Consider the following 105,098-nt stretch of genomic DNA (forward strand, 5'->3'; position numbering starts at 1 on the left):
TTCTATGTAAAGCACTTTGAATGACCTCTGTGTATGAAATGTGCTATACAAATAAACTTGCCTTGCCTACTTGAACGTGGACACCGTAAAATAAAGTAACCACATTTTTTTAAATAATACTTTTTACAGTTTTGTAAAACAAATACATCTCTTTATTTCTGACTCTGGATATTCAGTTTATTTCTGCAATATCTAAACTGTTTGCTGTAGTTATGCAGCTGTTTGCCAGTAACTTACTGTAGATTACATTTTTTCAGATGTTGATTCCCAAAATGTTTTGCATAAGGCTGTTATTTTAAAGTAAAGATAAAAACTTAAGTTCATTTAACTTTGGCCAAACAGAATTTTTTATTTCCAATATATTATTTAGTAAATTAAATGTAAGAAATGTAGTAAAGATAATATAGTATATATAATGAAGAGTATTCAGTAAGCACTTATCTCTATTTCAAAGACAGTGTAAATTATGAGGTACTTTATTAAACACAAACTAAATGGAATCGCGTCTATATGCTTGCAGCAGAACTGCAATGTCCAGTTTATATTTATGCATTTGTAAGACTCTTTTATCTAAAGTGACTTACAGTGCATTACATCAGTATATGAGTTCATGGGATCAGCTGAGCAAGACGGTACACATGCAGTCAGAAGTATGTAAACAACTGATGTAGATGATGCTGAAGTTTGCTGATGGCCGGGGGTTTGGCAGGATGGTCTTGACTCCAGGTCTTTATTGTGTGCTTGTCATAATCAATCACAGGACTGAATGAGATGTGTTGTGATGGGAGGGAGGGAACCAATCACACGCCTCATTAAACAGGCTTGGTTACTCGATGTGCTGGTGATCAGAAGACATTCAGCCTGTTGATGCCTACAGGAAACATCATCTAAAAGAAAATATGAAACGGCATAAAAGCTTTAAAGATATTTACCGGTACATCTCAAAAGATGGATGTTTGTTCTTCTAAAGCAAAACTCAAGCAGTATGTAATGTAATTGGTTTATTTAGGTGTTAGTCTTAAATGAACATTTTCACTAAAGAACCATAAAGAATTTAAAAACCCACAGCAGTGAATTTGCTCTCGGGACAGAGACGCCGTGTTGTTATATGTCTGACTAGCCGTTAGCCTAGCCGCTCCTACAGAAAACTCTCATTGTTCTGAGATTGTCCATCTGTCAGCTTTCATTGGCCAATGGCTTGTAAGAGCAGCTGGCTAAACTGTCCAGTCGCTCTTCTCTGTACGTTCGTGACCGCCCAACAGACGCCCGGAGTGTGCTGCTGACCGTTCAGTGGGTCAGCGGGCCAACGCGGGGGACACCATTCAGCTCCTGAATCCTGAATATCATTAAAAAATGCTGCATGAAGTTAAAACTTGATTTTGCAAGTCAATTCAACCGACTATTGTAAGTTTTGGCACGGTTAAGTTGACAACACTTATAAAATGAAGTTGAAATTGTTTAACTTAAAAGTTAAAGTTTTAAGTTAAAACGTAAAAATATATGTTGATTTGACAAAAATGCTGCATTTTTTTTTACAGTATATGATCTGGCACGTAAAAGTGAATCATTGAAACTTAAAATGGAAAAACTATTTTAATGTTATTTATAAAAAATAATTTCAATATGTATTTATTCGTTTAATCATCTCTTTATACCTTGAATGTGTTTTTAATTTTTACAGGGTGACCATACGTGCCATTTTTTTCTGTGACTCGTCCTGGCCAGGATTTCTGGTGCGTCTTCCAGAAGTCGTATTTGTATTTCACATACGTCAACAAGGTTCTTACATTTCAGTTAAAAACATAAACATATAATCATTGTAGTTTCATTCTTGCTTCAAATGTAAGGGTTGCTTTTATTTTTTAAAAAGAACCTGAAATAATAAACTTCAATGATGTATGCGGTCAACCAATGTTGCCCAGAGGATCTACCCCAAATCCTGGAAAATCCTGGACAAGACACATACATAATACAATAGATATCCACAAAACACTGCAGGAAACTGTTCTAGGAACAGGATAAATCTGATGTAATGTACCTCTGTCAGTGTGTTTGTTATATTATTTTCACTCTATACACGAGAGCGTCATTGAGCAGTGGTTTGTGTTTGAGTTCAAAGGGCGAAGGTTCCTCTACTGACATCAACCTTCGAATATTGAGATGCTAATGATGAACAACACAATGTAACAAAAGACCTAAGTGCTCCTGTGGACGTCTGAACAATGATCTGCAGCTCCAGACCGACATATTTACAACCCACATGTGTCACTGTTTTTATCTCAAACAATGAGATGCACAACTGTCCACGCTGGAGGAATCTCACTGCTCTTTCTATCTTACAACACAACTGCCACATATGAGTGACCTTTATGACCTCCTCTTTATTTAGAGATGTTCGGTTTTGCTTTGTCTGAAACGGCAAACACAACAAGCATCAGGTCAGACACACACACTTCTCCAGGTCAAAGTTCAAAGCCCTTAAGAGAAGTTAACACACATTCAGATTCTCTCACTTTGTGTTCTTAGGTGGTCTGATCTTTAACACACAAACAGATATCTTCAGGCATTCTGTAAACTCAGCTTCTCATGAGTTGACCACAGTAGTTATTATTTATTACATTTACTTCAGGTCTGTGATGTATTCTGCATGAAACTCGTTGACTGATCTTGACCTTAAATTCAACACCTGCAGTCTGACATCTCAACATTTAATCCTTTCTCTTACATGATGGAATAAATATTAGTTTGACAAAAACTGAAGAAGAAATTATTAAAAGATGTGTTGAGACTTTACTTGAGGATGTCATATTTATTGCTTTCATGGTTTGAAAAATGGTTTCAAACATGAACCATTTAAGATTGCAGATGAGTTTTTTTTTTAAATCTGACTGAACTGTATTTTGACAAAAGTACACTGTAAAAAATACGCAGCATGAAGGTAAAATAACTTTTTCAAGTCAATTCAAATTACTACTTTAAGTTTTGACATTACTTACTGTGGGTTCACACCAGAGTTCAACGATTTGCGCGAGTAGATTACATAAAAATTCCATGCGAAGACGTGATCAGACGCATCCTCGCGCGGGGCGATGCGAATGACACGAATTGGGCGGCGCGATGCCGCGAAGACACACGCGATTAACCTCACACGCGCCTTCGCGAAATTTGAAAATATTCAGCTCAAGAGAAAAATTCACATGACACAAAGTTAAATCCCACGAGTAATCTAGAGCGAACAACGCGATGCTACGCGTTTGCTGTGAATGTAGCATTACTGTGCATTCACACCAAACGCGAATAGCCTTTAAATCACGCTATTTGCGCGTAGTTGGAGCTTGAATGTTTTGAGTTAACTTGCTTCATTTGCGCGTAAAATTCGCATCATTCATGCATTAAATTCAGACGCAAATACACTGAATTTGTTGTTTCTCTCTCTCTCTAAGTAAATAAAGTTTATTTCTATAGCACATTTCATAGATAAAAATCACAAAGTGCTTCACAACAAAAGAAGAAAGCTCAACATTCATAAAAACATTAAAACAATAAAAATATATATATAGAGCATTTTTATTTTACAATTTACCAGATTGTTTGAAGTCCTCACTAACTTTCTTCCAAGCAAGATCCTTATAATTTTCTGTTTCTATAAAAGTATGAAGATATGTCCAGATATGTGTGATTGAGTCTTTGCATTGACTTATGTAAATCACATGTGCTTAACGCTTCATCCGCGTCTGGTTTGAACGCATAAAAACAAGTTGAAGTTGTATAACTTAACTTGTTAAGTTAAAGTAACATAAAAATATATGTTGATTTCACAAAAAAGTTGCATTTTTTTACAGTGAGAAATCATGTGAGGTGAAATATTAAAAATATAGACACCAGTAAGCATAATAAAAACTCATTCACATGCTGAATCTAAAGAAATGAATACACAAAATAATGATTGAGATAAATCAAATGACAGATTTAACATATTCAGCAGATCACAAATGACTTTAAACTTTTAGAGAGATTCAATAATCAATGTCAGCAAAACCTCCTTCTGTCCTGCTCGAATCTGCTCTGATTCATCTTTGATTGATGTAATGAATTAAGAGCCAAATGAATGTATTTATTATTTATCCACTGTGTATTAATCACTGTGTGTGTGTGTCGTGGACAAATGTGCTGTCATGAAGCGTTCAGAGGTCAGCTGTTTAAAAGCGCACATTTATCACTTTGTCATTATTATATGTCATTATCACTGAGCTGTTCTAGATTAGAAAACAATTCATTTTACTCTGTGAAAATCACACAGGTGAAAGTTGTTTAAATAGTTTTCATCACAAGTTGAGTTTTGTCTTCAACATGATGTCATGAATCGTGTGAATGAACTGATGGGTGAGGGGGGGGGTTTGGTCAAGTGGTACATGTTGTTTATTTCTTTCCAGGGGCGTCAGGATTTAGACATCATGGATAAGAGACACTACACATCTCATAATCCTACAGTCTCAGAGCATGACCCACTTTACTGGAGGAGAGAGACTGATGCTCACAGGATTCAAGACAAAACAGACGTGTGGGGGGGATGAGAGAACTCAATTAACCTCAATAAGAACTCTTATTCTCTATCTCACACAAATACATACACAACTAATTATTTATGGCAAAATGTTTGTGATGATTTTGTTGGAAACTTCATTTAATAAAGAAGAAAAAAGTTTCTAAAAGGTAAACTCATATTTTCATAATTTTAGAAGTGTTAGACTTCTAAAGATCACACCCAATTATAATCCAGCATTTAGCACAGATAATAAGACGATAATCGTTGCTCTTCTTTATGGAAATGGGCATAAGATAAAGTCTGAGCTTATATTGGCGTGACATCTCTAAACTCCTGCAGCATCTTCACTCTTAATCTCTGACAGACTGCAGGAGTCGGATGCGGGCGATGGAGCGAGAGCTCAGATAATCCCTCTGTCCTTGATCCACTTCTGCTTAAAGTAGGCCAAGAACCAGAAGAGATCACTGACCTCAAGCCCTCAAACACAACACAAAGACCAAACAAACACACTGAGGGTGTCCCTTCAAACCCTCATGTCAATAAACTTTCTGGCTGATGGAGAGAGAGAGAGAGAGAGAGAGAGAGAGAGAGAGAGAGAGAGATAGAGAGAGAGAGAGAGAGAGAGAGAGAGAGAGAGAGAGAGAGAGAGAGAGAGAGAGAGAGAGAGAGAGAGAGAGAGAGAGAGAGAGAGAGAGAGAGATGACTATGGTCATACAGAAGAATACAGGTGTAGATGGAGGAGTGTTGATTTGGCTCCATCTGCTGAAACCTGAGTTACTACCGTGAAACTGTTGCTATGGTAACAGCAGTAACCTGATGCTGTGTCTCTTCAGCATCTGCTCAGCACCACTAAGCACACACACACACACACACACACACACACACACACACACACACACATTCTGGTTTCCATGTTTTGTGGGGACATTCCATAGACGTAATGCATTTTATACCATACAAACTGTTTATTCTATTCCCCTTACCTACCCCATTCCCTAACCCCAACCATCACAAAAACCTTTCTTGTACCTTAGATTTTCAATAAACATCATCTTGTTTGATTTATAAGCTTGTTTCCTCATGGGGACATCAAAATGTCCCCACAAGGTCACAAAAACACTGGTATTCCTATCTTTGTGGGGACAATTGGTCCCCACAATGTGATAATTACCAGGTACACACACACACGCACGCACGCACGCACGCACGCACGCACGCACGCACGCACGCACGCACGCACGCACGCACGCACGCACACACACACACACACACACACACACACACACACACACACACACACACACACACAGAGATATATACAGTACTGTAAGTTATATTTGAGTCCTTCAGTGTGACATCATCACAGATCCATAATATCAGTCAGAAATGGTGGATTGGGACCCTTTTATGAGTCACACCGTGGGATCAGGTGGGTCTCTATAAGTTTCTTTTCTGTAGCGGGTCGGGTGAATGACACAAAAACTGTATAGTCCAACTGCTGACTAGCAATGACAGTGGTTTAATATGATGTACGTAAGGAATAATTAGATGACAGACCGTTTTTAAAAATAATGCACACCCAAGGTGGTAATGCGAAGCAGATTTACACCACAATTGTGCGTTATTTTCAAGTAATTCAACTGCAATTATAGTCGATTATTCCTCTTATACCACAGTTACCACAAACATAGCTCTGGTGTTAAGTTTTAAGACATTTGACAGGTTACAGAAAAATAATCAACACCCATGGAACATTTCTCCGCCAATCAAAATAAAGCATTCAACAGGCTCGTAGTATAACATAAGGTCTTTTGATATCGGAATCCAGGGGTCATATTATGATTTTAAGGTACAACTGTGAAGTTTTAGCTCAAAATACCCGACAGATAATTTTTTATAGCATGTTAAAATTGACACTTTGTAGGTGTGAGCAAAAATGTACAGTTTTTACCGTTGTCCTAAAAATGCAAATGAGCTGATGATAATGCAAACACTGATCGCCATAATGGTAATTTGTTGAAATTGAAACTCAATTTTGCTGTCAATTATTTTCTCTCTCTGCACTAAATGTCAGTGCCGTGGTTTTATAGTTCAGATAAACGGGAGATATTATTATAATAAGATCCTCTTCTGACATCACAAGGGGAACCAAATTTCATTTAACTATTTTTTCACATGCTTGCGGAGAATGGTTTACCAAAACTAAGTTGGTTAACTGGGTTGATCTTTTTGACATTTTCTAGGTTGATAGAAACACTGGGAACCTAATTATAGCACTTAAACATGAAGTCAGATTTTCATGATATGACACCTTTAAGTAAATTACAAGGAAAATAATACCAAAAACTACTTAAATAATAATGTGTGTTTCCTCAGATTTCCAATATAAAATGTTATGTTTTTGTTGGTGGGTCCCGGGATAGATAATATCTACAGTATTTTAGTAGCATTGCGAATGAAAAGTATGAGAAACCCTGATCTAGATGAACATTATTCTTGTGACTGTAAGTCATGTGACAGTATATGACATCGTTCTTTCTTGTTTTAGTGTCTAAAAAACAAAAAACAAGAAGCAGAAAAACAAGAAGCCATAATCATAATTTCATAAAGTCAAAACAACACAGATCACGTTACAGTATTTGAAATGTTTATCTATGTGTCCACTACACTGTATGTTTTATCTTTGGCCTGCCAGGCTCAATATCTTCTCTAGTCAGCTTACGACAGCGCTCTGAAACCCATAACACACATTAGTGTGAAGCTAAACCAGACTAAAAGTCAAGGCAAAATGGCCATTAGCCTAAGGAGCTTGTCTCCCGGTCCGAGGAATTGTCTAAGGATTGTAAGCTTGGTGGGAATTTTAAAAGGTTTTAGAGAAGAGTTTAAAGTCTTCTTCCACAAGAGATGAGCTAGAGCAGAATCAAAACAATACAGAGGATTTGTCAGCTCATGTTGGGGTAACGCTCCCTCTCTCTTTCTCTCTCTCTCTCTCTCTCTCTCTCTCTCTCTCTCTTTCTCTCTCTTCTCTCCTAGCTTTGGTGGTCAGTGGGCTTTGCAGAGAGGATTTTCTGTATGCATTCTCATTAGGGAAATTGGTCTGGTGGCTTCCAAGTGACTTTGGATGCATATATGGCTTACACTTTCTATAGCTTTTAAAAACAAAAGACTAATATGACAAAAGTGGCTGACATGTTTTTTTTTAACAATTCAACTGTTAGCAGCAGCTTTCTGCTTCATGTTTTTGCAGTTTTAATGCTGTGACTTCCTTTATAAAAAAGAAAACGTTCTGATTTCGGTACTTTAAATTTAAAATCAATTGTGGCTTTGGGGTTTTAAAAAATGAAGATTTTAGTTTGTACGGTTGACAACAGAGATTTTAGAACTTAATGATGTGTTTTAACATCTTACAAAAGTAAGGAATATTTACGCTTCTCTTGGTGTGATCAGTGTCAATGAAAAATAATGAAAAATAATAGAAAACACAGAAAGTGTTTCAGCATCATCTGGACTAACACGCAGATTTATCTGGGTACTGAATTTACATGCGATACATACTGAAATTGTAGATAAATATGATGTGTTGCTTACAGAATATATGTTGCATGAACACAATATATATTTTTCTTAAACTTGTTGTATATTCTACATCTGTGGAGACTGAAGGTGATTTACGTCGCTCCCATTCTAAAAAATTTTAGTATCCGCATGCAACCCCAAAACAAGATGATGATGATAGCCTACAATAGTACTTAAACTACAATGAGACAAATGTTAACATCAGCTATGAGCATTGATAGAAAGGTAACATTGACAGATGGCTTTTGCTTTTAAAGGCACATTAAAAAAATTAAATCAAATATTCTGTTGCCCATTTTAAAGCCCCAAGCAGCTTAATAAAATCTCATTGTCTTGGGTTTTTCTTCTGAACTGTATTAAGATGAATTGTTTTGAGCTGTGGATTATCAGACACTTGATGGTCTGTTTATCAGATTCTCTCTTTAGTGTTTCTTCAGACAGTCAAGATGACAGACAAACAAATCTTTAAAAAGAGTCGGACAATTAAATGAGATTTTAGATTTTGTGTGAAATACTGTGTGTATAAATCATATGTGAATATATGATCTCTGAGCAATTACATATGCATAAAACATAAGATGATTATAGTTTGATATATGTGATATATTAGTGCAATTTTTGTCCGATAATTGTTTTATCTTTTTGGTAACACTTTCTATGAAGCCCATGCTTATAATGAATTATAGTCACATTTATAATTATTTATAGGCAGTTATTACTATTCTATAAATATATTTATAAAGACACAGAACAGTTAAAGTTTCGTATTATTACTTATAAGTGGTGCATTTGCTTTAGATTTACAGATTTATTCCTATTTCAAATAACTGATTTGAGTTTTATTGTTATAGCCATGTTATTTACATTTATTCATTTAGCTTATGCTAAATGTTATGAGTTACTTATTATGAGTCATAATACAGTTATTAACCTCTATAAATGCATTATTGAAGTGAAAGCAAAGGATACAGTTTTTCTAATCCAAATCATGAAGATGTTATTCATTGTCCATTTTTTAATAGTTATTTGCCAATTTAAAAACAATGCCTATAATAAAGTAATGTAAAAATCATTTACAAACAGTTGTGATTTACATACCAGTAAAACAAACATTTAAATCAAATCGGTTATGACAAAGAACTAAATCTGCATGACTAATGAAGGAAGTATGACTGAGTAATTAATACTTATAAACCATTGTATAGTGGATTATCAGCATGCACATTGAAAAGCAAATGCATCACTTATAAGTAATAATAAAAATATTATAAATGTAACTATATTGTTCTTATAATGGGGTATAGGTGTTTATAAATATATTTATAGAATAGTAATAACTGCCTATAAATAATTATAAAGGTGACTATAATTCATTGTAAGCATGGGCTTCATAAAAAGTGTAACTTGTTTATGATGTGCAATATATATACACATTCTTATTATTATTGTTAATGCAATAAAGCATGCAATACAGCAACATATGTGATCATTCACATTTCATCATATTATCATATATGTTCAATTGATTTAAAAACATCATACTGTAGGTCATCATCACATGTTTCTGGTGTCTGTGGTGTGACATATTTACAGCATCGTGAGAAACAATAAAAATGTTTGTAAATGGAAGTTACAAATCTAAATCTAATAGCAAATTGAAAACATTTATTGTAAGTAATATTACTCTCTGTTAACTATTGTTCAGAAAACAGATGAAATCTATTGTGTTTAAAATCAATTCCTTTAATGTATTTCATCTGCTTTCTAATAAATCCACAGCAGAAAGATAAAAGCAAGTCTTCTTTTGACTCTTTATTAAATGAGCATGATGCTGTCCCATTAAATAATCATCCCTTAAGCTCTCACTACTGACATATTTAATGTTCGCCATGCATTTTCTTAAATGGAGGGTATTAACAGTACAAATCTTTACAAAATCCTGCTGTGTTCAAAGAAGAGATTCAATTAAATAAAAGAGTTCCTGAAAGTGCTGTACACTACTCTGACTGATGGAGTTTAAGAGAAGATTATTGACAAATCAATCAGAATAATCATGATAATAATAGTAATGATTTCATTCTCATGGATGGATAAAGACATCGGGGAGGGTTGGATGAGGAGGAGGGGTTATGGTCAAAGGTTCAGTGTCATAAGATGCTACTCACCACAACAATAGGACTGCAAGCAAAACCACACGCACACACACACACACACACACACACACACACACACACACACACACACACACACACACACACACACACACTAACAAATGTGTTGAATGAGAGAAATCATGTAATTCGTGGCTTAAATGAAATCACTTGGAGGAAATTTTCAGGGTTTAGGATAAGTGTACTTACTTATTTGGGTTCAAACAAAATGAGGGTTAACACTTACGAAAATTAACTATGTTTTTACTACAGTTAAACCTAAAAAAAAAAAAAGGTTACTGTGGTAAAACAATGGTTTTGCTAATATCAATACACCAAAAATGGTTACTACACTTTTACTACAAAAAACATGGTTACTTTTTGTAATGGGAACAGTGCAGTATAAGACCTTACAAGACAGAATAATTAACCTATTAACAATCCATACAAAATCCCTTTCAGCTTTTTAAATGTTTATATCTCTCATGTAACAAAAAACACTTGATTTAATGATATGTTCATAAAGGAGGAATGATATGTGTGAAGATAACATGAATTTGTTGGATTTGTTTTGTGAAGCAGAAATTCTCTATCAATTCAATTAATTCATTATCTGACTTTGTGTGCACTCTTTTAAAAATTGAACTCGTTTATTTTTTACATTTGTACAACATTTATGGGACATTGTTTATTGTGTTTTTATTCTTCCCACTATGACCTTATGGTGGCGCACCAGAGTCAGTCGAGCTCATTGTTTCTGTATCGGTCTTTAGCGCCATCTAGTGATAAATATACACAATAATCATGCACTTAACATTAAATCAGCCAAGTTTTGGTGTATTAAGCAGAAGTATTTAAACACATCAAAGTGTCATTTAAGATTAAAAACTAGCTCACTGAATGATGCTGGAAAATGTAAAGATATCTCACATTAACAAACACACAGCCATGCCAAACAAAACTTATAATAGAGACAAAGACAAATAAAACTTAACCTAAAGATAAAATAAATGACTACATTATTCTCTACAGTCACATTAAACAATCAAATATAAGCTGATAAACTATAAATAGGCTACAGTGTTTTTGACATTCAAAGGTACAACAGGGTGTCTAAAATATATAAATGTAAAAATATCTAAGGCTCTCATTATGATATATTAATCAGAAACAGATGTTCACCGTCTCCGACTTAAAAGCCCTGGATAAACAGACAGATAGTAATATAATCCTTCTGTCTGTGGAAATATTAAACTCACTGATATGACCTGATATAACCTTTACAAATGAAATACCTGTTTGTCCTCTGGTCAATCTGTTGGCAGATCAAACGTTTGATGTGCACTGAGCTGTTTATTTATGATGTAAATATAAATACATAACTAACACAGAAACATAAGGGTTTGATGAGATCATGGCGGTGTTTAGTTTACATTTGAGGGTGTGAGAGAGACATACAGTGAATATGATCGACTGTATATTTTCATAGTAGTGTCTGAGGAAAAATGAGATTTATCAACATATCTCACTTTATTCTGCTAGATCTGAAAAAAAAGTGTCTCACATGTGTCGTTTCTGGAGTTTCAGAATTAAATGTCTGCAATCAAAAGATCTCAATAACAAGTAACAAGTAAATATAAAAAATATCTTATTAGATTCATTCAAGATCAAATGATAAAGACTTGGATTACAACCTGCATAAAACTTTAACGATATTTTTATAGTGATTATTTGAGTTTGTCACTCCATGATGGGAAAATGTTTATTAGTTTTGGATCATCTATTTCTTTAAGTTCTCTAAAAGGTTTGAAAAAGAAACGGAGCCATCAGATTTTCCTTCGCATATACATTATATTCGTAAGCGCCTCATAGCCTGACACTGTCAATTGGAGATGACGTTTCAGCGCGGCCGCCATCTTGGAAAGGTCTCCAACACGCCCCCTGCATTTATTTCTACTGAGGAAGACGTATCCCCAACTACAATAATCATAACTTCCCGAATTTTTACCGGATTTTCACACGGTTTGGTTACACGTAAGTAACGTTAGTTATGATGACATGTATTATAAATGGTAAAATAACCAAAATGATTGTTCAGTCAAACCTTACTTGTGAAAGGTAATCCCATGCGATCTGGTATCAATACAGAGCAACCGTAAACTGCACAAAATACGGGCATAGTTGCTCGCTCTACGTTGACTCCTATTGACTTCGGTGCCAGCGTAGACTGAGGAGACCCAACCAATATGGCGGCGACGCTGGATTACGTTCTAGCATGTCACGAGGCGTCTACGTATATAATAAGGTTATTCGACTTTATGGGGCTTCACAAGAATCAACAGCCAGATGACGTCAAAGTACCGCGAGAGCGATTCGCGAAATCATACGGAGGAGTCTGCTTGTAAATCGCTCTCGCGGAACTCTGACGTCATCCGGCTGTCGGTTCTTGCGGCGCCGCATGAAGTCGAACAAGACTAATCACACACAACCAGCTTCCTACTTCTAAACGTCACACAAGAGAGGCGGGACTTTGCCGTATATGGACTATTTGCACAATACCTAATGCTGCGTTCCAGGCAACCCGTAACCCGTAACTCACGAGTTCAAAACCACGCCTCACGACTCTGAACTGGGAGTACATCGATCTAGTACGAGTTCACGGGTGGGAAGTCACGGGTTTGACTGCCGTTCCAGTGCACTTTCACCGGTAGAAGGTTGTAAAAACACGAGTTACGGGCTGCCTGGAACGCATAAGGTCGTGAGTCGTGGTTTTGAAGTCGTAACTCACGGGTTTAAAAACCTGCCTGGAACGCACCATAACTTCCTCGCCAGCTGCACGCACATTCACACGCACGCGCGCACACATTCTGACGGCTGTAGTGCGGCTGCTCAGATCTGCAGAGGAAGAAGAAAGCGTTGAGTTTCAGCGGCAGCTGTCTGAGATCTCAGTTCGTCTCATTCATGGCTCAGTCATTAGGCTGTATGGACTCTGATCTGGCCAGTAAGCGGCTCCACTCGAGGTAAGAATGAACCTCAGAGAGAGGAGTGAGGGTCTCATTTGGTTTGGGGAGAGGTGGTAACTGTTAGATATGAAGAAGAGGGTCTACCGGTAGATGAGGCAACAGACGGGCCGTCTCAAGATTTAAGATGACTGTCAGATTGTCTTCAGGGTCTGTACGAGACAGACAGATACATGATAAATCTAAAGACAGACAGACAGTATTGTGTCACACATCAGTATAACGTCACTATTCAGCGTTTTCTTTTATTTTCTGTTCTGACAGACAGTTCCAGCTCTCTGTATTCATGATGCACTCGGTTTTAATCTCAGCTCGGCACGAGACAGATTTCTGCTGAATTGGATCTTGAACTGTTGATTTGACCTGATTTCATTTTTATATTGACTGATGACGTACTGAATTGATTATGCGTGTTGTTGTCCTAATTCTTATGGCAGAAAGTATTTTGACAGGTTAAGTTTCATCTCATTAAAACATAAGACTACAGTCATATGCATTTGTCTTCTTTTGGATGTCTCTGTCCTAACCCGAACTTTCTGAAGGCTTCTGTCCTGTCAGATGAGTGTTGACAGTGAAGTTTGTACTGTAACTGATTGTGTATTGTGATTGACGATGATGTTGTACTGTAACCTATTGTGTGTTGTGATTCACAGTGATGTTGTACTGTAACCTATTGTGTGTTGTGATTGACGGTGATGTTGTACTGTAACCGATTGTGTGTTGTGATTGATGGTGATGTTGTACTGTAACCATTGTGTGTTGTGTTTGACGGTGACGTTGTCCTGTAACCGATTGTGTGTTGTAATTGACAGTGATATTGTACTGTAACCGATTGTGTGTTGTGTTTGACGGTGACGTTGTCCTGTAACCTATTGTGTGTTGTGATTGATGGTGATGTTGTCCTGTAACCGATTGTGTGTTGTGATTGACAGTGACGTTGTCCTGTAACCGATTGTGTGTTGTGATTGATGGTGATGTTGTACTGTAACTGATTGTGTGTTGTGATTGACGGTGATGTTGTACTATAACCGGGTGTGTGTTGTGATTGACAGTGATGTTGTGCTGTAACCAATTGTGTGTTGTGATTGACAGTGATGTTGTACTGTAACCATTGTGTGTTGTGTTTGACGGTGACGTTGTCCTGTAACCGATTGTGTGTTGTAATTGACAGTGATATTGTACTGTAACCGATTGTGTGTTGTGTTTGACGGTGACGTTGTCCTGTAACCTATTGTGTGTTGTGATTGATGGTGATGTTGTCCTGTAACCGATTGTGTGTTGTGATTGACAGTGACGTTGTCCTGTAACCGATTGTGTGTTGTGATTGATGGTGATGTTGTACTGTAACTGATTGTGTGTTGTGATTGACGGTGATGTTGTACTATAACCGGGTGTGTGTTGTGATTGACAGTGATGTTGTGCTGTAACCAATTGTGTGTTGTGATTGACAGTGATGTTGTACTGTAACCGGGTGTGTGTTGTGATTGACAGTGATGTTGTACTGTAACCAATTGTGTGTTGTGATTGACAGTGATGTTGTGCTGTAACCGATTGTGTGTTGTGATTGACAGTGATGTTGTACTGTAACCGATTGTGTGTTGTGATTGACAGTGAAGTCCTGCAACGAAGTCTGTGTGGTGATTGACGGTGACGTTGTCCTGCAACCGAGTGTGTGTGGTGATTGACAGTGACGTTGTCCTGCAACCGAGTGTGTGTTGTGATTGATAGTGAGGTTGTCCTGCAACCGAGTGTGTGTTGTAATTGATCGTGACATCCTGCAACCGAGTGTGTGTTGAGATTGACGGTGACGTTGTCCTTCAACTGAGTGTGTGTTGTGATTGATGGTGAGGTTGTCCTGCAACCGAGTGTGTGTTGTAATTGATCGTGACATCCTGCAACCGAGTGTGTGTTGAGATTGACGGTGACGTTGTCCTCAACTGAGTGTGTGTTGTGATTGATGGTGAGGTTGTCCTGCAACCGAGTGTGTGTTGTAATTGATCTTGACATCCTGCAACCGAGTGTGTGTTGAGATTGACGGTGACGTTGTCCTTCAACCGAGTGTGTGTTGTGATTGACGGTGACGTTGTCTTGCAACCGAGTGTGTGTTGTAATTGATCGTGACATCCTGCAACCGAGTGTGTGTTGAGATTGACGGTGACGTTGTCCTGCAACCGAGTGTGTGTTGTGGATGACAGTGATGATGTTCTGCAACCGATTGTGTGTTGTGATTGACAGTGACATCCTGCAACCAAGTGTGTGTTGTGATTGATGGTGACATTGTCTTGCAACCGAGTGTGTGTTGTGATTGACGGTGACATTGTCCTGCAACCGAGTGTGTGTTGTGATTGATGGTGACATTGTCCTGCAACCGAGTGTGTGTTGTGATTGACGGTGATGTTGTTCTGCAACCGAGTGTGTGTTGTGATTGACGGTGACGTTGACCTTCAACCAATTGTGTGCTGTGATTGTGGATGACGTTGTACTGTATCCGATTGTGTGTATGATTGACGATGATGATGATGTTTAAATCATATACTATAGTTTCAGGATTTTTTGAATAGGTTAGGATAAATGTATTGTCCCATAGGGAAATTTGTCTTAGACCCCTACTGAAAAGGCCAGCTACAATCAGCCCATTTTAAATTGGTGAGTCAGCTGGTCCTCCAGCCTTAGACCATCTAAAAAGTGTCCTAAACCCCTTTGAAACAAGCCTCCTACACCAGCTAAAAGGTGGTTTACTTTATCACTTAAACTACTGCATCACTTAAAACACAAAATAAAATAACACAATACCATACAAAGACACAGATGGGGACATAAAATAAAGAATAAATAAAGTTTGTCCCAACCCATGCGCATATACCACCCCAGACTTATTTACTATTGTTTAATAGCCTACAGAATGAATAAATGAATAGGTCTGTACTCATTGAGCTGTGATTCATTTCCAGTGTTGTGTCTGCTGACTTTCTGAGTTTATTACAGATGAATAATATCTGTTTGTCTGACTCCATATGCTGAAATTTATTATATGAATCTGTATGTGGATTCCGAAGATTTATATTTACGTTTTAATGCATTTGTCAGGCTGTTATCCAAAGTGTGTACTTTCCTTGAGATCAAACCCTTGACCTTTTGTGCTGTTATTGCAACGTTTTACCAGTTGAGCTACAGGAACATGACTGTGACTCCAGAAAGGACCATGACAGGGTTGATAATATTATGTTTCTCGTGTAAAGGTACCATCACATTCAGCCACAAGATTTTAAATCACTTTCCTTGCACTTTTAGTCAAGATGCATTTTCAGTCAAATCATGCTTTTGGAAAATCCAATTTATTGTATGGAATAATTCAAATTGCTAATACATTTAAGTTAATAATGAGATATAATTTGCATTATGCACTACAAGTTTTATATTAGATTAAAGTATTCTGTTAAGAATCTCAAAGTTGTTTCTTCAGCACTATACATTCAGAATCATTTTGAATGTAAAGTTTCTGACGTAAACAGTTCAGATCCATGGCCGGACCGACTTCTCTTTCTGAGTAAGAAAAGCTTTAGCGTTCAGGAACTTTCTGCTGTATGGTTCACTTGTGGTTACTTTGAGGAGAAGAAATGAAGATCTTTTGTTTTGTTTCAGTGATCCGCTGGGCCGTGGTTTTGGGGAGGTGGTTTATTTGGCCAGCACACCAGCATTCAAATCCTTGGCTTTGAAATAACCTGTTTAACTCTTTTGCATCTGACCAGTTCATCTGTTTATTTTTCTCTTCTTTTTAAGCCATTAGCAGCTACACAAACACAGACATCTACATCTATTAAATCTACGGTCATTACACCAAAACGAATCATTCACATTATATATGATTCATGTTAAACTGGACACTTTAAAAATACAGCGAATAAGTTTTGGCTTGTGAAAAGTTGACATAACTTCTAAAATCAAGTTGAAATCGTTTTTTTAAGTTAAAGTAACATAAAAATATTTGATGATTTGACAAAAATGCTGCGTGGGCTTTTGATCAGGTTATTTAATCTGAGTTCATTCAGAAGGTGAGCGCTGTTATCTCAGAACTAACTCAACTTAACTAATTGGTAAATGCTGGTTGTCAATCTCATTAGGCGTAATTCTGGATTATCCTTCGGAAAATAATCCTCAACTCCATTAGAAAGAGCAGTCGTATCTGTGTCAGCTTGATTAAAGAAATACAACACGTTCACAGTAGAAACATATACAGTAAATAATCTAACAACAGCATTGTCATGTTGTACACACACGAGTGCAAATGCTGAAGCTGTCAGGTGTTAAATATTCATGTCAGATGTTGGCCTTTAACACTCGTGGCTCACTGTGGAGTGACAGCAGATTGATGCTGAGATCAAAGATGTTCATGTCAACGCTCGCTGACATTCACTTCACTTCATATAGTGACTGACCTGAACTAACGTAGGTGTAATGATGTCAAACTCAATGAAAACAGCCTTTGGTGATCCATATGATCTAAACCAATAGGCCAGATTGAACTCCCATTGAGTCTGTATTACATCTGTGACAAAGTAAATATTTCAATTAAACAAAGCTTTCCATATAACTGTATATATGAAATGAAATGAAGCAAAACTTCTGAACCTCTTTTTGTGTCTCTGAATCTCAGCAGATGTGTCTGTAAAGTGTCTGTAGTCTGTAATATAAAGAATAAAAGATGTTTCTGTAAGAATTTCTGCCAAACATCTGTCCAGATCTGAACATGTACCCTTGAACCTGAAAACATGAAGATCTAATAATAGATGAATAAACTGAATCAAGATGAGATGTTTATGTGCAGAGCTCTTAGGTCAGCAGGTTCAGGATTATTGTGTCCTTCAGGAGAATTAAAGCAGCTTCACAACACTGTTTGTCCTGCAGGTGAGCGCTGGCATCTCTGTGTTGTCTTGAAGGTTTGTGCTGTTAAAATAGTTGAAGAAGACTACTACTGCTCAGTGTGGATTATATTGTGTTTGTGGAGACGTTGTGTAATGATGTGGACTACAGCGTCCTCTCTCAGTGATGCTCAGATAGCCGTGTGTCGTCTGCTTCATCACGGCCCGAGACCACCGGCCACTCTGAGACCCCTGAACCTGGAACTCAATGTCTATGTTGAAATGATTCGCAACAAACCAAAATGCAGGTAGATATGGACGACTGTTTCTATAATCCGGTTCAGATGAGCTTATATATTTGCACTTACACAAACTAGAAGTGTATGTATATTTATTGTTTAAGATAGCAGTAGTGTGTGTAACATTAGTAAATGACAGTGTTAAGATATCAAAACCCTACTAGTACCAGTGTTCATCTCTGTCTCAAGAGTTTTGAGGACATGATTAACATTAAAAATCATTTAAATCGTAGTGCTTCTGTCAAATGTTACATATAATATTCATAGTTATCAATTTGTGGTTGAGACTGACCTGGTTTCCAGAACCAACAACCACATAGAAACATGCTAAAAACAACCCCAGGACACCTTAGCAACCACATAGCAAGATGTTTAAAACAACTCCAGGACACCCTAGCAACCACATAGCAACGTGTTTAAAGGATAATTCCGGTATTTAACACTTTGAGTCTCATTTCTGGTTTGTTTTGGATGAACTACAGTGATGGACACAGAAATTTTGACAATGGGTCGTGTCTTGACTTTTTGACTCGTTTAGAAGCGTCTCTTAACTGCTTCAGAATGGAAGTCAATGGCCATGCACAAACATGTCATTAAAACAACACTTAACGTTCATTTTCAAAACTGTACTACTCACCGAGTAGTTTGTGGTGTTCGTTGATGATTAAAAACAAATATATTGGCGCAATGTATGATTTCAATCCGTGTTATTTGCTATAGTGGAACTATTTTTTCAGATACCTCACAACCGCGTATATACTTCCGCTCTATATTTGAGTCAGAAGCGTTAGCACACTCGGCATGCCTGTCAAGCGTCCTGCGAGAACAGCATTAGTGAAACAAAACACAAGAGCACTTTTAATAAGGTAGCCTTACATTTTTCTAACAAACAAACACTCCCGTATCAGAAATTAACAGCACAGTAATTACTGACAACGTAAAGGGTAGGCTATTTAAATAAAACAACGAAAATAAATGAACGAAGTTCAACAAACTAATAAAACGGTAGCATACTTTCCGAATTAAGTTTATTTATAACACTTACATCATCCAATATGTTTTTTCATCAGCAGAACAATAAAGAAGATATTTGCAGAAACCCCAGTGCTCCGTCATGCAAGTCAACCAATCCGCACACTTTAAGAGCTAAAGCATATATATCCAATACAACAGTAATCCCCCATAACTCCGTGTGACATATTGACGTCTTGTGAAGCAAATCAATCAGTTTTTGCAAGAAACTGGACGTTATTTACAACACTATTAGCGTGAATACCAAAGCAGGAAGCGTGCTTTCCGTTTGAGGCGATCTCTTCCACTGGTGGCGTTTGGTGGCTGTTGGCTATGGATGTTGGTCTCTCTGCGCCACCTATAGAGCGGGAGCGTGAAGCGCACTTCCTGCTTGGCAAAAGCTCTGCATTAACGCTGTGAAATATTACTATATATATGAGAATCTCAAAACTGAAAATCGAATGTCAACCCACGGAACGAATATTCAAATATTCTGGTCCAGCCCTACAAATATGGGAAAAATTTCTTCTGAGAGAAACCGAGCGAAAAAACTACAACCACATGTAAACAGACCCTTTTTTGTTTCCCAGTGGCGGAGTGATATATCAGCGAGCAATGAGTCTTACAAGAGAGATCAATGGAATTTTACAAAATGCCAAATAAAACACGACAGAAACTGTATTTCGCTTCACAACTTGTTTTTAAACAACAACGAACACCACGCACCACTCGGTGAGTAGTACAGTTTTGAAAATGAACGTTAAGTGTTGTTTTAATGACATGTTTGTGCATGGTCATTGACTTCCATTCTGAAGCAGTCAAGAGACGCTTCTAAACAAGTCAAAAACTCAAGACACGACCCTTTGTCAAAATTTCTGTGTCCATCACTGTAGTTCATCCAAAACAAACCAGAAATGAGACCCAAAGTGTTAAATACCGGAATTATCCTTTAAAACAACTCCAGGACACCCTAGCAACCACATAGCAAGATGTTTAAAACAACTCCAGGACACCCTAGTAACCACATAGCAACGTGTTTAAAACAACCCCAGGACACCTTAGCAACCACATAGCAAGATGTTTAAAACAACTCCAGGACACCCTAGTAAACACATAGCAACCTGTTTAAAACAACCCCAGGACACCTTAGCAACCACATAGCAAGATGTTTAAAACAACTCCAGGACACCCTAGCAACCACATAGCAACGTGTTTAAAACAACCCCAGGACACCTTAGCAACCACATAGCAAGATGTTTAAAACAACTCCAGGACACCCTAGCAACCACATAGCAACGTGTTTAAAACAACTCCAGGACACCCTAGCAACCACATAGCAAGATGTTTAAAACAACTCCAGGACACCCTAGTAACCACATAGCAACGTGTTTAAAACAACCCCAGGACACCTTAGCAACCACATAGCAAGATGTTTAAAACAACTCCAGGACACCCTAGCAACCACATAGCAACGTGTTTAAAACAACTCCAGGACACCGTAGCAACCACATAGCAAGATGTTTAAAACAACTCCAGGACACCCTAGCAACCACATAGCAAGATGTTTAAAACAACTCCAGGACACCCTAGTAACCACATAGCAACGTGTTTAAAACAACCCCAGGACACCTTAGCAACCACATAGCAAGATGTTTAAAACAACTCCAGGACACCCTAGTAACCACATAGCAACATGTTTAAAACAACCCCAGGACACCTTAGCAACCACAAAGCAAGATGTTTAAAACAACTCCAGGACACCCTAGCAACCACATAGCAACGTGTTTAAAACAACTCCAGGACACCCTAGCAACCACATAGCAAGATAATTCAAATGATTCCAGGACACCCTAGCAACCCCATAGCAACGTGTTTAAAACATCTCCAGGATTTTAAATGAAATGAAATGAATTTAAAAAAGCAACGTCAAACACAATCATTCAAAATATTTTTATTATAATGAAAAAAGCTGAAACAATCTGAAGAACAGCGATATAAATATTTCTTTAGACATTTCCTGAAATAGAGTTTGTAATGCTACTTCTTCTGTGGCACAAATGGCGTTTCTACACGAGAGCCCCCTCTGGCTTTTGGATGTGGCGGCATTTCCCCGTAATTCATTCAAATTCATTCATTGAGAAAATGCGCATTTGCACGATTAATCGTCACAGCCCTAAACCACATAGCAACGTGTTTAAAACAACCCCAGGATATCCTAGCATCCAGATAGCAACGTGTTTAAAACAACTCAAGGACACCCTAGCAACCACAGAGCAACGCATTTAAAACTACAGGACACCCTAGTAACCACAGAGCAACGTGTTTAAAACAACTCCAGGACACACTAGCAACCACATAGCAACATGTTTAAAACAACTCCAGGACACACTAGCAACCACATAGCGACATGTTAAAAAAAACCCAGGATATCAACCACATAGCAACGTGTTTAAAACTACAGGACACCCTAGCAACCACAGAGCAACGCATTTAAAACTACAGGACACCCTAGTAACCACAGAGCAACGTGTTTAAAACAACTCCAGGACACACTAGCAACCACATAGCAACATGTTAAAAAAAACCAGGATATCCTATCAACCACATAGCAACGTGTTTAAAACTACAGGACACCCTAGCAACCACATAGCAACGTGTTTAAAACTACAGGACACCCTAGCAACCACATTGCAAACAACCCCATGCACCCTACCAATAGAAAAGAGAGGAGCTCAAGTGTTCACACTGTAAGACAATGGAAAGTAAGGATTGTTAGGTCTTTGTGAAGTGCGTGTGAAAACTTTGTGTCTTTTAGTAGTTCTTGTGTCAGCAGATCAGATGGAGAATGAGTGAGATGTTGGTGTGTTATAAGAGTCAGACATTGCTGATGTATTTGTTGATTTCTCTTTCAGAGGTGAATGTGTGGTTCTGACTGCAACTAAAGCCAAAATTCCTCTCTGACCACAGAACTGCTGAATAAACTACAACAACATCACTGTTTCATGGAAAAAAGATATTTTACAGAGCTGCCTGTCAAAGTATAACAGCTTTTAATCGCTTTCAGCTCTCAAACTAAGATGTTTACGCTCAAGCGTAATGAAAAACAACCAGCATGTTGGCAAACCAAAAACATAACACATTTTCATTTCTTGAACATTTAAAGTTCCCATGAAATCAATAAAGACGTTTTTTCAGTTTTGCCTTAAGGAAATATATAAACTTGTCTGCTCAAAAAACATTTACAAAAATTCACATTTAGAAATTATAAACACTTAACTCTTACATATCTCACTTCAGCCAATACTGGTTAATGTTTTTATGACATTTTCAGCTTCTCATCAGCAGTGCTGGGAATGTTACTTTAAAAAGTAATTAGTTATAGTTAAAGGATTAGTCCATTTTCTTAAAAAAAATCTTGATAATATAATCACCACCATGTCATGCAAAATGTTGATGTCTTTCTTTGTTCAGTCGAGAAGAAATTATGTTTTTTGAGGAAAACATTCCAGGATTTTTCTCATTTTAATGGACTTTAATGGACCCCAACACTTAACTCAACACTTAACAGTTTCAGAGTTTCAAAGGACTCTAAACGATCCCAAATGAGGCACAATGGTCTTATCCGACGAAACGATTGTCATTTTTGAAAAGAAAAAGAAAAAGAAAAAATATGCACTTGTGGAGAAAGAGGAGCGTTCAGATGTTGTTGTATGTTGAATGATACTAATGAATGTCTTTGTGTCAGTTTATTGTTTCAAATGGCCCGCAAATGTGTGTTTCATATATGTAACACACTTGACCTTTCCACAGCATTACACAATTACATGAGGTCGCGCTAGCGCGTCACAGGACCAGAGATAGACGAGAAGTCTTGTAAACACTGGGTCGTAGTTTTGCATACATCATCCGTGACCACTTGACATGATGACGTATTGCATGAGGTCACGCTGGCGGCACACAGGACCGGAGATAGACAAGAAGTTGTTGTTTAAAGGAACACGCCCACATTTTGGGAAATTAGCTTATTCAGCGTATCCCCCAGAGTTAGATAAGTCCATACATACCTCTCTCATCTCCGTGCGTGCTGTAACTCTGTCTGACGCAGCCCCCGCTAGCTTAGCTTAGCACAAAGACTGGAAATGCATGGCTCCAGCTAGCAAACTGCTCCCAAAAAGTGACAAAATAACGCGGACATTTTCCTATTTATGTGTTGTAATTTGTATAGTCACATCGTGTACAAATTACAAGCTCGTATGAGACACGGACATCTTTTAGTCGTATATTGCTGGGAACTATATATTCTCAGGCGCAGCGCTGCTGCTGGGGCGGAGTGATTTGCTCGCAGCACCTGAGTGAGAAGCCCCGTGGTGAGGAGCAGAGAGTTCGCTCAGAGTTGGAGTAACGGAGTTAGCGATTGCTAGGTAGTAAATTTATTACAATCATGGGTGTTTACTGTATTGTAAAGAGCTGCAACAATAAACAGGGGAGACCAGGTAATACCATGATGTTTCACAGAATTCCAACTAAAAACGCTGACCTGATGAAACAATGGCTGCTTGCTCTGGATATAGACCCACACACACCTGTAGCCACCATCAAGGGCTATCGTGTTTGCTCAGAGCATTTCAGAGAGGATGACTATTTTCATAAAATGGAATTTGCTACACGGACAATGAAACGTGTGCTGAAGGATACGGCCATCCCATCTATCGTACAGACAGGACAAAGTGGATCACCTGCGGCTACGGTAAGTGTCCCGTTATGTTCGATGACTAGTTTACTGTAGAGTGCCATTAGCTAGACGTAATATAACGTTAGTGACACTATTACATGAACAGGGTGGTCACTACTATTGCACTTCCCGGGCCCTATGTAATTTTAGTAATTATTATGTTGTCAAGAACGCGCTATATCGCCCGAGTAACAAACGAACGGTTTTTGAGGTAACTCATTACTGTAGCCTTCACCTGGCTGTTGAATTAGAGGGGGAAGATTTGTGACCCTGTTTGTACAATAGTTGCCTACTGTCTGTGGGTTCATTGTGCAAAAACAATTTGCTTTGTGCTATTACTTTCACCTTATTCTATAATAATAATAATTTTTATTTTATGTAACTTAGCGCCTTTCAATGTTATTTCTCAAAGCGCTTTAGAAGTATGAAGCAAGATAAAAAAATAACGGGTCTCACTCAGGTGCTGCGAGCAAATCACTCCGCCCCAGCAGCAGCGCTGCGCCTGAGAATATATAGTTCCCAGCAATATACGACTAAAAGATGTCCGTGTCTCATACGAGCTTGTTATTTGTACACGATGTGACTATACAAATTACAACACATAAATAGGAAAATGTCCGCGTTATTTTGTCACTTTTTGGGAGCAGTTTGCTAGCTGGAGCCATGCATTTCCAGTCTTTGTGCTAAGCTAAACTAGCGGGGGCTGCGTCAGACAGAGTTACAGCACGCACGGAGATGAGAGAGGTATGTATGGACTTATCTAACTCTGGGGGATACGGTGAATAAGCTAATTTCCCAAAATGTGGGCGTGTTCCTTTAAAAGTGCATTTTTTTTTTTCAAAAATGACAATTGTTTCGCTAGATAAGACCCTTGTGCCTCGTTTGGGATCGTTTAAAGTCCTTATAAACTCTTGTTAAAAAAAACTGTGTTGAGTTAAGTGTTAAGTGTTGGGCTCTATTAAAGTCCATTAAAATGAGAAAAATCCTGGAATGTTTTCCTCAAAAAACAAAATTTCTTCTCGACTGAACAAAGAAAGACATCAACATTTTTAAATACATGGTGGTGAGTAAATTATTATTATTTTTTTTTAAGAAAATGGACTAATCCTTTACTAGTTACTTCTTACAAATAATAACTGATTTAGTAACTGCATTACATCATTATGAAAGTAACTAATTACCAGGGAAGTAACTATTGTGTTGATCTGTTAAATGAATGAAATGGACACTAAAGAGAAAGCGGTCAGTTTGTGTCAGCATGTGATGATGTGAGGTGATTCATTAGATCAGATTTACAGACATGGATACTCTTTCTTCATGGGCATAAGTTGAACGTTACATAAACATCTTGCCTTTCACCTCAACAGAAGTCCAGTCTGTGAGATAAACTAAACACTTTTGGTTATTTTTAAAGGAGGAGGAGCCACTCAATATCTCTTTCACCCTAACTTCCCACCATTTCAGTGAAAATTACATCAACACATTAAAAAAGGTTTACATATCAAGACATTTCATTATGTAAAATGTTTGGGCTAAATCTCAAAACATGACATTTTTAATGTCCTATTGGGATGAGTTTATTCTTGTAGTTTTTATTATAAATAATATTAATACTTTAAGCTTGCAGTTGTATGATTTTCTCATGAATTTTGTTTTAAAGTGCTAATATTTTTGTTTGTTTTAATCATAGTAGTTTATCTTTGAATACATAACACAACATATAAAAGTCAAATCCTCTCTTGTTTGTTGTGTTTTTTTCAGAATGGAGGCGTCATGTTTGGAGTTGGCATTGGAGGGTGAGCGGTTGTGTAAGTCAGGTGATTTTAAAGGTGGTACAGCTTTCTTTGAAGCCGCTGTTCAGGTGGGAACAGAAGATTTAAAGACCCTCAGTGCCATTTACAGTCAGCTGGGAAACGCTTACTTCTACCTGAAAGAGTACGGCAAAGCTCTGGAGTATCATCGACATGACCTGACGCTCGCTCGGTAACTAACATCAATCTCAACAACAACTCAAAATACATCATAAAGTTATTAGGAGGGTTTGACTTTCATTGACAAACACACCTAATGTTATGTTTAAATTCCAGTAAAATTGAAATATTTTGTTTTCACTTCATGTTGCATGGGACGTGATGTCATCAGAACGATAGGCGATCGTATCGGGGAGGGAAAAGCCAGCGGGAATCTGGGAAACACGTTGAAGGTTCTGGGCCGATATGATGAAGCGGCCGTTTGCTGTCAGAGACATCTGGACATTTCTCAAGAACAAGGAGACAAGGTCAAACAACTACACCTAAAATCTCTCCATAGATAGAAACCTCACAGCAGTTAAACATTAATATAGTTTGTCGATCGTGACACATTTCCCTCACCTTTATATAGAAAGGTTGTGAATGTGGTTATGCCAGTGTTATGAAGCATTCACACCAGACAGAAAATGAAGCATTAAGCGCGAGTTATTTACATGTTAGTCAATGCAAAGAGGCGATAGACATTCTGCGGTGCGGCGGCTCGAACTGAGCGTTTCAGGCATTTTGACGTGTAACACATTATTCACGCAAATTAGTTGAAAAATTTGAACTTTGGTGGATATTCGCACCATGTTAACCAATCAGGAGCTTGCTCTAGTAGTGACTTGATTACGACGTATCGAGCTGAGGCAGAAAAATACGAAACAACAATGGAGGACAAAATCATTGTTGGTCGCTGTATGTGGAAACTCGGAGCTGAACGACAAATGTTCGTACTTTTATAGAAAGGGGAATAAAAAGGATCTTGCTTGGAAGAAAGTGAGTGAGGAGGTTAAACAATCTGGTAAGTTGTAATAAACGCTCTTGACTCAATTTGACCTGTATATATACATATTGAGACTACAAGATAACTAAAGCTGGCAAATTAAGCGTATTTGCGTCTGAACTTCACGCGCCAATGATGAAAATTTCATGCGCCAATGAAGTGAGTAAACTCAAAATTTCAAGCGATCAACTACGCGTGATTTATTAGCTTCATTCGCATCTGGTTTGAACGCACAATAAGTGTTCATTGTGAATACTGCAAAAACAAACAAATAAAACAATTATTATATAAAAACATGTTATGTATATTTTCTTAATACAGAAAGTCAAACAGAATAACTTTATTACCTTTTGATTACATTGAACATACCAGCAGCACATGTCTCTTTCTGTCTAATGCATGAAATAGTATTAAATGCTGTCTGATTCTCTTAACACATGAAATATCTTCCTGTTAAGTCTTAGTAAAAGCAGCTCTGTTAGAATTAGAAATGAAATGAAAATGAAAGTTGTACATGTCAATAAACTGTTCTTGCTTCTTGTTAAACATTGCCAGGTGGGTGAGGCGCGGGCGCTGTATAACATTGGAAACGTCTTTCATGCCAAGGGTAAACAGCAGCTGTGGGGTTGTTCACAAGATCCAGGAGATCTTCATCCTGATGTTCGAGACACTTTACAGCGAGCTACAGCCTTCTATGAGTGAGTCTGACGTACACATCATCATATACATTTACACTTAAACAATACTCTACACATGACATGAGGATAAACGATCTGAATCCAACGAGACTCTCACTCTTATCAGAAGGTTAAGCGGCACATAAACCAGACACTCGACTGAAGACATAAAACATCAACAGTTATAATCGCATGTGTCTCTGTTTACTGTCAAACACAAAGAACCGGAAAATCTGATCATCCTAAAAGAGGAGAACAGATCATCTACACAAAACACAACCAGGGCTGCAGTTATTAGACAGATTGGTCTATAGAGAGGTAGATAAAGAAGTTAGATTAAACTGTCATGTGTAGATATATGTCAGTATAATAACTGTAGTTATGCACAGATCTGTAGAGAAAGAATCTCTCACATCAGGTCACTGCTTCACATCTGCTTAACTAATACACAACTAATACACAACAATTGGCTACATATACACTCACCTAAAGGATTATTAGGAAAACTTGTTCTGGTCAAGACAATCTCCTGAACTCCAAATTGAATGTCAGAATGGGAAAGAAAGGTGATTTAAGCAATTTTGAGCGTGGCATGATTGTTGGTGCCAGATGGGCCAATCTGGGTATTTCACAATCTGCTCAGTTACTGGGATTTTCACACACAACCATTGCTAGGGTTTACAAAGAATGGTGTGAAAAGGGAAAAACATCCAGTTTGCGGCAGTCCTGTGGGCGAAAATGCCTTGTTGATGCTGGAGGTCAGAGGAGAATGGGCCGACTGATTCAAGCTGATAGAAGAGCAACACAGCAAATTCACCAGTGTTAAATGTACACTACTGGTGTATATATGGGTATATACACGTGTATCCATATAAACACCAGCAGTGTAGATTTAACACTGGTGATTTTGGTGTGAACTTTGACTTAAAATAACCACTCGTTACAACGGAGGTATGCAGCAAAGCATTTGTGAAGCCACAACACGCACAACCTTGTTAAATCAAAGCCATGTAGAATTAAGGCAGTTCTGAAGGCGAAAGTATTAGTATGGTGTTCCTAATAATCCTTTAGGTGAGTGTATATACAGTATGTAAAGATGTGTCTTTGTTTACCAGTATATGTGGTTTTTACATCTCATCTCATCTATAAATCACTCCAGGAAACAGCATGCTTTTCTATTTTATACATTGCGAGGACAATGCTGGGGTAGCAGATGAGGATGCTTATGGTGTCCGTCAGCACCTGACCATATAGAAATATTGCCTCATTTCATTTTCTCTAGGGTTATTATTAAATATAAATCACAAAAGTTCAAAGGTAATACATCTGTGTACATAAAGGTCTTTTCTGGAAATGTCAGCTTCCTCTAATATGTCTTAAATATTTTATAAAAACAGGAACAGTGTGAACTCTTATGTTATTTTCTCATTTATATTTCATTGTTTGTGTTATTTTAAATAAAATGTAGTTTGACAAACTCCAGGGTCAATGGCAATGCTTCTCTTAAATCAATTCTTGCGACTTCTTTGATTGGAGGATCTCTCTGTGGCATTATGGGTAATGTTTTTGTATGCTAGGAGTTTAGCAATTTAAAAAGTGAGTTTGTCTATGGTGAAGATTTGATCTGTTGATGTGATTCAGTCTTGAATAAAATGAATTCTGTTGCAGAATGAATTTGTCTCTGGTTAAGGAGTTAGGAGACCGAGCTGCACAAGGACGAGCTTTTGGTAACCTTGGTAACACTCACTACCTGCTGGGTAATTTCGTTGATGCCATCAAGTTCCACCGAGAGGTACGGCCTTCACATCACCAGATATAAACATGCAAAGATGATGAACTTTGCTCCTTTAGTTTTTGACGGCGTACGTCATGCTAACAGGCATTTTAAAGTAACACACAACCCCTCTTGTTATTCACAGCGTCTCTCCATTGCCAAAGAATTTGGAGACAAGGCAGCCGAGCGGCGAGCGTACAGTAACCTAGGCAACGCTCTCATTTTCCTTGGCCAGTTCAATGCAGCCACCGAGTATTACAGGTAACCATGACAACAGCGCCATCTACAGGACCTGACGTGTGCTGCGTATACACTGCTGTCTTCGTCATCACAATACTGTACATGAAAACTCATCTGTGTAAGATTAGATAAAACAACATGAATGCACACTTCTGTATATTTAACAAGATGCATTTACATGTTTGTATACGTTTACAAATAAGAGAAACAAGCCCACAAAGACATCAACTAAATGTAAAGGAACATGAAGTAAATATTTTCTGATAAAGTACTGGACTGATCTTGAGATGACGTTGTTGGTTTTTCTATCTTCTTTTGTGTTTAGGAAAACTCTTCAGCTCTCTCGTCAGTTAAAGGATCAGGTGATGGAAGCTCAGGCGTGTTACAGTCTTGGAAACACGTACACATTACTGCAGGAGTATGAGCGAGCTATCGACTATCATCTTAAACATCTCATCATCGCTCAAGAGCTCGCTGACAGGTCTCAACATACAAATCATCTCATATTTAATTTACAAAAAAACCTTCTAGCTCATAACAATCAAGACTTATTGATGACTTTTGTACTTTTGTTTATAGTTCTGGTCTGTTTCTGTGTCTCTGGTAGGGTTGGAGAGGGTCGGGCGTGTTGGAGTCTGGGTAATGCTTATGTTTCATTAGGAAACCACCGTCAGGCTTTACACTACGCTAGAAAACATCTGGACATCTCCAGAGAGGTGAGATGAATCGCTTTGTTCAGTAGATTTAAGCTCCTCTTACTGTACTCGTATTCAAATCATTTCTTCTCAGATCGGGGACAGAAACGGAGAACTGACCGCCAGGATGAACGTGGAGGAGCTGATGGAGTTGGTTGGTGTAAAGGAAGCTGATCTTTCTCCATCTGATGCTGAGTTTACAGTTCAGGGTAAGACAGAAGATTTCCCTTACAACCGTCCAGCTCTTATACAGTAGCATTACACACGAGACGTCTTCATAGCGTATATTTCAATTCAATGAAGTGTTTTAAAATAATGCTGATTTTCAGGAGCCAGACCCAAATTCACAAAGAAGAGCAGCATGGACAGCGTTGATCTCTGGAAGGTCAAACACCATCTATCACTTCAGTCATGAGCAAATACAAATAATGCTTTCAAAAGATTTCATCAGATGTGTTTATGATTACAGAATGGAGATGCTCCAGATGTTGATGGTGCAGTGAAAAGGTCAAAGAATCATCAGTCTGAAGCCAACAGAAGAGAATATACAGACAGCCAATCATCAGATGAGAGACAGTGGTTTGATTCACCTGTGGATACTGATGACATCACTGTTCATGTCACACCTCCAGTGAGTGTCTGTCTGTCTGTCTGTCTGTCTGTGTCTCAGTTTGTCTGTCTGTGTCTGTAAATGTTGAGCTTTGTGACATATCCTGCTGGAAGTAGCCATCAGAGGATGAGTACATGGTGGTCATAAAGGGATGTACATGGTCAGAAACAATGCTCAGGTAGACCGTGGCATTTAAATGATTCCCAATTGACACTAAGTGGCCTTAAGTGTGCCAAGAAAACATCCCCTGCACCACTACACCATTGCATTAATGATAAATTGAACAGGTGTTCCTAATAATCCTTTAGGTGGGTGTGTATGTATGTATGTATGTGTATATGTGTGTGTGTGTGTGTGTGTGTGTGTGTGTGTGTGTGTGTGTGTGTGTGTGTGTGTGTGTGTGTGTGTGTGTGTGTGTGTGTGTGTGTGTGTGTGGTCATTCTGAACAGAACACTACATAAAAGACTTCACTGTTTCCTGATTCAAATGTGTTAAGTCATTAAGCTCCGCCCCTTCTGCTGACCCCTAAGGGCTTCATAGTATTGTCCTTAAAGAAACTACACTAAATTATTTTGGCATGGCATCATTATTTTCATCCTCATGACTGTAGTGTAGAGTGATGTAAGATATTATAATGATAAATATATCTTCATGATGTCACTGTGATCTTATTAAAATCATTCAGCCAATACATCTCACAGTACTGATGATCACACTCATTCACATAAAGGTTTATGGGTATGATATTTGTCCATAATGAGGTCACACATTCAGATGATGACACAAACACAAACAAACACACACACACATGCACACACTTTAGGGTTTGACCAAAGGCCATAACACTTGGGTCGGGTTTCTATGGAAACCGTGATGTAATTTAGTCAAAGACCTTTCATGGCTTTTCCATTCTCTCTCTCTCTCTCTCTCTCTCTCTCTCTCTCTCTCTCTCTCTCTCTCTCTCTCTCTCTCTCTCTCTCTCTCTCTCTCTTTAAGTGTAAATGGATTATTGAAGTAAGTGTAATGTGAGATCAGACAGTGAAGGTGTTGTGAGTGAGTGCCGGTGATCTGGATGGACTCTTTGTGACTCGATCAGAATGTGAGGATTTATATCTGCATGCATTTTTCATGTGACTTTAGTGTGTCTTTGTGTGTGTGTGTGTGTGTGTGTGTGTGTGTGTGTGTGTGTTTGTGTGTGTGTGTGTGTGTGTTGTGATGTTTAGTGTATATTTGAGGACTTGTTTTGTCTGTAACATTAATGTGATGTTTTCTAGTCACAGATTGAAATTAATGTGTCTCTCCTTCAGTTTTATTATTAAATGAATGAATGAATGAGTCTGATTGTGTATTGTTGTTACAATGCCGCTGCTGTTTAATGTGTTTATAAAGCTGTTGTTTGTTAATCTATATGACAGTAAAGCAGCGGCCGCAGGCTCGTATTGATCATCATTGATCAGATCATGTGTGCTCTTACAGCTGAATGATCACAAACACAGACGATCAGCTCACAGATGTTCACTTCAGTGTGATCGTCTTGTGTTTTTAAGAGGACATTAGATGATTTATATAGATCAGTGCATTAGATCGTGTTTCACTCCTGAGCTCTTTAGTCTTACTGTCAATTTATCAGATAGTTTCACAGTTTCTGTTGCGTGTTTGTGTGTGGAGGATAAGAAATGACTTACATAGAAATGAATAAATAAATAAATACACATATAAATGCAAAAATACAGAAATAAATTATTATTTAAAGAAAATAGAAATACATTAATAAATAAATGTCTGAATAAATACATGTTCAAGAAAGGTACAAGAGTACAGTACAAATATAAAATATTTATTTATTTATGCATGTATACTTAAAGTTCTCCCCAAAATGAAAATTCTGTCGTTATTTACCCTTTAGTTGTTAATACAAACCCGTATAAATGTTTTTGTTTTGCTAAACATAAAGGAGGATATTTGTATTTAAGCAGGATAAAAGCACCATTGACTTCCATAGTAGGAAAGAAAAATACTATTGAAGTTAATGGTGCTCAAAAATGATTTGGTTACAAACATTGCACAAACAAAACAGAGGGTATTGATGTATTTTAAGATATATCAGTGCAAGATGTTATCAGTTTGGACAGCTCTTATATTTATTTTAGTCTAGGACTAGTCTAATCCCTGTCCGGGAAACCGCCTCTAAATGTTAGTTTTTCATAGATTAAAGACTGCCAACAGGGTTTTGTGATGGTTGGGGATTGGGGTAGGTGAGGGGAATAAAATATACAGTTTGTACAGTAGAAGATACATTGTCCCAGCAAACCACATATGCCAACATGTGTGTGTGTGTGTGTGTGTGTGTGTGTGTGTGTGTGTGTGTGTGTGTGTGTGTGTGTGTGTAGCTGAATGATTGTTGTTCACACACACTGAAAAAATGATTTTCAGGAAAAGATTCTTAGTTTTTTTGTCTTGTTTTCAGTAAAAATATCTAAAAATTCTTAAATTAAGATGCTTTTTCTTGATGAGCAAAACGACCCAGGAATATAAGTCTAGTTTTTAGATCACATTTAAGTGAAAAAATCTGCCAATGGGGAAGCAAATTTTCTAGAATTTAGTGTTTAAGAAAAATGTTCAAGATTTAACTGGAGTTAACTTGAGCATTAAGATCAGACTGAATCACTGAACTAAACTGAGAGCGATGATTGTGTTTCCATCAGAAGCTGAGTCGAGATCATTCAGATGAGGACTGTTTCTTTGACCTGTTGAGTAAATTTCAGAGCAGTCGTATGGACGACCAGCGCTGTAATCTGGACGATCGTCCCAACGGTGACAGCCCAGGAGCTGCAGATACAAACTCTCTGAATGATGTCATCGGTCAGTCTTTACATGATTTCAGTTTATCTTCTGATAAAGCAGACTTGATTTCTTTTCATTAACACATTAAACATAAGTAGATAATGTATGATTAGAGGGAATGATATCTTGTGTTTGATTCCCTCAGACACGAGTCTTCTTACGTCTCCTCAAACTGAGGAACTCTTTGATTTGATCGCCAGTACTCAGAGTCGTCGTCTGGATGATCAGCGGGTGAACGTCAGTAATCTGCCTGGACTCAGAATCACACACAATAATCTGGGTCATCTGTGTGGTGACAGTGATCCTCAGGAGCCCGGTGATGACTTCTTCAATATGCTCATCAAATGTCAGGTGACTGAAGATGAGATTGAGTTATAGGGGGCGTGAACACCAAACCGTTTAAACACGACTGAAAACATGAGGCAGACGCTGACTGTAGGCACTTGCCAGTTTTTTTCAGCTAATTGCTTTGGTTGTAGTGAAACTTCTACATTGTTTATTAGTCGCTGAACGATTCGCCGGTTGGTTGTGATATTTGTCTCGTTCCTCCTCCATTGTGATTGGACAACTTGACATTGACGAGCTGAGCGTATCACCCAAAGTTTAACATTTTTCAACTCTCTGCACTCAGTGTGGACAAAACCAACCAGCCACCGGCGTAAACGCCTCCTTACACGTCTCATATGACATTTATTCCTCACAGTAATTGAATTCCTCTGATGTTAACACTAGCTTTCATTTACAAAATGTTCTGCTTGTAATCATATTGATGGCTCAATCGTATTGAAAAGCCTTCATGTGAACACTTTAATCAATACACAGTCTGATCTGTGATCCGATCATCAGGAGAAAAGAATGCATGTAAAAGCGTGAATCGTAGTATTTTCTCAATCGGATGCAAAAATATCTTGTGCACATGCGCAGAAGAATTGTGCTTAAGTTCACGTCTTATATTGACCTTTTATGTATGTATCACATGATTCTCATCACAGAAACACACAATAGCAAGGTAGCAACACGCATTATTAAGGTAATGGGATCACGCGCTGTACATTCTGCAGCATTCATGTCTTTCATAACATTAGATAGCATCATTACTTTCAGAATTTTTTTCGTTGACTATATCTGAAAACTTTATAAGAACAACTTTCAACTTTGTACATTAATAGATAGATAAAGCGTTAACTCGACGAGAGATGCTGTGCACTGTGTTGCCAAGTCCTCTGCTTTTTCAGATTTGGCTACTGTTTAAACTGTTTTCACAAGTTATTTTTTTGCAGTTAGAGATGAAAGGATTTTGTTTATTAGTTATTGGTATTTAGGCTGTAAATAGTCTTTGGGATGCTTTTGGGATAGTTTTGAATGTCCATTGGGATGGTTTTGATATGCAAATCTGGCAACCCTGGTCTTACATTTGGTTGAGATTATATAGAATTCAGTGGCGGGTCATAACTGCTCATTTGAGGGACGCGTATTCAAAATAAGTGTTCAGAGTGTCATGTGTGTTGCTTGCGTTTTCAAAATATGTGTTTGTTGCATCATGTGAACCATGTGCATCACATGTTTTGTCAAAATAAACGGTTTTTATGCGTGTGCAGCAGGCACTTATGATAAAAGAGACGCTCACATTCACAAAAGACACAAAATTAACAGTAAACTCTGATTACGCATCAGATTATGCGATGAGTATCTGGCAAACACGGGTGTCTCTTTTATCATAAATCCTTTAGACGCAGCAGACACTTATTTTGACAAGACACATGATGCACACAGTATCTATCAACAAGCAGAACACATATTTTAAAAAAAGGAACCACACACTCGATGGGCTACATACATGTTGTGACAAACTTTGCATCAAGCGCCCTTGAAAAAAGAAGTCACCGGCCGCCACTGGTATTATGCACATGCAAACAAACATTTGAATCAGATTGTAATATTTAGGTTACATGTAAACTGTACTGTTGTAACCTGCAATCAGATTAAATTCAGACAGATTGACAAAATTTTGTGCATGTAAAGATATCCAGTGATCTTTAGAGTCTTTAGTGTTGTTTAGATCAGACACATCAGATATGTCAGCTGCCTTCATAAGCTCAAGATGATGGTAGATGTTTAGAAACTCATCTCATTTGTTTATATCTTCAGTCGTCCAGGATAGATGACCAGCGCTGTTCTCCGCCTGAAGGAGGTCCACGGGCTCCCACCGTCCCCGATGAAGATTTCTTCAGTCTCATCCAAAGAGTTCAAGCCAAGAGGATGGACGAACAGCGTGTACACTTGCCATCAGACGAGGATGAGAGAGACCCCACGGGCTCAGATTCGGGATAAATCAACACGGGCCAAATACTGCAGGGGACTATAAAGACAACATGAGTGATAAACATCCTTCATACAGTGTTTCGCAGACACACTTGAGACATAAACACAAGTGCCATCTCAGTGTTTCTCCTTTGGTGCTTTAATTAAAGCCAATCATCTATTGATCCAACAGCATGGTACGATACGCTATGATTCCTCATCACACGTCACGTGATGCTGATAGTGAAGATGACTGAAGCTCTTTCTCTTCTTGATCAATAGAAAACATACACAAACTTTTCTTTAGCACCTTTAATACGACTCATGAGTGAAGTCAGAATCTGCTCCAGATGAATGATGATGATGATGATGATGATAATATGAATGCTAGTGTAATTTACTGTGCACACACAGCACAAGTCGTATTAAACTTCTTACTGCCTTAACTGCAGACTCTGATTGTATTTGTTGATTTAGGGATTTTTTCAAGCACTTGAAGGAGTTTTGCTCTGGTTTTACTGTGTGTTTAGTGACAGTATTAGTGCAGTAAAATCACCAGAGCCGCTAACTTCTGTGCTTTATCATCATTGGATATTTACCTGCTGACATCATTGCACCATAAATGAAGACATGAGGGCTGCTTCTCATCATTTCTGTTTCTCTATCACATTTCCACAAATATATTTATTGAAGGAGTTAAGAGAGGCTGTGAACGGACTGTGAAAGATAATTATAAAAGCTAAAGTTTTAAAGCTTATTGACAAAATTCTGACTCTTGACAGAGGTTTGAGATGTTTGGAGATTTTTGTCATTTAGACATTGATGGAGTCTCTCTCAGTGTCGCTAAAACTGATGTACATAGAGCGCAGCACCAATAATGGCACTCATTTTGTGTAGAAATTATCAAATATAACTTTTTTGTTTAAAGTGGTCATATCATAAAAAAATCTGACTTTTTTCATGTTTAAGTGTTAAAATTGGGTCTCCAGTGCTTCTATCAACCTAGAAAATGATCAACCCAGTAACTTAGTTTTGGTAAACCATTCTCTGCAAACATGTAAAAAATAGCTCACTGAAATTTGTGTCCCCTTGTGATGTCAGAAGGGGATCTTATTATAATAATACCGCCCCTTAATCTGCACTATCCAACCACGGCACTGACATTTAGTGCAGAGAGAAAGAGAAAATAATTGACAGCACAATTGAGTTTTAATTTCAACAAACCACCATTATGGTGATCAGTGTTTGCATTAGCTCATTTGCATTTTAAGGGACACACCCATAAACAGCACATTTTTGCTCACAAAGGGTTAATTTTAACATGTTATAATAAATTTCACAGTTATACTCTGGGGACACCAAAGATTTATTTGACATCTTTGTAAAATCTCATAACATGACCCCTTTAAATGGTTTATGAACTTACTGCCACCTTGCGGTGGAAATGCCATGCCATAAAAAAGCAATGCCATAAAATTTGTTATGAGGGTTCTGTATAATCCTTAAATTTTACATAAAGAGGTGAAAACAGATTCATGATGAAGATGAATTTATTTTCAATGACTCTATAATCAACTAACAATTAAATGAACTAACATCAGTAAACAAATGTTCAGTGTTAATCATCTTTATAAAATAAACACAATGCTTTTCATATTAAACTGTATTGATTTTAACTTATATCACACATAAATCAAATACAGATCATTAGCAGTTCATTTGAATTACCAAACTGTGTTTTTATTTGTGATGTAAGATGATGTGAATTAATCAGATTAATCAGGCTTTTAATTTTCAACTGTTTTGTATTTATTTTCATTCATCAACATGAATGGATCTTTTGCTTTTAATAAAATGTTGATGAAAACCCTGTTAGTAACTCATTTTATTTCATTGCTGTAGTTATACAGCTGTTTGCCAGTAACTTACTGTAGATTTACATTCATGTTAGGCAAGAGTTTGTTTAAAGTTAAATGGAGATTAAACATTAACAAGTCTTTATCTTTACAGAATAAAACTATAAAATAACAGCCTCATGCAAAGCTGTTGCCAGTAAATAACATCAATGTAAATCTACAAAAAGTTGCTGGCAAACAGCTGACAGTAAAACTGTAATTTCAGAAATATTTAACAGTAAAGTGTTGAATGAATCTAGTAATGTTATATATACACCACAGTAATGTAAGAATCAGTCCTGTAAGTTCCTGAATTTATCAAGAGAGACACAACAGGGATAAACATGAACACCTCTCTACTGTATCTTTACAGAATAAAAGTAAAATAACAGCCTCATATAAAGCATTCTGGAAAACAAAATAAAGAAAAGGTTGATGAAAAGTTTTGGTTCCCAGAATGCTTTGTATGAGACTGTTATTTGAGTAAATCCAGTAAATAATATAAATGTAACTCTACAGTCAAAACATTTATAGTGAATACAGACTAGAGTTAATGTGAGTAATTATTACAGTCAATCTCTCAGCTCTAAATTCCTCCACTGCCCCCCGTCCAGAAGCTCTCGACTTCCCAGCATTCAGTGCGTCAGACTGAGCTGTCAGGAGTCTATATAAAGCTACAGAGAGAGAGGACTGGCGTGAAGCCGGTCATTCAGAGAGACAGGAGCCGGACGCACAGCCTTCAGGGGACGCCTTCAACCACAGACAGGCTGAGAGAGAGAGAGAGAGACAGGTCAGTACAGAGAGGAAGATAAATAATACAGCAAGGAAATGAGATTGGACTTATTGTGTGTGTGTGTCAGTGTTAGTTAAGCTCTTTAAGGTCTTGGTGTGTGTCTGTCTGGTGTATTTAATGATGGAAGAGAGAAAAGCTTCTTGTTTCATGAGAATGTGAATGAGGTCGATGCTGTTGTGACAGCTGCAATGTCAAATGGACAAACTGCAGGGACGTCACGCTGATGTGAAACCTCGCTGCAGTTCTGTATGCTTGATGCTTAATGGTCTGCAGATCACTGATTGACTTCTGTTCTGTCCAGGATTAAACACATTGATGCTATCAGTAGAGTACTTCTTCATTGTAAACACAGACAGGCACTGCACTCATGTATGCTTTCCTCTTAAAGTGACAGTACACATTATTGGGTGGTTACTATAGCAACAGCTGAAATCTGGAGGTTTGTAAAGGCTGAGGTTATAAATGGCCGTTATGAGACGAGTTGTTGTCAGTGCAACAGCTGCAAAGGAACCTTAGCTTTTTTAGCGTCACTGTGTGACCCCCTGGACTCATGATTCAAGATGCCAGGACAGGTTTCTTTCATATCAGGGTCAATCCTTTCCAGTTATGTAAAGCTGCATGAACGAGTCTCAGTTAACCAATCGCTTCATATCTACATTGGCTGATTAGAAATTGAGCAACTGGGTTTGGGGCGTCAATATTTCAGTAAAAGCTCTTCAGTAATCGTCAACTGTTAACATGTAGTTGCAAATTAATGATGGTTAGTTGACCTGCAGTTGCAAATTAATAAAAGTTAGTTGACATGTAGTTGCAAATTAATGAAAGTTAGTTGACATGTAGTTGCAAATTAATGAAAGTTAGTTGACATGTAGTTGCAAATTTATGAAAGTTAGTTGACATGTAGTTGCAAATTAAAGAAGGTTAGTTGACATGTAGTTGCAAATTAATTAAAGTTAGTTGACATGTAGTTGCAAATTTATGAAGGTTAGTTGACATGTAGTTGCAAATTAAAGAAGGTTAGTTGACATGTAGTTGCAAATTAATTAAAGTTAGTTGACATGTAGTTGCAAATTTATGAAGGTTAGTTGACATGTAGTTGCAAATTAAAGAAGGTTAGTTGACATGTAGTTGCAAATTAATTAAAGTTAGTTGACATGTAGTTGCAAATTTATGAAGGTTAGTTGACATGTAGTTGCAAATTAAAGAAGGTTAGTTGACATGAAGTTGCAAATTAATTAAAGTTAGTTGACATGTAGTTGCAAATTTATGAAGGTTAGTTGACATGTAGTTGCAAATTAAAGAAGGTTAGTTGACATGTAGTTGCAAATTAATTAAAGTTAGTTGACATGTAGTTGCAAATTTATGAAGGTTAGTTGACATGTAGTTGCAAATTTATGAAGGTTAGTTAACATGTAGTTGCAAATTAAAAAAGGTTAGTTGAAATGTAGTTGCAAATTAATTAAAGTAAGGTGACACGTAGTTGCAAATTAAAGAAGGTTAGTTGACATGTAGTTGCAAATTAATTAAAGTTAGTTGACGTAGTTGCAAATTTATGAAGGTTAGTTGACATGTAGTTGCAAATTAAAGAAGGTTAGTTGACATGTAGTTGCAAATTAATTAAAGTTAGTTGACATGTAGTTGCAAATTTATGAAGGTTAGTTGACATGTAGTTGCAAATTTATGAAGGTTAGTTAACATGTAGTTGCAAATTAAAAAAGGTTAGTTGAAATGTAGTTGCAAATTAATTAAAGTAAGGTGACACGTAGTTGCAAATTAAAGAAGGTTAGTTGACATATAGTTGCAAATTAATTAAAGTTAGTTGACGTAGTTGCAAATTTATGAAGGTTAGTTGACATGTAGTTGCAAATTAAAGAAGGTTAGTTGACATGTAGTTGCAAATTAATTAAAGTTAGTTGACATGTAGTTGCAAATTTATGAAGGTTAATTGACATGTAGTTGCAAATTTATGAAGGTTAGTTAACATGTAGTTGCAAATTAAAAAAGGTTAGTTGAAATGTAGTTGCAAATTAATTAAAGTAAGGTGACACGTAGTTGCAAATTAATGAAAGTTAGTTGACATGTAGTTGCAAATTAATAAAAGTTATTTGACATGTTTGTGCAAATTAATGAAAGTTAGTTGACATGTAGTTGCAAATTTATGAAGGTTAGTTGACATGTAGTTGAAAATTAAAGAAGGTTAGTTGACATGTAGTTACAAATTAATGAAAGTTAGTTGACATGTAGATGCAAATTAATAAAAGTTATTTGACATGTTTGTGCAAATTAATGAAAGTTAGTTGACATGTAGTTGCAAATTTATGAAGGTTAGTTGACATGTAGTTGCAAATTAATAAAAGTTATTTGACATGTTTGTGCAAATTAATGAAAGTTAGTTGACATGTAGTTGCAAATTTATGAAGGTTAGTAAACATGTAGTTGCAAATTAAAAAAAGTTTAATTGACATGTAGTTACAAATTAATGAAAGTTAGTTGACATGTAGTTGCAAATTTATGAAGGTTAGTTGACATGTAGTTGAAAATTAAAGAAGGTTAGTTGACATGTAGTTGCAAATTAATGAAAGTTAGTTGACATGTAGTTGCAAATTTATGAAGGTTAGTTGACATGTAGTTGCAAATTTATGAAGGTAAGTTAACATGTAGTTGCAAATTAAAAAAGGTTAGTTGAAATGTATTTGCAAATTAATTAAAGTAAGGTGACACGTAGTTGCAAATTAAAGAAGGTTAGTTGACATGTAGTTGCAAATTAATTAAAGTTAGTTGACGTAGTTGCAAATTTATGAAGGTTAGTTGACATGTAGTTGCAAATTAAAGAAGGTTAGTTGACATGTAGTTGCAAATTAATTAAAGTTAGTTGACATGTAGTTGCAAATTTATGAAGGTTAGTTGACATGTAGTTGCAAATTTATGAAGGTTAGTTAACATGTAGTTGCAAATTAAAAAAGGTTAGTTGAAATGTAGTTGCAAATTAATTAAAGTAAGGTGACACGTAGTTGCAAATTAAAGAAGGTTAGTTGACATATAGTTGCAAATTAAAAAAAGGTTAATTGACAAGTAGTTACAAATTAATGAAAGTTAGTTGACATGTAGTTGCAAATTAATAAAAGTTATTTGACATGTTTGTGCAAATTAATGAAAGTTAGTTGACATGTAGTTGCAAATTTATGAAGGTTAGTAAACATGTAGTTGCAAATTAAAAAAAGTTTAATTGACATGTAGTTACAAATTAATGAAAGTTAGTTGACATGTAGTTGCAAATTTATGAAGGTTAGTTGACATGTAGTTGCAAATTAATAAAAGTTATTTGACATGTTTTATGCAAATTAATGAAAGTTAGTTGACATGTAGTTGCAAATTTATGAAGGTTAGTAAACATGTAGTTGCAAATTAAAAAAAGTTTAATTGACATGTAGTTACAAATTAATGAAAGTTAGTTGACATGTAGTTGCAAATTTATGAAGGTTAGTTGACATGTAGTTGCAAATTAATGAAGGTTAGTTGACATGTAGTTGAAAAGTTGTTTATAGTTATAAAATGTCTAAAGTAGACAATCAAAATAAAAAGTAACTGTTCTTTAAAGATCAAAAAATGTACATTGCATGTAAAAAATAAACATGCATCATTTCATTTAAATAGATTTGCCAGACAGCAGCCGGATCTGCACCGACTCTGGGCTAAAGTCAGCGGATCCGGCCTGGAGTCAGCTGCTGTCTGGGGTTGAAAGTAACAGGGCTGCTTATTAAGGACAAAATAATAATCAGCCAGTAGAGGGTTAATAGTTGTTTTTGTGCTTCTTAATTAACTTTATGAAAGACAATCAACATGTATAAATGAACCCTGATTTAGATTTTATTTGCAGAATGAACTGGTGACTGAAATGAAGGCCTGCTGACACTAAAGGTCAAATTTAGCAGAGCTTTTAATAGAAAATATTATCTGTGGTCTCTCTGGTCTCCCTCAAGCTGCATTTTGACGTTCGTGTCCTGAATGTAAAATGATAGTTGAACTAAACATAAACCGAAGTAGTGACACTGTATATAATAATATACTATTATAAAATGAACAATATAAATAATTTAATATAAACACATAAAAGAAATTAATACGCCACATAAAACCAAATTCATGCGAATTGGCTGAAAGTTTAAGAAAAGCCACAAAGCCACGTTATACAAGTAATAAAGTAAAGTAAGGGATTCCTTCCTCAGTACTTTAATGACAGTAACTTCTGATGTAATTCAACTAAATCCTGTGTATGGACTGTAGATCAATGATATTTAATACAATAGTGGATTTAACATCAACATTTAAAGTTAAAATTCATGTTTTTTTTACGTATCCTTCTAACTTTAAATACTTTTGTGAGTTAATAATGGTAACACTCAATTCTCACTATTAACTGGTTAGTTAGTAGTATTTATATTACTGAGATATTGTCTGTTTATTAATACTTATAAAGCACATATTAATGCATGATTCTGCAAACCTTTTTCTACATCCTTAATACTACCCAATACTTAAACTACTTCAATAAGTATTAATAAGCAGTTATTAGCAGTATATTGAGGTAGAAGTAGTTAATAGTTAGTTAATAGTGACCTTAAAAAGTGTGACCAGAGTAATTTATGTACTTTTATATGATTCATTCCAGCCGTTTCTTTCTTTGTGTCATTTACTATAAAAAGTAATTAGTAATAGGTCATTAAATACTTTTTGGAGAGAGTCATTTATCTAATTCACCATCCATCATCACCTCCATTATATCCGTGTGTGAACAACCGTATGTGTTTCTCTAAAGACTGAATGTTGAACCACACCTGTGTTTACTATATGAGCAAATCAATGGCTATTGTATTATTGAGTTTGCATAACACACATGAACTCTACTGTAGTGCATCTGTCTCACTAGTGCTCGGTGAAACACATGAACAACTGTCCTGTTAACCAGAGACGCCAATAAAACCACCATATTTAGCCAGAGTCACTCCCCAGTGCTGATTCAGACCTTAAGTGACATTTACACTGAGAACAGATGTAACTAGAGAAAAGATCAGCGCTCATACAGTAGATGAAGTACTTTAGAGTACCATATACATACTGTACCACGTGGATATGCTATTTAAAGTTTTAGTGCATGGTATAAACCCTGTGATGTAATTCACTGCATGAGCTGGTGGATTTATTTCATGCAGAAATAGTTCAGGATGAACGCAAGTACAACATAACATTGCTCTGTTTGACTATTCATCTGAAAATCTGCCTTTGGACTCATTGATGCACTGAAATTCAATTGAAGCATTTTTTAAATGATAAAGAAGATTTATAATAATGTTCTGTGACACACTGTAAAAAATGCAGCATGAAGTTAAAACAACTTGGTTTTGCAAGTCAATTCAACCTACTTTATTTACATTTTGGCTTATGAAAAGTTGACGAAAAATATAAGTTAAACAATTTCAACTTGTTTTTATAAGTTATAAGTTAAAGTAAGGGAGAACCGGGACAAAAGTAATAAAAGTGATTTTCTCTGAGCCCTGACAACATTTGGATTTCAAACTATGACAACGCAACCCCAGAGCTCACAAATATTGCGTTATTTCATCATCGTTTTGCACATGTAGGTCCAGAAAGCTGTTTTCAACCATGCGTTAGAACTTCCTAAAGCGGTCATTTTTTTCTTATAATGTGCTGTGTTTCTTGTTTCATGTGTTACAATATTGATCAATCTACAGGTTATTTAGTGCTCTAACACATCCTGAAGTTTGACTTCTCAGAGTTTTTCAAAATAAAAGTACATCGAGTTTAAATGTGAAGAGATCCTGTCGGGACGAACACTTGTTACTCGCTGCTAATACTGTTGCATTATGTTGAACATTTTTATCATTTTAATTTAATTAAATTTTCATAGTATTCATACTCTTGATTTTTTTATTTTCAACAAGTAAAGTTTGTACTGTCAGGTTGCTTTTAAAACATTTGATAAAATTTAAATTAAATTAAATTTTGCAAAGAAAATATTTTTGCAGTTACATATTAACAAGGTCATAGTCATGTGTATTTACTAAAAACAAGTGTAACACAAAAAAAATCTATTTTGTTTTGTTGTGTTACTTTTGACCCACGTGTGTGTTACTTTAATCCCAGCTGACAGGGTCAAGAGTAACAATTCACTCCTTATGTTCCAAGTGAAATTATACTGAAGCTGTTTTACATTTCTTCAAAATTCCACCTGGTATTGATCGACCACACTTGCGAGTTACTGACCACAGCTGTCTAAAACATTATCTTTTCTTAACTAACATATCATAACATAACTAACATAAAAATATATGTTGATTTTTTACAGTGCATGATTTCCCTGCTTTATTCAATATATTTTGGGGTTTTATGTAATGAGATAATGTACTCGTTTAAAACACACAACCATCAAGAGATACGAGAGCATTGCTGTTTCATTGTTTATCTCTCAGGAGCAACTAGTCTGTATGATACCAGTAGGGCAAGTCTTTCAAAACCACAGCATTAACATGCAAGTCACATGACCAGTACTAGAGAAAAGGGGATGTGTTTACACTCGCTCGCTCGACAGACGTGCCAACAGTCAGAGACACAGTGTGCTTACAGACGCTTCACATATTCAAAGAGTAAGAAAGCTCATTTTCATCTACTATGATTTAAATGAATGGATTCTTCAGACGGTTTATCATTATTGTCTTATGAGATCACAGTAGAGGTGTGTCAGCTCTCTTATAAGACGTTGATGAGTTATTATAGAGGTTTAGATGGTTAGTCTTCTGTCTGGTGTGTTTTGAATTTATGTCAACTTTATAGTGTTTATATATTTTCATGGCCCTGCACATGAAATGAAGCATCAGCAGGGTCCTCTTCTGCTTTTGGTATTTGTTGTGAATGAGGTGTGACTCCATCAGCGTTTATATATTTCTCAGCTGTAAGTAAGGCATGTTTAAAGAAACACATCATCGCATTACAGTCTCATTTATTTATTACACCAAAGTTTACATACTTCTTGAAATGGTCCATTTTAACCCCGAATCTTTCAGTGTTTCCTACAGATGAATCTTTCATTTTGCTCTCTCTGTGACATTTACAGTAATGTTGTAAATAGCTGGATTTGCATGCGGTTAGAGCTGAATACATCTGTACACTTTTCACTTCACTTTCCTTACAGAGAGTCTTTTATATCATGAACAAATAAATACATAAATACTGTAACAAAGCTCCTTTTCACCTGTATTTACACATCAACTATAGACAATACATTCTGTACTGTATTTAAAACGGAAAATTCATAAATTGTTTTGAATTAATAAATTGTGAAATAAATCCAATCATGTGTTTAACTGAATTCAAACTCAATCTCTTTGCATTTTAAAAGTCTTTCACAATCACCTGTCAATCATTTTTAGGGTGGGATGTTTAGTTGGGGAAGGCCAGGCCCTTTAATGAATCATTATTGTCATAGTTACACACAAACATTCATAATAAACACAAGACAAAATACACTATATATATTATCAGTATATGTCATTATTATTATTAGTTATACCACGGGGCTGTTCAATGCTTTATTCTGATTGGTTGAGAAATGTTTCACAGGTATGCATTATTTTTGTGTCTTCAAATAACCACAAGAGTAATGTCTGTGGTATAACAGGAATAATTGACTCTGAACCTTTGAATTATGTAAGGGATAATGTAGAGGCAGCCGGTAGTTATCGGGAAATAAGCCCCGACAGTGTGATCAGGCTTGTATCACACTGAAGGGGCTTATTTCCCGATAACTACCGGCTGACTCTACATTATCCCGCTTATTACACGGCTACTTGTCACATAAGAAAAAAAACTGGACATGAATATGAATTTGAAACATTTTATTGGCATATTTGTTTTAAATTAACATTTTTATCCTTCCGCGAAACTTTGCACAGATGCATAAAATGATCGTAATACCTTATTAAGATCCTCTGCTTCATACTTATCTGTCTCCATTTTTTTCTCTTTTAGCCAGTCTTTGAGAAGTTTTAATGCCCATTCTGTATTTTTTTGTGTGTTGGCTTCGTAGCTGTCATGCTCTATTTTGTCAAGTTCAGTCTCAGTAAGCTCTCTGTGTCTTGTCGTGGTTGTCCAGTGTTTGTCACAAGATGGCGCCAAACAAACAGTAATCTTTATTGGCGCGGAGCGATCTTACTCGTAAAAGTAGTCCGGCTATGCGTTATTATTTTGGAGCGGTTATTATTCGAAAAGAACGAACCTGCACATGTCTCAACTGACCAATCAGAATCAAGCATTCCAGAGAGCCGTGTAATAAATGAAAATAATGCACACCGCTTCACGTTATGCTGCATTACCTTGAATGTGCATTATTTTCTCATATTTCAGCAGCCTGTCATCAATTATTTCTTGCTTATTGTATTTTTGAACTGAACCCCCCATTTAAAACCAGCATATGCTGATGAGATGGTTTTTTGCTGGTCTCACTGCTTGGTTTTAGCTAGTTTAGCTGTGTTTTGGTCACTTTTAAAGTGAACAACTGACTCACCAGCTTGACTGAGCCTTGCCAGGCTGGGAGGACCAGTTTAAACCAGCTTCCAGTTTATGCTGGATATTTCAGTAGGGGTTTGGTTTGAATGGAAAATATAATTTGTGTAAACTGTCATTTAGTCGAAAGAAACTTTGAGAAGAAGTTTCTTAAAAAGAAGTTTATGAATGTACGTGTTTGTTGTATATTTTGCCATGTTGTGTATTGCAGTGAGACATACATGTTTAGGTTTAGATGTTGTTTCCTCAGACGTCACATCTCGCTCGCAGTCACATTAATAGATGATTGAATTCACTTCCGTTTTGTTTTTATTTTTGTTTAAAGCTTTTCTGAATGTGAATCCTTTCAAAACATTCATATCTAGCGCATCTTCCCCTTCCTTAATAGTGGGCGGAACTTTCCCGCCAACTCTATCAATCAATAAACTCCGCCCTCAACATTGATTGACAGACTTTTGTGATAATAAATGCGGCTACAAAGTGCTCTTAAAAATACAAAGGGCAGACTTTAGCTTTAACACAACAGTCTTAAGTCGTCAACTGATCTTTATTTATTTACATTTCTGGCAACAGTGATCTTATAAGGATATCATTAAATACAAATATAACATTAAATACATTGCATTTTTTCTTTTCTACGTTTACATGTAATATTTTTATTTCTTTTTTCCCTGCAGGAACGTCCTTAACATAACAGATAACCATGGCAGGTAAGGGTGTAAGATTATTATAAAGATTATTAAGAATGATTATAAAACTTATTTACACTTAAAAAGAAAAATTAGAGAAACAAACTCTGTTTCATGTTTAATTCCATATAATTATTGCTGTATATATTTAATTCAGGGACAAACATAAATGTTATTGATTATTATTGATGTTATGGTCTCTGCTGTCCTCATGTGGACAGTGGTTGTATTGCAAGATAAAAGTTTTCCGCTTCAGACGACATAAAATAAAATTTCAACGAAGTCATATTTTTTTTTATAAATAAACAATTTCCTATATTTTAAATGTAAGCAATAAATGTAAAAAAAACTTAAATAAACGTGTTAAATGTATGTATGTATATATTGAGTTTAACTCAAAGCCAATTAAAATGGATATAAAAAAATGAATCTGATATTGTATTAGTGATGTGTTTTTATATTTAATTGTATTAAACGATGAAGTGTATGAGTTGTGTAGCATTAATGGACACCGCTAGTGTTTGAGATGTTAGTAACTGTTGTCATGGAGACAGCAATCATTCAGATCAAATCTGTGTGTGTGTGTGTGAGAGAGAGAGAAATATGGGCTCAGGGTGTTTCAGTAAACCGACTGTGTCTCCTCTTAAGTCAGACGGTAAATTATTTGTGCAGAATGTGGGAAATCTCACAGGACTTCTGAATGTGTTTAGTTTTCTAAAAGTTAATGTGATTGTGATTCTGTACCACACAGCACTGTTCATCGAAATGCTCTATCTGTATTCATGTTAATTGTATATTTTGTCACAGATAAAATTAAGGATGCTAAAATCGTCTTTGTTGTGGGTAAGTTCATCCAGTTATTCTTTTAATTTTCTTGTTACCACATGAATCATTTTGATCATTATAAAGGATTCATTAAAAAATGAATCAGGCACTCTCAGACACTAATTTGACTTAAAGGAATATTTCACCCCAAAATGTTGTCATTATTAACTCCCCCTCATGTCGTTTGAATCCATAATGTCTTTTGTTTTTATAAAAAGTGTTGTTTTTCTTTCAGTGCACAATATCTGTGTTTCTGAACTGTTGTTTGGTAGTTTTAGGATATTAAACACTTTTGGTTTAAAAAAAAACATTAAAAAAAAAAAAATCTGCATTTGGGTTGTGAAGAACTAAAGACATTTGGGGTTCAAATGACATCACTGCAAAAAATGACTTTCTTTCTTAGTATTTTTGTCATGTTTTCGGTATAATAATAAAAACTTAAATCAAGATGTATTCTCTTGATAAGTAGAATGCCCTTAGAAAATAAGTCTAGTTTTTAGACAAAAAATGTCATATTTAAGTGAATGTGTACTTACAAAAGCACACAAAAAAAAAACATTTCAGCCAATGGGCTAAGAAACAAAATCTTGATTTTCTTAAACACTTAATTCAAGAAAAAAAATAAGAACATATTCTTACCCCATTGGTAGATTATTACCCCATTAGGAAAATTATTTTAAGCACAAATGCACTTATATTGTATATATATTTTAAACTTTTTCTTAGGTCATGTTGCTCATCTTAATTTAAGAATTTTTTAAATATTTGCACAAGACAAAAATACCACATAAGAAAATATTTTTTTTGTGATGAGGGTGAGTAAATAATGCCAACATTTATATTATTGAGTGAACTATCCCTTTAACGGGACATATCAACTTACAAACAATCTGAGGCATATTTTATGTACATTTAAAGGTAATGAGGTTACACTTTATTTTGATAGTCCACTTTAGACATATCTACTAACTATAAATAACTTTGAAACTACATGTCAACTAACTCTCATTAATTTGCAACTATATGTCAACTAACTGTCATTAGATCATTAGTAGACTGTAAGGGGTAGGGTTAGGGAAGAGGTAAGGGTTAGGGGAATTAGTTGACATGCACCTGCAAGGATACTTATAGTCAGTAGAATATCTGTTGGGGAACCATCACAATAAAGTGTTAGTAAATATTAAACAGACAGTTTACTAATACTCTAAAGATTGGTAGTTGATAAGTAGTTGCAAAGTAACTTATAATAAGTAAAATGTTTAAAGTGGACTATCAAAATAAAGTGTTACCGGCAATGTCACCATCAAAAGTCTTTAATGTCTGTGAATCAAATAAAGTCATCATAGTAAGAAGCAGTGAAGAGTCTAACAGTGGTGAGTGTTTGTGGTACAGGTGGACCAGGCTCTGGTAAAGGCACTCAGTGTGAGAAGATCGTGGCAAAGTACGGCTACACCCATCTGTCCTCTGGTGATCTGCTGCGTGCCGAGGTGGCGTCAGGTTCAGACAGAGGAAAACAACTGCAGGCCATCATGCAGAAAGGAGAACTTGTGCCACTGGTCAGTTGAAATCCTCTGTAGATATACATTTATGTTTTCAGCTGGAGTTAAAATAAACATTCAGTCAGCTTGAACACCGGTCGATACAGTGTCCAACTTATTAAATGAACAGATAAAGTCTCAGATCATTGACTGATGTCTCCTATAGTGATGCATTCAAATACATGAAGTGTTTCATTTCTGCAGGACACAGTTCTTGATATGATCAAAGATGCCATGATTGCCAAAGCTGACGTCTCTAAAGGTTATCTCATCGACGGTTACCCTCGTGAAGTCAAACAGGGAGAAGAGTTTGAGAAGAAGGTTTTCCAATAACTTTACACAAAGAATAAAAGATTATAAAGACAACAGATGTGTCAGATTACTCATGTCCTGTCCTCTCATGTGTCATAGATCGGCCCTCCAGCTCTCTTACTCTACATTGATGCTAAGTCTGAGACTATGGTCAACAGATTATTGAAACGTGGTGAGACCAGCGGACGTGCCGATGACAATGAGGAGACGATTAAAAAGCGTCTTGATCTGTATTATAAAGCCACCGAGCCCGTCATCGCTTTCTATGAGAAACGTGGCATTGTTAGAAAGGTGAGAGAAGTTTGCACAATAAAGTTCACCTAACACTTAATTTATTACGTGCCAAACTTAAGAATGTCATTGTTCATGTTAGATTGAATTAATCTGTTTTGAAGTCAATAAATAAATTCTCTCTCTTTTCTCCCACAGATAAACTCTGAGCTTCATGTGGATGAGGTTTTTGCTATTGTTGAAAAAGCAATCGATGAGCTAAAGTAAAGAAACACTTGTTAAATAACTTTTGCTTTGCTTTTTCTTTCTAGTTCATTAAAAAAATATGACTATCCAATCAATGTCCTAAAGCAGGGGTTTACAAACTGGGGTCCAGGGACACCCAGGAGGTTCTAGGGGTCCCCAGAGTTTTGTTAGGTATATTTAAACACAAACACATACATAACAGTTTATATATATTTATTTAAATGCCACGGCCTACCTGAGCATTGTTTCTGACCATGTCCATCCCTTTATGACCACCATGTACCCATCCTCTGATTTCAGCAGGATAATGCACCATGTCACAAAGCTTGAATCATTTCAAATTGGTTTCTTGAGTTCACTGTACTAAAATGGCCCCCACAGTCACCAGATCTCAACCCAATAGAGCATCTTTGGGATGTGGTGGAATGAGAGCTTCGTGCCCTCGATGTGCATCCCACAAATCTTCATCAACTACAAGATGCTATCCTATCAATATGGGCCAACATTTCTAAAGAATGTTTCTTAAATACATAGATGAATGTGAGTGTATTTATATACACACAATAATTATACACAGCACACACTCATATATTGTGCAAAAACTCACTTTATGTTTTATGCAATTAATCTTTGCCCAGCACTATTTATTTTATTTGGTAATTAAATGTGCTAATCATGAATAATGTCACAGTGCAAAGTTTTAATTGTATTATTAAGGCTTCTTTATTATGCAAGATGTAATTTCTTCTTTTTATCTTTTAATATTGGTGTGTAATAGATCATTGACAAAAACTGACACAGGAGGTGAAAGTTTCTTGTGATAAATGAGAATTTACAATAATGTTCATCTTTACATGAATTATTTTGAACAGTGCTGCACTCTAGTGGACAAAACAAATAATGCGTGACCTTGAGAACGACCTTCGGCTGTACTGAGAGTTTTTAATAACATTTTACTGCATTCATGTCATGATTCATTGTTACTGTAGAAAAGTAGTTCATATTCTAATCCTATCTATCTGCTATAGACTCAGACTAACTGTATAATGGATTATATAAAATGAATACAGGACTTCATCACAGGTTCTTCCTGTTCCTCGCACTTTCACCAAACACTTCCTGTGAGCTCCAGAAACACTTCTGCACAGGTATCCGGGTATTCCTCAGAGGAACGCTTGTCTGCTCGGAGCAGGAAACTTCTTCATACAACAGGACGCGTGTCTTTATGAAGAGCAGTTTCATAACACCACAGATTATTTGTGGAATGTCTCTCAATCTCCCAGAGGATTTCTCATCACAAACACACTGAAAATAAAGAGCAATCAAAAACATCCAGGACGGAAGCTCTGCACATTGGTTCATTAAGGTTTGGGGAGGGGTTCAGGTACTGAAAAAAGACCCTCATCTAATGCATATAACAGATTTTAAAGTGGATTAATGCTGATGGTCAGACACTTTGTCTTTTAAGACAAACACATTTCTATTGGAGAGAATGTAAAATGATTTGATTTTTTAATAAGATGTTAAGTTATTGTACATGATGACTCCATGAGGAGAATACTGAAGTACTCATAGCTTCACTGAACTCCATCCACCTTATTTTTAACATAAATGTGGGTGCCGCCATCTTTGTGTCAGACTTACGGTGAGCCACTAAATCTAATGGTAGTCATATTGTCAGGGACACGAGTGTGCCATTTTGACTCTCTTTTTAATGTTCATTATGAAATCCAGAAAGGCCAGCATCATTTGTACAGTTAGGGGTTGCCATAATATCTTGTACAAATGCAGTACAAAACATTTATTTTACATGCACAATAGCTGAATGTGGATGTGGCGTACATGCACCCATGATCTGTATTCACACATCCATCCAGTTAAACCTTTCATAGACACTGAACAATGCATACTATAATTATTCAAAAACAACTAATACTATGCTGATAAAAAAATTATTCTATATATTATTACAAAAATGTGATTACAGTGCAGAATATTTACGACATAAACTGCTTATTAGTTCATGTTTACAGTTCTGTACTTTTGTTATATTTTAAATGAAAAAGCAAATAATTTTTAAAATAAGCAAATAATGTCCAAAGCTCATGTATCTATCTAGTGCATAAGAAGCGATGTAATAATATTTCCATAAAACGAAGAAAATACTGAATAAATGTAATTGTTTAATATAATTTGTTAAAATGACTTCCAATGTGTTGAATACCATAACTGTTTAAATCATGTTTTTTGCGTGATCTTTTGCATGCATTTCTTACATCCACGTTTGAAAAGAAGATGGATACAGTCTTATATGAAGAACTTTCATTTATATTCACATTGACTTTGATTTCTGCGTTACCTTTTGTGAATGCAAACATTTATAAATCATCATATAAAATAATAATAATAATCCCGAGTGAATAAAGTGTGGACTGATCAGAAGTTCATATCTTCGGCTTGTGTCCTTGACATGATCCTCAGAGAGTCATAAGGAAACGATGGACCTGCGCACAAACACTTTCCCTTTGTTTAACGTGTTGTTTGTTGATGACAGAGAAATATTTGGCACCAGACTGCGTTCAAACAGACAGAAGACCTGAAATTTCCTGTGATTGACTTTGTTTTTGTGTGTGGTTCGTGCAGAATGCTGCTTCATGCTGTTTATCCACGTACATCAGAAAGTGCTTTTAAGAATCAAGGCCAAATGAAAGAACTTAACACAGAAAAATTATTTCTAAATACTGAGCTTATGAAATCCCTTTACAGATGGTCTTAAAAATGAAATATGAAGGCTAATAAATCATGTTAATAAAAAGTATCAGCGTTGTAAATAAAGAATTAAACACATTTTAAAAATGGATGGAAAGTAATAAATCTAAAGTGATGTTCTTTAGAAAGTATCAAGCTGATTCACAGAAACTGGTTGAGATAGATGGGGTACACATTGAAAATGTGCAGGAAATAAAATTTTTAGGTGTAACGATAGACAATAAGTTAAGTTGGAATGCTTGCATCAGACAAAAAACAACTAAAGCCTTGCTATAATTAGTAGAGTTAAACATATCCTTGATCATAATGCACTTCAGACCTTCTACTGTTCTTTAATACAGCCATTGGCTATCTAACCATGTATGGGGCAATAATAACAAAAATGTATAACAGCTACTTTATAAACAAAAGGTCTGGTCTCATTACAATGATAATGAGGTTTGATTGTATTAATGTGTGGAGTGTTGTTATTTAACATGTGTATTTAACTTGTGGTATTCCGTCTACCATTGTTGATATTTGATAAATAAATGTTACTTGCGGTAATATCTGTGTATTATGAATATGTATAGTATGTATGTTGTGAACATATCTCTTAATGAGAAATCATTATTAGTATTATTTATTTTATATATGTATTATATATTTTCATTAATATAATTGAAGAAGGAAGCAGCTATTCTGTTTGTATAAATTCTTTTATAGACTGGGTTGGGGTTCATTAAGTTTTCCTTCTCCCCACTCCATTTCAAGCATAAGTGTAAGTTATTATTATTATTATTATTGAGTATTCTTCTGTTGTTATACTATTTGCTTGAAATAAATTAAGATAAAAAAGTCTAAGTGTAGCTATTACCTCTAAAAAGTGCTGGTTCAACTCATGGTTGGGTAAATAGATCATCATATCATATCAAACATATCATTTGTTTAAATTAACTTATAAAATGTCCAAATTTGACCATGGCATGAAACAACCCAACAGTTTTGCTTTATTGAAAGCAGAACTATAACAAGATGTGTATTACAGAAGATGACATTAATAAACACACATTCATCATCTCTCGTGACCAATGAATGGACAGATGGATGAAACTTTCTTCTCACCTGAAAAATAAAGATGAAAGCATGCAAGATAAAATATAAATATTCAAATTAATTGACTTAAATATCACTGTGTTTATTTTTATTGTGCTAAAATATATGGCACACACACAAAATGATGATATTAATGATATTTCGTTAACATGAGAAGAAATAGAGATTAAAAAAAACAGACACATTCACAACAAATCATTTTTTTTTATAAAACCCTGTTAATGTGACATTATAACAAATTAAACCTGATTAATATTACCTTTTTCATTTAGTTAAGTCAAACTAATATAACACTTTATGGTTTAGTTGAATTATATATTGAAAAAAAATATCTCACTGTAAGAGGGTAATATCTTAACTAAGTGAACAATTTCGTGTAAATGCTTTTATGAATAATCCTATGAGTCATTTCTTTTGATTCGCATGTGCAGGAAAAATGAGCAAACTGCTCCCCCGTGACCCTTCAATAAATCCCAACCAAAAATATTAAACATTATTGTTATTTCTTTAAAAAAAATATTTGTGTTATGCGCTGTTCACGAGAAGTCAGTCTCATCAGTATTTGACTCACGATTCATATAAACAAACGACTCACTTCAGGATTCAGCGTCTGTCTCAGCGTTGATCTGAAGAGGGCGCTATTTAAATTAACTCATACCGGCCGAGTCCTAGATTAATATCAGATAAAACATCAAATCACTTCACGTCTGTTCCAGTTTCAAGGTCTTAACAGCATTTCTGCGCACTTTTTTAGTGTGCTGTCTAGATAGGGAGCTCAGTAGTGCCCGTGGTGTCTCATGAAGCAAATATATAAGTTAGCTGGGAATCACTGATGTGTGTTCATTATGTTGGCTTTGAAAAAGCCAATATATTGTTATTGCTATTAAACTTATATCTTATTATTCTACCCCAAATTATAAACACTAACTCGTCCTAGGGCTTTCAAGCTACATGCACCAAATTTTCCACAGACCTTCAGACTGGTCTGACTTAGTGTGCTATATCTTTTCTAACTGATGGGACCTTCCAAATTCCTAAACGGGGGGCTCGAACACCCCAAAATTTCCATTGACTTAACATGGAGACAAACTTTGACGGGTCATAGCTGTGAGTGAGAAACTTGTAGAAACTTGTGGCTTATCATATTTAAGGAGGCTGACAGGCTGTGTAAGAACATACCTCACAATGGGGTGTAAGCTGTACCCCTGGGGTGTAAGAGGCCCCCAAAATTTCCCATTGACTTATAATGGGGCAGGAAACATGCCCATAAAAGGGAATAAAAACGTCCCAGATGGAATATCTTCACTTTAGAGTGTCGCAGAGACATGGGGTTGGGCTCATTTTACTCAGGCAACCAATCAGTCTCTTAGGATCACCACAGAGCTATTAAGCCACGCCCCTAGCAACAATTTTGGGGTACCCTAGCAACATCTCCCATAGACTACCATTGTAAAAAGCCCAGATGCATATCTTTGCACCAGAGTGTCATAGAGACATAGGGGTGGGCTCATTTTACTCAGGCATCCAATCAGTCTTAATAGGATTCTTATTGAGGCATTAAGCCACGCCCCTAGCAACCAAATATGAACACCCTAGCAACATAATAAACAAAGCCTTATATCTCTGGATCTGAACATCATAGAGACATGGGGGTTGGGTCTTTGGGTCATGTTAGCTTCAAGCTAGCTCCATGCTAAGTCATACTAGCTTCATGCTAGTTTCATGCTAGCTTTATGCTAATTTCATAATAAATCTTGCTAACTTCATGCTAAATCATGCTAACTTCATGTTAAATCTTGTTAGCTGCACGCTAAATAGTGTTAGCGTTATGCTAATCATGTTAACATCATGCTAATCATGTTAGCTTCACGTAAAATTATGCTAGCTTCATGCTAATCATGCTAACCTCATGCTTACTTCATGCTAATCATGCTAGCCTCATGCTACCTTCATGCTAATCATGCTAACATCATGCTAGCTTCATGCTAATCATGCTAGAATCATGCTAGCTTCATGCTAATCATGCTAGAATCATGGTAGCTTCATGCTAATCATGTTAGAATCATGCTAGTTTCATGCTAGCTTCATGCTAATCATGCTAGCAACATGCTAGCTTTATGCTAATCATGCTATCATCATGCTAATCATGCTAGCAACATGTTAGCTTCATGCTAATCATGGTACCATCATGCTAACTTCATGCTAGCTTCATGCTAATCATGCTAACATCATGCTAGCTTCATGCTAATCATGCTAACATCATGCTAACTTCATGCTAGCTTTATGCTTATCATGTTAGCATCATGCTAGCTTCATGCTAATCATGCTAGCATCATGTTAGCTTCATGCTAATCATGCTAGAATCATGCTAGCTTCATGGTAATCATGCTAGAATCATGCTAGTTTCATGCTAGCATCATGCTAGCTTCATGCTAATCATGTTAGCAACATGCTAGCTTTATGCTAATCATGCTATCATCATGCTAATCATGCTAGCAACATGTTAGCTTCATGCTAATCATGCTAGAATCATGCTAGCTTCATGGTAATCATGCTAGAATCATGCTAGTTTCATGCTAGCATCATGCTAGCTTCATGCTAATCATGTTAGCAACATGCTAGCTTTATGCTAATCATGCTATCATGCTAATCATGCTAGCATCATGTTAGCTTCATGCTAATTATGCTAGCTTCATGCTAATCATGCTACAATCATGTTAGCTTCATGCTAATCATGCTAGCATCATGCTAGCTTCATGCTAATCATGCTAGCATCATGTTAGCTTCATGCTAATCATGTTAGCAACATGCTAGCTTTATGCTAGCATTATGCTAGCTTCATGCTAATAATGCTAGCATCATGCTAGCTTCATGTTAATCATGCTAGCATCATGCTAGCTTCATGCTAATCATTCTAGCATCATGCTAACTTCATGCTAATCATGCTAGCAACATGCTAGCTTTATGCTAATCATGCTACCATCATGCTAATCATGCTAGCAACATGCTACCTTCATGCTAATAATGCTACCATCATGCTAACTTCATGCTAGCTTCATGCTAATCATGCTAGCATCATGCTAATCATGCTAACATCATGCTAGCTTCATGCTAATCATGCTAGCATCATGCTAGCTTCATGCTAATCATGATAACATCATGCTAGCTTCATGCTAATCATGCTAGCATCATGCTAGCTTCATGCTAATCATACTAGCATCATGCTAGCTTCATGCTAATCATGTTAGCATCATGCTAGCTTCATGCTAATCATGCTAGCATCATGCTAGCTTCATGCTAGCTTCATGGTAGCATCATGCTAATCATGCTAGCTTCATGCTAATCATGTTAGCATCATGCTAGCTTCATGCTAATCATGCTAGCATCATGCTAGCTTCATGCTAATCATGCTAACTTCATGCTAATCATGTTAGCATCATGCTAGCTTCATGCTAATCATGCTAGCATCATGCTAGCTTCATGTTAATCATGCTAGCATCATGCTAGCTTCATGTTAATCATGCTAGCATCATGCTAATCATCCTAGCTTCTTGTTTATCATGTTGGCATCATGATAAATCATGCTAAATCATGCTACCTTCATACCTAAACATACCAACAGCCAGATAGCCTACTAAACTAAACTTCTGTCAAACCGTTTTAAACATTCAGGCTACGCTTTTTCAAGCCAACATAAAGTTTGTCTTCAAACTTTAATATCTAGTTTATTGTGTTTTTGAAATATAAGTCTTTCAACTTTTTTATTAATATATTTGTTTGTATGTTATGGCTGAAATATTCCTCGTGTGTGCACTAGTATTGTTGTACAGTAGGTGGGATAAATGAACGGTGGCTGACCGGTCAAACTGTGGGTGTGTCTTGTAGTCTCTCAGTCTGATCTCAGGTCAGATCTCAGTTGGAGAAACACTGAGTGACTGAATGATCGCTGTGGATTTACGGACAACACTTTCATTTACTCGCTTTACATCTTCAGCTGAAGGTAAAACTCTCACTCGCTTTATTCATTTAGTTTAATATACAGATAAGTGTTAAGTTAGTTTCTGTCAGTAAGTTAACGCTGATCTTCTGTTCAAGTGTCTGTATAATGATTCTTCTGAGTTTTCTTTGTAACTTTAGTGTTCACTTGGCACTCAAAAGTTCACTTATACAGACTTTTATATTGTGTTTTTATTTATATTTTTTATATTAGTTTGTAGTAGTTTATCTTAGTTTATATGAGTTTATATTCGCTGTCTTTATATGGTTATTGTTTGCATTTTTAATAGTGAATGCTGGATAATGTACGACTTTAATTATGTAGAAAATGAAACTTTGTTGTTAAGTTTCGTCTTTTAAATGAGGGGATAAATCCGCTGAACGGTTTAAAAGTTTTTTTCTGATAAATCTGCGATTATTTACTGTTAACACAAACCCATTACTGTCACACACAATTATTTTTTTATATATATTTTGTTATAGGCTATATTGCTCGGTTAAAATGATTGATCTTAATGGAAGAGAGACCGGGGCTAGTTGTCACAGTATGGAATTTAAACGCGTGAAAAGTTAAATTAAAATCTTTGGTTTTTCTGTAGTGTTTGTGTGTATTTGTCTTCAACACTTGGTTTAAAACTACACTAAAAGCTCATAATGTCAAATATGATATGAACTTTTGATCTCAAGATAAGAGCATTTGTTTTTATACAGTAAATGTCAGGTCACACAAGTTGTCATTGTTAATTGCGGCAAATGATATAAATTTCATTCAGTTCACTAACTGGCCAGATATCTTTCTGTCTGTATATTATAATGGTGGTTAGATGTTTTTTTTTCTTCTGATCTTATTAAAGTGTTGTTGATGTCTTTCACAGGTTGTGTTGAATATTCATCTCACTTCCTTTAAATATCAAAGACCTCACAGGAGAAACTCATTCACATCTAACATCATCTCATCTAAATATGAAGACAATCACGAGGGTTTTAACTCTGCTTCTGTTTATCACAACATCAGGTGAGAGACTTTATTACTCATTCAACATAAATCTGATTTTCACTTTATGACATTTTATACATCTAATAAAAGTCATTATTCAGAGATTATTCAGATTTTAAATCTGTTTATATTGACTTCTTATTCAATTCAATCCAAATTCAGGTTTACACTTTATTTTGACGGTCTACTAACTTTAAATAACTTTGCAACTACATGTTAATGAACTTTCATTACAGTATTAGGTATAGGGTTAGTGAATAGGAATACTTATAAGTTAACATGCAAATGTAAAGTTACTTTTAGTTAACTGAATGTCTGTTGAGGCATCATAACAAAAAAGTCTTAGTGGATATTAACCAGACGATTGAAGTTGCAAATTACTTAAAATGTCTAAAGTGTTACCAAACGTATTTGTATAGCAAATATAGTATAAAAAAACAGATGTTTCTACAGAAAACACATGTTTGTACAAAAGCAGAGTAATCTGTTATCATTTAGGAAATATACATTTACTTGACTTTTAAACATTTAGCAGACTATTTCATCCAAAGTGACTTACAAAAGTGAGGACAAACAATGAAGCGATGTGTGACCCTTGACCACAAAAGCAGTCATAAGTATATTTGTAGTAATATATCCAACAAAACATTATATGGGTCAAAATTAATGTTCTTTTTTAAATGCCATGAAGATATTTTGTAAATGTTTTTTCATGAGTAATATGTTTTGCTAAGGACTTGATTCGGATGACTTTAAAAGTGATATTTCTCAATATATTTTGATTTTTGCATCCTCAGATTCCAGATTTTCTAGATGAATCTCAATTTTAAAATTTGACACTTAGGTTTGTGGTCCATGGTCACATTTGTCTTAGAGAAGAAAAACACATTTGTTTTCAGCGTACACATTTTCAACATTTCTCAGAGATAGAAATCAGTTTTTTTTATAGTTTAAATGATACAGATGGCTAATATGATGTATGCATGTAAACAACAACAGTGAGCACATTAAAGCAATGATTACATGTTTTCATAATTATAATTTATTTAATATAATGTTGTACTGTATGTTGATTTATAGCTGATGTCATCTGATGTCCTCTACAATAGTGTTTGTTTAATTTTCAGATATTGTGAAAGTAATTTACAGTAGTGTAGTGTAGCTTGGTCACGATCTGGCCAGAAAATAAAAAGTGTTTGGTAGAAGAACAGATTCAGTCCATTGAGCTTTTGGTCTGGCGCATGGTTTCTGCTTGGCAAGAAAATGCAGCTGTGTTAAAAGCCGAGTCTGAAATGCAGCAGGTGTTTTATTTTGGTCCAGGTGGTCACTGATGGTTTGATGTCTGCGAGTAACAGCAGAAGATGATCTTGTGAATGTTCAGATGGTGGTCTGATTGCTCTTGTAATTAAGATGGTATATAAGTCTGATGACTCCAAGCTTGAGAGAGAGAAAGTGATCAGACAAGATAATCAACATGTTTAAAATGACTGTAACACTGTCCATCCATAATCAAGTAAAAAAAAACATCTACATCTTTCCTGCCTGAGACACAGAGACAGACAGACAGAAAGACAGACAGAAAGACAGACAGACAGAGACACAGACAAAGAAACAGACAGACCAAGAGTTGATAAATCGCATGTGTCATGCGCAGTCATGTGCATCTTGTCAGTAAAGCCAATTTCTTGACTAGTAGTAATTCACCATCACCTGCTTTCAGATGGGCATTTACTACACAAAGCTGTAGTTCACTGACAATCGGGGCAACTTTGCATTAATTGCGTGGACGTATTCCCTGCGATATGGCCCAGATTGTCAGTGAACTACAACTTTGTGTAGTAAATGCCCATCTGAATGCAGGTGATGGGAATTACTACTAATCAAGAAACCGGCTTCACTGACAAGATGCGAATAACTATCACATGCGATTTATCGTGCAGCCCTACAAGAGACAGACAGACAGACAGACAGACAGACAGACAGACAGACAGACAGACAGACAGACAAAGAGACAGACAGACAGACACACAGAGACACAGACAGACAGACAGACAGACAGACAGACAGACACACACACACACACACACAGAGACACAGATAGACAGACAGACAGAGGGATGTTTGTGTGGGTGGTGAGCAGAGCCATATACCCAAAGGACTGTTTTTAAAAGTATCCTCCAATTTTAGTTTCATTCACATGGAAACATTAAAGTTGGGTTTGCTAACAGCTTTGTTAGTTGAAATCATTTTTACGGCTGCAATAATACAAGAAATAAACTACAAACTGCAATACACGAACAATAAATCACAAAGATCATTTCAATCTGTGAATCGAAATGAAAGTAGGACTTGTTATGAAACTAGCTGATATTACAGTAGATATAGTTTAATTATTTCACATTATGACTGAGAGAGAGAGCGAAAGAAAGAAAGAAAGAAACAAACAGAGAGACAGACACACAGACAGAGAGAGACAGACTAATAGAGACAGACTGACAGAAAGAGACAGATTGAGAGAGACAGACAGACAGACAAACTGAAAGAGACAGACACACAGACTGAGCGAGACAGACAGAAAGAGACAGATTGAGAGAGACAGACGATTCCTTGGTGAAAACAGCACAATGATGTTAAGCGGAAAAAATCCCCTGTGTTAAATATGGCGTGTAGCGTTTAAATGAGGCACTTCCTCATACTGAGGGACCGCCGGCTGGTCTGGGTGGCATTGAGACCCAGTGACGCGACCGCATGGAGACCGATTTCTATCTCGCACTCGCAATTAACAATCTGTTTTTTTTCTTTCCTGTCACTGCTTTGTTTTTTTCTCTTTCTTGTTCACATTTGTTCATTTAGTCCGATTCACAGATTAAAATGATCTTTGTGATTCATTGTTCATGTATTGCAGTTTGAAGTTTATTTTTTTGTAGTTGTTAAATTAGTGTTTGATCTTATTTAAGATAGAAACACACACATACACAGTTATTATCACTACATATGAATGAATGGTTTTTAAAAGCATTCTCCAATTTCAGTTTCATTCACATAGAAACATTAAAGTTAAATCATTTTTAAGGCTGCAATAATACAGAAAAAAGAAATAAACTACAAACTGTAATACATGAACAATAAATCACAAAGATCATTTGAATCTGTGAATCAGATTGAATCAGAGATATTCCAGGGGTCTCCAACCATTTTATGATCAAGGGCCACCACAATGGATAAATCAAACTGGAGGGCTACTTTTTTGATGTAGTCTACTCAAAACTTTTTTGTTTTCCTTTTTATTCTACTTGTTGATATGTTTTATCATTGTTTAAAATATTAACATGCATAAAAGAAGCCAAGCTAATAAATAAATATATTGGAGAGCAGTGTGTTATTCCAGTTAAACTCTATATAGTTTTGTCTCCACAGACTGAATCTCTGTATAGTATCGACTCATAACATCTGCTCTCTTCTTCTTTTAATATCTATTGAGATTTGTTCAGAAGCCCATTTTTTAAATTTATGTTAAAGTTGTGCATTATAATTTGTTTTTGACTCATGAAATAGAAATCTCATGGGCTTCCCAAACATTTCCCCATTGACCTGACAAACAGATGGTCCCGTCCCAAACTCATGCACATGCAGTGGTTGAGAAAGTGTTGTTATGATGGGATGTTGGGAAAATAACTGCAGGATATTAAATTTAAACATGATAAAATATAATTACTGACATTAAACTATATAAGAAACTAACACGTGAGGGATGGAGAAGTTTAGAAGTTTGTGAATGGCAGTTTCACTTTTCTGAAGTCTGTGTTTATTCTTGCCTGTAAAACATTATATTCTTGCAATATTTTGTCTTTTATAGCCTCGATTAGCCTCAATTATCCTCGAGGTCAACAAAACAGAACATTTGTTTTAGAGGCGGAGCAAGATATTACAATTTAATTATAAGACAAATATTTTTTCCCAATCAATAAATCATGCACAATAAGTCCAGTGATGTGTATGGCGTAAATTTCATTTTGACTTTGGTTAAAAACTTTTCCTCTCTTATTGCGATGCTGTGTCGTAGAAATCTTTATAGGTCCACTTAGTTCTGAAAACCCGAGCCTGTCGGGTAAAAAGTGATTCTGGTTGGGTACATTTCTTTGGACTCTAGTTTAATGTTTGTCTGTCTCTGTGGACATCTCTCGTTCAGACCGGTCGTGCCGTGACTCATGAATGGCTGGTTAGCATCAGACAGACACGCTGACCGTCTAACTGATCTAACACCCAGAATAACATAGCCTTACTGGTAAACGAGGTGAGCAACATGAGCTCATACACAGCTGAAGCAGACACAATATTTCTCAGAAGAGTCTGAACAAACACATGTTGCTCGTGAGGGGCCGAGACATACAGACAGACATCAGTTATCATACTGTGCATTTGTCATAATCACCAGCAATTATCTTCTCATTTACTGGCAGGTTTGTTGGCAGCAGCGTTGTTGGTATTGAGTCATGAAATGGGGTCAGAATCATCAGCACCAGAGCGAGAGGCGTCTGCAGGTCCGCTGATGTTTTAAGAAGCATATGCTGTGTGAATCGACATCAGATTTGAGTGATTAGACGCCCCTCCTGTGTATTTAGATGGGGTTACCTCCATCTGCTAACAGTCTCTGTTAAATGAGTCTCTCCTCCCAGAACCGCTGTGTTAATGAAGGTAGAGAACGTAGATTAGCTCTCTGTGAGGAGCATCAGAAATCTCTCATTATTTATTGAGTTTAAAAATTTGTGCTTTGTATTCCCTGCACATTTGAGAACTCGCAATAGGTATGTTGGAATAATTGTTAAAAAAGAAATCGATGTGTATGCACACAGATTCTTGTAAATATTCCGGATTTTGTAAATCCTTCTGCCAGCGACCTGTGACAAAGAAAGCTTGGAAGGCGCTCTCGGAATGAAAAGCGCAAGGCGATGCAATAAAAATTGCATGCAAATGCAAGTATTTAAATAGCGTTTAGAGAAAGCTGAGGCAGCTTTTTTATTTGTGAAGAGAAAGAAAGTGTGTGTCGTGTGTTCATTCATCTGCTGTTGTGCTGGATCTCATACAGACAGATATTAAAAAATCTAAACTATTTGAAAGTGTTTAAAGGTGGACTCAGCTCATGTCTTTCTTTGTGAGGACTACAGGTGTTAGACAGGAGTTTGCATGAAGACACACCTGTAACATCACTAGTGTGATGATGGGTAGAGATGCTGACGATAGCACTTTAAGAGACGTCCTGAGCTCTGAGATCCCCAGAATCTGCAGATTTGTGACTCAATCGATGTCCACTGCCCTGTCAGATCAAATCTTTTACCACTGGTAACGTGTGTGTGGTGAAGAATATTGACATATCTGCTCTTTATATTTATATATATAATCTGTATTAATAATGTATAGTCATCAGATGGTGAGTTTTGTTAGTGGATCTACCAATCACAACACACATTTTAAGTGTTTTATATACATTCAGTATCTCATAGTATGCGTGTATAAAGCATATTTTCAATAATAACAGATTTTCTTGACTTTATGTATTTAAGAGCGCTTTTAAATCAATGGTTTGTAATTTGATAAAAGATGTAGTAGGAAATGCTGTGTTTTCAGTCACTGTTTTGGTGTTTTTGGTTGAAATCATCCAGTGGTGATTCACACAGCTGTGAGGATAAACCTGTAAATGTGTCTCATAATCATAAAGTTTGATAAATACTGATTTCACATCTTTGACATGACCTTATTCAGTCAGTATTAAAGGGATAGTTCAGCCAAAAATAAAAAATTAACCCATGATTTTCTCACCTATGCACATACTGTAACTGGTGCGCAGGTGTGCACGTGCGATTAAAATAAAAAATACGCACCAGACACTGCTCTAAAAGATGCTTTTGCAGACCAGCATTGCTGGAATTTTATTACATAGTTACATAATGTACTGCAACATAAGGGATTTGGTCACACTTTATGTTACGGTAACACTGTTACAGTGTAATTATACATAGTACAAAGTAATAATCATTAACAACATGTACTTACTGTGGGGTTGGGGTAAGGATTAGGGTTTGGTTTAGGGTTAGTTGCATGTACTTATGCATAATTAACTGTTATTACAATAATAATTACATGTATCATGTGTAACACCGTAAAATAAAGTGTTACCGGGATTTCTTCGTGCATCATTGGTAAGATAAAAAATATGTGTTGTTAGCAGCGATGCAACAGTCACTGGCCTGATTGGACAATTTAAATATTTAAGATTTCAATACTTTACTCATGTGTTGTTTGATAAGTTTTGTTTGCGTGCACCTTTAAAGTGTGAACCGCATCTCAAGGCTTCAGACAGCTTGTTAGTATGAGCAAATGGTAAAGACAGCACACAAATGCCAACTGAGTTTGTTTTCTTGCACTTGAGCGGACATTTAAAAAAAACCTCACAAAATGACCTAGTGGAAAAAAGTCTTTTACACATATATAAGCAGTTAAGAAATAAAATGTGTGTGTAACAATATATTGGATATTAGGGCTGGGTATTGGTAAGGGCCTCACAACGATACATGGGCCATGATACAATGTATCGTGATATGATACAATACGTTGCATGTTACGATACATTGCGATACTTTTTCTTTTTTTATCAAAAAAGTTTAAAAAAAGAGCTGACATTTTTTTGTAAACTTCTTTTTAAGCTAAAGTGCTTCCACACGTTGGCTTTGAAAGCTGCAGGTGTTTTAAATTTTCTGCCATTTTCTCACTCCCGCTAACTTCTGAGACATTGGCCGAATGGCTGTATATGACAGACATCTGGACTGGGACAAATACAGCAGTGTTCTTTGAGAACCAGGACAAAAAAGTTATGTTCACCCTTTCTACGAGCTGTCCTTGATGTATTTGATTTTCTTTTTTTAGATGAACCCAATCGGAGTTATATTAGAGAATGTCCTGGCTGCTCCAAGCTCATAGTGGTAGTAAATGGTAAATATAATCCACGCGTCTATAGTCGTTTTCAGCATAGACGTATCTACTTGTCTCATCTCGTACGATACGTCATATGTTGGAAATGTGCTCTCTTGTAAATGTGTGTCAGTCGTTACCAGAAGCTTGTTATTTTAGTTTGTAAAGTTTTAAATATTGATATTTTTCAAACAAAATCTCATTGATTGCCCTTAGATGGAGCCTTGTGGATTACTTCTGTGAAGGATGGATGCCCTTTTTTTTAAACTTTAAATAAGAAACACCATTTTATACCATTATAAAGCTTGAATATGAAGTGCCAGTGTAGTTGGAATGCAAACATTGCTGATATGCTAATTACGTAATGACGTAATCTTGTGACATTTAGTGACTTTCTATTGAAAATAGCTTACAACACTTAATAAAACACATAATGAAAATAACAGATATTGCCATGGTGACTTGAAACTGTAAAGAATACACTGATGAGCTGCACTAGGTATAAAAGTTTTTTAAAACTTGACACAGCAAAAGATGTGAGACCCTCGTGTAATGGTCAAACACGTCTGTCTAGTGCGTGTTTACATAGAAAAACTATTGAAAAAGTATGGCAGTGGAATAGAAAACATGTTTGCCATCCAAACTTACCATCCGCCTATTAAAACATTTGTGTGGAAATTTGGTTTGATTGCATTCAGTACATTCACACGTGCACCAAAATCTTGAATGTTCTTTAGATCATTTGGAAAGATTTTATTTATAAATCACAATAAATAATGACTTCAGCTGAGTTTTCACAGGATCTTTGAGATATCTACATTAAGTGTGTTATACAGTGGGGTTAGAAACAGGGCAGTGTGTTTAACATCTGCCCCACACTCGTTTGTTTCTCTGTTTATTTCCGACTCTGAGATGGCCGACAGTCGGCTCCCGCAGGATTAAACAGACCTACACAAAGACAGGCCGTCTCCAGAAGTCCTGCCCGAGTCGTCTGTCTGAACTCGCGCCTCCTTTGGGCGTCATTAGAACGGCTGACACAGCAAACCGTCCAGCGTCTCCGCCGAGACTCGTCACTGCGATGATAGCGAGATGAATCTTTGGGGATTTGCGATCAGGCGGGATTCGGGGCAGCCGCGGGGGTTAGAGGCCAGGGGACACCGCACGCCTCTGCGCGCCACTGATAAGGGTTTGTTTGTCTTCCTGTGGATGGTTAGGCCTCAGTCTGCGGCCGAGGAAACGCTGGGACAATAGGTGTACGGAGCAGCCCTTGACCTCTCTCTCTTCCTCTCTCTGTGCCCGGCCCACCTCACCGTTTCACCGCCTCTCTTCCGTCCTGGCCTGCAAAACACTTTCATCAGACTCCCCAAATCGTCTGACTCTTTCAGAAGAAAGAATCAGAGAATCTTAACTTTGGCCAAGCGTTGCCTTCAAATACAGTAAGAAATGTCGTGATATTAAATATTTTTATAACTGTTTTGATGATACATTGAGATAAATTCAGACAGCTACATGGACTGTTTAATATAAAAAAGTGCATTTTTTATTCATAATAAAAATAATCATTTTTACTGTTTGACTAATGCTAAACCATGCAATAATATTATGCATCCATACATGTTTACCGAGGAAACCAATCAAGAGCGCAGAATCTGTGCTTCCTGAAATCTATTTATATAACAGAAAGGTCTTTCCTACAGAAGCCGTAGATTTATTTACACGTCTGTGTTGTTCTAACCAAAACAAATAAACCTCAACAAATGTATTTGCCTTTGATTATTGTGAGGACGGGATATATTTGATGTTGAGTTATTTATGTACAGGAAACAGATTCCCGCAGGTTAAAGAGGATCACGACATCTCTGACCTCAGATCAGACTCATAACAGGATATGAGCTCAGATTCCAGGATGTGATTCTTTATTGCCAGTTCAGCGTGTTTTATAAAACATCACATTTACTTGAAAGATTCTTGGACTTCCAGTAAGAAAGTGTCGTATTTCTGCAGTATTGCTAAATCTGAAATGTAACATTCACTGTTTTTATAGCCTTTTAAAACAGGAAGTCATTTGGTGATAAACCGCTCATAGCATGAATCTCTTTATGAGTCGTGTTTGACTTTTGACTCTTCTGTCCATTCTCTGTAAATGTGCTTTAGACAGGATTAGTTTGTTTTTTTCATATGTAGGAGTGATATAGAAACATGACCTCACAGCAGTCTAATATTGTGAAAGTTTTCCAGGTGTGATCTGCTTCAGCTGTATGAAATCTCAACATGATCTGAGGAAATCAAAAAAATTTTGTGCTTATCTGTGCCGTGAAACTTCAGAAAGCTGCTGTGATTTATTTGAATCATTTTAACAAAAATGGAAAATTTCAATCTTTTATCTGAAATCCGACCTTCTCCCAGCTCGTAATGGTAGAAATGCATTTCATCTGTTTGTCGGTACGGCTGCGTGCGCGTGTTTTCCAGCGTTAAGCAATTCGACTGTGACTCTCACATTTACCCGCCGGCACTCTTCTGTGTTTGTGTGATTGTGTGTTGGCCCAGATGAAGGCCTCGGGGTCAAAACCGAAAATGAAGCCCTTCTCGAACGCGCACACGGGGGCAAAGAAACAACAAATGAGTCCCAGTGAAGTCTGAGTGATGGATGGGGCGGCTCTTAGTTTTATCTCACAGAAATGGTTTCCCACTGATTGAAAATCTTCAGTCTGAAAGATTTCTTTGCATGGGAAAGAGTCATTGATGGTTCTGATGTAAAGAGATAAACACGGCTTATAGCTCATTTAACACAGAAGCGCTTAGTGAAGCTCTGGTATTTCCGGGTGAGTTTCGTGGGTCAAGCGCCAGCACCATTTATATCCCTTGTGTTGTTGTGTGAGTCTTCTGTGAGATGTAATTCATCCGGTTCTGAACTGTGGAGACTCATGTGAGACTATCAACACAGATACACAGGAGTACCATTCAGTCTACCATTCATGTACATTTAGTGTAGTTTTTCGGTTGCTCAAAGGTTGTCGGTTTGAATCCCATGGAGCACACATACTGATGCTAATGTGTTTATTTCTCATTTTTGCATCGCTCATCTGATTTTAGGATAAGCATACTGTATATGAGGCTTTACAGTAAACATGTTGATAAAGAACATTAAGAAGCATATGGCGCCCAATATGTACAATGAGTTTGTTCAGTATTTGGTGACATCCTTGAAAAGTCTCTCGTCTGGCCGGGACAAAGCCTGTGCTTAGACTGCCGTCACCGTACACTTGACGTCTAAACATGGCTCTTCCTGTTGTCCCAACATTTCTCGAGGTTTCCTGTATGACCTCTTGTGCTCTCTGTTGATTGTAAAGGAGCCGAACATTTCTGAAAGATTACCTGCTGCTTGAGCGTCTGTTAGTCACACGAGTCTTTCACTTTATAAAACCTTACCAGAATCTGAATCATCTGTTCCTTTAAAGAATATTAAAACAATGCACACGTCAGCCTTACCATAGTTTTTAACTATAATGATATATCAGATGATCTTTTTCTCACATTTTTCCATAGGTAGTTAGTTAGTTATCCATAACAGAGAAATGTAACATCTATAACATGGTTTCTTCCTTATAAATTACCTGATTGATGTTAAAAAAGTTATTACGAGAGATAAAACGATCTTCCTTGCGTGGACAGACAGGTCTGAAGCATGCACACAGATGCGTGACCCCGATATATAGACATCTATACAGAATTACAATATTAAAATATCTGTTTTGACGAGAATTCACTCAGATTTAACCTGTTATGTCATAAGTGAATGTTTGTTCAACTGTTTCCCGTTAATCCTTCCATTACAGGAGATCTTAAATAGGGCTGGGTATCGATTCAGATGTTCCAGATCGATTCACAAGCTATCAGATCGATTCAATTCTCGATTCGATTCCGATTCTCGGGTTGATTTTATACTCGATTTTCGATTCAACTAAATGAATATAGATTATATAGAATATTATATTATATATGAATATATTAGAATAAAAACTGAAAGAATGAATGACAGGCTCGCCTCTCGCTCCTTGGCAACATCACGCAAGGAAAAAAAGAGGGTGACATCTTGTGGAGAAGACAAGTAATTAGATTAACGTTAATCTTACGTTCAATTTTGCGGAAATAAATCGATTTGTGGGCTTTAAGAATTGATTTTGAATCGACCACGTTAAAAAAAAAAACGATTAATGTCTGTGTCTCAATGTCAATCAAATAATAAAAGAAAGAAAAAAGTTTTTGTTCATTATTTTTGTCTTTGTGTGCTAAATCTTTTAGTTTTACATTGATTTTAAGGTATGGATGCAGTGATTTTGTTTTTTAACCTTCAAAAATCTTTAGCAAGATTTTTCTCAAAAGTAACTTTGCTGATTGGATTAACTTTAAACATGTGCAGCTCTGTCATTTTTTGTCAGATTAAAAAAAATCATTCATCGTTCTGAAATGTTTTAATATTAATATGTCAACATATTAATTATTTTTGAAACTTTGCTCTTCCAACTCATTTTGCCAGCATGGGTCACAGATAAAACCGATTTCTCTATTAGTTGGGTATTATTGCTTCTGATTTGTGCATTTTAATTTACAGAATTCCTACAAGTATGTTGTAATCTCCCAAAAAACTCTTTTTCTTTCACATCCATAATACATATATACAATTTTCCTCATCTAAAAGTCTGGTCTCATCAGAGGTTTAGGAAAATATAAACAAATATTTCAGTTTATTGCTAATAAATACAATCTCTACAAAATTATATTTTAATTTTTGACAGAAAATATCACATTCATTACACTGGAATTGCTCAAAACTGAATGGTTTTGCTGATGTCTGATGCATTTACTTCTCAGAAACGGTTGTATTAGACAGATTTGTGTTTACGGTACATGTGTAAAGAATGTTCTTTAGATAACATGTTTTTGTGTTTTCTGTAGAGATAATATCTCTTTCTGAGCATTGTGGGTTTTGTTGGCTGAATTTTATTGAGTCTGAACTTGTATCTTGTACCCCATTCAGATCAAACGGTCATTTCCCTCTGTTGTTAGGAGTAGATTAAGATTAGGAGAGGTGAAGGGGTTAAGATTCTTGATCCAGTAACCCTGAAATCTCATTTGGCTCGATACAGACCAGTTGTCCATTGTGTTATGCCGTACCATTGCATGCAAATCAGCATTTAGGTCTGGATTTTGTTCTGATAGGTCGGGAAATAACAGCCGACCTGTGTCTTCCTGAGGAAGGACATGGATTCTACTGACCATCATTTATTAACATGCTATCAGGACATTATCCAGAGACCAAACTAATACCGTTTCTCAAACTCTCTGTGCTTTCTCAAACCTTTCTAGATGCCAGTGCGGTCTGTGAACCGAAGGATGTACAGGGAAATAGCAATGATTGGATCGTCCTGCAGGAAACGCCTCTGGGATGCTGGACGGACTTCATTAGCAAGGAAGGAGAACAAGTTCACATTCTTAGCCTGGTATTCCTGCACTATTACATTTATAATGCTTTTGAAAGAAATGCTGGCATTGGCTTTAATGAACCGTCACAGTTGGTTGTCATTAAACTAGTGTGGGACCACTTTTAAAGTTTTTGTGAAATGTACAGTACAAATGCATCATGCTGTTTTGTAGAAATACAATGGTAAGTACAGTATAAAGGGACCGTGGTATTGCCATCTGATCTGTTTTCACATGGGCAGAATTGTGTGCTGGAGGTGAAGCTCAATGAATACCAGATGACTAGCAGTGATTCCCATGACGCTATTGGTAAACTGTTAGGACATCTCATTTGAATGAGAACATCAGGGCTCAAGCACATCACACATCACCATAGTTAACAGCTCCCTGGAGATGAGTCTAGAGATACACCGCACGGGGTTGAGAAAGACCAACACAGACCATTAGTGAGCCATTAACCATGATGCAATACTCAGTCAAACTACAACAATGTTTCAGCATCAGTCCTGCTTTATCTTTAAACACACACTCGTGTCAATTACAGGATTAGTTAAGAAGATACCAGCGTTTCCAGCAGTATTCTTCTTACAGTGAGTTCACACCAATTAAGCGAATTAAGCGAATAAATCCTGCTATTGACGTGTAGTTAGACGCGTGAAAGTCTTGAATTAACTTGCGGCATTCAGCCGTGAAATTCGCGTCATTGGCACGTAAAATTTGCAACATTGGCGTGTGAAATTAAGACACGAATATGCGCAATTTGCCGGCTTTAGCTAGCCTGTAATCTCAATATATATAAATATATATATATATAGCTCAAATTGAGTAAAAAGCGTTTTTACATCTTACCAGATTGTCCAACCTCCTCACAAACTTTCTTGCAAGCAGGATTCTTTTTATTCCTGTTTCTATAAAAGTACGAAGATTTGTTGCACAGCTCCGAGTATCCACATACAGCGACAATGATTTTGTCCTCCATTGTTGTTTCGTATTTTTGCCTCCGCTCACTATGTTGTAATGACGTCAATGCTAGAGCAAGCTCCTGATTGGTTAACGCGACATGAATATCCACCAAAGTTCAATTCACAAACGTTCAATTCGTGGCGCCTCATTTGCGCTAATCATGACACAGAATGTCTATTGCATCTTTGCATTGACTTAACATGTAAATCACTCAGCTTAAAGTGTCTGGTATGAACGCACCCTTAGATGGTCTGCAAAACAAATTTAACAGATTTTCAGACCTTGTTTCATTGACAACTATAGAAGATGTCAATAAAGAAGACTTTTCAACTTTCACTGAGGAACAAAAGTAACATCATAAGGGTGATTAAATGATGACAAAATGTTAATTTTAGGAAGAATCAGTTCTTTAAAAGTATTTGAGAGAACACACACACACATATGAAGATATGGAAGTGAGTTGTGTTTTTTGTGGGCGGAGCTTCAATCGTTCATTGATGTCACACTCTGGCTGCGTTCCTGGTATGTTGGCCGAGAGCCGAGTCTGGACTACTGGAGCCGTCCGGGGTTAAGCAGAGAGCCAAAGAATAACGGGAAGCTGTTATGCATCAGCAAAGACCCGAAAAAAGTGCACTTGAGAAAAAAAAAGGAAAACAATTGTATCTTGAAAGAACAGGAACAAAAATAGCAAGGGCGAGTGATCAGGCACCGCGGTGAACATTGTTTGACCCAAATAGAGCGAGGTGGACGACGATGGATTATGACTGCTTCTGCGTTTCTGTAAACACCATCCTGGATTGGTGCAAAGTATTAATGTGAGCAGATTGTTTCCTTCAACACCCACATTCAATATTAAATATAGAGTCTGACTGAAGCGCGTTTGCCACCCAGACACTAAAGCGAGATTTAGAAACACAGCTAATCATTTTTAATGAAAAAAAAAATGGTCACACTTCACAGAATGCTGCTCTCATGTTTATATGAGCAGAAATAATGAGTGTTAATGGCTCTACAATGATCATTTAAATATGACTTGTTGAAAAGAGCTCTGCTGTTTCTGAATAAAAAGAAACATTTGGAAAATAATCCCATGCAATTCCACTGAAAGAGAGACGCGAGACAGATGTACGTAGAATATCATTGAGATGTAAGGGGTAGGGATGCACCGATACCACTTTTTTGGAGTACGAGTACGAGTATGAGTACTTGCATTTCAGTACTTGCCGATACCGATACCGAGTACTTAATAAAAAACATGATTTTAATTTACAGGTAACAGCTTTAGTAATTTAATTTAACAAAAAAACAAAGGACTAGTTTTCAGTTTGTTGTAAACTCTGCCTCTTTGGACAACACAAGAGGCATTAACCCCTTACACGCCGCTCAAACATCAACATTTCTCAGACCGTGGTATCGATTCCAGGTATCGGGGGACTCTTAACGAGTACGAGTACTTTAGAAAATGTGGTATCGAGGCCTATACCCGATACCAGTATCGGTATCATTGCATCCCTAGTAAGGGGGGGGGGGGGGCTGTTTGATTTTGAGGGTTAATTTTCTTTTGTCATGAATTATGTTGTTCCACACCGCAAGACTTTTGTTTAACTTCAGAACATATCAGTGTTGGGTAAGTTACTCAGACAAAGGAAGTAATTGATTACTAGTTACAAATGGCATTTTCAATCGTGTAATTAGATTAATGTACAAATGACTCTAAAAATATTTAATTACTTATTAATTACTTTCTAAATCCTATTTAGTACATTTCACAAAGAAAGGCTTTAAACAGCTGGAATTAATCATATAAAAGTACATCAACTATTCTGGTCACACTTTATAAGGTCCAGTTCTCACTAATAACTAACTATTTATTAACTACTTTTGCCTAAATATACTCCTAATAACTGCTTATTAATACGTTGTAAAGTCATTATTAAGTTTAAGTATTGGTAGGATTAATCAGGCATTAATATCTGCTAATAAACAGCCAACATTTCAGTAATATTAATGCTAATAACCTACCAGTTAATAGTGAGAATTTTAAACTACACTAGCGTGTGTTAGCATTATTACTATTAACTCATCAAAGTATTTAAAGTGAGAAGGGCAAATAAAAACATGCATTTTAACCTTATGCTGTGTTCACACTAGCCGCGGTAGAGGCGTCAAGCGTGAGTGTTTTCAATGTTAAGTCAATGTAAAGACACGTTTACGCTTGTCTGGAGGTCTTGCGGCCCGAATGAAGCAAGTAAACTCGCAATGTTCAAGGGTCCTACTACGTGCGAATAGCGTTTTTGCCACATCTACTGCATTTAGTGTGAATCCAGCATTAGACTTTAAATCCACTATTGTGTTATATTTCAATGATCTACAGTCCATACATAGCATTTACTTCAATTACATCAGAAGTAATTGTCATTAAAGTACTGAGGAATGCCTTTACTTTTTTAAAGAAAAAGTACTTAGTAACTAGTTACACCCAACACTGGAACACAAATGAAGATATTTTTAAAGAAATCCATGCGTTTTCTAAGACCCCAATATTCAGCAATAGAGGTACTGATGTCACGTGACCCATTCTTTTTACGCCATCATACTGGAAGCCAGTGCCAGTGGTTCTCAAACTGGAGGGCCCTGAGATGGTGCCAAGGGGGCCCCAGATTTATGATATATTATAAAATACATTCATTTATCATGAATTCTGTGTACTTAAACCTCAGATGGCTACTAACAAATGTCACCACATTATATATTTTAATAAGTTTTGTTTAATTCAAATGTTATGTTTGATAATGTTTTATGTCATAAATATTCTTTGGGGTGCATGAAGGGCAGAAGTGGGGTCCACCATACAAAAGGGTGGGGGGGCACATGCCGAAAAAGTTTGAGAACCACTGCTCTATGCTACTCCCATGTTCAAGGTTAAGCAAGGCAAAAAATAAATGATTAAAATAGTCTACGGGCCTGCAGTGATTCAATCTTCAACTCGTGAAGCAACGCGAATACTTTCTGTGTACAAAAACCCAAAAGAGCGACTCGGTCTCCGACGAAGATTGAATCAGTGTAGTCACATGGGCAATGTCCATACCTTTCTAAGCCTTGAACATGGGAATAGCATTGCCCTAGCAACCAGCCAGACAGCCTTAGCAACACAAGACATTGCTGTGTAACATATTCTAGTAAGATTATAAAAAATGTAACATTTCTGTGTACATGTAACATTTTTTTGACCAGAGTATTTGTTATGAGAGAAAATCCATCTGTAAGTTCAGGATGAAGACAGAACCTATATCATTATTTTAAACTCACACACACACACACACACACGCACGCACGCACGCGCGCGCGCACGCACGCACGCACGCACGCACACACACACACACACACACACACACACACACACATTCTGGTTTCCATGTTTTGTGGGGACATTCCATAGACGTAATGCATTTTATACCATACAAACTGTATATTCTATTCCCCTTACCTGCCCCATTCCCTAACCCCAACCATCACACAAAACTTTCTGCTACTTCACATTCTCAATAAACATTATTCTGTTTGATTTATAAGCATGTTTCCTCATGGGGACATCAAAATGTTCCCACAAGGTCACAAAAACACTGGTATTCCTATCTTTATGGGGACAATTGGTCCCCACAACGTGATAATTACCAGGTACACACGCACATGCATACACACACACACACACACACACACACACGCACACACACACACAGGCACACACACACACACACACACACACACACACACACACACACACACACACACACACACGCACACACACACAGGCACACACGCACACACACACGCTCGCACGCACTCATACACACACCTGTGACTTCCCTTTATTTGCCACATGCTGTCACTTCACGCCTGCCTAACAACTTGTTAACAGTTGCAGCCACAGACGCACAACAGTGTGTTATTGTGTGTGTGCGCGTGTGCGACTGAAGAAAGCCTTTATTAGCTCAGTGGTTGGACTCCATGGTGTTGAGCTCATGTCGTACCTCTATGATCACAGGGGTTTGAATCTTGTGCAACCCCACGGTGGGCTGATGTTTGAGCGCATGCTGACAACAGTAGGTAGCGTCTGATCAATTTAATAAAAGCTGTAAACAAATACAAGGTTAGCCTTTGCTCTCTGATAAACACTCATGCCAGACTTAAATCATTCATACAGAAGATTATAATCTGAATGTTTAACTTTTAACTACACAGCAATCTTTACTGTGCTTTTTAATAAGTGCTACTTTTAATATCTTCTATATTAATGGGTGAGTGTAAAAGGGTTTTGTTTTGTAAATTTTTACTCACATATTGCAAAATCACATATTATACAATCTTTAGACACCACACATGACATAATTTTACACGATCTGACCAAATTACATTCATAATTGGTACTACTACGCCCCAACATTAAATGAATTACAATATTGTTACAGTGCTAAAAACAAAGTTGTGACTGCTGAGTTAGTGCTATATGCTAGTTAATGCTATATGCTAGTTAATGCTATATGCTAGTTAATGCTATATGCTAGTTGCTATATGCTAGTTAATGCTATATGCTAGTTAATGCTATATGCTAGTGTTTAGGCTGAAGTTCTACTATTTACGTTAGAGTTACATTTTGCAGGTCCATACTGAAAAAAACAAACAAACTCACCACTCATAAACGTCCATGAACAATCTCCAAACAATTGATTATTCCTCAAAATCTGATACAGACTCAAACATAAGATCTGTTTACACACACACAGAGCTACTGAAGGAGAAACAGCCAATCAGAGCAGAGCTCAACATTATTATTCATGACCCTTTCAAATAAGGTAATAATATATCATTTCATTCTAAAGGCAAATCCTGGGGTTATAAATGGACATGTAAAACTTTTTTTGCACTTAATAAAAGTTTATACGTGCTATGTAGATATCACCCTGCTGAAAAAACCAGCATACCAGCATATGTTGTGTTTTGGCTAGTGAACACCAGCTAAACCAGCATCAGCACCAGCATTAGCACCAGCTAAACCAGCATTAGCACCAGCTATACCAGCACCAAACCAGCATTAGCACCAGCTAAACCAGCCTTAGTACCAGCATCCCATGCTGGTCATACCAGCATATGTTGTGTTTTGGTGCTGGTATGCTGGGACCACCAGCTAAACCAGCATAGACCAGCATGATTCCCATGCTGGTCCATGCTGGTTTGATGCTGGTTTTTTCAGCAGGGCAGATAATAATTGAACAGATTATTTCAATGCATTCTTTGGCACCTTTAAGATGAATGCAGGACTCTCTGCTGTACTGTAGGTCATCTTGACTCTTGTGGTTTGTGTTGCAGGGTTTGACTCTGGGTTAAGGTTTACTCATGAATAAACTCATTATTATCCAGTGTTTGACATGAATCACTGCATTGAGCTGACTGTGTCTCTCATGAGTTCTCCACTGGAGTCTTTCACATGCGCTTGTGAAACATCAGATTTATGATGTGTGTGTGTGCCATGAAGACGTTGCTGCAGGTCACTGTGCTTTTGTAAAGATTAATGATGTGTTGGAAGAATCAGCTTATAGATCATGGTGCTATACCAATTGTCAGTTTTGAGGGAATGCATTTAATGATCTTAAGGTATAAATAAGTCACTATAAAAGAGTTGACTGAATGGTAAACGTGAGATGTGCTTTTGTCTTATCATAAAATGTTGAAGTTTCCATGAAATATATGTATAAATATTATTTTAAACCTCTCAGTTTAATGTTGGTTGTCGCCAATCCAGCAGTGGAGATAATTTAGGTTTGATAATGTAGTGAGGTCATTACAATCATTATTAATCATCCGTTCAAATAGATGAGTAAAATGTCTGGATTGTTTAAATTTCGACATTAAAGATTACATTTAATACTCCAGGGATCAGTTTTCATAATGTTTTATGCAAGCATTTGTGATCTGGTCTGTATGTTCTTGAGAAGGGGAATGTTGATATTGTGTGTAAATGAGATTAGGATGTGTCACTGTGAGCTGGAGTCGGTACGAGAGGTTTTAGGGGTTTGGCTCGGACCTCTGATGGAGTCCAGATGGAAGCATTTTCTCACAAATGACAAACGTTAGCTGCTCTCAACCCATGTAGACACAACACTGACAAATGTGGAAAAAACTTGGATATATTAAAGCAATAAACCACTTTCATTAAAAAAAATCTGATAATTTACTTACCCCCATGCCATCCAACATGTTTATGTCTTTTTCTTTGTTCAGTCGAGAAGATTTTTTTTTTTAGATAAACAGTGCAGGATTTTTCTCCATATAGTGGAGAGTTTACAGTTTCAGTGCAGCGTCAAAGGGCTCTAAATGATTCCAGACGAGTCATAAGGGTCTTATCTAGTGAAACCATTGTGATGCGCCAGTGTGACCTTACGTAATCACGTGGAAAGGTCACCCATGATGTTTGTAAAACTACTGCTCCAGTGTTTATAAATGTAGAGAAAGAGGAGCGTTCAGACATTGTTTTATGTGTAATGAAACTAATCAATGTCTTTGTGTCAGTTTATTGTTTAAAATGGTGTGCAAGTGTGCGTTTCACATATGTAATACTTGACCTTTCCATGTGATTACATAATCCATAAGGTTGCGCTGGGGAATCACACTGCTAGTGCAAGATGAGAAGTTGTGGTTAAAAAGTATTTACATTTTTTTTGGTGACAATGACGATGGTTTGGCTAGATAAGACCATCGGTTGGGATCATTTAGGCCCCGTCCCATTTCTACCCCCTTAAAACTTGCACTTGGTTTTGAGTGCCCTCAACAGTAAAGTCCCCTCAACAAGGGAAGTCCGGGTTCAAATCTTTCCTTATGTAATGGGACACCACTATATGTAAACTAGCGTAGCGAACGTGTGCACCTGCGTCACGTGAAGCGTAATTATTATTATTAATATGATTGAACTCTCGATAAGCCCCGGTTATACGTGTTCATGTGAACGCCGGAACACACATCCTGAATACTTCCCAGATCAGATGTATATAAAATGGACGGACTCTTTAGAAGCAGTCGGGAGACGTCGTCAGTTGGCTTCGTGAAATATTTTCTAACATTAGTGTTCAAAACTTCACAAAACTCATGTTCAAACTAACATTTCAACAATTTCCAGAATTTAAACATGCTTATTTGGGAAAATATAGTTGTTCTTTTCCAGCGGCATCCACCATCTTGGTCAAAAAATTTGACTAGCTCGCTGGGCTCGCAAGGTATCCTGGGTAATTTCATCTCCCACTTCGTTTGCATCAGTCCTGACTACATTTTGAGGGTTGATTCTAAGAGGGAAAATAGCACTCCGTCTTGCTCCCTAAAGTAATTGGACGCCCTACCCCTACAAGTGCAAGGGTTAGGGCAAAATTGTAGGGGAAGGGGAGGTACTGGGCCGGGCTCTTTGAGTCCCTTGAAGCTGCACTGAAACTGTAAACTGTTGAGGTCCAGTAAAGTCCACTATATGGAGAAAAATCCTGAAATGTTTTCCTCAAAAACTTAATTTCTAACTTAATTTTTAACATCAACATCATGGATGACATAGGGGTGAAGTTTTTACTGTAGACAGAGTAAGAAGTTTGGTAAATGATAACATGCTCTGATGCAGTTAGACATACACCCCTCACCTTAAATTTACTGATCTCTCTTGGGTTGGGTTTGTTGGGAATTTTGTCATGAATTCCTCAACCTCATGTCGTTCAACACCTTTAAGACCTTTCTTCATCTTCTTATGATAAATGGAGATATTTTTGATTTAATCCTTGAGATCCTTGAAATGAAGAGCTTTCTGAGACCACATAGACAGCGACGTGATTATAATGTCCATGGCCTTGAAAGGCAGTAAAGGCATTTATAAAATAGTCTTCATTTCATGAAGTTTTCTGTCCATGATGGAGATGCATGCACATGCATGAACTGCTGGCGACAATACACATCGGATAAAGTTTTCTTATAAATTGAGCAGTACAATTTCTAAATAAACCTTACAAATAAAGTGACCTCATCCTGTGATTTTTAAGGCACAAATGTTTCCACAGATGTTTAATCTGTATAGTTTATGTGCTTAAAAGAAGAAATCCAAAGCTTGTGACATAGCATTACACTCATGTTTCAGTGACCACCAGGTGAAGATATAACTTTTACTGTTATATGTTATGTCAGTGGTTTTCAAACTGGGGGCCGCGAGATGGTGCCAGGGGGGCCCCAGTTTTATGACATTTTATGAAATACATAATTTATCATGAATTCTGTGTAATTAAACCTAAAAAAAAAGGCTACTAACCAAAAGCACTACTTTTTGTATAATTTAATGTTTTTTTTTAATTTAAATGTTGAGTTTTAGAACAGTTTTTTGTCACAAATTTTCTTTGGGGGGCCGCGAAGGAATGCACCGTACACAAGGGGGGCCACACGCTGAAAAAGTTTGGGAACCACTGTGTTATGTAACTAACTACTACTATCTACTACTTGACTCACTACTAATCTAAAGTATGCAGAGTCAATATGCTCAATCTGTATTTTCAGTTCGGATGTAAGCTATATGCCGCGTGTTTACCGCGGTAAAGCCGAAATCATGAGGGTGCATGAGATCAGCTTATATTTCAAGCTTCAGTGCGTCTGCGCGTCTTTACAACAACCGCGGCTCTGCCAAACCGGTGCAAATGTTTATGTGCTGGATTTCTTTGTTTCCTAATCAGAGGAAAAGTGCCCGTGGGAATATCAGACGATTGGATCTCATTGTGTGTGTGTGATTTACTAAAACACAGGGACAAACTGAAGTTACAAACACACAAATCCCTTTTCTCTCTGTTGCTGTAGTTTGACTGATGACAGTTTTATGATGGTAATGATCAATGATTCTTGTCTTTCAGTTGTTAAGGGCCCCTGAAGTACAGTTTGTTATACATTTGGAAGGTTTAAGCTAAACTCTGTTTTCGGTTTGGTACATTAATGTCTATCATGTGTAACATACAGTACTTCTATAATGTATTTGTTTTATATATGTGTAATAATAACATTAATGTTAATTCTGTATTTGTCTTTTAGTCTTTTCTACAGGATATGTCCATGTTCACCCTGAATATAAGTGCATTGAATCGGTCTGTGCTGATTCTCACTTCCACCTCTAAACAGAGCATCACAATCCTCATCTCAAACAATTCAGACGTCCAAATCTATGTAAGTATTTGATCCAAACACCATGAGAGTTGAGTTTAGTCTTCACATCTGTGTTCTTCAGTAGCTGCCAGCAGAATGACGCCACTCAGATCTTTATATTTAACAGTGAAACTCAGTAAGTTTCTCATGTGGGAGCTGTTGGCAGATGTCGGACAATAAAAACCGCTCCAGCTGCACAATTTCAGCTCTCTTCTGAGAGTCTGTTAACCTCTGTTTGTTTAGTTTGTGATCTTTACAGACATACTTAACTAGTGAATACTTTAATTCATTTGAAATAAGCTCAGTTTGACACAAACACACAGCGTATTTGTAAAGATTTGTTTTGCTAAGTTCTTTCTCCCCTGTTGAACGTTGTTAACCTTTATTAGATTTCTGTAAGAACAATGCACATTGGAATTAAAGTCTAAACAGAAAAGGAACAAACATTTATTTCCTCTAAGGAGGTGAAAGTGCTGCTCCACCCCATTTGAGCCAGAATCAGGTGTTATGACGGCATAATGTTATGACGGGATTATGTTGAGACGGATAAATTTGATGTTGATGGAATAAAGCAATGAAGATTGCATGATAGTGCGATGATGACGATGGGATAATGCAATGACGGGACAGTATAATACGGTGATGATGACAATGTCATATTGCGATGATGATGATAGAATTATGCAATGATGACGAGATAATGTGATGCTGATGACGTGATAATGCGGTGACGACGGCAACAGGACAATGCGACGATAGGGTAAATGCGATGACAACGGAAAAATGCGATGATGACAGCAGGATAATGCGATGATCACGACATGCTAATGCAATGATGACGACATGATAATGATGACGACATCATAATGCAATAAAGACCACATGATAATGCAATGATGACGACATAAAAATGCAATGATGACGACATGAATGTAAGATGATGACGACATGATAATGCAATGATGACGACAACATCATAATGCAATAAAGACAACATGACAATGCAATGATGACGACATAATAATGCAATAAAGACCACAGGAGAATTAGTTGACGATGATGGAATAATATGATGATGAGGGGGTAATGCGATGATGACATTGGGATATTGCGATGATGATGATGATAGAATTGTGTGATGATGACGATATAATGCGATGGTGAGAACAGGATAATGTGACGACACAATAAATGTAACGATGACGGGATAATGTGACAACGGCAACAGGATATTGCGACGACGGGATAATGCGATGACAATGGTAGGATATTGTGATGATTACGACATGATAATGCAATAAAGACGACATGATAATGCACTGATGACTTGGGTGAGGGGGTAATGCGATGATGGGATAATGCAATAATGAAGATGGAATAATGTGATGGTGAGAATGGGATAATGCAATGCCGATAACGGGTTAATGAGACGACGGGATAAATGTGATGACGAGATAAATGTGACGACGACGGGATAATGTGACAATGGCAACAGGATAATGGGACGATGGGATAATGAGGTGAAGATGTCAGGATAATGGGATGACGACAATTTAATGTGACGATGACAATGGGATAAAGCGACAACGGTGGGATAATGCGATGACAACTACGGGATAATGCGATGGTGGAGGTATAATGCGATGATGAGTAATAATGTTATAATGGGACAATGCCAGAAGAATGTGATAATGTGACAATGTGATTATCCGCTTTGGACAAAAGCGTCTGCTAAATGACAAAATGTGATGACAGGAAAATGTGATGATTTCTGGGTTGAGATACAATATATAGTATGTGCTGTCTAGAAATATTGACAAATGAAAACTGTATTGCATATTTGCTATTTTATTATTAAAAGGAAAAAATAACAGAGTAAGGGGGTGAAACACAATCATGTATTTCCATCAGAAAATAAAGTCTTGAATGCTTTTTATATAATGTGTTGCATTTAAATGAACAAGTATGAGAATGATTGTTTATATTTAAGACTGCAGATTTAGAGAATAAAGTGAAACCCACATGTATTTAGATGTGTACAGTATTCATGAGTTTGTGTAATATTCTCTGGTCTCATTCATCTGCTTCACAGGTAACAAATGGAACTTCAATCACATTTTTCAAACCAAAAAATGATGGGAAACCTTTGGAGACACGAAATGCCCCGTATACAAGAGAGGATTCTGAACTTCTGAAATGGGCAAATAATTCATTTGGAGGAGTCACGTCCTACACCACAGCACAAAATCCCCAAATCATTACTTTTACAGGGATTAAAGGTTAGATCACATTTCATTTGTCATATGTCCAGATGTCACTGACAGTTTATATATTAAAACATTACATGTGAAGTTTAGTAGAAAGAGTTGAGTTAAATCCTCTACCAACTGATCAACAAGAGCACTTTTTGTCTCATCTGCTGTATTATGATCATTGATAAGTGCCAGTATGGATTTTTATTTACAATGTTGAAGAAGCAACAAATCATAACCGCACAACAACCCGGGTAACAGTCCAAGGATATACTGTAACGCACTCCTAAAAAATGCAACTTTTTGAAACTTTAAATAATTTATTGTATAAAAAGAGGTTACAAACTATGACCAAAACGATTTTATAATTCATAATAAACTCAAAAGATATCCAAAAAAGTTATAGAAATAAATGTTATTTCATGTTATTATTGTCAAATATGTTTAATTGTTAAAAGCCGATACTAAACTAAATAGCCTATGGCATCATTCTGTTATCTTCTTTAAAACGGGAACAGGAACAGGACTGCCCTCCATTTGTGACCTGCAGCCGGAAGTACCAACACATAAACCCTTAATTGATCTGAACGCCGTCATGCCAACCAGCCATCTGAAATCCTGTTACAACAAACAATCTGCAGAAGATCTGCATGTTATCAATATTCCAGACAACGTCACGATACGGTAAATATAACCATGTCATCATGTAAAATGTTCACCACATACGCGATGGGATTTATGATTCATATTTAGCTCTTTTTCTTGTGTTCGGTATGAATTGACAACCCAGTCTCACCCCATGGCGTCAATATTTGACGACACTTGACCATGTGTCAATATGTTGACGCGGAGGGTATACCTTTCGCGTCATTTTTTGACGAACTGGGGACTTCAATACTATTAAGTCCGTTGCATTCTCTTTCCTATTTTCTTACCATTTTCGCGTCGGTTTAGGGTTAGATTTACATAATGACATCCCTACCCAAACCTAACTCTAACCCCAACGCCAGGTGACAACTGTTTAATTTCGCGTACCTAACTCTAACCCCAACGCCAGGTGACAACTGTTTAATTTCGCGTACACTGTTTAATTTTGCGTAATCTAACCCTAAACCGACACGAAAATGGTAAGAAAATAGGAAAGAGAATGCAACGGACGTAATAGTATTGAAGTCCCCAGTTCATCAAAAAATGACGCGAAAGGTATACCCTCCGCGTCAACATATTAATGCATGGTCAAGTGTCGTCAAATATTGACGCCATGGAGTGAGACTGTGTTAGAATTGAGCTTTAATGCAATGCTAAGAAAAAGCTTGTTTTTGTTTATTTTTTTTATTGGTTAAGTCTTAGAACTTAGTTAACTGCTCACTTAGACATTATCTTAATTCCTAACAGATGCACTCCCATTAAGAGCATATTGAACAAAACCAGCATTGCATGTAGTCTCTATGATAAAAAATCCCAGAATGCACTTGCGATGTTGAGTGTAAATGCATTTTATTCCATAACAGTTAAAAATGGACTATACTTTGGCCTACATGCCCTTGATGCTTTCATACACTAGCTTAGCAACATAATCATCTTTATAAATCATAAATAGCGTGTAAGGAACACTAGACATTGAAACAGTGCTACTGCATATATCGTTCTTATGGGCGTTTCACATGGTATGCGGCTACAGCTTTTCTCATGTAGTGAAATTGTTTTGTGCAACATTTAGTTCAAGTTTTTTTTCAATTGCACCTGTCGTAAAGAGCCGTGTCTGCGGAAGGGGCAGGATTTTGGGTGCACGTGCAAGGTGTGCGACTCTGCTCCACTTCTGTAACTGCCTAAGTTTTGCCAATTTCTGCACGTCTCCTATTGAAAATGAACTAGACACTCGCAACTCTGCATACAGTGTTAAATGTCATTACTCTGTTTGCATGCATTATACTTTCATACTGTACGTCCATATACAAATGCAACCATCAATATCACATGATAACCGAATAAATGTCTGTGTTTTATTTCAGCCATGTTTCCTTGAAATTGTTGTCAGTATCTAAAGTTGTCCTGAGAGGTCCACCAAACACCACATGGGAAATTCCATCAGATTATTCATTTCAATACCTGGTGAGAATAACACGAATATAAAAACCAGACCTAACCTAACAATTTGAGATTTGTTCAGATTTAGATCTGTCTCTGATCTTTCCTCCAGACCAACAATCCAGTGATTTTCCAAGGACTCAAGTTGCCTTCGCGTAATGAGCTTTCAGATGATGTGGAAGGTCTCATGCAGAAGGTCTTTTCTCATTTTAACACCACATCTGTCAGCAGTTACACTGAGATTCGTCTCAACACCTCTGCGGTTAAGCTGCGGATCACCAGCAACAAGAGCACACCAGGTGATGACTTCTGGATCTTTCTTCTGATCCATCAGTCTGGACATCACCCAACACGTGACACACTTAACTCACATTATCTGAATGATTTTACTCTGACTGTGAATAATGTTACTGTGGTGAGCTGTGGTTAAGCATTTTTGCATTTTGGTAAAAGTCACATTTAGGATAAGAGGTGATGGATTAAATCTAATCACTTGTGTTTGTCTAAACTCTCCTAATCTCTTTCTCTTTAGTTGTGACACCAGCAGAAGTGTCTGTCCCCACCTCATCACCCACTTCTTCAATAGTTCATATGGAGATGCAGTTGTTCTCGTCTCCAGACTACAGATCTCCTTTGGATTCCAGCAGTAAAGTTCAAAGTGACAAGAGACTCTACGCTGAGGTACAGCAGATGATGATAATCTTCAGTATTATATCAGTTTACTGTGACATGGAAACTAATACTTATGATCTTAATCAAAAGTCCTACTGCACATTAAAGGTCAGTGTTGTAGGTGATTGGCTAACATCTAAACCACTAAATCTTTAACTGGGGTAAAACTTCTAGGTCTAGAAGCCTAATCTTGGTCTTGTTTTAAAGAAGACACTTAAATGTTTTTCACGGAAGTGTCTGGGGGTGAAAATATTACATATAAAAATAGTTGTAGAAGCTTACATTTATTTCAATAAATAAAAATAAAGCAATAAAGTATATATTTTATAAATAAAATGATAAAAATGGTTCACAACAGAAATGCAAAAAATTAAGACTAAAGTAGATGTGATCCAAATTTCTAAAAAATTGAGCTTTCGGTCACACTTTAGTGGTTTTACCAACAACAGCCACTAGGTGTCAGCAGTTGGCTGCCTACTCTTGTCACAAATTAATAAATTACTGTCACTTCATTATTATTACTGCTAAAATGTTTGAAAATATGAAAAGTACATTCAGTGCCAGTTTAAGGGTTAAAGGGTCCATCATTACAGTGTTTGTCTAAAGAGGGATGAGGTTCACTGTGATTTTTTAATGTACTTTAGGTTTCACTTTGTGACCTGCTTTTGTTATTTTCTTCTAGATTCAGATATTAAATCAGATGTTAGGACCTATATCCTTCACCATCAGAGTCAGCAGATGTTGGGCGCGATCTGTATCCGTGGTGAGGAACATGCCCTATAAAGAGGAGACGTGTCATGGTAAAGACTGTCCCAAGAGACTCAGTTTCTCTTTAGAAGATCTTCAGGATCTGCCATCAAGCTCGTGGGACATCGAGTGCACCGCCAGAGTTTGTTATGACCAGGTAAAGGTTTCTAGAGTTGTGAGAGATCTTTACCACCTGATTTTATTGACACACAAACTCATCTGTTCTTCTTGTTTCTGTTTACAGTTTTGTCTGAATGAAACTCAGGTGAAGAGGAACCTACAGGTCATCACGTCATTCATACCCAACACAAGTAAGAGCTTCATAACTATCTGTCCTGCTCACTTTCTCTAAAATAAATCACTCTGATGAATCAGATTACAGAAAGAAATACTGCACATTTAAAAATGACAGAGATATATTTGAGTATATGAAGCTTTGAAGCTCATGGTAGGTCTGTATTGAAAGGTTTACACATTTAATGTATGAAGAGTTTGAAGTCCTGATGGTGGATGTAAAGGTGAATATCTGCATCAACATTATCGACTCTTGGTCGATTATAGTTGAAGGATTTATTGAGGAAAAATACTCTCCTTCATACTCATGACTTTCTGTCTTCTTCAGGACATAACCAGATCATTTCATCAATCAGATTTAACTCATAACTCGGTTTAACACGTAATACTACTAATGAGAGACTCATAAAGATATAATGTGCAGCTCTCTGTTTTTAGTTTTTAAAAATGAAATGCTTTCAAATGCCTTTAAAATGAAATTTGAAAATAAACGAGAAATATTACAATTACAGCATTATTGTTTTTTTTAGCGTTGAGCATTGCAACCACAAGTTGCATCACAAGTTTTCATCATTTTAATTGTTCATTTGCTCTGTTTAAAATTATAAAAATGTGACCCGTGATGGCAAATTGAGTCGGAATGAGCCAATTTAAAAAATGAGTTAATTTGATTTGACATTCATCCTACCTTTATTAGTTCTCTTGTAATCCCCTCTCAAACATGGGTAGGTTTCTTCAAAAACACCCAATTTTAGGCAAAAAGCTGAGATAATTCAATTTTTTCGAAGGACTTTTGATAGAGATCAGATGCAGAGCGATCTTTAAAACATACACGGAGTTCTTTCTCTTTCACGTGAGGTGCTACTTCCGGGTTGTATAAGTTGCGGATGGATAATAGCGCTATTGCGGAAAGACGGAAAATCTCCTCATTGGCGGGGAAGCGTTTTCTCTTAATTGACGAGATATCTCGTCAATGGCGGTGAAAGAGTTAAAACCGTAACAATGATGTATGATTTGTTGCAATCGGACAAAAAATGACAGAGCTACAAGTGTTTGAAGTTGACAGAGTCAGCAAAGTCAATTTTGAGAAAAATCTTTTTTTAAAGTTGAAAAGAAAAATCACTGCATTTATACCTTTAAAATCAGAAAGTCAAAGCCAATATCAATATATGTTGAGCTTTTTTCTTTCTTTTATTGTTTGATTGACATTGAGACAGACCGCTTTAAGATCAGATATTTTTACCCAACAGTTCATCAAAGATTTACTTAAGACATAATAGATAATATCTGCATGAATTCTTCTTAAAACAGATATTTTTAAAACTGTATTTCTGTCTGTGTGTGCATATATCAGGCTCACGCGCCTGTGTGCATGCTTCAGATCTGTCAGTCAGCACGAGGAAGATCGTTTTCATGTCTTTATCCTCTTAATATTAATTTAACATCAAGCAACTCCTGCACTTTATTTTCCTAATCCTGCATGTTTAAAAAAACAAAACCAAAATCTCTAACGCAAGTGGATGGAGACGCATCTTTTGTATTATTTAAGCATTTAGGACGATACGCCTCTCAGAAAAACATACAAATAAAACTTTTTACATTTGACATTTTTAATGACTATTTTGTCTGTGTCTCAACAACAGGCCAAGGGTCAAACAGAAATTGCGAGTTGCAATAATCGCCCTAATATTTACGAAACTTTACTGTAAAATTGTGGCACCACCATTACACCTTGTGTCATGACTCACTTTGTTTTTTATAGTAAGCGGTTAAAGGTCAAGCCAGTCTATCATACACCTGTAGTTCTGAGTTGAATCATGGAGGTTTTTAGGGCTAATGTTCAGGTTTGTTGGCTCATCTAAAGATTTAATGTCCAGTGACATCGTTCTGCTCAACATTGTGTTTGATAACCTTGAGTTTTAATTTGGAAACAGAGAGGAAATCAATCGTTTCATTCAGTACAAAGTTCAGCATTAATTCTTTCAGAAGGAAGAATTCAGACGACTCCCATTTAGTCTCAGCAAAAATCAGTCGTCGTGTATTTGAGGTGAGGAATGGAGGAACGAGGACGGAGGGCTGTTTTTAGGAAGGCCTGCTCGCTGACCTTGTGGCCTCAATCAGAAATAATGAGCCAGCGGGGGATTTATTGTGTCCGAGGTCTGGTATGTACACGGGTCGCTATTGTCATCTTCACACAAAGAAGGGAAGATGTTGTTCTTCAAAGAGGAAGAGGATCCCCGGGCAGATGAGTCAAGAGAGAAATACTTTTATATTCTGGTCTGGACGAAACACATAACAGAAGCACGGGGATACTGACGCAGGGTCATGTTTTTGAGATCTGGTCTGCACGTCGCTTTTTCCTTCCTCGCCGTCCATTTGAGACCAAACAATGGAGGAGACGTCTTTAACAGTACGTGCAACATTTGACACGGGGACGGTCAGAGCACTTGTAAGAGTGTTTGTGATGTTTGCAGCTCTTTCACATCACTTCTGATATCCAGAGATCATGGCACTGAAGCAGATGTTTTCAGTCAGGATGTAAGGACTCGGTCTGATCTTCCTGTTTTGGGGATCCTGAAGTTCATCCATCCTGACCACCTGTCAGCCGTTTCCCTGTCGTGTTTGCTCAGCTCACATACACAAATAAAGCTCATCGCTGTTTGGTCCAAGCTCTTCTGCTGACTTTGGGAGGAAAACAAATAAAAGAGAGATGAAAGAAAACTGAGGCTTCACACAATCTTGTGATTGTAAGCGCTGAAGTGTTTTCATAAACGATCTTTTGCTCGTCCTTTAACACATCAGTGACATGTCATGTCTCTGTAAACTCTTTAATGTAGACCTTGATGAAGCCCAGAGAAAAAGGGTTGCTGTTTAATACTTCTGGAGATCTGATGGAGCGCTCAGATGTGTTTTAGGATCACTTTAGTATCAGATGTTTCTCCAAAAACTGCTTAGAGTTTGTATAGTTCAACTTATCTGGATGTGAGTTCATCTTCAATAATATGTATGACTTGATAAATCAATTTGTGACATTATTGAGATCTCAACTGAAACTGGTAGAGACATTAGATTTCTGGGTCTTTATCTCAGGTGAAATACCAGAAGACTTCAGGACGTTTACATCTGCTCTACTTTAAACCTCACTAGCTGGGTTTCCATCCAAACGTGAAGCAAATCTTTTCAAAATTTGCAAAAAAAGAGAAACAGACAAATGTAAATTTTGTGCGTTTCCATCTAGTTCCATTAAGAGCGGATGACGGCGGTATTGGTAACCTTGTAACCAACAGTAAATAAAACAGGGCAGGCTAAAGACAGGACTGCATTTAGTTATAAATTTACTATCAGTGTAGCTTTGTAATCGCTAAACTAAATGCTGTGGACAGAAGAAGGAATGCAGCATTTGTGATGCAGGCACTAAAAGCAAGGGCATTACGATGACATCAAGCCTCATACATGATAAAGACAATGACAGATGATACAGCCAGACGATCAGTCACATGGGTTTAATGTTCACTATGTCAGAATTTATTCGGCAAATGTGTTTCCATCTCTTATTACTCTTTAATGCATAAGTCAAAAAAACACCTCAAGCGACCGCAACTTTTTGCAAATTAAGAGATTTTTATTCGAAATTTGCCAATTTACATCATTCTTTTCTTATGCAATACTTTAAAATGTGCATAAAATCATGCTGATGAAAACTAAGGTATTGATGTCAAGGAGAAATAACAGCAATATTGAAGAGATCTCATTTGTCGGTTTTCTTTCTTTCTTATGGGAGTTAAAGGCTTAATATTTGGAGCGCTTTAGTATTTTATGATCATAAAACTAAAGCAATGTTTTTATAATTTCTTTTAAGAAAAATGTATAACACTTTACAGAACAGTTGTATTTGTTAACATTTGTAAATGCATCAGCTTTCATGAACTAACAATGAGCAATATAGTTTTTAAGCATTTATTAATCTTTGTTCATGCAAATAATTCACTGTGCATTAACTAATGTTAACAGTTACAACTTTTCATTTTAAAATGCTATTAGTTAAGGCAGAAATGAACATGAACTATGATGAATAAATGCTGTGTACAATTGATAGTTCATGTTTGCTAATGAATAAACTAATGTTAACTAATTAAGAGTTTTGTTGCAATTCAAATGCAGTTGGTTTGTTTTGATTTAAACCTTCATAACTTAAAAAAATACAGCTAAGTAGCACCATAAAACAAAATAATAACATGATAACATAATAATGAACATGTTTTGACAAAAATGTTAAAAATGGAGTTATCTCTTCAAATACAACCTTACTGTAAGGTGTTACTGGAAAAATATGCATTGAAGTCGCCTGTGTAGATTTTAGCAGCATGTAGTGGTGAGATTGTGATTTGCAACCAACGACTCAGTCCACAGCTCAGTTTGAAACACATAGAGAAGCTACGGTAGCTGTCACAGGACAATGCAATGACAAAATGCACACTATAGAGCACTTTATCTGTTAATGGCACATGTAAGGGGACCCACATTGTATGTAGATAAAAACGTCTGATTCTAAGGTAATCAAAACAATACAGTTCATTATGTAAGGTCTTTATACACCACTGATAATATAGTTATGTAGATTAGATTGCATTTCTGTCAACTAAAACCTCTTAAAAGTTACACATTGTACATTAAAAATGTGCTCAAAATGTGTAACAAACTGATGTTTATGTGATATTCTATTCACAGATGATCTGATAAAAAAGTTTAATTTCATTGTCCCGTACCATGAACCGTTCTCTGTTTGGCATGATTGATGATGTCATCACGTGTTTGTGTTCCCCGTAGATACGTGTTTTGAGTTCGGACTCTCGGCCGTTCTGGGAGTGGCGTTCGGAGGCTTTCTGATCGGAGTTCTTCTGACCGGCGCTCTGTGGTTCATTAAAATCCGCACAGGTGAGTTAAAGGCACTGGATGAGAGATGTGAACGCTCGGCCTGATAACAGCTTCTCTCTTCTCCTGTAGGAAGATTTGAAGAAAGCACATCTAACAAGTTTCCTCTAGAAATATGATGAAACAGTTAAGTACAGTAACTCCACCGCTGCAGACAGATCTTCATCATCATCATCATCTTCAAGGGTCTCTTTGATTTGTGTTGAGCGTTGTTGTGATGGTGGTTTATGAACTGTACGTACGGTGTTATAGTGAGGGGCTGACGTGTGACTTTTTGTTTTAGGGCCCGCTGGAGCTCTGGACATGAGATCCACGGCAGCCGAGCTGTCAGGTAAACCTCAGATAAATCTCATCTTATTGTCACAGCGTTTGTTTATGGGGTGTTTATCGGTCCTCTCTTTGTGTCGTGCAGTTTTTTCTCTGTCCGGATGCCCGTGCGGTCTGAGCAAACGTCAGCCGGTCTCCACCCGCACGTCCCCGTCCGAAAACAGCAGCGCTAACGCAAGCATCGGCAGCACTCAAAGCACACCCACCAGCAGCATGGCATAACGCCCGACGACGAAGGGGTTAAAACGAGAGCATGAATCAGTCCCGAAATGTTCCTTTACCTCACAGTCACCGGCTACAGGAAATCATCAGACTCCAAGAAGAAAAAGGACCTTGGATACGGACCACAGGAAAAACAAAGCACAACCTCTTAGGAACTAACAGGAAATTCATCACATTCCTCTGCCTGCGTCTCTGTCGTGGAGGCAAAAGAAGAGAAAGACAAACGGCGGCTGGTCTCCGTGACGCTCAAACTCGACTCCAAGGAACCTTTCACGGTCTGATTCACAGACATTCACAAAGACCAAACAATATCCAGAAATGAATCTAAACATTTGCCATGGTCTGCAGTAGTTCTTACTGTAGATGCTGTCTCAATTGTTTGGGACGTTTTGGGAAATGGCTACCTCTGAGTGTTTCATTTGGGTTCAACAGTGGCAACATCAGTGTTAGTTTTACAGACATAAACCCCCTCCCTTATCTTTAACTGTGAGTTATATCACTTTAATCTTTTATTCATCAACTTGAGAAATTTGTAAAATCGCACAGACAAAATGAAATTGTATAAATGTATAAATATTCATTTCTATTTTACTCGGCTCTTACTTAATATTCATAATGAACCTCATAGTTTTTACTGATTTACATCTGATGTAGCTTCTTTTCAAACTATACAGGACATTCATGTGAATTTATTCATCTCTTGATGATTTTGATTTTCTGTGTTTGTGTTTGATAATGTTGTTAAATTATGAGTTCCCTCAAAAATGATCATAAAATGAGTCATATCACTACATCTATCAAGTCTTCTCAAGTCGCTTTGGTTTTATTTTTGAGTGAACTATCGTTTAACGGCAGATGTGTGTAAAATGCCACTTGAGCATTTGTGCAATATCTGTGCTATGTTTATATAATTATGTCTGTATAATTATGTTTTATATTGTTATTTTTATATTAACATCTGTATGTCTGTGTTCCCATAGGGCAAAAAAACCCATAAAAACATATTTTGAAATATAGAAAAAAATGGAGAAAAATATATTTACTGAACATATGTTTATAAAAATCTATTTTCACAAATATATTTTTTGGCCATTTTTGTATATTTTAAAAATTAGTTATACCACGGGACTGTTCAATGCTTTATTCTGATTGGTTGAGAAAGGTATGCATTATTTTTTGATAAATTCACACCTGACCTGCCAAATGTCATAAAATAACCACCAGAGCAATGTCTGTGGTATAAGAGGAATAATTGAATTATTCGAAAATATTGCACAGCCGCGGTGTATCGTGCATCGTGCTGCATTATCACTTTGGTGTGCATTATTTTCTGAATAATTAAATGGCCTGTTGTCGATTATCGTATATATTTTAAAGCATTTATATTCGTGTCGCATTGAAAGAAAAACTTTGTTTATGTTACAAACTAGTAAACATAACATGTTTGAAAAGGTTAAAATTGTACTTTATAAAATTTAGTATTTTATATAAACTATATCTAAAATATATTTTTTGCTATATGGGTTGTAAAATTAGAAGTATATTTGTTTGCCCCTGAAATCCATGATGAAATATATGTTTATATATATGAAGGTTAAAACTATATGTTCAAATTCAAATATATATATAATTAAGCTTTACTTTCTACAAAATGTATTTAGCATATATTTAAAACATATATTTTTCCCAGAGAAATGTCTTTTTTGCCGTATGGGTTGTGCAGAGCGTTTTCTTTTGAATGTATCTTCATCATCTGAGGTCATATTTCTCCTCTGACTTTAAATTCATTCATGACATTAATGTCCATTACGAGTTTATTTATTGGTTTTTGCAGTGATGTTCTGGGAATGTCCTGTTCTGAGAACCGTTGATCTCTCAGCTGAAGTTCTGCTCGGCTTCAGTCGGTTCTCTCGCTGATGTTCGGTGTGCTGGAAAAATCAGCTTGGATTCAATTTGGACTTGGATTGAAAAAAATGCTTCAATTTAGTATTACAAAACAATAGAAATATGCATAATTACAAGATATTTTAATTGCTTTTCTATCACAGAACACTTTTGTGTTCACATGAATTCTGTTAAACATATTTCCAAATTAAAAATCTTGCTTGTTAACACTTTTGTTTGTCTTAAATTGTTTTATTGTTCTCAACAGTATTTCATGACTAAACCCACTTCAGCTTTAAAAACTTTTAACCAAACACAACCACCGATGACATCACTTCCCTTATGTGACATCATCTTTACACTGATTTGTGATCATTAGGGGTCAAGTTCAGTGAATCCATTATTGCATCTATGAACTCTGGAAAGTACAGTTCTTTTCAAAACTTTTGTCATTACAATCATGATATGAAAAATAACTAATTTTACTACTTAATTTTACTTGTTGGGCTTGAGCTCATAGTGTCACGTATCCACTTAACGAAGACGAGGAGTCAAGGATACAAATAACATAGCGGTTTACTGATGATCAACATAACAAACATGGCATACACACATACTGTAGACAATAACTAACCAAGGATGAACAGAACAAGTGTGATGATGGAGCTAAACAGGTACAGGTGGAATAAAACTAGTTAGGTCAAACAATAAAAAGTGAAGTCAATACAATAGTGTCGAAAAAATCCCACCTTTGTAGAACACAAGGCTCATCATAAAGGATGTTTTTTTTTTTTTAAATGAAGGCTCACTGACAAAACTTTAAATTACACGGAATAAGAGTATTCATTGGTGTATTTTTATAGGATTTTTTTCATCCCAAAATGTACATACCTGACATATGGCTACTGCTACTGATTTACTTCTCCTTGAAATGGCAAAACATTGAAGAAAATGGCTGGCTGTTCTAGCGGTCGCTGTGAAAAGTTCAGTATAACTGACAATTATTAGGAAATGTTCAATTTAGTTGTACTAGATAGTGGCCCTAGCAACTTGTCAACCCACCTGTGGCATTGACGATCAATTTACTTCTCCTTTTGGTGTTTCTTGGCAGTCTGTAAAACGATAGCTCAAAATTCTTGTTAAATATGTATCACACAACAGCTTTTTCCCATTTAGATGCATTTTCTCCGTGTTTTCGCTGATTTCACACTGTACAGTCATTACCGTGCATAACAGCAGTCATTTTTGCTGAAGGTGACGTCACGTGCATTTCCTCTATCTGTTAGTTATCACTATCTGCTAGTTCATGCTATATGGTAGCGTTTAGTCTGAAGTTCTACTATTGACGTTCCGGTTACGTTTTGCAGGTCCATACTGAAAAACACAAATTTACCACTCAGAAACATCCATTAGCAATCTCTAAACAATTGATTATTCCTCAAAACAGATCTTATGTTTGAGTCTGTATCAGATTTTCACACACACACAGAGCTACTGAAGAAGAAACAGCCAATCAGGGCAGAGCTCAACATTATTATTCATGGCCCTTTCAAATAAGGTAACAATAGACCATTTCATTCTAAAGACAAATCCTAGGGTTGTAAAACTGACTCTGGATCATTTTTGCACTTAATAAAGCCACAAACCTTCAGTGTAGATATCAGACGACAATTTAACAGATGCATTCTTTGACACCTTTAAAGCAAGTTGCAGTGTGTAACTTTTAGGAGGATCTCTTGACAGAAATGCAATATAACTATATTATCAGAGATGTATAAAGACCTTACATAGTGAACATTTTATCTCCATACGCCGCAGGTCTCCTTCCATGGAAGTCACCGTCATGTTTCGTCAGTAGCCCTAAACGGACAAAATGATCTATATTTTGTCCCTACATTGTCTCAGATGATGACGTGTTTGTCCTGTAACGGCTTCCGTAGCTTCTCTATGCGTTTCGAAATTGAGGTTAGTGGCAATTTGCAACCTCACCACTAGATGCCACTAAAATTTACAAACACCACCTTTAAAGAAAGCTATTGAGTGAGGCACAATATCACAGATTTATAACAATAACCTTTAGATGTTTTCAAGGAATAGTTATTTATTAGCATGTTTATCCACAGACCATAAGAGCTACTTATTAAAGATAATTCACCCATGTCATCTTCATTCAATGCATAACACATAAATGAGTCTGATGAAGTCCAGAAGTCGCATTCACAAAACATTTGATCTTACTACTAAAAGTGTCCTACTTTTCCCAAAGCTGCTGAGAGACACTTTTCCTAAGGAAAAAGGAAGCTAAGCAATCTTAAGCTAAGAGAAAGAGCGGCCTGGATGATGTTAACTAACTATACCCACAGTGATAGTCAGTTTTTAGGTGTCACGTGTCTCTGAGAGACATTATCAGATACATACACAGGACAATGAGCTGTCACTGAATTCACTCAATATCACTATGAACAGAAACCAGAGAGAATAGAGACAGATATCTGTGTGTTTGTCTTGAGAATCTCAGCTCATATCAGACACAGAAAGAGTTCATGGGATTGACAGAGGGTTTGTACTGTTGTTGGAGTTTACAGTAAATGAAGTCTAAATACTTAAATGAGTTAGTTAACTAAACTAGTTTAATTAGTTTAAATCTATGAGCACTGATGGTACATGAATTTGTTTATCTGAATGTTCGGTAAGATTTTCACCGGATTCATAAAATGATGTTAATATTAGATTCTCTCTGTTTATATTTGTATCCATTGTTGTGAGATGTGCTACGAATGACAATAATCTGATCATTTCTTGTGTAGATGTGTCAAAGGGACACGTTACGTTATTTCTTTTTTTATAAATGCTTCTGAGAAAATCCTTGTAAAGTCTGTTGTGTGTTTTAAGTGTACAGTATGTTCTGTATGTGAGTCTCATTACAGTAACCTTCCCACGCTGTGTTTTCTCAGTACTGATATAAATACAGATGTGCTGTGAAGACGGGTGGGTGTTGTGAAATATGATGAAGATTTTATTGAGAAGAGTGATGATGATGTGTGGTACGACATGAGAAAATGAGTGAATGCACTTAAGATGATCTGATGAGGAGGACGTGCTGTCAGAATCTGTCAAATGATCCTAAAGATGAGTGTGATGAGTCTTGTTTTCATGATGTTGTGTATTTAAACAATAAGCTCTGCTCCTGCAGGAATCACGTGAATGAGTGAAATCTGCTTTACTTCATGTCATGACTTTAATATGTCAGAGAAATCTTTAAAGAGATGGTGGATGAAGAACGTACAGTAAGGTGATCATGTTGTTAAGTTGGAGTTCACAGGTGATCAAAGCCTGACTTCTGTTTGTTTGGTTCACAGGCGGACATCGCTTGCATGCTTTTAATAAAACAAAATACAAATCCTTTCCTTCTGTAAAATGATACGAGTCAAGTATTGATGTAGTGTCTGTCTGGTGTCATTAATGCATTCAGCCCGAGTGCATCTTTACAAATCATTTCAGATAAGACACACAGTGCGTACCAGACAATTTCTCATTTAAAGTATGTTTACTGTACACACTACAACAACAACAACAACAACAACAACACATAATCGTTTTATTCTTTCTGCTACAAGATACTTTTTAACATTCCCATCAACTGACTTGATGAGCTCTTTTAAGTGTTGTTTTATTGACACTTTTCTTGTTAAAACCGCGTGTTAGGGTTGGACATATCACAAACCATTTCATGTTTTTCTTGAAAATACACTTTAGTTTCCATCTCATAGATGATTTGCTTATACAATGCAATAATGACTTTCTTACTTAGTATTTTTGTCTTTTTTCAGTAAAAATATCTAAAAATTCTTAAATTAATATGTATTTTAAGAAAACAAGTGTAGTTTTTAAACAAAAAATATCAAATTCAAGTGAATTTGTGCTTAAAACAAGCAAAAAAATCTGCCAATGGAATAAGAACAATTTTCTTGAAATAAGTGTTTATGATAAAAGTCAACTTATCTCAAGAAAATTTTCGTATTCCATTTTTTTAGCTTGTTTTAAGTACTAATTTACTTAAAGTTTATATGTTTTATCTAAAAACTAGACTTGTTTTCTTAGGTAATTTTGCTCATCAACAAAATACATCTTCATTTAAGAAATGTTAGATATTTTTATTGAAAGAAGACAAAAATACAAAGTAAGAAAGTCATTGTTTGCAGTGTAAACTCACTGCTTTCTAATGTATTCACATGACTGTCCCACATCTGAAACAACAACTAATACCACATCAGAGCAAATGTATCCCACAATGCATCACAGTCAGGAGTCCACAGTGCCGTCTTCATATACAGCCGCAGAAAAATGAAGAGACCGCTCCAGTTATGTCTTTAATCATCATTTCTAGATGTTTTGTGACGCTTTCAGTCCACTGTCTCTTGAATTTCAACAATAGCAAACCTCAGGAGGGACTTTTACACTGAGTTTCTTAAAATGCATTTAAAACATGAGCATTCTGGTGTTGAGAAATTAATTTGAACCTGTTTTCTCTGCAGTATTGAAGATCAGAGAGCACTGTGTAGTTTTGTTGTTTGGACCACATTTTCCCCATTTCAATTATGAATAAATAAATGCAAATAAAACACTATTTTTATTAAGAATTTGGCAGAAAAGTTGAATGCGAATGAAACAAAAATGAAACACCTATAAATAGTAAATCTAGAAAAACTGTAAGGGACTATGAAATGATCTCTTAATGTTTTCCGCAGGTGTATAGGCATTAACCCATTGTACTCTGACAACATGCAGCTGTAGTATAATTACTGTATGAGTATAATGCATATTAAATTGTTGACTGTAGCATGACAGTATGACATTATTATTAATCATGTTAAATATTTGTGCATTAAATATCATATTTTTAACTCATTAATTTAAGGCACTTTATTCAACTTGCCATTAAATCTAATTTATTCTGTTCTGAAACACATGTGTCACACAGATTTACATTTATTCATTTGGCAGAAGCATTTATCTAAAGTGATATGCTGTATAGTGCATTCCAGTTAGATATTTGTATCATTGTCCACTGGGATTAAAACTATGACATTTGCACTGTGAAGATGAACATAAGAAACTGTGAACTCACTTTTCTTTAAACCTTTTCTTTACTTCTGTATTAATGGATGTAAATGTTTTCTTCAGTGTTGTTGTCATGTTGAGTGAACAGATCAATAATATCTTTATCTATCTATATATTCATTTCATCCTTCACCCCAATATTTTGGTCAACAGAAGCACACACGCTTCATTCAATCAACAATTCATCAGAGTAAAGAGATGATCTGCCCACTGATGTCTCTCTCTCTCTCTCTCTCTCTCTCTCTCTCTCTCTCTGTGGCATGTGAAAATGAAACAGATTCATATATTCAGGATTTGCTCAGAGCCAGACATCTATATTTTTCAGATGCCCTCCAGCACAGATTAAAATGAAACAGGAGTAAAATGTCCATCACAGTGGATTGTGACTTTCAGAAATGTCTTTATTGTGTGTTCACTGATTCTAATGCTATCAGGAATTTAATTAATTCACAAATTAACTCATTGGCTGTGTCTGAATCCACACATGCCATACACACGAGTGGCTGCAGATTACCCATAATGCATTGCACTGAAAAAACCCAGACGATTAGCCTTGCTAAAACATATTTCTAAAAAACAATTTAACATGACATTAACTGTATATAATTTGCACTAAATCACCTTCATTCAAGGTCATTTCATCAAATGAAAGAAGTGCATTTAGAAACAGAAAGTATTGTCATTACTCGTTTAAAAAAGTAGACTTACTGGACCAAATTACTCCCTTTTTATAATAAGCAACATGCAACAGGTAAATGTAGATGTTGTGATGAGACAAAGTCGTGTTCTTATTAAATGTCAAAAGTATAAAAATGAAAGATAATACTGTAAGTAACTTGGGCATAGAAACATTTCACGTGCAAAGGTCATTCAGAGCAATGGAGAAAGTCTAGAGTCATTATAAAATACCTATTAGAAATAGGACTACAGGAGAATTTAGTTTTTGTCCAGTTCAGTAGGTGGTGGTAGTGCAACAAAATTTTATTTGCCAACCACAATAAAACATCAAAGGAGAAAAAGAAGAAGAAGAAGAAGAAGAGGAAAAAGAAGAAGAAGAAGAAGAAGAAGAGGAAGAGGAAGAAGAGGAAGAAGAAGAGCTCAGAGGTTCGGTGAGGCGTCCACAGTGGACCCATACAGGTGAGTTTATTTTAAATATACAGCTAGTTTCCATTAAAGATTCAATTCAGTTTGAGTTCTATAAATAAATCACTTTAATACATTTTGCTGTCAAATTGTAAATTGTGTTGATTTAATTAAAAAAAACATCTATTGAAATATTTTCTAACCAATCAAATGCTCTGTTGAATCACTGACCCAATGAAATATCAAACAAACATGCAATGTGCTTCAGTGATTCTTTAACACATTTACAGTCTTTTAAACTATTCATTTAACTTTTCGTTGAATCTTTATAGGGTTGAGAGGTTTATTGTTTTAAATATTATTTGTTTTTAGTGATGTTTTAAATGAGAAACACATCTCCATGACCTTCACAATCTATACATATAAAGTGTGGGGGAAAAGATTTTCCTACTGCATATATTCAGGCTATATTTGTATTTTTGTGCGTTTGATGGAGAGTTTTGCATTTTGTGTGAGTGAAATGAATAACAAGCACTGTTGCATAAATAAACAAAAACAAGAAAACAATATATTCAGACGCTACATTATAGTAAACAAGCTTTAAACCCAAACGTTTCAGGTCATTTTACATATGAATGTACTGCGTGTAATCGCAAACAATTGTACCCATCATCAGTTTATGTTTCTTAATCAGTAAACTTTGTTAGTGCGAGTGAAGAAAATCTGTTGTTTCCTGACCCAGCAGATATGGAAATAACACAACAAAACATAAATACAAATGAGTAAGAGTTGCTTTAGGTAAACCCAGAGCAGACTGTTGAGACGACTGATTCACTTTCTGAATGTTAAGCAGCCCGTAAACAAACCTGCTCTATTCAATATCAATGGCTGTAATTAGAATGAATGAGAGCTGCTCCTCATGCGGTTTATACAGCAGACGGAGGCATGGACACAGAGATAAAAACCTGTAAACTCACGGCCACAGCTCGCACGGACACCAGAAAACACGGAAATCATAACGGTGCAGATGATGAAGTTTTAAAGCGTCAGGATTGAATCACAGCGTGAAGTTTGACGAAGGTCTTTGTGGGTGTTTGAGATACTCTTCTTCATTATCACATCACAAATCCATTTGCTTTGCACAATTTTCACACAGCACATCCTCTTAAAGGGTTAGTTCACCCAAAAATGACAATGTTATCATAAATCATTATCCCTGTGTCGTTCCTCAGATTGTCTTCAAAACACATTTAAAGATATTTTTGATGAAAACTTAGAGGCTTGTGTCTGCAGACTGCAGTTTGTGTTCACAATCAAGCCCAGAAAAAAATGAAAGACATCACCAAAAAGGTCCATCAGTCATTCAATAATAATATTTTGAAGCGACGACAACACTTTTGTGTGCAAAGAAGACAAAACAAATGATTTTATTTAACTATTTGTTCTCCCCCTTAGTCGTTTAGTGCACGTTTAAGAGCAGACTATGGTGCATGACAAGACTCCCAAAAAATATCTAAAAATGTGTTTTGAAGAAAATCAAAGGACTTAGTGGGGTAATTTATGATCACATATTGGGGTGAACTGACCCTTTAATGTGTGAGATGCCTCATTCTGAAATGATATACAAACACCCTGAAAGAGTAAATAATAATTGTCTTTTTTACCAGGTACATGACTATCCCAGCTGTCGCGGCTCTCAGTTTGGTTTCGCTTTACACAACGTGAAAACATTCTTGAAATTGTAATATTCATTTAATTTAATTGCTAAACTACAAGTGAACGAAATGTCAATGAATTTAAACAACACACAACAGAGTTTTACCACCTGCAAAAATTTTAAATAATAGGACAAAATAAAGTGACGAGTTTCGAGTTTCAAATGGCCAATATTTTGTTATTATTGAACCCATAGACATCTTAGTGTCATGTTAAAGGATTTTTCAAGCTCTTTCTATCTGAACAACTAGTTTTAGCATTTAACCATGTTGAAAATTTGACTCGCATACCTACTTTAAGAGATAAGAGAGGAACATCAAGCACATAGCACACCTTTAATGCTTCACACCACTAACAGATTTACATGATGTTGCTGTAAGTCCAATTCTAGTTTCATGTGATGATATAAATGCTTTTAGTATTGAATGAGTATCTGACCAGCTGGTTAACACACTAACTACTCATCTCAATCAATACCTAGTGTGGGCGTGTGCATCTCTCTGTGTGTGTGTGTGTGTGTGTGTGTGTGTGTGTTTGTTATTGAATGCCCTCTTGTGGTGTTTTGAAGCACATGTTTACAGTCAGCTGAATCTTGCTGTATTTCTGTCTTTATGGCAGCATTGCTTATCGTATTAAATACTTGCACATTAATTTTTCATGATGTTAATTTGATAGATGAATGGATCACGTCTCTAAATCCCTCCAGCGTGAGGACGTTTAAGTGTTTAACAGCTTGATTTAGAGAGCCAGTAAAACACTACGGTGTGGATGGCCCGTCTGCCTTTACTGTATAAACTCTTATAAACTTTAACTGCGGTTAAATCACAGCCTCAGTTCAGGCTACTTAACTTTATTATTGGTGTAAAACAGCACATTTACTAAAAACATTATTGACAAGAGAAGGAAGAAGTGCTGGATGCTAACTGTGTGTTGTCATGATGATAGACTTTAAAGTGATCATATGAACTGACAGATTGAGTTTGAGAGATGAACACAGCAGCAGTGAACTTTAGTTTAATAATATTGTTTAGTTGTTTGATAGTAAAGAATAAC

The 105,098-nt window shown here is 36.5% G+C and overlaps 3 protein-coding genes across 5 annotated transcripts; all 3 read left to right on the top strand.

The window, feature by feature from the left end:
• Positions 1-12,877: 12,877 nt before the first annotated feature.
• On the top strand, positions 12,878-37,941 carry gpsm1b (G protein signaling modulator 1b). Its single transcript, XM_065283990.2, has 14 exons — positions 12,878-13,292; positions 25,955-26,176; positions 26,336-26,471; positions 27,545-27,687; positions 29,335-29,458; positions 29,586-29,701; positions 30,006-30,161; positions 30,288-30,396; positions 30,470-30,584; positions 30,705-30,760; positions 30,845-31,006; positions 33,691-33,847; positions 33,975-34,180; positions 35,978-37,941. The coding sequence occupies exons 1-14, from the start codon at positions 13,234-13,236 to the stop codon at positions 36,158-36,160; spliced, it is 1,944 nt and encodes a 647-aa protein (XP_065140062.1). The 5' UTR covers positions 12,878-13,233; the 3' UTR covers positions 36,161-37,941.
• Positions 37,942-38,726: 785 nt separating this feature from the next.
• On the top strand, positions 38,727-51,276 carry ak1 (adenylate kinase 1). 2 transcript variants are annotated; one of them, XM_065284041.1, is made up of 7 exons: positions 38,727-38,815; positions 48,073-48,105; positions 48,892-48,927; positions 50,302-50,465; positions 50,652-50,768; positions 50,859-51,050; positions 51,189-51,276. In XM_065284041.1, exons 2-7 carry the CDS (start codon positions 48,099-48,101, stop codon positions 51,255-51,257), a joined length of 585 nt encoding a protein of 194 aa, XP_065140113.1. In that variant the 5' UTR covers positions 38,727-38,815; positions 48,073-48,098; the 3' UTR covers positions 51,258-51,276. The 2 variants fall into 2 exon arrangements, with proteins under 2 accessions (XP_065140113.1, XP_065140114.1); XM_065284042.1 differs by lacking the exon at positions 38,727-38,815 and adding an exon at positions 45,415-45,480.
• Positions 51,277-58,981: 7,705 nt separating this feature from the next.
• eng (endoglin) lies at positions 58,982-96,353 on the top strand. 2 transcript variants are annotated; one of them, XR_010543649.2, is made up of 15 exons: positions 58,982-59,100; positions 59,972-60,111; positions 72,427-72,560; positions 82,597-82,728; positions 84,800-84,986; positions 85,478-85,643; positions 86,972-87,071; positions 87,160-87,346; positions 87,580-87,728; positions 88,402-88,623; positions 88,711-88,777; positions 93,588-93,695; positions 93,765-93,818; positions 93,976-94,023; positions 94,105-94,196. XR_010543649.2 is itself a non-coding variant. In XM_065284018.2 (14 exons), the coding sequence occupies exons 2-14, from the start codon at positions 60,060-60,062 to the stop codon at positions 94,239-94,241; spliced, it is 1,689 nt and encodes a 562-aa protein (XP_065140090.1). In that variant the 5' UTR covers positions 58,982-59,100; positions 59,972-60,059; the 3' UTR covers positions 94,242-96,353. The 2 variants fall into 2 exon arrangements, 1 of the variants encoding a protein (XP_065140090.1); XM_065284018.2 differs by lacking the exon at positions 93,765-93,818 and having other exon boundaries at positions 94,105-96,353.
• The last annotated feature ends 8,745 nt before the right edge of the window (positions 96,354-105,098 follow it).

The sequence above is a fragment of the Paramisgurnus dabryanus genome, chromosome 5 (assembly GCF_030506205.2).
Source record: "Paramisgurnus dabryanus chromosome 5, PD_genome_1.1, whole genome shotgun sequence".
NCBI lineage: Eukaryota > Metazoa > Chordata > Actinopteri > Cypriniformes > Cobitidae > Paramisgurnus > Paramisgurnus dabryanus.

Bases quoted from the DNA above. Each gene is read 5' to 3' on its own strand.
- gpsm1b (XM_065283990.2), top strand. From the start codon at position 13,234: ATGGCTCAGTCATTAGGCTGTATGGACTCTGATCTGGCCAGTAAGCGG. The intron at 26,177-26,335 runs GTAACTAACATC...TGATGTCATCAG, and splicing joins CATGACCTGACGCTCGCTCG to AACGATAGGCGATCGTATCG. The intron at 30,761-30,844 runs GTCAAACACCAT...TTATGATTACAG, and splicing joins ACAGCGTTGATCTCTGGAAG to AATGGAGATGCTCCAGATGT.
- ak1 (XM_065284041.1), top strand. The intron at 48,928-50,301 runs GTAAGTTCATCC...TTTGTGGTACAG, and splicing joins TAAAATCGTCTTTGTTGTGG to GTGGACCAGGCTCTGGTAAA. The intron at 50,769-50,858 runs GTTTTCCAATAA...CATGTGTCATAG, and splicing joins GAGAAGAGTTTGAGAAGAAG to ATCGGCCCTCCAGCTCTCTT.
- eng (XM_065284018.2), top strand. From the start codon at position 60,060: ATGAAGACAATCACGAGGGTTTTAACTCTGCTTCTGTTTATCACAACA. The intron at 85,644-86,971 runs GTAAATATAACC...GTTTTATTTCAG, and splicing joins CCAGACAACGTCACGATACG to CCATGTTTCCTTGAAATTGT. The intron at 88,624-88,710 runs GTAAAGGTTTCT...TTCTGTTTACAG, and splicing joins CCAGAGTTTGTTATGACCAG to TTTTGTCTGAATGAAACTCA.